Genomic DNA, 122,254 nt, shown 5'->3' with positions numbered 1-122,254 from the left:
TGATGTATTACTTTTCCTTCAGAACTCACAGATGTCTCTCACTCACACGATCACACTCATAAATAAATTCTCTGCACTTTGTGACTACTCTATCAACTGGTCTAAGACCACAGTTCTGCCCATTAACTGTAGGGTCCAGAATATACCTGCGATCACTTTACAGTCAGGAAATATTAGATATTTAGGCATAAACATTTCCTCCAGGCTCTCAGAGCTAACAAAGCTAAATTATGTGCAATTATTAAAGAGAATAGAGGACGAGCTCTCTCGTTGGAAGTCCTTACCTATATCACTTATGGGGAGAGTTACAACCATTAAAATGATGATACTACCAAAAGTTAACTATTTGTTCTCAATGATCCCCATAAAACCATCTGCTACTTGGTTTAAGTCACTAGATTCATGCATCTCCAAATTTCTGTGGAAAAACAAAACCACCACGTATTAGTTTAAAAACCCTACAGAAGACCAAGGACAGTGGTGGATTAGATTTACCTCATTTTCAGCACTATTCCTTAGCCAATAGGTTACAATATATATCAAAATGGTTTAAACCTTGTTGTTGTCACAGTTCCCAGAGACGTTGTAATCGTTGAGGATTCTATATTCACCCCCTCATTAGAGGCACGTGTTGCAGATTGATGACACTGAATCTTCTTCTCTGTTCATTGCTGGCATCATTCCCAGCATCGTAAGTGTTTGTGGCATTGTTAGCCTCTTCTTTTGGATCTTGATATCGAGCATCCTTTTGTATTTCTGGTTTGTCAGTCCTCTCTCTTCGTTCACCGGAGTCTTCGTCTCTTTGTCCTTGAGTTTGGTGATTTTTTCTTTTTTTGATGCCTTGACACAGTGTGACAGGTGATACCACGTGGGAGATCCTTTAACTTGGACTGCTGTCCCTGTGCTGCGAAATGGCTGTGGTGCTCAAATGGTCTCTCCTTCATCATATACACAGTTATTTATACATCACCTTCCACCATGAAGCGTTGTCCCTTTTTGTTTCTCTCTTTGTTCTTAAAATGCTGTTATGCATGTCTAAACCAATCCATTAAATTAGATCATTTTGGCAGTAAAGCGATCTACAATGTGCTTGGTCGCAAAGCTGCTCATCTGTGGTAAACAGCTCTTCAGAAAGGCATTCTTCAATTGATTTCACTAATTTTATGTAATAATTTTGTGATTTCCTACAAAACTACACTTCTTCTCCCATCTGTCTGAGTATTTAATATTGTCTGGGTCCCGTTAAAACATGTATTTTTCCCATCTAATTCCTTGTTTGCTTTAAAACAAGTATTCCCCATTTTCTATCCCTTCAGTAACCAACCGGTTTGTATGGAGTACACTGGAGCAACTTGACTGATCAGTAAAACACTGCTTTGTTGTCACCGCAAGGCTTCCCCCGTCGGTTGTTTCACTGAGACACTACTGAGTAACTACAACTCAACACAGTTTATACACATAACATTCATATACATACTAACAAACAAACAAACAATTATTTATCGCAATTTTCTCATCTCTGTTTGAACGTACACCCAGGTAAATATTCCTTTAGTCTTGTCATACCGACTATGGACCCATTCATTGTTTAACTTCACTGTTTTGCAAATCCTAATTGAATATTACACATTGACATTGAACTTTACTGGATAAGCAGGTCTTCGTTGCATTCAGCAGCCTATATGTGAGCATCTATGTGTAAGCTGTTCTTCTTTGCATTTATCAGCAGCAAGCAATTCTTCATTGCACATGCATATGAAAATAGTACAACAATTCCAATGCGTTAGCGAAACCTTCTATATCATGTCCATCATGATGCTGGGAATAGAACCTCTTTCCCAGAATAGTTCATTACTCAACTGATCATAACTCCGCAATGAGCACATTTCAAAGTATCATTCCTCTACATGTATTCAAAAATCTATGTGTAAATGTTTAATATTTCTTATATTTGTTGATGTCATTCTGTGTGCATGTGGCCTAAACCCAATCTCTGTGTGGCAATTTTAATTTAAACAAGTTGAACTCTGCCTCTGATAATTTAAAAAAGGTGTGTACCAATATCAACCTTTCTCAGGTAATTACTGATCCTACAAAAGCAATCTTAAGAGATCCTTCAAGGTTGTCCCTGATTGGCTCAATCTTAACAAATCAAAGGTAGAAAATCCGCAGTATCTGAACTTGGTGTTAGTTATCACTGCTCAATAGCCTGTATCAGAATTGCAAAAATGAAAACATTAGGTCCACGCTTGGTATCCAGATCCTGAAACATCTCCATGAGCAGGATTTTTTTTTAACTGATCTGTTGAATAGTTATACTCATGACACTGTTAAAATCCCAGATGAAGATCTAGCACTTGACCATTTTTGTAAATCTTCTAATTCCATAGTTGATAAACACGCCCCTTTTAAAAAGTATAGAACTTAGAACATGTCTAGTCCCTGGCTTTCGTCAGAACTGTCTTCTTTACTTAAAAAATAAATAAACCTTGGATGCTAGCTGGGCATATGAGGGACCCGGGTCATTGCCTTGCTTTTAGGAAGCTTAGAAATAAAGGTACAGCAGAAATAAGAAAGGCCAAGTCTGATCATTATCTAAATTTGATTCCCAGAGCTTACTCAGATTTCAGAAAAGTCTGTCCTACTGCTCCTGTTTTTAATTAGACTTCTATGCCTTCGCAGTCGCAGCTTTGTCACTCCTTTTAAGCTTATTGTATGTTCTAAATGTTGTTTTAATCGTGTCTTCAAAAGTTTTTTGTTTTTTCTGTCTCAGCTATTGTATATGAGATTATTTTCTCCATTTATCTCCAAGTTTAAATAAATGTTATTACTAGTGTGGCACTTTCTATGTCAAGGGGACAGTGGTGGTACTCTGTATGGTTATTTTAGTCACACCCTATGTTCTCATGTTAGCCGTTGTTTTCTTCACTGAGGTTGAGATGAACCCCCTCCTGTTGAGAGAATTCCCCTTTGTAGTCAGACTTTTGCCTCAGAAAACAGTGGTGGGTAAATAATCTTTCCCTACTTCTGAAGGTCGTGGTACAATGTGATAAGTGAATCCAAGAAGTCCTTCAGCTGCTGTGGGTGATGTAAGTAGTACCTGAAATGGACCTTCCCCCCATTGGGCTGGACCAGTTCTTTTTCTTTATCACTTTGATGATGATCCAGTCCCCGGGTTTTACTGTCTTCAGAGATTCCTTCACCGGTTCACCTGGAACAGACTAAACAGAAGAGATCTCTCTACTTGTTAATATTTGTATACTGCTAAGGTTTCTTCTCTTTTTCTTTTTTTCTTCATCATGTCAGTTGATGACTGTGTTTTGACTGTGGGAGTACAAATGGTCTTCCATACCTTTTCTCAAATGGAGTTCATCTTGTGCTAGTTGGAGGATGCATTTTTAGGATGGTAAACAGTAAACCCAATATTTCCCATTTCTTCCATGATTTTTTTCAGTCTTGACTTAATTATTCCATTGTGTCTCTCCACGAAACCTGCTGATTGTGGATGATATGCACAGTCGTTTCTAAGGTCTATTTTAAGTTCTTTGCCATCAGTGAGATGACGTTGTTTACACAGTGTGTCAAATTATCACTGAAGATCTTTTCAGGAATTTCAAATCTAGAAATGATTTATTTTACCCGTGCTTTTGCTACTGAGAGTGCATCGGCTTGTGCACATGGAAATATTTCAGTCCATTTGGTAAAAACCTCTGTTGTCACTGAGCAGAATCGTTTCCCTTAACATTAATTTAGTTCAATGAAATCGACACAATAATGAAATAATGAAATCCAAACAAATATGTTGAAAAAGATACACTGGCTTAGGGAATTATCTTCGTTTTGGTCTTAGATTTCCCTGTTGATTGTATTTTGCACATATTTGACCTGCTAGACAAAACTTTATTCATTTACTTATTCTAAAAAGAAATTATTTTAGACCTGGAACGATCCATCTTTTATTTTTTATGGAACTCCAAATGGGAAAGGTTGAGGAGGGAAGTACTGAAGAAGCCAAAAGTGAAGGGAGGGAAAGCAGTACCAGATCTGTATTTGTTTTTAGGAAGTCTCTTTACCTCTGTCCAATTAAAGTGTGCAATTAACCCATCCAAAAACCCAGCGGCAGCTGCAATGGCAAGATTATGGATGGGGGCCTACATGAGAAGATTACGACTTTTACCATCAGACCTGAAAGTACCTGTGTCTTTTAATCTAACAAAAAGTTATGCTTTTATAAAGACATTTTTAAACCATTTTAATTTAGAACAAGAAGATGTACAAGTTTTAACGTGCCATCGATCTTTGCTCTCTGTTGTGCAGGAGCAGGCCCCAGTGAGTCCAATGCGTGGGCTCACTCTTGGCGAGCCCTCAACAGTTTGGCGCAGTGTGAACCTTTCAGCTCTTCTGAACAGACTTTGGGATTTGTCATGGATGGTGGCTCACGAGATTCTCCCAGTCAGGTCATGCACTCCAGGGGTATGTCGGCGACGGCCACCTGCCCCCGTCCAGGTTGTGGCGCGCCTGAGACGGTGAGGCATTTCTTCTGGGAGTGCAGTGCTGCTGTGGACTTGTGGGCAACAGCCGACTCCTTAAATTTCCCGTACTTACCAGCAAGAGAGGTCCTGTCAGCACAACTGGTGCTTTATGGGGTGAGTCAAAATCAGAACCTCAGGAAAGAGGAATTTGTCAAAAGGTGGCTCACCCTGGCCGCCATCAAAGACGCCATATGGACCTCAAGAAACTTGCTGGTAAGAAGGCACAAGCAGATTCCCCCCGTGGCTGTGATCCAGATGGCAGTAGCAACAGCCCAAGAGGCTGCAGGCCAAGGACGCAGCCACAAAGAAGCATCGCCTCTGTGCTCACTCGGACGAAGGAGCCGGAGTCAGACGAAAAAAAGGTCCAAGCAATAGCAGAAGGCAGAGAAGCAATAACTGTCCACTGGTTCATGTCCGAGGGCCCTTCCTGGCACAATGCGCACTTGTAGCGGTGTTCTTTTTATGGCCATAGGTGGCCAGAGTGTCACTTTGCACCTTCGCCCACCCGCTGCACTGAGCACTCTTCAGCCCTTAAATGGCATAACTTTGCACTCCCGCACGCTCCAGCGAGCACCATTCAAGCAACATCGGCACAGTCGCAACAAGTAAGGCAACTCTACTCAGAGAAGTCACTCTGCACAGTAACAAGATTTCTTTTTCACAGACAGAAAGGGCTTCACCCGCAAAGGTAAAGCCTGCCAAAATTAGAAACAACTCATTAGTGCTGCTCTCCACGGAAGTGTTTAGTAAAAGGCGAAAGACTTGTACGTTATGAAGAGAAACCAGAGTACGATTATCCATCACTGCGGGAGCAGGGCATCAGGCTAGTTGGCATAGCCACGTTCCCCATGGTGAGCTTTGCTTGGTTGAGACGCTTGCTCCCCCCCCTTGCTCCTCGGCTGACCAAGTAGGAACAATCGGGCCCTATTCGATGGCTGCCTTGTCTTTTACTCTGTGCAAAAGACAAGGCAGCCACAAACACCACGGGAACACCGTATTGAGGCTTTGTTCTGACCGCTCATTCGGTGTCGCGTTTCTTTCAAGCAATTCTCCCGGTTAGCCCGCAATCGGCTCGCTCCCAGAGTCGTGTTAAAGTCCACTTCGCATTCATTCTCTTTTCTCAGCAGATTAAAAGAAAGTTTCATCTTGGGCTCCCTGAAACTTCCATCCTGCACCGCTGTTTGCTTTTGCACAAGAGCAGAGAAGAGCGCACCGTTCCCAGTGGCACAGCAGTACCGGGTCGATGCTTGGAGTGAACGGAGCAAGCTCCTTTTTCAACTCCTATTGCTAAAAATCCATTTAATATGTAGTCCTCGTATAGAGGACATATCAGATATTAAACTGAGTCTTTATGGTGTTATTTCACCCATTAACACTTAAGGTACCTCATACAGTGGCTGTGATATGGTTACTAAACAAAATATCTTTACCAGACATCTCTCCTACATAACTGTTCTTCTTTCACAGCCACACCTTGTTGTCGAGAGATGTGCTACACTTAATCCATCCACACTGCTACCTACCCCACAGATGGAAAGCCTCATGATTGCATGTCAGAAATACCCATCAGTGTTTTACCCAGGCCAGACTTAACTGATACAACGTTGTACTTTGTAGAATGAGAAAAAACTTCTTCAGCAATAAGCATCTCTCGACATATGACGAAATACAGATTTTGCTATAAAATTAATTCCTTCTATCAGCCTGACTTAAAACCATTTGTCCTCCTTATTTATCCACTTCAAATCGAGTTTGAACAATTAAAAAAATTTTGTAGTTTGAGAAAGAACAACTTAATCTTCAGCAATCAGTATAAAAAGAAGGTAAGAAAAGGTGCAAATGCCAACCATACATCACTAAAAGTTGGAGCGGAAGTATTCGGCTGCAAGTAGGTGTGAATGTCCGACCATAATTTGTAAAAAGCTGATGAGAAAGGGTGAGAATGCCCGACTATACACCATGAAATGCGGAAGCGGAGGTGTTTGGCTGCAAGAAGGTGTGAACGCCCGACCAAAGTTTCTAAAAAGTAGTTAAGAAAAGGTTCGAATATCCATCCAAACATAATCATAAGCGGGAGCAGAGCTGTTCGACTGTAAGTAGGTGTGAATGTCAGATCATAATTTGCAAAAAGCTGATGAGAAAGGGTGAGAATGCCCGACTATACATCATCAAATGCGGGAGCGGAGTTGTTCGGCTGTGAGTAGGTGTGAATCTCCGACCATAATTGCTGAAAAATGTATTATAAAAGGTAAGAATGCCGGTCGATACATCATCAAAAGCGGGAGAGGTGGTGTTCGGCTGCAAGTAGGTGGGAATGTCCAGCCATAATTACTCACAAATGGGTAAGAAAAGGTAGTATTGCCAGACCATACATGATCAAAACAGGGAGCGGAGGTGGTTCAGCTGCAAAAAGGTGTGAATGTTCGACTAAAGTTTGTAAAAAGCGGGTAAGATAAGGTGCGAATGCCCGACAATGTATGATCAAAAGAGGGAGTGGAGGTGTTCAGCTGCAAGAAGGTCTGAATGTCCTTCAATAATTGCTAGAGAAAATTAAAGAAATTTTTCGAAAATCAACCCGCACATGATCATAAGCATTAGTGGAGGTGTTCAGCTGCAAGAAGGTTTGAATGTCCGAGCATAGTTTGTAAAAAGCGGGTAAGAAAAGGTGCCAATGCCCGAACATACACCATCAAAAGAGGGAGCGGAGGTGTTCCGCTGTAAGAAGGTGTGAATGTCCGACCATAGTTGGTAAAAAGCGGGTAAGAAAAGGTTAAAATACCCGACTGTACACAATTAAAAGAGGGAGCGGAGTTGTTCAGCTAAGAGAAGGTGTGAAAGTCCGACCATGGTTTGTAAAAAGTGGGTAAGAAAAGGTTCGTATGCCCGAATATAAACCATCAAAAGCGGAAGCGGAGGTGTTCGGCTGCAAGAAGGTGTGAACGTCCGACCAAAGGTTGTAAAAAGCAGTTAAGAAAAGGTTCGAATATCCAACCAAACATAATCAAAAGCGGGAGCAGAGCTGTTCGACTGCAAGTAGGTGTGAATGTCAGATCATAAATTGCAAAAAGCTGATGAGAAAAGGTGAGAATTCCTGACTATACACCATCAAATGCGGGAGCGGAGTTGTTCGGCTGTGAGTAGGTGTGAATCTCCGACCATAATTGTTGAAAAATGTGTTAGAAAAGGTAAGAATGCCGGTCCATCCATCATCAAAAGCGAGAGAGGTGGTGTTCGGCTGCAAGTAGGTGTGAATGTCCAGCCATAATTACTCACAAACGGGTGAGAAAAGGTAGTATTGCCAGACCATACATGATCAAAACAGGGAAGCGGAGGTGGTTCAGCTGCAAGAAGGTGTGAATGTCCAACTAAAGTTCAAATATATTAACAAAAGCGGGAGGAGAGGTCTACGGATGAGAGTGGTTGAGAATTTCCAACCATAATCTATGAAATGCGTTAAAAAAAAGTGGGTGTGAATATCCCACCATACAAGTATGGTGGAGAGGAAGCTGTGAATGGCCGACCATAGTTTGCAAAAAACGGGTAAGAAAAGGTTCGAATGCCCGAACATACACCATCAAAAGAGGGAGCGGAGGTGTTCCGCTGTAAGAAAGTGTGAATGTTCGACCATAGTTGGTAAAAAGCGGGTAAGAAAAGGTAACAAAGCCTTTCAGAGATGTTCGGCTGGTATTTATCAATGTCTAGATAGATTTCAACAAAAAACAACGTTGTATTTCGCAGTAAAAGAAAGAGCTGAACCATCTCCGCTCCCTGTTTTGATTATCTATGGTCTGGCAATACTAACTTTTCTTACCCGTTTGTGAGTAATTATGGCTGGACATTCACACCTACTTGCAGTCTAACAGCTCTGCTCCCTCTTTTGATGGTGTATGTTCGGGCATTCAAACCTTTTCTTACCCGTTTTTTACAAACTATGCTCGGACATTCAAACCTTCTTATAGCCGAACACATCCACTCCTGCTTTTGATGATTTATGGTTGGGCATAAGAACCTACTTGTTGCCCGCTTTTCATTAATTATGGGTGGACATTCAGACCTTGTCGCAGCCAAACACCTCCGCTCCCTGTTTTTATCATGTATGGTTGGACATTTGCACCTTTTCTCATCCGCTTTTTGCAAACTATGGTCGGCCATTCACAGCTTCCTCTCCACCATACTTGTATGGTGGGATATTCACACCCACTTAAATCCGAAGACCTCCGGCCCCACTTTTGTTTATATTTAGTCGGTCATTCGCACCTTACCCGCTTATGGCAAACTATGACCTTCTTGCAGCCAAACACCTCTGATCTCGCTTTTGATGATGTAAGGTTGGGCATTCAGACCTTGCTTCACCTGCTTTTCACCAAATATAGTCGGACATTCACACCTTCTTGCAGCCGAACACTTCCGCTCCACCTTTTAGTGTTCCATCACACCTTTTTTTTAACCGCATTTCATAGATTATGGTTGGAAATTCTCAACCACTCTCATCCGAAGACCTCTCCTCCCGCTTTTGTTAATATATTTGAACTTTAGTCGGACATTCACATCTTCTTGCAGCTGAACCACCTCCGCTTCCCTGTTTTGATCATGTATGGTCTTGCAATACTACCTTTTCTTACCCGTTTGTGAGTAATTATGGCTGGACATTCACACCTACTTGCAGCCGAACACCACCTCTCTCGCTTTTGATGATGGATGGACCGGCATTCTTACCTTTTATAACACATTTTTCAGCAATCATGGTCGGAGATTCACACCTACTCACAGCCGAACAACTCCGCTCCCGCATTTGATGGTGTATAGTCGGGCATTCTCACCCTTTCTCATCAGCTTTTTGCAAATTATGATCTGACATTCACAACTACTTGCAGTTGAACAGCTCTGCTCCCGCTTTTGATTATGTTTGGTTGGATATTCGCAACTTTTCTTAACTGCTTTTTACAAACTTTGGTTGGACGTTCACACCTTCTTGTAGCCAAACACATCCACTCCTGCTTTTGATGGTGTAAATTCGGGCATACGAACCTTTTCTTACCCGCTTTTTACAAACCATGGTCGGACTTTCACACATTCTCTTAGCTGAACAACTCCGCTCCCTCTTTTGATTGTGTACAGTCGGGTATTTTAACCTTTTCTTACCCGCTTTTTACCAACTATGGTCGGACATTCACACCTTCTTACAGCGGAACACCTCCGCTGCCTCTTTTGATGGTGTATGTTCGGGCATTGGCACCTTTTCTTACCCGCTTTTTACAAACTATGCTCGGACATTCAAACCTTCTTGCAGCTGAACACCTCCACTCCTGCTTATGATCATGTGCGGTTTGATTTTCGAAAATTTTCTTTCATGTTTTCTAGCAATTATCGATGGACATTCAGACCTTCTTGCAGCTGAACACCTCCGCTCCCGCTATTGATTGTGTACAGTCGGGTATTTTAACCTTTTCTTACCCGCTTTTTACCAACTATGGTCGGACATTCACACATTCGGACATTACAGCGGAACACCTCCGCTCCCTCTTTTGATGGTGTATGTTCGGGCATTCCCACCTTTTTTTTAACCATTTTTCAGGAATTATTGGTGGACATTCACACCTTCTTACATCGGAACACCTCCGCTCCCTCATTTAATGGTATATGTTCGGGTATTCGAACCTTTTCTTACCCGCTGTTTACAAACTATGGTCGGACATTCAAACCTTATGTAGCCGAACACATCCACTCCTGCTTTTGATGATGTATGTTTGGGCATTCGAACCTACTTGTTGCCCGCTTTTCATTAATTATGGGTGGACATTCACACCTTGTCGCAGCCAAACACCTCCGCTCCCTGTTTTAATCATGTATGGTTTGACATTTGCACCTTTTCTCACACGCTTTTTACTATTGTCGGCCATTCACAGCTTCCTCTCCACCATACTTGTATGGTGGGATATTCACACCCACTTGCATCCGAAGACCTCCGCCCCCATTTTTGTTGATATTTAGTCGGTCATTCGCACCTTACCCGCTTTTGGCAAACTATGGCCTTCTTGCAGCCAAACACCTCTGATCTCGCTTTTGATGATGTAAGGTTGGGCATTCAGATCTTGCTTCACCTGCTTTTCACCAAATATAGTCGGACATTCACACCTTCTTACAGCCGAACACTTCCGCTCCACCTTTTAGTGTTCTATCACACTTTTTTTCCCCCCGCATTTTATAGATTATGGATGGAAATTCTCAACCACTCTCATCCGAAGACCTCTCCTCCCGCTTTTGTTAATATATTTGAACTTTAGTCGGACATTCACACCTATTTGCAGCCGAACACCACCTCTCTCGCTTTTGATGATGTATGGACCGGCATTCTTACCTTTTCTAACACATTTTTCAGCAATTATGGTCGGAGATTCACACCTACTCACAGCGGAACAACTCCGCTCCCGCATTTGATGGTGTATAGTCGGGCATTCTCACCCTTTCTCATCAGCTTTTTGCAAATTATGATCTGACATTCACACCTACTTGCAGTTGAACAGCTCTGCTCCCGCTTTTGATTATGTTTGGTTGGATATTCTCACCTTTTCTTAACTGCTTTTTACAAACTTTGGTTGGACGTTCACACCTTCTTGTAGCCGAACACATCCACTCCTGCTTTTGATGATGTATGGTTGGGCATTCGCACTTTTTTTTTACCCATTTTTCAGGAATTATGGGTGGACATTCACACCTTCTTGCAGCTGAACACCTCCTCTCCTACTTATGATCATGTGCGGTTTGATTTTCGAAAATTTTCTTTCATGTTCTCTAGCAATTATTGATGGACATTCAGACCTTCTTGCAGCTGAACACCTCCACTCCCTCTTTTGATCATACATTGTCGGGCATTCGCACCTTGTCATACCGGCTTTTTACAAACTTTAGTCGAACATTCACACCTTTTTGCAGCTGAACCACCTCCGCTCCCTGTTTTGATCATTTATGGTCTGGCAATACTACCTTTTCTTACCCGTTTGTGAGTAATTTTGGCTGGACATTCACAGCTTCTTGCAGCCGAACACCTCTTCTCCCGCTTTTGATGATGAATGGTCCGGCATTCTTACCTTTTCTAACACATTTTTCAGCAATTATTGTCGGTCATTCACACCCTTTCCCATCAGCTTTTTGCAAATTATGATCTGACATTCACACCTACTTGCAGTCGAACACCCTTGCTCCCGCTTTTGATTATGTTTGGTTGGATATTCGAACCTTTTCTTAACTGCGTTTTACAAACTTTGGTCGGACGTTCACACCTTCTTGCAGCCGAACACCTCCGCTTCCGCTTTTGATGGTGTATATTCGGGCATACGAACCTTTTCTTACCCGCTTTTTACAAACCATGGTCGGACTTTCACACATTCTCTTAGCTGAACAACTCCGCTCCCTCTTTTGATTGTGTACAGTCGGGTATTTTAACCTTTTCTTACCCGCTTTTTACCAACTATGGTCGGACATTCACACCTTCTTACAGCGGAACACCTCCGCTGCCTCTTTTGATGGTGTATGTTCGGGCATTGGCACCTTTTCTTACCCGCTTTTTACAAACTATGCTCGGACATTCAAACCTTCTTGCAGCTGAACACCTCCACTCCTGCTTATGATCATGTGCGGTTTGATTTTCGAAAATTTTCTTTCATGTTTTCTAGCAATTATCGATGGACATTCAGACCTTCTTGCAGCTGAACACCTCCGCTCCCGCTATTGATTGTGTACAGTCGGGTATTTTAACCTTTTCTTACCCGCTTTTTACCAACTATGGTCGGACATTCACACATTCGGACATTACAGCGGAACACCTCCGCTCCCTCTTTTGATGGTGTATGTTCGGGCATTCCCACCTTTTTTTTAACCATTTTTCAGGAATTATTGGTGGACATTCACACCTTCTTACATCGGAACACCTCCGCTCCCTCATTTAATGGTATATGTTCGGGTATTCGAACCTTTTCTTACCCGCTGTTTACAAACTATGGTCGGACATTCAAACCTTATGTAGCCGAACACATCCACTCCTGCTTTTGATGATGTATGTTTGGGCATTCGAACCTACTTGTTGCCCGCTTTTCATTAATTATGGGTGGACATTCACACCTTGTCGCAGCCAAACACCTCCGCTCCCTGTTTTAATCATGTATGGTTTGACATTTGCACCTTTTCTCACACGCTTTTTACTATTGTCGGCCATTCACAGCTTCCTCTCCACCATACTTGTATGGTGGGATATTCACACCCACTTGCATCCGAAGACCTCCGCCCCCCTTTTTGTTGATATTTAGTCGGTCATTCGCACCTTACCCGCTTTTGGCAAACTATGGCCTTCTTGCAGCCAAACACCTCTGATCTCGCTTTTGATGATGTAAGGTTGGGCATTCAGATCTTGCTTCACCTGCTTTTCACCAAATATAGTCGGACATTCACACCTTCTTACAGCCGAACACTTCCGCTCCACCTTTTAGTGTTCTATCACACTTTTTTTCCCCCCGCATTTTATAGATTATGGATGGAAATTCTCAACCACTCTCATCCGAAGACCTCTCCTCCCGCTTTTGTTAATATATTTGAATTTTAGTCGGACATTCACACCTATTTGCAGCCGAACACCACCTCTCTCGCTTTTGATGATGTATGGACCGGCATTCTTACCTTTTCTAACACATTTTTCAGCAATTATGGTCGGAGATTCACACCTACTCACAGCGGAACAACTCCGCTCCCGCATTTGATGGTGTATAGTCGGGCATTCTCACCCTTTCTCATCAGCTTTTTGCAAATTATGATCTGACATTCACACCTACTTGCAGCTCTGCTCCCGCTTTTGATTATGTTTGGTTGGATATTCTCACCTTTTCTTAACTGCTTTTTACATACTTTGGTTGGACGTTCACACCTTCTTGTAGCCGAACACATCCACTCCTGCTTTTGATGATGTATGGTTGGGCATTCGCACTTTTTTTTTTACCCATTTTTCAGGAATTATGGGTGGACATTCACACCTTCTTGCAGCTGAACACCTCCTCTCCTACTTATGATCATGTGCGGTTTGATTTTCGAAAATTTTCTTTCATGTTCTCTAGCAATTATTGATGGACATTCAGACCTTCTTGCAGCTGAACACCTCCACTCCCTCTTTTGATCATACATTGTCGGGCATTCGCACCTTGTCATACCGGCTTTTTACAAACTTTAGTCGAACATTCACACCTTTTTGCAGCTGAACAACTCCGCTCCCTGTTTTGATCATTTATGGTCTGGCAATACTACCTTTTCTTACCCGTTTGTGAGTAATTTTGGCTGGACATTCACAGCTTCTTGCAGCCGAACACCTCTTCTCCCGCTTTTGATGATGAATGGTCCGGCATTCTTACCTTTTCTAACACATTTTTCAGCAATTATTGTCGGTCATTCACACCCTTTCCCATCAGCTTTTTGCAAATTATGATCTGACATTCACACCTACTTGCAGTCGAACACCCTTGCTCCCGCTTTTGATTATGTTTGGTTGGATATTCGAACCTTTTCTTAACTGCGTTTTACAAACTTTGGTCGGACGTTCACACCTTCTTGCAGCCGAACACCTCCGCTTCCGCTTTTGATGGTGTATATTCGGGCATTCAAACCTTTTCTTACCCGCTTTTTACAAACCATGGTCAGACTTTCACACCTTCTTTTAGCCGAAAAACTCCGCTCCCGCTATTGATTGTGTACAGTCGGATATTTTAACCTTTTCTTACCCGCTTTTTACCAACTACGGTCAGACCTTCACACCTTACAGCGGAACACCTCCACTCCCTCTTTTGATGGTGTATGTTCAGGCATTTGAACCTTTTCTTACCCGCTTTTTACAAACTATGGTCGGGCATTCAAACCTTCTTGTAGCCGAACACATCAACTCCTGCTTTTGATCATGTATGGTTGGACATTCGCACCTTTTCTCACCCGCTTTTTCTCATAGACTATTCTACCATCAACAACTTGGAAACCATAATCGACTCTCTAGATGCAGAAAAAGCATTTGATGGAGTGAACTGGAAATTTTTATTCGCAACATTAAACAAATTCGGGTTTGTGTCACACTTCATAAACTGGATAAGGATATTATATAGCTCCCCAAATGCAAGTGTCAGGACAAATGATCAAACTTCTCCAAGCTTCAGTCTGCAGAGAGGTACAAGACAGGGTTACCAACTTTCTCCCTCACTTTTTGCTATTTTCATCAAACCTTTAGCAGCTGCTATAAGACAAGATAGAAATATTAAAGGCATCCAACCCCAAAATATTGAGCATAAAATAAGTCTTTATGCTGATGATGTATTACTTTTCCTTCAGAACTCACAGACGTCTCTCACTCACACGATCACACTCATAAATAAATTCTCTGCACTTTGTGACTACTCTATCAACTGGTCTAAGACCACAGTTCTGCCCATTAACTGTAGGGTCCAGAATATACCTGCGATCACTTTACAGTCAGGAAATATTAGATATTTAGGCATAAACATTTCCTCCAGGCTCTCAGAGCTAACAAAGCTAAATTATGTGCAATTATTAAAGAGAATAGAGGACGAGCTCTCTCGTTGGAAGTCCTTACCTATATCACTTATGGGGAGAGTTACAACCATTAAAATGATGATACTACCAAAAGTTAACTATTTGTTCTCAATGATCCCCATAAAACCATCTGCTACTTGGTTTAAGTCACTAGATTCATGCATCTCCAAATTTCTGTGGAAAAACAAACCCTTAGTTTAAAAACCCTACAGAAGACCAAGGACAGTGGTGGATTAGATTGACCTCATTTTCAGCACTATTCCTTAGCCAATAGGTTACAATATATATCAAAATGGTTTAAACCTTGTTGTTGTCACAGTTCCCAGAGACGTTGTAATCGTTGAGGATTCTATATTCACCCCCTCATTAGAGGCACGTGTTGCAGATTGATGACACTGAATCTTCTTCTCTGTTCATTGCTGGCATCATTCCCAGCATCGTAAGTGTTCGTGGCATTGTTAGCCTCTTCTGTTGGATCTTGATATCGAGCATCCTTTTGTATTTCTGGTTTGTCAGTCCTCTCTCTTTGTTCACCGGAGTCTTTGTCTCTTTGTCCTTGAGTTTGGTGATTTTTTCTTCTTTTGATGCCTTGACACAGTGTGACAGGTGATACCACGTGGGAGATCCTTTAACTTGGACTGCTGTCCCTGTGCTGCGAAATGGCTGTGGTGCTCAAATGGTCTCTCCTTCATCATATACACAGTTATTTATACATCACCTTCCACCATGAAGCGTTGTCCCTTTTTGTTTCTCTCTTTGTTCTTAAAATGCTGTTATGCATGTCTAAACCAATCCATTAAATTAGATAATTTTGGCAGTAAAGCGATCTACAATGTGCTTGGTCGCAAAGCTGCTCATCTGTGGTAAACAGCTCTTCAGAAAGGCATTCTTCAATTGATTTCACTAATTTTATGTAATAATTTTGTGATTTCCTACAAAACTACACTTCTTCTCCCATCTGTCTGAGTATTTAATATTGTCTGGGTCCCGTTAAAACATGTATTTTTCCCATCTAATTCCTTGTTTGCTTTAAAACAAGTATTCCCCATTTTCTATCCCTTCAGTAACCAACCGGTTTGTATGGAGTACACTGGAGAAACTTGACTGATCAGTAAAACACTGCTTTTGTTGTCACCGCAAGGCTTCCCCCGTCGGTTGTTTCACTGAGACACTACTGAGTAACTACAACTCAACACAGTTTATACACATAACATTCATATACATACTAACAAACAAACAAACAATTATTTATCGCAATTTTCTCATCTCTGTTTGAACGTACACCCAGGTAAATATTCCTTTAGTCTTGTCATACCGACTATGGACCCATTCATTGTTTAACTTCACTGTTTTGCAAATCCTAATTGAATATTACACATTGACATTGAACTTTACTGGATAAGCAGGTCTTCATTGCATTCAGCAGCCTATATGTGAGCATCTATGTGTAAGCTGTTCTTCTTTGCATTTATCAGCAGCAAGCAATTCTTCATTGCACATGCATATGAAAATAGTACAACAATTCCAATGCGTTAGCGAAACCTTCTATATCAGGAGTGTCCATCATGATGCTGGGAATAGAACCTCTTTCCCAGAATAGTTCATTACTCAACTGATCATAACTCCGCAATGAGCACATTTCAAAGTATCATTTATCTACATGTATTCAAAAATCTATGTGTAAATGTTTAATATTTCTTATATTTGTTGATGTCATTCTGTGTGCATGTGGCCTAAACCCAATCTCTGTGTGGCAATTTTAATTTAAACAAGTTGAACTCTGCCTCTGATCATTTAAAAACGGTGTGTACCAATATCAACCTTTCTCAGGTAATTACTGATCCTACAAAACCAATCTTAAGAGATCCTTCAAGGTTGTCCCTGATTGGCTCAATCTTAACAAATCAAAGGTAGAAAATCCGCAGTATCTGAACTTGGTGTTAGTTATCACTGCTCAATAGCCTGTATCAGAATTGCAAAAATGAAAAGATTAGGTCCACGCTTGGTATCCAGATCCTGAAACATCTCCATGAGCAGGATTTTTTTTTAACTGATCTGTTGAATAGTTATACTCATGACACTGTTAAAATCCCAGATGAAGATCTAGCACTTGACCATTTTTGTAAATCTTCTAATTCCATAGTTGATAAACACGCCCCTTTTAAAAAGTATAGAACTTAGAACAGGTCTAGTCCCTGGCTTTCGTCAGAACTGTCTTCTTTACTTAAAAAATAAATAAACCTTGGATGCTAGCTGGGCATATGAGGGACCCGGGTCATTGCCTTGCTTTTAGGAAGCTTAGAAATAAAGGTACAGCAGAAATAAGAAAGGCCAAGTCTGATCATTATCTAAATTTGATTCCCAGAGCTTACTCAGATTTCAGAAAAGTCTGTCCTACTGCTCCTGTTTTTAATTAGACTTCTATGCCTTCGCAGTCGCAGCTTTGTCACTCCTTTTAAGCTTATTGTATGTTCTAAATGTTGTTTTAATCGTGTCTTCAAAAGATTTTTGTTTTTTTTTGTCTCAGCTATTGTATATGAGATTATTTTCTCCATTTATCTCCAAGTTTAAATAAATGTTATTACTAGTGTGGCACTTTCTATGTCAAGGGGACAGTGGTGGTACTCTGTATGGTTATTTTAGTCACACCCTATGTTCTCATGTTAGCCGTTGTTTTCTTCACTGAGGTTGAGATGAACCCCCTCCTGTTGAGAGAATTCCCCTTTGTAGTCAGACTTTTGCCTCAGAAAACAGTGGTGGGTAAATAATCTTTCCCTACTTCTGAAGGTCGTGGTACAATGTGATAAGTGAATCCAAGAAGTCCTTCAGCTGCTGTGGGTGATGTAAGTAGTACCTGAAATGGACCTTCCCCCCATTGGGCTGTACCAGTTCTTTTTCTTTATCACTTTGATGATGATCCAGTCCCCGGGTTTTACTGTCTTCAGAGATTCCTTCACCGGTTCACCTGGAACAGACTAAACAGAAGAGATCTCTCTACTTGTTAATATTTGTATACTGCTAAGGTTTCTTCTCTTTTTCTTTTTTTCTTCATCATGTCAGTTGATGACTGTGTTTTGACTGTGGGAGTACAAATGGTCTTCCATACCTTTTCTCAAATGGAGTTCATCTTGTGCTAGTTGGAGGATGCATTTTTAGGATGGTAAACAGTAAACCCAATATTTCCCATTTCTTCCATGATTTTTTCCAGTCTTGACTTAATTATTCCATTGTGTCTCTCCACGAAACCTGCTGATTGTGGATGATATGCACAGTCGTTTCTAAGGTCTATTTTAAGTTCTTTGCCATCAGTGAGATGACGTTGTTTACACAGTGTGTCAAATTATCACTGAAGATCTTTTCAGGAATTTCAAATCTAGAAATGATTTATTTTACCCGTGCTTTTGCTTCTGAGAGTGCATCGGCTTGTGCCCATGGAAATATTTCAGTCCATTTGGTATAAACCTCTGTTGTCACTGAGCAGAATCGTTTCCCTTAACATTAATTTAGTTCAATGAAATCTACACAATAATGAAATAATGAAATCCAAACAAATATGTTGAAAAAGATACACTGGCTTAGGGAATTATCTTCGTTTTGGTCTTAGATTGCCCTGTTGATTGTATTTTGCACATATTTGACCTGCTAGACAAAACTTTATTCATTTACTTATTCTAAAAAGAAATTATTTTAGACCTGGAACGATCCATCTTTTATTTTTTATGGAACTCCAAATGGGAAAGGTTGAGGAGGGAAGTACTGAAGAAGCCAAAAGTGAAGGGAGGGAAAGCAGTACCAGATCTGTATTTGTTTTTAGGAAGTCTCTTTACCTCTGTCCAATTAAAGTGTGCAATTAACCCATCCAAAAACCCAGCGGCAGCTGCAATGGCAAGATTATGGATGGGGGCCTACATGAGAAGATTACGACTTTTACCATCAGACCTGAAAGTACCTGTGTCTTTTAATCTAACAAAAAGTTATGCTTTTATAAAGACATTTTTAAACCATTTTAATTTAGAACAAGAAGATGTACAAGTTTTAACGTGCCATCGATCTTTGCTCTCTGTTGTGCAGGAGCAGGCCCCAGTGAGTCCAGTGCGTGGGCTCACTCTTGGCGAGCCCTCAACAGTTTGGCGCAGTGTGAACCTTTCAGCTCTTCTGAACAGACTTTGGGATTTGTCATGGATGGTGGCTCACGAGATTCTCCCAGTCAGGTCATGCACTCCAGGGGTATGTCGGCGACGGCCACCTGCCCCCGTCCAGGTTGTGGCGCGCCGACTCCTTAAATTTCCCGTACTTACCAGCAAGAGAGGTCCTGTCAGCACAACTGGTGCTTTATGGGGTGAGTCAAAATCAGAACCTCAGGAAAGAGGAATTTGTCAAAAGGTGGCTCACCTTGGCCGCCATCAAAGACGCCATATGGACCTCAAGAAACTTGCTGGTAAGAAGGCACAAGCAGATTCCCCCCTGGCTGTGATCCAGATGGCAGTAGCAACAGCCCAAGAGGCTGCAGGCCAAGGACGCAGCCACAAAGAAGCATCGCCTCTGTGCTCACTCGGACGAAGGAGCCGGAGTCACACGAAAAAAAGGTCCAAGCAATAGCAGAAGGCAGAGAAGCAATAACTGTCCACTGGTTCACGTCCGAGGGCCCTTCCTGGCACAATGCGCACTTGTAGCGGTGTTCTTTTTATGGCCATAGGTGGCCAGAGTGTCACTTTGCACCTCCGCCCACCCGCTGCACTGAGCACTCTTCAGCCCTTAAATGGCATAACTTTGCACTCGAGCACCATTCAAGCAACATCGGCACAGTCGAAACAAGTAAGCCAACTCTACTCAGAGAAGTCACTCTGCACAGTAACAAGATTTCTTTTTCACAGACAGAAAGGGCTTCACCCGCAAAGGTAAAGCCTGCCAAAATTAGAAACAACTCATTAGTGCTGCTCTCCACGGAAGTGTTTAGTAAAAGGCGAAAGACTTGTACGTTATGAAGAGAAACCAGAGTACGATTATCCATCACTGCGGGAGCAGGGCATCAGGCTAGTTGGCATAGCCACGTTCCCCATGGTGAGCTTTAAAGTCCACTTCGCATTCACTCTCTTTTCTCAGCAGATTAAAAGAAAGTTTCATCTTGGGCTCCCTGAAACTTCCATCCTGCACCGCTGTTTGCTTTTGCACAAGAGCAGAGAAGAGCGCACCGTTCCCAGTGGCACTGCAGTACCGGGTCGATGCTTGGAGTGAACGGAGCAAGCTCCTTTTTCAACTCCTATTGCTAAAAATCCATTTAATATGTAGTCCTCGTATAGAGGACATATCAGATATTAAACTGAGTCTTTATGGTGTTATTTCACCCATTAACACTTAAGGTACCTCATACAGTGGCTGTGATATGGTTACTTAACAAAATATCTTTACCAAACATCTCTCCTACATAACTGTTCTTCTTTCACAGCCACACCTTGTTGTCGAGAGATGTGCTACACTTAATCCATCCACACTGCTACCTACCCCACAGATGGAAAGCCTCATGATTGCATGTCAGAAATAACCATCAGTGTTTTACCCAGGCCAGACTTAACTGATACAACGTTGTACTTTGTAGAATGAGAAAAAACTTCTTCAGCAATAAGCATCTCTCGACATATGACGAAATACAGATTTTGCTATAAAATTAATTCCTTCTATCAGCCTGACTTAAAACCGTTTGTCCTCCTTATTTATCCACTTCAAATCGAGTTTGAACAATTAAAAAAATTTTGTAGTTTGAGAAAGAACAACTTAATCTTCAGCAATCAGTATAAAAAGAAGGTAAGAAAAGGTGCAAATGCCAACCATACATCACTAAAAGGTGGAGCGGAAGTATTCGGCTGCAAGTAGGTGTGAATGTCCGACCATAATTTGTAAAAAGCTGATGAGAAAGGGTGAGAATGCCCGACTATACACCATGAAATGCGGAAGCGGAGGTGTTCGGCTGCAAGAAGGTGTGAACGCCCGACCAAAGTTTCTAAAAAGCAGTTAAGAAAAGGTTTGAATATCCATCCAAACATAATCATAAGCAGGAGCAGAGCTGTTCGACTGTAAGTAGGTGTGAATGTCAGATCATAATTTGCAAAAAGCTGATGAAAAAGGGTGAGAATGCCCGACTATACATCATCAAATGCGGGAGCGGAGTTGTTCGGCTGTGAGTAGGTGTGAATCTCCGACCATAATTGCTGAAAAATGTATTATAAAAGGTAAGAATGCCGGTCCATACATCATCAAAAGCGGGAGAGGTGGTGTTCGGCTGCAAGTAGGTGGGAATGTCCAGCCATAATTACTCACAAATGGGTAAGAAAAGGTAGTATTGCCAGACCATACATGATCAAAACAGGGAGCGGAGGTGGTTCAGCTGCAAAAAGGTGTGAATGTTCGACTAAAGTTTGTAAAAAGCGGGTAAGATAAGGTGCGAATGCCCGACAATGTATGATCAAAAGAGGGAGTGGAGGTGTTCAGCTGCAAGAAGGTCTGAATGTCCTTCAATAATTGCTAGAGAAAATTAAAGAAATTTTTCGAAAATCAAACCGCACGTGATCATAAGCAGGGGTGGAGGTGTTCAGCTGCAAGAAGGTTTGAATGTCCGAGCATAGTTTGTAAAAAGCGGGTAAGAAAAGGTGCCAATGCCCGAACATACACCATCAAAAGAGGCAGCGGAGGTGTTCCGCTGTAAGAAGGTGTGAATGTCCGACCATAGTTGGTAAAAAGCGGGTAAGAAAAGGTTAAAATACCCGACTGTACACAATTAAAAGAGGGAGCGGAGTTGTTCAGCTAAGAGAAGGTGTGAAAGTCCAACCATGGTTTGTAAAAAGCGGGTAAGAAAAGGTTCGTATGCCCGAATATACACCATCAAAAGCGGAAGCGGAGGTGTTCGGCTGCAAGAAGGTGTGAACGTCCGACCAAAGGTTGTAAAAAGCAGTTAAGAAAAGGTTCGAATATCCAACCAAACATAATCAAAAGCGGGAGCAGAGCTGTTCGACTGCAAGTAGGTGTGAATGTCAGATCATAAATTGCAAAAAGCTGATGAGAAAAGGTGAGAATTCCTGACTATACACCATCAAATGCGGGAGCGGAGTTGTTCGGCTGTGAGAAGGTGTGAATCTCCGACCATAATTGTTGAAAAATGTGTTAGAAAAGGTAAGAATGCCGGTCCATCCATCATCAAAAGCGAGAGAGGTGGTGTTCGGCTGCAAGTAAGTGTCCAGCCATAATTACTCACAAACGGGTGAGAAAAGGTAGTATTGCCAGACCATACATGATCAAAAAAGGGAAGCGGAGGTGGTTCAGCTGCAAGAAGATGTGAATGTCCAACTAAAGTTCAAATATATTAACAAAAGCGGGAGGAGAGGTCTACGGATGAGAGTGGTTGAGAATTTCCAACCATAATCTATGAAATGCGGTGAAAAAAAGTGGGTGTGAATATCGCACCATACAAGTATGGTGGAGAGGAAGCTGTGAATGGCCGACCATAGTTTGCAAAAAACGGGTAAGAAAAGGTTCGAATGCCCGAACATACACCATCAAAAGAGGGAGCGGAGGTGTTCGGCTACAAGAAGGTGTGAAAGTCCGACGATGGTTTGTAAAAAGCGGGTAAGAAAACGTTTGAATGCCCGAATATATACCATCAAAAGCAGAAGCGGAGGTGTTCGGCTGCAAGAAGATGTGAATGTCCGACCAAAGTTTTGTAAAAAGCAGTTAAGAAAAGGTTCGAATATCCAACCAAACATAATCAAAAGCGGGAGCAGAGCTGTTCGACTGCAAGTAGGTGTGAATGTCCTCAACGTTTTTCTTTGTTGAAATCGATCTAGACATTGATAAATATGAAGGACAAAGCAGTTTCCACTTGGTTTGAGTGAAGGAATTCATTTTATACATAAAATCCCAAATCATGCAGAACGTATGAAAAGAAGCTTATTCTCGGATTCCTAAACCTCCAGTGTTGCAATTTACTATACTGCAAAATACAACGTTGTTCTTTGTTGAAATCGATTTAGACATAAATAAATATGAAGGACAAAGCAGTTTCCACTTGGTTTGAGTGAAGGAATTCATTTTATACATAAAATCCCAAATCATGCAGAACGTATGAAAAGAAGCTTATTCTCGGATTCCTGATCCTCCAGTGTTGCACTTTCCTATACTGCAAAATCCAATGTTGTTCTTTGTTGAAGTCGATCTAGACATTGATAAATATGAAGGACAAAGGAGTTTCCACTTGGTTTGAGTGAAGGAATTCATTTTATACATAAAATCCCAAATCGTGCAGAACGTATGAAAAGAAGCTTATTCTCGGATTCCTCGTCCTTCAGTGTTGCACTTTCTTCTACTGCAAAATACAATGTTTTTCTTTGTTGAAGTCGATCTAGACATTGATAAATATGAAGTTAAAAGCAATTTTAACATAGTTTGAGTGAAGGAATTCATTTTATATTAAAATCCGAAATCGTGCAGAACTCATGAAAATAACCTTATTCTCGGATTCCTGCGCCTTTTGATTTGTTCTTTCTTTTACTGCACAGTGCAATGTTGTTCTTTGTTTAAATCTATCTAGTCATTGATAAATATGAAGGTAAAAGCCGTTTTAACATAGTTTGAGTGAAGGAATTAATTTTATAGATAAAATCCAAAATCGTGCAGAACTCATGAAAGTAAGCTTATTCTCGGATTCCTGAAACTTTAGATTTGCTCTTTCTTTTACTGCAAAGTCCAGTGTTGTTTTTTTGTTTGAATCTTTCTAAACATTGATCAATATGAAGGACAAAGCAGTTTTAACATAGTTTGAGTGAAGGAATTCATTTTATACATAAAATCCCAAATCATGCAGAACGTATGAAAAGAAGCTTATTCTCGGATTCCTCGTCCTTCAGTGTTGCACTTTCTTCTACTGCAAAATACAATGTTTTTCTTTGTTGAAGTCGATCTAGACATTGATAAATATGAAGGACAAAGCAGTTTTCACTTGGTTTGAGTGAAGGAATTAATTTTATACATAAAATCTCAAATCATGCAGAACGTATGAAAAGAAGCTTATTCTCGGATTCCTGATTCTTCAGTGTTGCTCTTTCTTCTACTGCAAAGAACAACGTTGTTTTTTTGTTTAAATCTTTCTAGACATTGATAAATACCAGCCGAACATCTCTGAAAGGCTTTCTTTCAGAACCAACTCCGCTCCCTGTTTTGATTATCTATGGTCTGGCAATATTAACTTTTCTTTCCCGTTTGTGAGTAATTATGGCTGGACATTCACACCTACTTGCAGTCTAACAGCTCTGCTCCCGCTTTTGATTATGTTTGGTTGGATATTCGAACCTTTTATTAACTGCTTTTTACAAACTTTGGTCGGACGTTCACACCTTCTTGCAGCCGAACACCTCCGCTTCCGCTTTTGATGGTATATATTCGGGCATTCAAACGTTTTCTTACCCGCTTTTTACAAACCATGGTCGGACTTTCACACCTTTTAGTAGCCGAACAATTCCCCCCCTTCTATTGATTGTGTACAGTCGGGTATTTTAACCTTTTCTTACCCGCTTTTTACCAACTATGGTCGGAAAATCACATCGTCTTAGAGCCGAACACCTCCGCTTCCTCTTTTGATAGTGTATGTTCGGGCATTCGAACCTTTTCTTACCCGCTTTTTACAAACTATGGTCGGATATTCAAACCTTCTTGTAGCCGAACACATCCACTAATATTGAACATGTATGTTTGGACATTTGCACCTTTTCTCATCCGCTTTTTACTATTGTCGGCCATTCACAGCTTCCTCTCCACCATACTTGTATGGTGGGATATTCACACCCACTTGCATCCGAAGACCTCCGCCCCCATTTTTGTTGATATTTAGTCGGTCATTCGCACCTTACCCGCTTATGGCAAACTATGGCCTTCTTGCAGCCAAACACCTCTGATCTCGCTTTTGATGATGTAAGGTTGGGCATTCAGACCTTGCTTCACCTGCTTTTCACCAAATATAGTCGGACATTCACACCTTCTTGCAGCCGAACACTTCCGCTCCACCTTTTAGTGTTCTATCACACCTTTTTTTTAACCGCATTTCATAGATTATGGTTGGAAATTCTAAACCACTCTCATCCGAAGACCTCTCCTCCCGCTTTTGTTAATATATTTGAACTTTAGTCGGACATTCACATCTTCTTGCAGCTGAACCACCTCCGCTTCCCTGTTTTGATCATGTATGGTCTGGCAATACTACCTTTTCTTACCCGTTTGTGAGTAATTATGGCTGGACATTCAGACCTACTTGCAGCCGAACACCACCTCTCTCGCTTTTGATGATGTATGGACCGGCATTCTTCTTTATAACACATTTTTCAGCAATTATGGTCGGAGATTCACACCTACTCACAGCCGAACAACTCCGCTCCCGCATTTGATTGTGTATATTCGGGCATTCTCACCCTTTCTCATCAGCTCTTTGCAAATTATGATCTTACATTCACACCTACTTGCAGTCGAACAGCTCTGCTCCCGCTTTTGATTATGTTTGCTTGGATATTCGAACCTTTTCTTAACTGCTTTTTAAAAACTTTGGTTGGACGTTCAAACCTTCTTGTAGCCGAACACATCCACTCCTGCTTTTGATGATGTATGGTTGGGCATTCCCACCTTTTTTTTAACCATTTTTCAGGAATTATTGGTGGACATTCACACCTTTTTACAGCGGAACACCTCCGCTCCCTCATTTAATGGTATATGTTTGGGCATTCGAACCTTTTCTTACCCGCTGTTTACAAACTATGGTCGGACATTCAAACCTTATGTAGCCGAACACATCCACTCCTGCTTTTGATGATGTATGGTTGGGCATTCGAAACTACTTGTTGCCCGCTTTTCATTAATTATGGGTGGATATTCACACCTTGTCGCAGCCAAACACCTCCGCTCCCTGTTTTAATCATGTATGGTTGGACATTTGCACCTTTTCTCACACGCTTTTTACTATTGTCGGCCATTCACAGCTTCCTCTCCACCATACTTGTATGGTGGGATATTCACACCCACTTGCATCCGAAGACCTCCGCCCCCATTTTTGTTGATATTTAGTCGGTCATTCGCACCTTACCCGCTTTTGGCAAACTATGACCTTCTTGCAGCCAAACACCTCTGATCTCGCTTTTGATGATGTATGGGCATTCAGACCTTGCTTCACCTGCTTTTCACCAAATATTGTTGGACATTCACACCTTCTTGCAGCCGAACATTTCCGCTCCACCTTTTAGTGTTCTATCACACCTTTTTTTTCACCGCATTTCATAGATTATGAATGGAAATTCTCAACCACTCTCATCCGAAGACCTCTCCTCCCGCTTTTGTTAATATATTTGAACTTTAGTCGGACATTCACATCTTCTTGCAGCTGAACCACCTCCGCTTCCCTGTTTTGATCATGTATGGTCTGGAAATACTACCTTTTCTTACCCGTTTGTGAGTAATTATGGCTGGACATTCAGACCTACTTGCAGCCGAACACCACCTCTCTCGCTTTTGATGATGTATGGACCGGCATTCTTTCCTTTTATAACACATTTTTCAGCAATCATGGTCGGAGATTCACACCTACTCACAGCCGAACAACTCCGCTCCCGCATTTGATGGTGTATAGTCGGGCATTCTCACCCTTTCTCATCAGCTTTTTGCAAATTATGATCTGACATTCACACCTACTTGCAGTCGAACAGCTCTGCTCCCGCTTTTGATTATGTTTGGTTGGATATTCGGACCTTTTCTTAACTGCTTTTTAGAAACTTTGGTTGGACGTTCACACCTTCTTGTAGCCAAACACATCCACTCCTGCTTTTGATGGTGTATATTCGGGCATACGAACCTTTTCTTACCCGCTTTTTACAAACCATGGTCGGACTTTCACACATTGTCTTAGCTGAACAACTCCGCTCCCTCTTTTGATTGTGTACAGTCGGGTATTTTAATCTTTTCTTACCCGCTTTTTACCAACTATGGTCGGACATTCACACCTTCTTACAGCGGATCACCTCCGCTCCCTCTTTTGATGGTGTATGTTCGGGCATTGGCACCTTGTGTTACCCATTTTTCAGTAATTATGGGTGGACATTCACACCTTCTTACAGCTGAACACCTCCTCTCCCGCTTATGATCATGTGCGGTTTGATATTCGAAAATTTTCTTTCATGTTTTCTAGCAATTATCGATGGACATTCAGACCTTCTTGCAGCTGAACACCTCTGCTCCCTCTTTTGATCATACATTGTCGGGCATTCGCACCTTTTCTTACCCGCTTTTTACAAACCATGGTCGGACTTTCACACCTTTTAGTAGCCGAACAACTCCGCTCCCGCTATTGATTGTGTACAGTCGGGTATTTTAACCTTTTCTTACCAGCTTTTTACCAACTCTGGTCGGAAAATCACACCGTCTTAGAGCCGAACACCTCCGCTCCCTCTTTTGATAGTGTATGTTCGGGCATTCGAACCTTTTCTTACCCGTTTTTTACAAACTATGGTTGGACATTCAAACCTTCTTGTAGCGGAACACATCCACTCCTGCTTTTGATGATGTATGGTTGGGCATTAGAACCTACTTGTTGCCCGCGTTTCATTAATTATGGGTGGACATTCACACCTTGTCGCAACCAAAAACCTCCGCTACCTGTTTTGATCATGTATGGTTGGACATTTGCACCTTTTCTCACCCGCTTTTTGCAAACTATGGTCGGCCAATAACAGCTTCCTCTCCACCATACTTGTATGGTGAGATATTCACACCCACTTGCATCCGAAGTCCTCCGCCCCCACTTTTGTTGATATTTAGTCGGTCATTCGCACCTTACCCGCTTATGGCAAACTATGGCCTTCTTTCAGCCAAACACCTCTGATCTCGCTTTTGATGATGTAAAGTTGGGCATTCAGACCTTGCTTCACCTGCTTTTCACCAAATATAGTCGGACATTCACACCTTCTTGCAGCCGAACACTTCCGCTCCACCTTTTAGTGTTCTATCACACCTTTTTTTTAACCGCATTTCATAGATTATGGTTGGAAATTCTAAACCACTCTCATCCGAAGACCTCTCCTCCCGCTTTTGTTAATATATTTGAACTTTAGTCGGACATTCACATCTTCTTGCAGCTGAACCACCTCCGCTTCCCTGTTTTGATCATGTATGGTCTGGCAATACTACCTTTTCTTACCCGTTTGTGAGTAATTATGGCTGGACATTCAGACCTACTTGCAGCCGAACACCACCTCTCTCGCTTTTGATGATGTATGGACCGGCATTCTTACCTTTTATAACACATTTTTTAGCAATTATGGTCGGAGATTCACACCTACTCACAGCCGAACAACTCCGCTCCCGCATTTGATTGTGTATATTCGGGCATTCTCACCCTTTCTCATCAGCTCTTTGCAAATTATGATCTTACATTCACACCTACTTGCAGTCGAACAGCTCTGCTCCCGCTTTTGATTATGTTTGCTTGGATATTCGAACCTTTTCTTAACTGCTTTTTAAAAACTTTGGTTGGACGTTCAAACCTTCTTGTAGCCGAACACATCCACTCCTGCTTTTGATGATGTATGGTTGGGCATTCCCACCTTTTTTTTAACCATTTTTCAGGAATTATTGGTGGACATTCACACCTTTTTACAGCGGAACACCTCCGCTCCCTCATTTAATGGTATATGTTTGGGCATTCGAACCTTTTCTTACCCGCTGTTTACAAACTATGGTCGGACATTCAAACCTTATGTAGCCGAACACATCCACTCCTGCTTTTGATGATGTATGGTTGGGCATTCGAACCTACTTGTTGCCCGCTTTTCATTAATTATGGGTGGATATTCACACCTTGTCGCAGCCAAACACCTCCGCTCCCTGTTTTAATCATGTATGGTTGAACATTTGCACCTTTTCTCACACGCTTTTTACTATTGTCGGCCATTCACAGCTTCCTCTCCACCATACTTGTATGGTGGGATATTCACACCCACTTGCATCCGAAGACCTCCGCCCCCATTTTTGTTGATATTTAGTCGGTCATTCGCACCTTACCCGCTTTTGGCAAACTATGGCCTTCTTGCAGCCAAAGACCTCTGATCTCGCTTTTGATTATGTAAGGTTGGGCATTCAGACCTTGCTTCACCTGCTTTTCACCAAATATAGTCGGACATTCACACCTTCTTGCAGCCGAACACTTCCGCTCCACCTTTTAGTGTTCTATTACACTTTTTTTTCCCCCGCATTGTATAGATTATGGTTGGAAATTCTCAACCACTCTCATCCGAAGACCTCTCCTCCCGCTTTTGTTAATATATTTGAACTTTAGTCGGACATTCACACCTACTTGCAGCCGAACACCACCTCTCTCGCTTTTGATGATGTATGGACCGGCATTCTTACCTTTTATAACACATTTTTCAGCAATTATGGTCGGAGATTCACACCTACTCACAGCCGAACAACTCCGCTCCCGCATTTGATGGTATATAGTCAGGCATTCTCACCCTTTCTCATCAGCTTTTTGCAAATTATGATCTGACATTCACACCTACTTGCAGTTGAACAGCTCTGCTCCCGCTTTTGATGATGAATGGTCCGGCATTCTTACCTTTTCTAACACATTTTTCAGCAATTATTGTCGGTCATTCACACCCTTTCCCATCAGCTTTTTGCAAATTATGATCTGACATTCACACCTACTTGCAGTCGAACACCCTTGCTCCCGCTTTTGATTATGTTTGGTTGGATATTCGAACCTTTTCTTAACTGCGTTTTACAAACTTTGGTCGGACGTTCACACCTTCTTGCAGCCGAACACCTCCGCTTCCGCTTTTGATGGTGTATATTCGGGCATTCAAACCTTTTCTTACCCGCTTTTTACAAACCATGGTCGGACTTTCATACCTTCTTTTAGCCGAAAAACTCCGCTCCCGCTATTGATTGTGTACAGTCGGATATTTTAACCTTTTCTTCCCCGTTTTTACCAACTACGGTCAGACATTCACACCTTCTTACAGTGGAACACCTCCGCTCCCTCTTTTGATGGTGTATGTTCGGGCATTTGAACCTTTTCTTACCCGCTTTTTACAAACTATGGTCGGGCATTCAAACCTTCTTGTAGCCGAACACATCAACTCCTGCTTTTGATCATGTATGGTTGGACATTCGCACCTTTTCTCACCCGCTTTTTCTCATAGACTATTCTACCATCAACAACTTGGAAACCACAATCGACTCTCTAGATGCAGAAAAAACATTTGATGGAGTGAACTGGAAATTTTTATTCGCAACATTAAACAAATTCGGGTTTGTGTCACACTTTGTGTCAACTGGATAAGGATATTATATAGCTCCCCAAATGCAAGTGTCAGGACAAATGATCAAACTTCTCCAAGCTTCAGTCTGCAGAGAGGTACAAGACAGGGTTACCAACTTTCTCCCTCACTTTTTGCTATTTTCATCAAACCTTTAGCAGCTGCTATCAGACAAGATAGAAATATTAAAGGCATCCAACCCCAAAATATTGAGCATAAAATCAGTCTTTATGCTGATGATGTATTACTTTTCCTTCAGAACTCACAGATGTCTCTCACTCACACGATCACACTCATAAATAAATTCTCTGCACTTTGTGACTACTCTATCAACTGGTCTAAGACCACAGTTCTGCCCATTAACTGTAGGGTCCAGAATATACCTGCGATCACTTTACAGTCAGGAAATATTAGATATTTAGGCATAAACATTTCCTCCAGGCTCTCAGAGCTAACAAAGCTAAATTATGTGCAATTATTAAAGAGAATAGAGGACGAGCTCTCTCGTTGGAAGTCCTTACCTATATCACTTATGGGGAGAGTTACAACCATTAAAATGATGATACTACCAAAAGTTAACTATTTGTTCTCAATGATCCCCATAAAACCATCTGCTACTTGGTTTAAGTCACTAGATTCATGCATCTCCAAATTTCTGTGGAAAAACAAACCCTTAGTTTAAAAACCCTACAGAAGACCAAGGACAGTGGTGGATTAGATTTACCTCATTTTCAGCACTATTCCTTTGCCAATAGGTTACAATATATATCAAAATGGTTTAAACCTTGTTGTTGTCACAGTTCCCAGAGACGTTGTAATCGTTGAGGATTCTATATTCACCCCCTCATTAGAGGCACGTGTTGCAGATTGATGACACAAAATCTTCTTCTCTGTTCATTGCTGGCATCATTCCCAGCATCGTAAGTGTTTGTGGCATTGTTAGCCTCTTCTTTTGGATCTTGATATCGAGCATCCTTTTGTATTTCTGGTTTGTCAGTCCTCTCTCTTCGTTCACCGGAGTCTTCGTCTCTTTGTCCTTGAGTTTGGTGATTTTTTCTTCTTTTGATGCCTTGACACAGTGTGACAGGTGATACCACGTGGGAGATCCTTTAACTTGGACTGCTGTCCCTGTGCTGCGAAATGGCTGTGGTGCTCAAATGGTCTCTCCTTCATCATATACACAGTTATTTATACATCACCTTCCACCATGAAGCGTTGTCCCTTTTTGTTTCTCTCTTTGTTCTTAAAATGCTGTTATGCATGTCTAAACCAATCCATTAAATTAGATCATTTTGGCAGTAAAGCGATCTACAATGTGCTTGGTCGCAAAGCTGCTCATCTGTAGTAAACAGCTCTTCAGAAAGGCATTCTTCAATTGATTTCACTAATTTTATGTAATAATTTTGTGATTTCCTACAAAACTACACTTCTTCTCCCATCTGTCTGAGTATTTAATATTGTCTGGGTCCCGTTAAAACATGTATTTTTCCCATCTAATTCCTTGTTTGCTTTAAAACAAGTATTCCCCATTTTCTATCCCTTCAGTAACCAACCAGTTTGTATGGAGTACACTGGAGCAACTTGACTGATCAGTAAAACACTGCTTTTGTTGTCACCGCAAGGCTTCCCCCGTCGGTTGTTTCACTGAGACACTACTGAGTAACTACAACTCAACACAGTTTATACACATAACATTCATATACATACTAACAAACAAACAAACAATTATTTATCGCAATTTTCTCATCTCTGTTTGAACGTACACCAAGGTAAATATTCCTTTAGTCTTGTCATACCGACTATGGACCCATTCATTGTTTAACTTCACTGTTTTGCAAATCCTAATTGAATATTACACATTGACATTGAACTTTACTGGATAAGCAGGTCTTCGTTGCATTCAGCAGCCTATATGTGAGGATCTATGTGTAAGCTGTTCTTCTTTGCATCTATCAGCAGCAAGCAATTCTTCATTGCACATGCATATGAAAATAGTACAACAATTCCAATGCGTTAGCGAAACCTTCTATATCAGGAGTGTCCATCATGATGCTGGGAATAGAACCTCTTTCCCAGAATAGTTCATTACTCAACTGATCATAACTCCGCAATGAGCACATTTCAAAGTATCATTCCTCTACATGTATTCAAAAATCTATGTGTAAATGTTTAATATTTCTTATATTTGTTGATGTCATTCTGTGTGCATGTGGCCTAAACCCAATCTCTGTGTGGCAATTTTAATTTAAACAAGTTGAACTCTGCCTCTGATCATTTAAAAAAGGTGTGTACCAATATCAACCTTTCTCAGGTAATTACTGATCCTACAAAACCAATCTTAAGAGATCCTTCAAGGTTGTCCCTGATTGGCTCAATCTTAACAAATCAAAGGTAGAAAATCCGCAGTATCTGAACTTGGTGTTAGTTATCACTGCTCAATAGCCTGTATCAGAATTGCAAAAATGAAAACATTAGGTCCACGCTTGGTATCCAGATCCTGAAACATCTCCATGAGCAGGATTTTTTTTTAACTGATCTGTTGAATAGTTATACTCATGACACTGTTAAAATCCCAGATGAAGATCTAGCACTTGACCATTTTTGTAAATCTTCTAATTCCATAGTTGATAAACACGCCCCTTTTAAAAAGTATAGAACTTAGAACATGTCTAGTCCCTGGCTTTCGTCAGAACTGTCTTCTTTACTTAAAAAATAAATAAACCTTGGATGCTAGCTGGGCATATGAGGGACCCGGGTCATTGCCTTGCTTTTAGGAAGCTTAGAAATAAAGGTACAGCAGAAATAAGAAAGGCCAAGTCTGATCATTATCTAAATTTGATTCCCAGAGCTTACTCAGATTTCAGAAAAGTCTGTCCTACTGCTCCTGTTTTTAATTAGACTTCTATGCCTTCGCAGTCGCAGCTTTGTCACTCCTTTTAAGCTTATTGTATGTTCTAAATGTTGTTTTAATCGTGTCTTCAAAAGTTTTTTGTTTTTTCTGTCTCAGCTATTGTATATGAGATTATTTTATCCATTTATCTCCAAGTTTAAATAAATGTTATTACTAGTGTGGCACTTTCTATGTCAAGGGGACAGTGGTGGTACTCTGTATGGTTATTTTAGTCACACCCTATGTTCTCATGTTAGCCGTTGTTTTCTTCACTGAGGTTGAGATGAACCCCCTCCTGTTGAGAGAATTCCCCTTTGTAGTCAGACTTTTGCCTCAGAAAACAGTGGTGGGTAAATAATCTTTCCCTACTTCTGAAGGTCGTGGTACAATGTGATAAGTGAATCCAAGAAGTCCTTCAGCTGCTGTGGGTGATGTAAGTAGTACCTGAAATGGACCTTCCCCCCATTGGGCTGGACCAGTTCTTTTTCTTTATCACTTTGATGATGATCCAGTCCCCGGGTTTTACTGTCTTCAGAGATTCCTTGACCCGTTCACCTGGAACAGACTAAACAGAAGAGATCTCTCTACTTGTTAATATTTGTATACTGCTAAGGTTTCTTCTCTTTTTCTTTTTTTCTTCATCATGTCAGTTGATGGCTGTGTTTTGACTGTGGGAGTACAAATGGTCTTCCATACCTTTTCTCAAATGGAGTTCATCTTGTGCTAGTTGGAGGATGCATTTTTAGGATGGTAAACAGTAAACCCAATATTTCCCATTTCTTCCATGATTTTTTTCAGTCTTGACTTAATTATTCCATTGTGTCTCTCCACGAAACCTGCTGATTGTGGATGATATGCACAGTCGTTTCTAAGGTCTATTTTAAGTTCTTTGCCATCAGTGAGATGACGTTGTTTACACAGTGTGTCAAATTATCACTGAAGATCTTTTCAGGAATTTCAAACCTAGAAATGATTTATTTTACCCGTGCTTTTGCTACTGAGAGTGCATCGGCTTGTGCACATGGAAATATTTCAGTCCATTTGGTAAAAACCTCTGTTGTCACTGAGCAGAATCGTTTCCCTTAACATTAATTTAGTTCAATGAAATCTACACAATAATGAAATAATGAAATCCAAACAAATATGTTGAAAAAGATACACTGGCTTAGGGAATTATCTTCGTTTTGGTCTTAGATTGCCCTGTTGATTGTATTTTGCACATATTTGACCTGCTAGACAAAACTTTATTCATTTACTTATTCTAAAAAGAAATTATTTTAGACCAGGAACGATCCATCTTTTATTTTTTATGGAACTCCAAATGGGAAAGGTTGAGGAGGGAAGTACTGAAGAAGCCAAAAGTGAAGGGATGGAAAGCAGTACCAGATCTGTATTTGTTTTTAGGAAGTCTCTTTACCTCTGTCCAATTAAAGTGTGCAATTAACCCATCCAAAAACCCAGCGGCAGCTGCAATGGCAAGATTATGGATGGGGGCCTACATGAGAAGATTACGACTTTTACCATCAGACCTGAAAGTACCTGTGTCTTTTAATCTAACAAAAGGTTTTGCTTTTATAAAGACATTTTTAAACCATTTTAATTTAGAACAAGAAGATGTAAAAGTTTTAACGTGCCATCGATCTTTGCTCTCTGTTGTGCAGGAGCAGGCCCCAGTGAGTCCAGTGCGTGGGCTCACTCTTGGCGAGCCCTCAACAGTTTGGCGCATTGTGAACCTTTCAGCTCTTCTGAACAGACTTTGGGATTTGTCATGGATGGTGGCTCACGAGATTCTCCCAGTCAGGTCATGCACTCCAGGGGTATGTCGGCGACGGCCACCTGCCCCCGTCCAGGTTGTGGCGCGCCTGAGACGGTGAGGCATTTCTTCTGGGAGTGCAGTGCTGCTGTGGACTTGTGGGCAACAGCCGACTCCTTAAATTTCCCGTACTTACCAGCAAGAGAGGTCCTGTCAGCACAACTGGTGCTTTATGGGGTGAGTCAAAATCAGAACCTCAGGAAAGAGGAATTTGTCAAAAGGTGGCTCACCCTGGCCGCCATCAAAGACGCCATATGGACCTCAAGAAACTTGCTGGTAAGAAGGCACAAGCAGATTCCCCCCGTGGCTGTGATCCAGATGGCAGTAGCAACAGCCCAAGAGGCTGCAGGCCAAGGACGCAGCCACAAAGAAGCATCGCCTCTGTGCTCACTCGGACGAAGGAGCCGGAGTCACACGAAAAAAAGGTCCAAGCAATAGCAGAAGGCAGAGAAGGAATAACTGTCCACTGGTTCACGTCCGAGGGCCCTTCCTGGCACAATGCGCACTTGTAGCGGTGTTCTTTTTATGGCCATAGGTGGCCAGAGTGTCACTTTGCACCTTCGCCCACCCGCTGCACTGAGCACTCTTCAGCCCTTAAATGGCATAACTTTGCACTCCCGCACGCTCCAGCGAGCACCATTCAAGCAACATCGGCACAGTCGCAACAAGTAAGGCAACTCTACTCAGAGAAGTCACTCTGCACAGTACCAAGATTTCTTTTTCACAGACAGAAAGGGCTTCACCCGCAAAGGTAAAGCCTGCCAAAATTAGAAACAACTCATTAGTGCTGCTCTCCACGGAAGTGTTTAGTAAAAGGCGAAAGACTTGTACGTTATGAAGAGAAACCAGAGTACGATTATCCATCACTGCGGGAGCAGGGCATCAGGCTAGTTGGCATAGCCACGTTCCCCATGGTGAGCTTTGCTTGGTTGAGACGCTTGCTCCCCCCCCTTGCTCCTCGGCTGACCAAGTAGGAACAATCGGGCCCTATTCGATGGCTGCCTTGTCTTTTACTCTGTGCAAAAGACAAGGCAGCCACAAACACCACGGGAACACCGTATTGAGGCTTTGTTCTGACCGCTCATTCGGTGTCGCGTTTCTTTCAAGCAATTCTCCCGGTTAGCCCGCAATCGGCTCGCTCCCAGAGTCGTGTTAAAGTCCACTTCGCATTCACTCTCTTTTCTCAGCAGATTAAAAGAAAGTTTCATCTTGGGCTCCCTGAAACTTCCATCCTGCACCGCTGTTTGCTTTTGCACAAGAGCAGAGAAGAGCGCACCGTTCCCAGTGGCACTGCAGTACCGGGTCGATGCTTGGAGTGAACGGAGCAAGCTCCTTTTTCAACTCCTATTGCTAAAAATCCATTTAATATGTAGTCCTCGTATAGAGGACATATCAGATATTAAACTGAGTCTTTATGGTGTTATTTCACCCATTAACACTTAAGGTACCTCATACAGTGGCTGTGATATGGTTACTTAACAAAATATCTTTACCAGACATCTCTCCTACATAACTGTTCTTCTTTCACAGCCACACCTTGTTGTCGAGAGATGTGCTACACTTAATCCATCCACACTGCTACCTACCCCACAGATGGAAAGCCTCATGATTGCATGTCAGAAATACCCATCAGTGTTTTACCCAGGCCAGACTTAACTGATACAACGTTTTACTTTGTAGAATGAGAAAAAACTTCTTCAGCAATAAGCATCTCTCGACATATGACGAAATACAGATTTTGCTTTAAAATTAATTCCTTCTATCAGCCTGACTTAAAACCGTTTGTCCTCCTTATTTATCCACTTCAAATCGAGATTGAACAATTAAAACATTTTTGTAGTTTTAGAAAGAACAACTTAATCTTCAGCAATCAGTATAAAAAGAAGGTAAGAAAAGGTGCAAATGCCAACCATACATCACTAAAAGGTGGAGCGGAAGTATTCGGCTGCAAGTAGGTGTGAATGTCCGACCATAATTTGTAAAAAGCTGATGAGAAAGGGTGAGAATGCCCGACTATACACCATGAAATGCGGAAGCGGAGGTGTTCGGCTGCAAGAAGGTGTGAACGCCCGACCAAAGTTTCTAAAAAGAAGTTAAGAAAAGGTTTGAATATCCATCCAAACATAATCAAAAGCGGGAGCAGAGCTGTTCAACTGCAAGTAGGTGTGAATGTCAGATCATAATTTGCAAAAAGCTGATGAGAAAGGGTGAGAATGCCCGACTATACATCATCAAATGCGGGAGCGGAGTTGTTCGGCTGTGAGTAGGTGTGAATCTCCGACCATAATTGCTGAAAAATGTATTATAAAAGGTAAGAATGCCGGTCGATACATCATCAAAAGCGGGAGAGGTGGTGTTCGGCTGCAAGTAGGTGGGAATGTCCAGCCATAATTACTCACAAATGGGTAAGAAAAGGTAGTATTGCCAGACCATACATGATCAAAACAGGGAGCGGAGGTGGTTCAGCTGCAAAAAGGTGTGAATGTTTGACTAAAGTTTGTAAAAAGCGGGTAAGATAAGGTGCGAATGCCCGACAATGTATGATCAAAAGAAGGAGTGGAGGTGTTCAGCTGCAAGAAGGTCTGAATGTCCTTCAATAATTGCTAGAGAAAATTAAAGAAATTTTTCGAAAATCAAACCGCACATGATCATAAGCGGGAGTGGAGGTGTTCAGCTGCAAGAAGGTTTGAATGTCCGAGCATAGTTTGTAAAAAGCGGGTAAGAAAAGGTGCCAATGCCCGAACATACACCATCAAAAGAGGGAGCGGAGGTGTTCCGCTGTAAGAAGGTGTGAATGTCCGACCATAGTTGGTAAAAAGCGGGTAAGAAAAGGTTAAAATACCCGACTGTACACAATTAAAAGAGGGAGCGGAGGTGTTCGGCTGCAAGAAGGTGTGAACGTCCGACCAAAGGTTGTAAAAAGCAGTTAAGAAAAGGTTCGAATATCCAACCAAACATAATCAAAAGCGGGAGCAGAGATGTTCGACTGCAAGTAGGTGTGAATGTCAGATCGTAAATTGCAAAAAGCTGATGAGAAAAGGTGAGAATTTCTGACTATATACCATCAAATGCGGGAGCGGAGTTGTTCGGCTGTGAGAAGGTGTGAATCTCCGACCATAATTGTTGAAAAATGTGTTAGAAAACGTAAGAATGCCGGTCCATCCATCATCAAAAGCGAGAGAGGTGGTGTTCGGCTGCAAGTAGGTGTGAATGTCCAGCCATAATTACTCACAAACGGGTGAGAAAAGGTAGTATTGCCAGACCATACATGATCAAAACAGGGAAGCGGAGGTGGTTCAGCTGCAAGAAGGTGTGAATGTCCAACTAAAGTTCAAATATATTAACAAAAGCGGGAGGAGAGGTCTACGGATGAGAGTGGTTGAGAATTTCCAACCATAATCTATGAAATGCGGTGAAAAAAAGTGGGTGTGAATATCCCACCATACAAGTATGGTGGAGAGGAAGCTGTGAATGGCCGACCATAGTTTGCAAAAAACGGGTAAGAAAAGGTTCGAATGCCCGAACATACACCATCAAAAGAGGGAGCGGAGGTGTTCCGCTGTAAGAAAGTGTGAATGTCCGACCAAAGTTTGGAAAAAGCAGTTAAGAAAAGGTTCGAATATCCAACCAAACATAATCAAAAGCGGGAGCAGAGCTGTTCGACTGCAAGTAGGTGTGAATGTCCTCAACGTTTTTCTTTGTTGAAATCGATCTAGACATTGATAAATATGAAGGACAAAGCAGTTTCCACTTGGTTTGAGTGAAGGAATTCATTTTATACATAAAATCCCAAATCATGTAGAACGTATGAAAAGAAGTTTATTCTCGGATTCCTCGTCCTTCAGTGTTGCACTTTCTTCTACTGCAAAATACAATGTTTTTTTTTGTTGAAGTCGATCTAGACATTGATAAATATGAAGGACAAAGCAGTTTTAACTTGGATTGAGTGAAGGAATTCATTTTATTCATAAAATCCCAAATCATGCAGAACGTATGAAAAGAAGCTTATTCTCGGATTCCTGATCCTCCAGTGTTGCACTTTCCTATACTGCAAAATCCAATGTTGTTCTTTGTTGAAGTCGATCTAGACATTGATAAATATGAAGGACAAAGCAGTTTCCACTTGGTTTGAGTGAAGGAATTCATTTTATAGATAAAATCCAAAATCGTGCAGAACTCATGAAAGTAAGCTTATTCTCGGATTCCTGAAACTTTAGATTTGCTCTTTCTTTTACCGCAAAGTCCAGTGTTGTTTTTTTGTTTAAATCTTTCTAAACATTGATCAACATGAAGGACAAAGCAGTTTTAACATAGTTTGAGTGAAGGAATTAATTTTATACATAAAATCCCAAATCATGCAGAACGTATGAAAAGAAGCTTATTCTCGGATTCCTCGTCCTTCAGTGTTGCACTTTCTTCTACTGCAAAATACAATGTTTTTCTTTGTTGAAGTCGATCTAGACATTGATAAATATGAAGGACAAAGCAGTTTTCACTTGGTTTGAGTGAAGGAATTAATTTTATACATAAAATCTCAAATCATGCAGAACATATGAAAATAAGCTTATTCTCGGATTCCTGATTCTTCAGTGTTGCTCTTTTTTTCTACTGCAAAGAACAACGTTGTTTTTTTTGTTTAAATCTTTCTAGACATGGTAAATATGAAGGACAAAACAATTTTAACATAGTTTGAGTGAAGGAATGCATTTTATAAGCAAAATCGCAAATCATGCAGAACTCACGAAAAGCTTTTTCTCAGATTTCTGAACCATTAGTGTTGCTCTTTCTTTTACTGCAAAATACAACGTTGTTTTTTGTTGAAATCTATCTAGACATTGATAAATACCAGCCGAACATCTCTGAAAGGCTTTCTTACCTTTTCTTACCCGCTTTTTACAAACTATAGTCAGACATTCACACCTTGCAGCTGAACCATCTCCGCTCCCTGTTTTGATTATCTATGGTCTGGCAATACTAACTTTTCTTACCCGTTTGTGAGTAATTATGGCTGGACATTCACACCTACTTGCAGTCTAACAGCTCTGCTCCCGCTTTTGATTATGTTTGGTTGGATATTCGAACCTTTTCTTAACTGCTTTTTACAAACTTTGGTCGGACGTTCACACCTTCTTGCAGCCGAACACCTCCACTTCCGCTTTTGATGGTATATATTCGGGCATTCAAAAGTTTTCTTACCCGCTTTTTACAAACCATGGTCGGACTTTCACACATTCTCTTAGCTGAACAACTCCGCTCCCTCTTTTGTCTGTGTATGTTCGGACATTGGCACCTTGTGTTACCCATTTTTCAGTAATTATGGGTGGACATTCACACCTTCTTGCAGCTGAAAACCTCCTCTCCCGCTTATGATCATGTGCGGTTTGATATTCGAAAATTTTCTTTCATGTTTTCTAGCAATTATCGATGGACATTCAGACCTTCTTGCAGCTGAACACCTCCGCTCCCTCTTTTGATCATACATTGTCGGGCATTCGCACCTTTTCTTACCCGCTTTTTACAAATTTTGGGACTTTCACACCTTTTAGTAGCCGAACAACTCCGCTCCCGCTATTGATTGTGTACAGTCGGGTATTTTAACCTTTTCTTACCCGCTTTTTACCAACTATGGTCGGACATTCACACATTCGGACATTACAGGGGAACACCTCCGCTCCCTCTTTTGATGGTGTATGTTCGGGCATTCGAACCTTTTCTTAACCGTTTTTTACAAACTATGCTCGGACATTCATACCTTCTTGTAGCCGAACACATCCACTCCTGCTTTTGATGATGTATGGTTGGGCATTCGAACCTACTTGTTGCCCGCTTTTCATTAATTATGGGTGGACATTCACACCTTGTCGCAGCCAAACACCTCCGCTCCCTGTTTTGATCATGTATGGTTTGACATTTGCACCTTTTCTCACACGCTTTTTACTATTGTCGGCCATTCACAGCTTCCTCTCCAGCATACTTGTATGGTAGGATATTCACACCCACTTGCATCCGAAGACCTCCGCCCCCACTTTTGTTGATATTTAGTTGGTCATTCGCACCTTACCCGCTTTTGGCAAACTATGGCCTTCTTGCAGCCAAACACCTCTGATCTCGCTTTTGATGATGTAAGGTTGGGCATTCAGATCTTGCTTCACCTGCTTTTCACCAAATATAGTCGGACATTCACACCTTCTTGCAGCCGAACACTTCCGCTCCACCTTTTAGTGTTCTATCACACTTTTTTTCCCCCCGCATTTTATAGATTATGGATGGAAATTCTCAACCACTCTCATCCGAAGACCTCTCCTCCCGCTTTTGTTAATATATTTGAACTTTAGTCGGACATTCACACCTACTTGCAGCCGAACACCACCTCTCTCGCTTTTGATGATGTATGGACCGGCATTCTTACCTTTTCTAACACATTTTTCAGCAATTATGGTCGGAGATTCACACCTACTCACAGCGGAACAACTCCGCTCCCGCATTTGATGGTGTATAGTCGGGCATTCTCACCCTTTCTCATCAGCTTTTTGCAAATTATGATCTGACATTCACACCTACTTGCAGTTGAACAGCTCTGCTCCCGCTTTTGATTATGTTTGGTTGGATATTCTCACCTTTTCTTAACTGCTTTTTACAAACTTTGGTTGGACGTTCACACCTTCTTGTAGCCGAACACATCCACTCCTGCTTTTGATGATGTATGGTTGGGCATTCGCACTTTTTTTTTTCCCATTTTTCAGGAATTATAGGTGGACATTCACACCTTCTTGCAGCTGAACACCTCCTCTCCCACTTATGATCATGTGCGGTTTGATTTTCGAAAATTTTCTTTCATGTTCTCTAGCAATTATTGATGGACATTCAGACCTTCTTGCAGCTGAACACCTCCACTCCCTCTTTTGATCATACATTGTCAGGCATTCGCACCTTGTCATACCCGCTTTTTACAAACGTTTAGTCGAACATTCACACCATTTTGAAGCTGAACCACCTCTGCTCCCTGTTTTGATCATGTATGGTCTGGCAATACTACTTTTTGTTACCCATTTGTGAATAATTATGGCTGGACGTTCACACCTTCTTTCAGCTGAACACCTCCTCTCCCACTTATGATCATGTGCGGTTTGATATTCGAAAATTTTCTTTCATGTTTTCTAGCAATTATCGATGGACATTCAGACCTTCTTGCAGCCGAACACCTCCGCTTCCGCTTTTGATGGTGTATATTCGGGCATACAAACCTTTTCTTACCCGCTTTTTACAAACCATGGTCGGACTTTCACACCTTCTCTTAGCTGAACAACTCCGCTCCCTCTTTTGATTGTGTACAGTCGGGTATTTTAACCTTTTCTTACCCGCTTTTTACCAACTATGGTCGGACATTCACACATTCGGACATTACAGGGGAACACCTCCGCTCCCTCTTTTGATGGTGTATGTTCGGGGCATTCGAACCTTTTCTTAACCGTTTTTTACAAACTATGCTCGGACATTCATACCTTCTTGTAGCCGAACACATCCACTCCTGCTTTTGATGATGTATGGTTGGGCATTCGAACCTACTTGTTGCCCGCTTTTCATTAATTATGGGTGGACATTCACACCTTGTCGCAGCCAAACACCTCCGCTCCCTGTTTTGATCATGTATGGTTTGACATTTGCACCTTTTCTCACACGCTTTTTACTATTGTCGGCCATTCACAGCTTCCTCTCCAGCATACTTGTATGGTAGGATATTCACACCCACTTGCATCCGAAGACCTCCGCCCCCACTTTTGTTGATATTTAGTTGGTCATTCGCACCTTACCCGCTTTTGGCAAACTATGGCCTTCTTGCAGCCAAACACCTCTGATCTCGCTTTTGATGATGTAAGGTTGGGCATTCAGATCTTGCTTCACCTGCTTTTCACCAAATATAGTCGGACATTCACACCTTCTTGCAGCCGAACACTTCCGCTCCACCTTTTAGTGTTCTATCACACTTTTTTTCCCCCCGCATTTTATAGATTATGGATGGAAATTCTCAACCACTCTCATCCGAAGACCTCTCCTCCCGCTTTTGTTAATATATTTGAACTTTAGTCGGACATTCACACCTACTTGCAGCCGAACACCACCTCTCTCGCTTTTGATGATGTATGGACCGGCATTCTTACCTTTTCTAACACATTTTTCAGCAATTATGGTCGGAGATTCACACCTACTCACAGCGGAACAACTCCGCTCCCGCATTTGATGGTGTATAGTCGGGCATTCTCACCCTTTCTCATCAGCTTTTTGCAAATTATGATCTGACATTCACACCTACTTGCAGTTGAACAGCTCTGCTCCCGCTTTTGATTATGTTTGGTTGGATATTCTCACCTTTTCTTAACTGCTTTTTACAAACTTTGGTTGGACGTTCACACCTTCTTGTAGCCGAACACATCCACTCCTGCTTTTGATGATGTATGGTTGGGCATTCGCACTTTTTTTTTACCCATTTTTCAGGAATTATGGGTGGACATTCACACCTTCTTGCAGCTGAACACCTCCTCTCCCACTTATGATCATGTGCGGTTTGATTTTCGAAAATTTTCTTTCATGTTCTCTAGCAATTATTGATGGACATTCAGACCTTCTTGCAGCTGAACACCTCCACTCCCTCTTTTGATCATACATTGTCGGGCATTCGCACCTTGTCATACCCGCTTTTTACAAACGTTTAGTCGAACATTCACACCATTTTGAAGCTGAACCACCTCCGCTCCCTGTTTTGATCATGTATGGTCTGGCAATACTACTTTTTGTTACCCATTTGTGAATAATTATGGCTGGACGTTCACACCTTCTTTCAGCTGAACACCTCCTCTCCCACTTATGATCATGTGCGGTTTGATATTCGAAAATTTTCTTTCATGTTTTCTAGCAATTATCGATGGACATTCAGACCTTCTTGCAGCCGAACACCTCCGCTTCCGCTTTTGATGGTGTATATTCGGGCATACAAACCTTTTCTTACCCGCTTTTTACAAACCATGGTCGGACTTTCACACCTTCTCTTAGCTGAACAACTCCGCTCCCTCTTTTGATTGTGTACAGTCGGGTATTTTAACCTTTTCTTACCCGCTTTTTACCAACTATGGTCGGACATTCACACCTTCTTACAGCGGAACACCTCCGCTCCCTCTTTTAATGGTGTATGTTCGGGCATTGGCACCTTGTCTTACCAATTTTTCAGTAATTATGGGTGGACATTCACACCTTCTTTCAGCTGAACACCTCCTCTCCCACTTATGATCATGTGCGGTTTGATATTCGAAAATTTTCTTTCATGTTTTCTAGCAATTATCGATGGACATTCAGACCTTCTTGCAGCTGAACACCTCCGTTCCCTCTTTTGATCATACATTGTCGGGCATTCACACCTTGTCTTACCCGCTTTTTAGAAACCATGGTCGGACTTTCACACCTTTTAGTAGCCGAACAACTCCGCTCCCTGTTTTGATCATTTATGGTCTGGCAATGCTACCTTTTCTTACCCGTTTGTGAGTAATTTTGGCTGGACATTCACAGCTTCTTGCAGCCGAACACCTCTTCTCACGCTTTTGATGATGAATGGTCCGGCATTCTTACCTTTTCTAACACATTTTTCAGCAATTATTGTCGGTCATTCACACCCTTTCCCATCAGCTTTTTGCAAATTATGATCTGACATTCACACCTACTTGCAGTCGAACACCCTTGCTCCCGCTTTTGATTATGTTTGGTTGGATATTCGAACCTTTTCTTAACTGCGTTTTACAAACTTTGGTCGGACGTTCACACCTTCTTGCAGCCGAACACCTCCGCTTCCGCTTTTGATGGTGTATATTCGGGCATTCAAACCTTTTCTTACCCGCTTTTTACAAACCATGGTCGGACTTTCACACCTTCTTTTAGCCGAAAAACTCCGCTCCCGCTATTGATTGTGTACAGTCGGATATTTTAACCTTTTCTTACCCGCTTTTTACCAACTACGGTCAGACATTCACACCTTACAGCGGAACACCTCCACTCCCTCTTTTGATGGTGTATGTTCAGGCATTCGAACCTTTTCTTACCCGCTTTTTACAAACTATGGTCGGGCATTCAAACCTTCTTGTAGCCGAACACATCAACTCCTGCTTTTGATCATGTATGGTTGGACATTCGCACCTTTTCTCACCCGCTTTTTCTCATAGACTATTCTACCATCAACAACTTGGAAACCATAATCGACTCTCTAGATGCAGAAAAAGCATTTGATGGAGTGAACTGGAAATTTTTATTCGCAACATTAAACAAATTCGGGTTTGTGTCACACTTCATCAACTGGATAAGGATATTATATAGCTCCCCAAATGCAAGTGTCAGGACAAATGATCAAACTTCTCCAAGCTTCAGTCTGCAGAGAGGTACAAGACAGGGTTACCAACTTTTTCTCCCTCATTTTTTGCTATTTTCATCAAACCTTTAGCAGCTGCTATAAGACAAGATAGAAATATTAAAGGCATCCAACCCCAAAATATTGAGCATAAAATAAGTCTTTATGCTGATGATGTATTACTTTTCCTTCAGAACTCACAGACGTCTCTCACTCACACGATCACACTCATAAATAAATTCTCTGCACTTTGTGACTACTCTATCAACTGGTCTAAGACCACAGTTCTGCCCATTAACTGTAGGGTCCAGAATATACCTGCGATCACTTTACAGTCAGGAAATATTAGATATTTAGGCATAAACATTTCCTCCAGGCTCTCAGAGCTAACAAAGCTAAATTATGTGCAATTATTAAAGAGAATAGAGGACGAGCTCTCTCGTTGGAAGTCCTTACCTATATCACTTATGGGGAGAGTTACAACCATTAAAATGATGATACTACCAAAAGTTAACTATTTGTTCTCAATGATCCCCATAAAACCATCTGCTACTTGGTTTAAGTCACTAGATTCATGCATCTCCAAATTTCTGTGGAAAAACAAACCCTTAGTTTAAAAACCCTACAGAAGACCAAGGACAGTGGTGGATTAGATTGACCTCATTTTCAGCACTATTCCTTTGCCAATAGGTTACAATATATATCAAAATGGTTTAAACCTTGTTGTTGTCACAGTTCCCAGAGACGTTGTAATCGTTGAGGATTCTATATTCACCCCCTCATTAGAGGCACGTGTTGCAGATTGATGACACTGAATCTTCTTCTCTGTTCATTGCTGGCATCATTCCCAGCATCGTAAGTGTTCGTGGCATTGTTAGCCTCTTCTTTTGGATCTTGATATCGAGCATCCTTTTGTATTTCTGGTTTGTCAGTCCTCTCTCTTCGTTCACCGGAGTCTTCGTCTCTTTGTCCTTGAGTTTGGTGATTTTTTCTTCTTTTGATGCCTTGACACAGTGTGACAGGTGATACCACGTGGGAGATCCTTTAACTTGGACTGCTGTCCCTGTGCTGCGAAATGGCTGTGGTGCTCAAATGGTCTCTCCTTCATCATATACACAGTTATTTATACATCACCTTCCACCATGAAGCGTTGTCCCTTTTTGTTTCTCTCTTTGTTCTTAAAATGCTGTTATGCATGTCTAAACCAATCCATTAAATTAGATCATTTTGGCAGTAAAGCGATCTACAATGTGCTTGGTCGCAAAGCTGCTCATCTGTGGTAAACAGCTCTTCAGAAAGGCATTCTTCAATTGATTTCACTAATTTTATGTAATAATTTTGTGATTTCCTACAAAACTACACTTCTTCTCCCATCTGTCTGAGTATTTAATATTGTCTGGGTCCCGTTAAAACATGTATTTTTCCCATCTAATTCCTTGTTTGCTTTAAAACAAGTATTCCCCATTTTCTATCCCTTCAGTAACCAACCGGTTTGTATGGAGTACACTGGAGCAACTTGACTGATCAGTAAAACACTGCTTTTGTTGTCACCGCAAGGCTTCCCCCGTCGGTTGTTTCACTGAGACACTACTGAGTAACTACAACTCAACACAGTTTATACACATAACATTCATATACATACTAACAAACAAACAAACAATTATTTATCGCAATTTTCTCATCTCTGTTTGAACGTACACCCAGGTAAATATTCCTTTAGTCTTGTCATACCGACTATGGACCCATTCATTGTTTAACTTCACTGTTTTGCAAATCCTAATTGAATATTACACATTGACATTGAACTTTACTGGATAAGCAGGTCTTCATTGCATTCAGCAGCCTATATGTGAGCATCTATGTGTAAGCTGTTCTTCTTTGCATTTATCAGCAGCAAGCAATTCTTCATTGCACATGCATATGAAAATAGTACAACAATTTCAATGCGTTAGCGAAACCTTCTATATCAGGAGTGTCCATCATGATGCTGGGAATAGAACCTCTTTCCCAGAATAGTTCATTACTCAACTGATCATAACTCCGCAATGAGCACATTTCAAAGTATCATTCCTCTACATGTATTCAAAAATCTATGTGTAAATGTTTAATATTTCTTATATTTGTTGATGTCATTCTGTGTGCATGTGGCCTAAACCCAATCTCTGTGTGGCAATTTTAACTTAAACAAGTTGAACTCTGCCTCTGATCATTTAAAAAAGGTGTGTACCAATATCAACTTTTCTCAGGTAATTACTGATCCTACAAAACCAATCTTAAGAGATCCTTCAAGGTTGTCCCTGATTGGCTCAATCTTAACAAATCAAAGGTAGAAAATCCGCAGTATCTGAACTTGGTGTTAGTTATCACTGCTCAATAGCCTGTATCAGAATTGCAAAAATGAAAACATTAGGTCCACGCTTGGTATCCAGATCCTGAAACATCTCCATGAGCAGGATTTTTTTTTAACTGATCTGTTGAATAGTTATACTCATGACACTGTTAAAATCCCAGATGAAGATCTAGCACTTGACCATTTTTGTAAATCTTCTAATTCCATAGTTGATAAACACGCCCCTTTTAAAAAGTATAGAACTTAGAACAGGTCTAGTCCCTGGCTTTCGTCAGAACTGTCTTCTTTACTTAAAAAATAAATAAACCTTGGATGCTAGCTGGGCATATGAGGGACCCGGGTCATTGCCTTGCTTTTAGGAAGCTTAGAAATAAAGGTACAGCAGAAATAAGAAAGGCCAAGTCTGATCATTATCTAAATTTGATTCCCAGAGCTTACTCAGATTTCAGAAAAGTCTGTCCTACTGCTCCTGTTTTTAATTAGACTTCTATGCCTTCGCAGTCGCAGCTTTGTCACTCCTTTTAAGCTTATTGTATGTTCTAAATGTTGTTTTAATCGTGTCTTCAAAAGTTTTTTGTTTTTTTTTGTCTCAGCTATTGTATATGAGATTATTTTCTCCATTTATCTCCAAGTTTAAATAAATGTTATTACTAGTGTGGCACTTTCTATGTCAAGGGGACAGTGGTGGTACTCTGTATGGTTATTTTAGTCACACCCTATGTTCTCATGTTAGCCGTTGTTTTCTTCACTGAGGTTGAGATGAACCCCCTCCTGTTGAGAGAATTCCCCTTTGTAGTCAGACTTTTGCCTCAGAAAACAGTGGTGGGTAAATAATCTTTCCCTACTTCTGAAGGTCGTGGTACAATGTGATAAGTGAATCCAAGAAGTCCTTCAGCTGCTGTGGGTGATGTAAGTAGTACCTGAAATGGACCTTCCCCCCATTGGGCTGGACCAGTTCTTTTTCTTTATCACTTTGATGATGATCCAGTCCCCGGGTTTTACTGTCTTCAGAGATTCCTTCACCGGTTCACCTGGAACAGACTAAACAGAAGAGATCTCTCTACTTGTTAATATTTGTATACTGCTAAGGTTTCTTCTCTTTTTCTTTTTTTCTTCATCATGTCAGTTGATGACTGTGTTTTGACTGTGGGAGTACAAATGGTCTTCCATACCTTTTCTCAAATGGAGTTCATCTTGTGCTAGTTGGAGGATGCATTTTTAGGATGGTAAACAGTAAACCCAATATTTCCCATTTCTTCCATGATTTTTTTCAGTCTTGACTTAATTATTCCATTGTGTCTCTCCACGAAACCTGCTGATTGTGGATGATATGCACAGTCGTTTCTAAGGTCTATTTTAAGTTCTTTGCCATCAGTGAGATGACGTTGTTTACACAGTGTGTCAAATTATCACTGAAGATCTTTTCAGGAATTTCAAATCTAGAAATGATTTATTTTACCCGTGCTTTTGCTACTGAGAGTGCATCGGCTTGTGCACATGGAAATATTTCAGTCCATTTGGTAAAAACCTCTGTTGTCACTGAGCAGAATCGTTTCCCTTAACATTAATTTAGTTCAATGAAATCTACACAATAATGAAATAATGAAATCCAAACAAATATGTTGAAAAAGATACACTGGCTTAGGGAATTATCTTCGTTTTGGTCTTAGATTGCCCTGTTGATTGTATTTTGCACATATTTGACCTGCTAGACAAAACTTTATTCATTTACCTATTCTAAAAAGAAATTATTTTAGACCTGGAACGATCCATCTTTTATTTTTTATGGAACTCCAAATGGGAAAGGTTGAGGAGGGAAGTACTGAAGAAGCCAAAAGTGAAGGGAGGGAAAGCAGTACCAGATCTGTATTTGTTTTTAGGAAGTCTCTTTACCTCTGTCCAATTAAAGTGTGCAATTAACCCATCCAAAAACCCAGCGGCAGCTGCAATGGCAAGATTATGGATGGGGGCCTACATGAGAAGATTACGACTTTTACCATCAGACCTGAAAGTACCTGTGTCTTTTAATCTAACAAAAAGTTATGCTTTTATAAAGACATTTTTAAACCATTTTAATTTAGAACAAGAAGATGTACAAGTTTTAACGTGCCATCGATCTTTGCTCTCTGTTGTGCAGGAGCAGGCCCCAGTGAGTCCAGTGCGTGGGCTCACTCTTGGCGAGCCCTCAACAGTTTGGCGCAGTGTGAACCTTTCAGCTCTTCTGAACAGACTTTGGGATTTGTCATGGATGGTGGCTCACGAGATTCTCCCAGTCAGGTCATGCACTCCAGGGGTATGTCGGCGACGGCCACCTGCCCCCGTCCAGGTTGTGGCGCGCCGACTCCTTAAATTTCCCGTACTTACCAGCAAGAGAGGTCCTGTCAGCACAACTGGTGCTTTATGGGGTGAGTCAAAATCAGAACCTCAGGAAAGAGGAATTTGTCAAAAGGTGGCTCACCTTGGCCGCCATCAAAGACGCCATATGGACCTCAAGAAACTTGCTGGTAAGAAGGCACAAGCAGATTCCCCCCGTGGCTGTGATCCAGATGGCAGTAGCAACAGCCCAAGAGGCTGCAGGCCAAGGACGCAGCCACAAAGAAGCATCGCCTCTGTGCTCACTCGGACGAAGGAGCCGGAGTCACACGAAAAAAAGGTCCAAGCAATAGCAGAAGGCAGAGAAGCAATAACTGTCCACTGGTTCACGTCCGAGGACCCTTCCTGGCACAATGCGCACTTGTAGCGGTGTTCTTTTTATGGCCATAGGTGGCCAGAGTGTCACTTTGCACCTCTGCCCACCCGCTGCACTGAGCACTCTTCAGCCCTTAAATGGCATAACTTTGCACTCCCGCACGCTCCAGCGAGCACCATTCAAGCAACATCGGCACAGTCGCAACAAGTAAGGCAACTCTACTCAGAGAAGTCACTCTGCACAGTAACAAGATTTCTTTTTCACAGACAGAAAGGGCTTCACCCGCAAAGGTAAAGCCTGCCAAAATTAGAAACAACTCATTAGTGCTGCTCTCCACGGAAGTGTTTAGTAAAAGGCGAAAGACTTGTACGTTATGAAGAGAAACCAGAGTACGATTATCCATCACTGCGGGAGCAGGGCATCAGGCTAGTTGGCATAGCCACGTTCCCCATGGTGAGCTTTGCTTGGTTGAGACGCTTGCCCCCCCCCCCCCCCCCCCCTTGCTCCTCGGCTGACCAAGTAGGAACAATCGGGCCCTATTCGATGGCTGCCTTGTCTTTTACTCTGTGCAAAAGACAAGGCAGCCACAAACACCACGGGAACACCGTATTGAGGCTTTGTTCTGACCGCTCATTCGGTGTAGAGTTTCTTTCAAGCAATTCTCCCGGTTAGCCCGCAATCGGCTCGCTCCCAGAGTCGTGTTAAAGTCCACTTCGCATTCACTCTCTTTTCTCAGCAGATTAAAAGAAAGTTTCATCTTGGGCTCCCTGAAACTTCCATCCTGCACCGCTGTTTGCTTTTGCACAAGAGCAGAGAAGAGCGCACCGTTCCCAGTGGCACTGCAGTACCGGGTCGATGCTTGGAGTGAACGGAGCAACCTCCTTTTTCAACTCCTATTGCTAAAAATCCATTTAATATGTAGTCCTCGTATAGAGGACATATCAGATATTAAACTGAGTCTTTATGGTGTTATTTCACCCATTAACACTTAAGGTACCTCATACAGTGGCTGTGATATGGTTACTTAACAAAATATCTTTACCAGACATCTCTCCTACATAACTGTTCTTCTTTCACAGCCACACCTTGTTGTCGAGAGATGTGCTACACTTAATCCATCCACACTGCTACCTACCCCACAGATGGAAAGCCTCATGATTGCATGTCAGAAATAACCATCAGTGTTTTACCCAGGCCAGACTTAACTGATACAACGTTGTACTTTGTAGAATGAGAAAAAACTTCTTCAGCAATAAGCATCTCTCAACATATGACGAAATACAGATTTTGCTATAAAATTAATTCCTTCTATCAGCCTGACTTAAAACCGTTTGTCCTCCTTATTTATCCACTTCAAATCGAGTTTGAACAATTAAAAAAAATTTGTAGTTTGAGAAAGAACAACTTAATCTTCAGCAATCAGTATAAAAAGAAGGTAAGAAAAGGTGCAAATGCCAACCATACATCACTAAAAGGTGGAGCGGAAGTATTCGGCTGCAAGCAGGTGTGAATGTCCGACCATAATTTGTAAAAAGCTGATGAGAAAGGGTGAGAATGCCCGACTATACACCATGAAATGCGGAAGCGGAGGTGTTCGGCTGCAAGAAGGTGTGAGCGCCCGAACAAAGTTTCTAAAAAAGCAGTTAAGAAAAGGTTTGAATATCCATCCAAACATAATCATAAGCGGGAGCAGAGCTGTTCGACTGTAAGTAGGTGTGAATGTCAGATCATAATTTGCAAAAAGCTGATGAGAAAAGGTATGGTGAGAATTCCTGACTATACATCATCAAATGCGGGAGCGGAGTTGTTCGGCTGTGAGTAGGTGTGATTCTCCGACCATAATTGCTGAAAAATGTATTATAAAAGGTAAGAATGCCGGTCCATACATCATCAAAAGCGGGAGAGGTGGTGTTCGGCTGCAAGTAGGTGGGAATGTCCAGCCATAATTACTCACAAATGGGTAAGAAAAGGTAGTATTGCCAGACCATACATGATCAAAACAGGGAGCGGCGGTGGTTCAGCTGCAAAAAGGTGTGAATGTTCGACTAAAGTTTGTAAAAAGCGGGTAAGATAAGGTGCGAATGCCCGACAATGTATGATCAAAAGAGGGAGTGGAGGTGTTCAGCTGCAAGAAGGTCTGAATGTCCATCAATAATTGCTAGAGAAAATTAAAGAAATTTTTCGAAAATCAAACCGCACATGATCATAAGCAGGAGTGGAGGTGTTCAGCTGCAAGAAGGTTTGAATGTCCGAGCATAGTTTGTAAAAAGCGGGTAAGAAAAGGTGCCAATGCCCGAACATACACCATCAAAAGAGGGAGCGGAGGTGTTCCGCTGTAAGAAGGTTCGAATATCCAACCAAACATAATCAAAAGCGGGAGCAGAGCTGTTCGACTGCAAGTAGGTGTGAATGTCAGATCATAAATTGCAAAAAGCTGATGAGAAAAGGTGAGAATTCCTGACTATACACCATCAAATGCGGGAGCGGAGTTGTTCGGCTGTGAGAAGGTGTGAATCTCCGACCATAATTGTTGAAAAATGTGTTAAAAAAGGTAAGAATGCCGGTCCACCCATCATCAAAAGTGAGAGAGGTGGTGTTCGGCTGCAAGTAGGTGTGAATGTCCAGCCATAATTACTCACAAACGGGTGAGAAAAGGTAGTATTGCCAGACCATACATGATCAAAACAGGGAAGCGGAGGTGGTTCAGCTGCAAGGAGGTGTGAATGTCCAACTAAAGTTCAAATATAATAACAAAAGCGGGAGGAGAGGTCTACGGATGAGAGTGGTTGAGAATTTCCAACCATAATCTATGAAATGCGGTGAAAAAAAGTGGGTGTGAATATCCCACTGCTCCCGCTTTTGATTATGTTTGGTTGGATATTTGAACCTTTTCTTAACTGCTTTTTACAAACTTTGGTCGGACGTTCACACCTTCTTGCAACCGAACACCTCCGCTTCCGCTTTTGATGGTATATATTCGGGCATTCAAACGTTTTCTTACCCGCTTTTTACAAACCATGGTCGGACTTTCACACCTTCTTGTAGCCGAACAATTCCCCCCCTTCTATTGATTGTGTACAGTCGGGTATTTTAACCTTTTCTTACCCGCTTTTTACCAACTATGGTCGGACATTCACACCTTCGTACAGCGGAACAACTCCGCTCCCTCTTTTGATGGTGTATGTTCGGGCATTCAAACCTTTTCTTACCCGTTTTTTACAAACTATGCTTGGACATTCAAACCTTCTTGTAGCCGAACACATCCACTCCTGCTTTTGATGATGTATGGTTGGGCATTCGAACCTACTTGTTGCCCGCTTTTCATTAATTATGGGTGGACATTCACACCTTGTCGCAGCCAAACACCTCCGCTCCCTGTTTTGATCATGTATGGTTGGACATTTGCACCTTTTCTCATCCGCTTTTTACAAACTATGGTCGGCCATTCACAGCTTCCTCTCCACCATACTTGTATGGTGGGATATTCACACCCACTTAAATCCGAAGACCTCCGGCCCCACTTTTGTTTATATTTAGTCGGTCATTCGCACCTTACCCGCTTATGGCAAACTATGACCTTCTTGCAGCCAAACACCTCTGATCTCGCTTTTGATGATGTAAGGTTGGGCATTCAGACCTTGCTTCACCTGCTTTTCACTAGATATAGTCGGACATTCACACCTTCTTGCAGCCGAACATTTCCGCTCCACCTTTTAGTGTTCTATCACACCTTTTTTTTCACCGCATTTCATAGATTATGGTTGGAAATTCTCAACCACTCATCCGAAGACCTCTCCTCCCGCTTTTGTTAATATATTTGAACTTTAGTTGGACATTCACACCTTCTTGTAGCTGAACCACCTCCGCTCCCTGTTTTGATCATGTATGGTCTGGCAATACTACCTTTTCTTACCCGTTTATGAGTAATTATGGCTGGACATTCACACCTACTTGCAGTCGAACAGCTCTGCTCCCGCTGTTGATTATGTTTGGTTGGATATTCGAACCCTTTCTTAACTGCTTTTTAGAAACTTTGGTCGGACGTTCACACCTTCTTGCAGCCGAACACCTTCGCTTTCGCTTTTGATGGTATATATTCGGGCATTCAAACGTTTTCTTACCCGCTTTTTACAAACCATGGTCGGACTTTCACACCTTCTTGCAGCCGAACAATTCCCCCCCTTTTATTGATTGTGTACAGTCGGGTATTTTAACCTTTTCTTACCAGCTTTTTACCAACTCTGGTCGGACATTCACACCGTCTTACAGCGGAACACCTCCGCTCCCTCTTTTGATGGTGTATGTTCGGGCATTCGAACCTTTTCTTACCCGTTTTTTACAAACCATGGTCGGACATTCACACCTTCTCTTAGCTGAACAACTCCGCTGCCTCTTTTGATTGTGTACAGTCGGATATTTTAACATTTTCTTACCCGCTTTTTACCAACTATGGTCGGACATTCACACCCTCTTACAGCGGAACACCTCCGCTCCCTCTTTTGATGGTGTACGTTCGGGCATTCGAATCTTTTCTTACCCGCTTTTTACGAACTATGCTCGGACATTCAAACCTTCTTGTAGCCGAACACATCCACTCCTGCTTTTGATGATGTATGGTTGGGCATTCGAACCTACTTGTTGCCCGCTTTTCATTAATTATGGGTGGACATTCACACCTTGTCGCAACAAAACACCTCCGCTACCTGTTTTGATCATGTATGGTTGGACATTTGCATCTTTTCTCACCCGCTTTTCGCAAACTATGGTCGGCCATTCACAGCTTCCTCTCCACCATACTTGTATGGTGAGATATTCACACCCACTTGCATCCGAAGTCCTCCGCCCCCACTTTTGTTTATATTTAGTCGGTCATTCGCACCTTACCTGCTTATGGCAAAACTATGGCCTTCTTGCAGCCTAACACCTCTGATCTCGCTTTTGATGACGTAAGGTTGGGCATTCAGACCTTGCTTCACCTGCTTTTCACCAAATATAGTCGGACATTCACACCTTCTAGCAGCCGAACACTTCCGCTCCACCTTTTAGTGTTCTATCACACTTTCCCCCGCCCCCCATTTTATAGATTATGGTTGGAAATTCTCAACCACTCTCATCCGAAGACCTCTCCTCCCGCTTTTGTTAATATATTTGAACTTTAGTCGGACATTCACACCTACTTGCAGCCGAACACCACCTCTCTCGCTTTTGATGATGTGTGGACCGGCATTCTTACCTTTTCTAACACATTTTTCAGCAATTATGGTCGGAGATTCACACCTACTCACAGCCGAACAACTCCGCTCCCGCATTTGATGGTGTATAGTCGGGCATTCTCACCCTTTCTCATCAGCTTTTTGCAAATTATGATCTGACATTCACACCTACTTGCAGTTGAACAGCTCTGCTCCCGCTTTTGATTATGTTTGGTTGGATATTCGCACCTTTTCTTAACTGCTTTTTACAAACTTTGGTTGGACGTTCACACCTTCTTGTAGCCGAACACATCCACTCCTGCTTTTGATGATGTATGGTTGGGCATTCGCACTTTTTTTTTACCCATTTTTCAGAAATTATGGGTGGACATTCACACCTTCTTGCAGCTGAACACCTCCTCTCCAACTTATGATCATGTGCGGTTTGATTTTCGAAAATTTTCTTTCATGTTCTCCAGCAATTATTGATGGACATTCAGACCTTCTTGCAGCTGAACACCTCCACTCCCTCTTTTGATGGTTTATATTCGGGCATACGAACCTTTTCTTACCCGCTTTTTAGAAACCATGGTCGGACTTTCACACCTTCTCTTTGCTGAACAACTCCGCTCCCTCTTTTGATTGTGTACAGTCGGGTATTTTAACCTTTTCTTACCCGCTTTTTACCAACTATGGTTGGACATTCACACCTTATTACAGCGGAACACCTCCGCTCCCTCTTTTGATCGTGTATGTTCGGGCATTGGCACCTTGTCTTACCCATTTTTCAGTAATTATGGGTGGACATTCACACCTTCTTGCAGCTGAACACCTCCTCTCCTGCTTATGATCATGCGCGGTTTGATATTCGAAAATTTTCTTTCATGTTTTCTAGCAATTATCGATGGACATTCAGACCTTCTTGCTGCTGAACACCTCCGCTCCCTCTTTTGATCATACATTGTCGGGCATTCACACCTTGTCTTACCCGCTTTTTAGAAACCATGGTCGGACTTTCACACCTTTTAGTAGCCGAACAACTCCGCTCCCTGTTTTGATCATTTATGGTCTGGCAATACTACCTTTTCTTACCCGTTTGTGAGTAATTTTGGCTGGACATTCACAGCTTCTTGCAGCCGAACACCTCTTCTCCCGCTTTTGATGATGAATGGTCCGGCATTCTTACCTTTTCTAACACATTTTTCAGCAGTTATTGTCGGTCATTCACACCCTTTCCCATCAGCTTTTTGCAAATTATGATCTGACATTCACACCTACTTGCAGTCGAACACCTTTGCTCCCGCTTTTGATTATGTTTGGTTGGATAATCGAACCTTTTCTTAACTGCGTTTTACAAACTTTGGTCGGACGTTCACACCTTCTTGCAGCTGAACACCTCCGCTTCCGCTTTTGATGGTGTATATTCGGGCATTCAAACCTTTTCTTACCCGCTTTTTACAAACCATGGTCGGACTTTCACACCTTCTTTTAGCCGAAAAACTCCGCTCCCGCTATTGATTGTGTACAGTCGGATATTTTAACCTTTTCTTACCCGCTTTTTACCATCTACGGTCAGACATTCACACCTTTTTACAGCGGAACACCTCCGCTCCCTCTTTTGATGGTGTATGTTCGGGCATTTGAACCTTTTCTTACCCGCTTTTTACAAACTATGGTCGGGCATTCAAACCTTCTTGTAGCCGAACACATCAACTCCTGCTTTTGATAATGTATGGTTGGACATTCGCACCTTTTCTCACCCGCTTTTTCTCATAGACTATTCTACCATCAACAACTTGGAAACCATAATCGACTCTCTAGATGCAGAAAAAGCATTTGATGGAGTGAATTGGAAATTTTTATTCGCAACATTAAACAAATTCGGGTTTGTGTCACACTTCATCAACTGGATAAGGATATTATATAGCTCCCCAAATGCAAGTGTCAGGACAAATGATCAAACTTCTCCAAGCTTCAGTCTGCAGAGAGGTACAAGACAGGGTTACCAACTTTCTCCCTCACTTTTTGCTATTTTAATCAAACCTTTAGCAGCTGCTATCAGACAAGATAGAAATATTAAAGGCATCCAACCCCAAAATATTGAGCATAAAATAAGTCTTTATGCTGATGATGTATTACTTTTCCTTCAGAACTCACAGATGTCTCTCACTCACACGATCACACTCATAAATAAATTCTCTGCACTTTGTGACTACTCTATCAACTGGTCTAAGACCACAGTTCTGCCCATTAACTGTAGGGTCCAGAATATACCTGCGATCACTTTACAGTCAGGAAATATTAGATATTTAGGCATAAACATTTCCTCCAGGCTCTCAGAGCTAACAAAGCTAAATTATGTGCAATTATTAAAGAGAATAGAGGACGAGCTCTCTCGTTGGAAGTCCTTACCTATATCACTTATGGGGAGAGTTACAACCATTAAAATGATGATACTACCAAAAGTTAACTATTTGTTCTCAATGATCCCCATAAAACCATCTGCTACTTGGTTTAAGTCACTAGATTCATGCATCTCCAAATTTCTGTGGAAAAACAAACCCTTAGTTTAAAAACCCTACAGAAGACCAAGGACAGTGGTGGATTAGATTTACCTCATTTTCAGCACTAGTCCTTTGCCAATAGGTTACAATATATATCAAAATGGTTTAAACCTTGTTGTTGTCACAGTTCCCAGAGACGTTGTAATCGTTGAGGATTCTATATTCACCCCCTCATTAGAGGCACGTGTTGCAGATTGATGACACTGAATCTTCTTCTCTGTTCATTGCTGGCATCATTCCCAGCATCGTAAGTGTTCGTGGCATTGTTAGCCTCTTCTTTTGGATCTTGATATCGAGCATCCTTTTGTATTTCTGGTTTGTCAGTCCTCTCTCTTCGTTCACCGGAGTCTTCGTCTCTTTGTCCTTGAGTTTGGTGATTTTTTCTTCTTTTGATGCCTTGACACAGTGTGACAGGTGATACCACGTGGGAGATCCTTTAACTTGGACTGCTGTCCCTGTGCTGCGAAATGGCTGTGGTGCTCAAATGGTCTCTCCTTCATCATATACACAGTTATTTATACATCACCTTCCAACATGAAGCGTTGTCCCTTTTTGTTTCTCTCTTTGTTCTTAAAATGCTGTTATGCATGTCTAAACCAATCCATTAAATTAGATCATTTTGGCAGTAAAGCGATCTACAATGTGCTTGGTTGCAAAGCTGCTCATCTGTGGTAAACAGCTCTTCAGAAAGGCATTCTTCAATTAATTTCACTAATTTTATGTAATAATTTTGTGATTTCCTACAAAACTACACTTCTTCTCCCATCTGTCTGAGTATTTAATATTGTCTGGGTCCCGTTAAAACATGTATTTTTCCCATCTAATTCCTTGTTTGCTTTAAAACAAGTATTCCCCATTTTCTATCCCTTCAGTAACCAACCAGTTTGTATGGAGTACACTGGAGCAACTTGACTGATCAGTAAAACACTGCTTTTGTTGTCACCGCAAGGCTTCCCCCGTCGGTTGTTTCACTGAGACACCACTGAGTAACTACAACTCAACACAGTTTATACACATAACATTCATATACATACTAACAAACAAACAAACAATTATTTATCGCAATTTTCTCATCTCTGTTTGAACGTACACCCAGGTAAATATTCCTTTAGTCTTGTCATACCGACTATGGACCCATTCATTGTTTAACTTCACTGTTTTGCAAATCCTAATTGAATATTACACATTGACATTGAACTTTACTGGATAAGCAGGTCTTCATTGCATTCAGCAGCCTATATGTGAGCATCTATGTGTAAGCTGTTCTTCTTTGCATTTATCAGCAGCAAGCAATTCTTCATTGCACATGCATATGAAAATAGTACAACAATTCCAATGCGTTAGCGAAACCTTCTATATCAGGAGTGTCCATCATGATGCTGGGAATAGAACCTCTTTCCCAGAATAGTTCATTACTCAACTCATCATAACTCCGCAATGAGCACATTTCAAAGTATCATTCCTCTACATGTATTCAAAAATCTATGTGTAAATGTTTAATATTTCTTATATTTGTTGATGTCATTCTGTGTGCATGTGGCCTAAACCCAATCTCTGTGTGGCAATTTTAATTTAAACAAGTTGAACTCTGCCTCTGATCATTTAAAAAAGGTGTGTACCAATATCAACCTTTCTCAGGTAATTACTGATCCTACAAAACCAATCTTAAGAGATCCTTCAAGGTTGTCCCTGATTGGCTCAATCTTAACAAATCAAAGGTAGAAAATCCGCAGTATCTGAACTTGGTGTTAGTTATCACTGCTCAATAGCCTGTATCAGAATTACAAAAATGAAAACATTAGGTCCACGCTTGGTATCCAGATCCTGAAACATCTCCATGAGAAGGATTTTTTTTTAACTGATCTGTTGAATAGTTATACTCATGACACTGTTAAAATCCCAGATGAAGATCTAGCACTTGACCATTTTTGTAAATCTTCTAATTCCATAGTTGATAAACACGCCCCTTTTAAAAAGTATAGAACTTAGAACAGGTCTAGTCCCTGGCTTTCGTCAGAACTGTCTTCTTTACTTAAAAAATGAATAAACCTTGGATGCTAGCTGGGCATATGACCCGGGTCATTGCCTTGCTTTTAGGAAGCTTAGAAATAAAGGTACAGCAGAAATAAGAAAGGCCAAGTCTGATCATTATCTAAATTTGATTCCCAGAGCTTACTCAGATTTCAGAAAAGTCTGTCCTACTGCTCCTGTTTTTAATTAGACTTCTATGCCTTCGCAGTCGCAGCTTTGTCACTCCTTTTAAGCTTATTGTATGTTCTAAATGTTGTTTTAATCGTGTCTTCAAAAGTTTTTTTTTTTTTTTTTGTCTCAGCTATTGTATATGAGATTATTTTCTCCATTTATCTCCAAGTTTAAATAAATGTTATTACTAGTGTGGCACTTTCTATGTCAAGGGGACAGTGGTGGTACTCTGTATGGTTATTTTAGTCACACCCTATGTTCTCATGTTAGCCGTTGTTTTCTTCACTGAGGTTGAGATGAACCCCCTCCTGTTGAGAGAATTCCCCTTTGTAGTCAGACTTTTGCCTCAGAAAACAGTGGTGGGTAAATAATCTTTCCCTACTTCTGAAGGTCGTGGTACAATGTGATAAGTGAATCCAAGAAGTCCTTCAGCTGCTGTGAGTGATGTAAGTAGTACCTGAAATGGACCTTCCCCCCATTGGGCTGGACCAGTTCTTTTTCTTTATCACTTTGATGATGATCCAGTCCCCGGGTTTTACTGTCTTCAGAGATTCCTTCACCGGTTCACCTGGAACAGACTAAACAGAAGAGATCTCTCTACTTGTTAATATTTGTATACTGCTAAGGTTTCTTCTCTTTTTATTTTTTTCTTCATCATGTCAGTTGATGACTGTGTTTTGACTGTGGGAGTACAAATGGTCTTCCATACCTTTTCTCAAATGGAGTTCATCTTGTGCTAGTTGGAGGATGCATTTTTAGGATGGTAAACAGTAAACCCAATATTTCCCATTTCTTCCATGATTTTTTTCAGTCTTGACTTAATTATTCCATTGTGTCTCTCCACGAAACCTGCTGATTGTGGATGATATGCACAGTCGTTTCTAAGGTCTATTTTAAGTTCTTTGCCATCAGTGAGATGACGTTGTTTACACAGTGTGTCAAATTATCACTGAAGATCTTTTCAGGAATTTCAAATCTAGAAATGATTTATTTTACCCGTGCTTTTGCTACTGAGAGTGCATCGGCTTGTGCACATGGAAATATTTCAGTCCATTTGGTAAAAACCTCTGTTGTCACTGAGCAGAATCGTTTCCCTTAACATTAATTTAGTTCAATGAAATCTACACAATAATGAAATAATGAAATCCAAACAAATATGTTGAAAAAGATACACTGGCTTAGGGAATTATCTTCGTTTTGGTCTTAGATTGCCCTGTTGATTGTATTTTGCACATATTTGACCTGCTAGACAAAACTTTATTCATTTACTTATTCTAAAAAGAAATTATTTTAGACCTGGAACGATCCATCTTTTATTTTTTATGGAACTCCAAATGGGAAAGGTTGAGGAGGGAAGTACTGAAGAAGCCAAAAGTGAAAGGAGGGAAAGCAGTACCAGATCTGTATTTGTTTTTAGGAAGTCTCTTTACCTCTGTCCAATTAAAGTGTGCAATTAACCCATCCAAAAACCCAGCGGCAGCTGCAATGGCAAGATTATGGATGGGGGCCTACATGAGAAGATTACGACTTTTACCATCAGACCTGAAAGTACCTGTGTCTTTTAATCTAACAAAAAGTTATGCTTTTATAAAGACATTTTTAAACCATTTTAATTTAGAACAAGAAGATGTACAAGTTTTAACGTGCCATCGATCTTTGCTCTCTGTTGTGCAGGAGCAGGCCCCAGTGAGTCCAGTGCTTGGGCTCACTCTTGGCGAGCCCTCAACAGTTTGGCGCAGTGTGAACCTTTCAGCTCTTCTGAACAGACTTTGGGATTTGTCATGGATGGTGGCTCACAAGATTCTCCCAGTCAGGTCATGCACTCCAGGGGTATGTCGGCGACGGCCACCTGCCCCGGTCCAGGTTGTGGCGCGCCTGAGACGGTGAGGCATTTCTTCTGGGAGTGCAGTGCTGCTGTGGACTTGTGGGCAACAGCCGACTCCTTAAATTTCCCGTACTTACCAGCAAGAGAGGTCCTGTCAGCACAACTGGTGCTTTATGGGGTGAGTCAAAATCAGAACCTCAGGAAAGAGGAATTTGTCAAAAGGTGGCTCACCCTGGCCGCCATCAAAGACGCCATATGGACCTCAAGAAACTTGCTGGTAAGAAGGCACAAGCAGATTCCCCCCGTGGCTGTGATCCAGATGGCAGTAGCAACAGCCCAAGAGGCTGCAGGCCAAGGACGCAGCCACAAAGAAGCATCGCCTCTGTGCTCACTCGGACGAAGGAGCCGGAGTCACACGAAAAAAAGGTCCAAGCAATAGCAGAAGGCAGAGAAGCAATAACTGTTCACTGGTTCACGTCCGAGGGCCCTTCCTGGCACAATGCGCACTTGTAGCGGTGTTCTTTTTATGGCCATAGGTGGCCAGAGTGTCACTTTGCACCTCCGCCCACCCGCTGCACTGAGCACTCTTCAGCCCTTAAATGGCATAACTTTGCACTCCCGCACGCTCCAGCGAGCACCATTCAAGCAACATCGGCACAGTCGCAACAAGTAAGGCAACTCTACTCAGAGAAGTCACTCTGCACAGTAACAAGATTTCTTTTTCACAGACAGAAAGGGCTTCACCCGCAAAGGTAAAGCCTGCCAAAATTAGAAACAACTCATTAGTGCTGCTCTCCACGGAAGTGTTTAGTAAAAGGCGAAAGACTTGTACGTTATGAAGAGAAACCAGAGTACGATTATCCATCACTGCGGGAGCAGGGCATCAGGCTAGTTGGCATAGCCACCTTCCCCATGGTGAGCTTTGCTTGGTTGAGACGCTTGCTCCCCCCCCTTGCTCCTCGGCTGACCAAGTAGGAACAATCGGGCCCTATTCGATGGCTGCCTTGTCTTTTACTCTGTGCAAAAGACAAGGCAGCCACAAACACCACGGGAACACCGTATTGAGGCTTTGTTCTGACCGCTCATTCGGTGTCGCGTTTCTTTCAAGCAATTCTCCCGGTTAGCCCGCAATCGGCTCGCTCCCAGATTCGTGTTAAAGTCCACTTCGCATTCACTCTCTTTTCTCAGCAGATTAAAAGAAAGTTTCATCTTGGGCTCCCTGAAACTTCCATCCTGCACCGCTGTTTGCTTTTGCACAAGAGCAGAGAAGAGCGCACCGTTCCCAGTGGCACTGCAGTACCGGGTCGATGCTTGGAGTGAACGGAGCAAGCTCCTTTTTCAACTCCTATTGCTAAAAATCCATTTAATATGTAGTCCTCGTATAGAGGACATATCAGATATTAAACTGAGTCTTTATGGTGTTATTTCACCCATTAACACTTAAGGTACCTCATACAGTGGCTGTGATATGGTTACTTAACAAAATATCTTTACCAGACATCTCTCCTACATAACTGTTCTTCTTTCACAGCCACACCTTGTTGTCGAGAGATGTGCTACACTTAATCCATCCACACTGCTACCTACCCCACAGATGGAAAGCCTCATGATTGCATGTCAGAAATACCCATCAGTGTTTTACCCAGGCCAGACTTAACTGATACAACGTTGTACTTTGTAGAATGAGAAAAAACTTCTTCAGCAATAAGCATCTCTCGACATATGACGAAATACAGATTTTGCTATAAAATTAATTCCTTCTATCAGCCTGCCGTTTGTCCTCCTTATTTATCCACTTCAAATCGAGTTTGAACAATTAAAAAAATTTTGTAGTTTTAGAAAGAACAACTTAATCTTCAGCAATCAGTATAAAAAGAAGGTAAGAAAAGGTGCAAATGCCAACCATACATCACTAAAAGGTGGAGCGGAAGTATTCGGCTGCAAGTAGGTGTGAATGTCCGACCATAATTTGTAAAAAGCTGATGAGAAAGGGTGAGAATGCCTGACTATACACCATGAAATGCGGAAGCGGAGGTGTTCGGCTGCAAGAAGGTGTGAACGCCCGACCAAAGTTTCTAAAAAGCAGTTAAGAAAAGGTTTGAATATCCATCCAAACATAATCATAAGCGGGAGCAGAGCTGTTCGACTGTAAGTAGGTGTGAATGTCAGATCATAATTTGCAAAAAGCTGATGAGAAAGGGTGAGAATGCCCGACTATACACCATCAAATGCGGGAGCGGAGTTGTTCGGCTGTGAGTAGGTGTGAATCTCCGACCATAATTGCTGAAAAATGTGTTAGAAAAGGTAAGAATGCCGGTCCATACATCATCAAAAGCAAGAGAGGAGGTGTTCGGCTGCAAGTAGGTGTGATTGTCCGACTAAAGTTCAAATATATTAACAAAAGCGGGAGGAGAGGTCTTCGGATGAGAGTGGTTGAGAATTTCCAACCATGATCTATAAAATGCGGGGGAAAAAAAAGGTGTGATAGAACACTAAAAGGTGGAGCGGAAGTGTTCGGCTGCAAGAAGGTGTGAATGTCCGACTATATTTGGTGAAAAGCAGGTGAAGCAAGATCTGAATGCCCAACCTTACATCATCAAAAGCGAGATCAGAGGTGTTTGGCTGCAAGAAGGCCATAGTTTGCCAAAAGCGGGTAAGGTGCGAATGACCGACTAAATATCAACAAAAATGGGGACGGAGGTCTTCGGATGCAAGTGGGTGTGAATATCCCACCATACAAGTATGGTGGAGAGGAAGCTGTGAATGGCCGACAATAGTAAAAAGTGTGTGAGAAAAGTGCAAATGTCAAACCATACATGATTAAAACAGGGAGCGGAGGTGTTTGGCTGCGACAAGGTGTGAATGTCCACCCATAATTAATGAAAAGCGGGCAACAAGTAGGTTCGAATGCCCAACCATACATCATCAAAAGCAGGAGTGGATGTGTTCGGCTACATAAGGTTTGAATGTCCGACCATAGTTTGTAAACAGCGGGTAAGAAAAGGTTTGAATGCCCGAACATATACCATTAAATGAGGGAGCGGAGGTGTTCCGCTGTAAGGTGTGAATGTCCACCAATAATTCCTGAAAAATGGTTAAAAAAAAGGTGGGAATGCCCAACCATACATCATCAAAAGCAGGAGTGGACGTGTTCGGCTACAAGAAGGTTTGAACGTCCAACCAAAGTTTTTAAAAAGCAGTTAAGAAAAGGTTCGAATATCCAAGCAAACATAATCAAAAGCGGGAGCAGAGCTGTTCGACTGCAAGTAGGTGTGAATGTAAGATCATAAATTGCAAAAAGCTGATGAGAAAGGGTGAGAATTCCCGACTATACACAATCAAATGCGGGAGCGGAGTTGTTCGGCTGCAATTAGGTGTGAATCTCCGACCATAATTGTTGAAAAATGTGTTAGAAAAGGTAAGAATGCCGGTTCCATACATCATCAAAAGCGAGAGAGGTGGTGTTCGGCTGCAAGTAGGTGTGAATGTCCAGCCATAATTACTCACAAACGGGTAAGAAAAGGTAGTATTGCCAGACCATACATAATCAAAACAGGGAGCGGAGGTGGTTCAACTGCAAGAAGGTGTGAATGTCCGACTAAAGTTTGTAAAAAGCGGGTAAGACAAGGTGCGAATGCCCAACAATGTAAGAGGTTTTCAGGAGGTTTTCAGCTGCAAGAAGGTCTGAATGTCTGAATTATGGGTGGTCTGAATGTCCACCCATAATTCCTGAAAAATGGGTAAAAAAAGGTGCGAATGCCCAACCATACATCATCAAAACAGGGAGCGGAGGTGGTTCAACTGCAAGAAGGTGTGAATGTCCGACTAAAGTTTGTAAAAAGCGGGTAAGACAAGGTGCGAATGCCCAACAATGTAGGAGGTTTTCAGGAGGTTTTCAGCTGCAAGAAGGTCTGACTGTCTGAATTATGGGTGGTCTGAATGTCCACCCATAATTCCTGAAAAATGGGTAAAAAAAGGTGCGCATGCCCAACCATACATCATCAAAAGCAGGAGTGGATGTTTTCGGCTGCAAGTAGGTGTGAATGTCCAGCCATAATTACTCACAAACGGGTAAGAAAAGGTAGTATTGCCAGACCATACATGATCAAAACAGGGAAGCGGAGGTGGTTCAGCTGCAAGAAGGTGTGAATGTCCAACTAAAGTTCAAATATATTGACAAAAGAGGGAGGAGAGGTCTACGGATGAGAGTGGTTGAGAATTTCCAACCATAATCTATGAAATGTGGTTAAAAAAAGGTGTGATAAAACACTAAAAGGTGGAGCGGAAGTTTTCGGCTGCAAGAAGGTGTGAATGTCCGACTATATTTGGTGAAAAGCAGGTGAAGCAAGGTCTGAATGCCCAACCTTACATCATCAAAAGCGAGATCAGAGGTGTTTGGCTGCAAGAAGGCCATAGTTTGCCATAAGCGGGTTAGGTGCGAATGACCGACTAAATATCAACAAAAATGGGGGCGGAGGACTTCGGATGCAAGTGGGTGTGAATATCTCACCATACAAGTATGGTGGAGAGGAAGCAGTGAACGGCCGACCATAGTTTGCAAAAAGCGGGTGAGAAAAGGTGGGAATGCCCAACCATACATCATCAAAAGCAGGAGTGGATGTGTTCGGCTACAAGAAGGTTTGAATGTCCGAGCATAGTTTGTAAAAAATGGGTAAGAAAAGGTTCGAATGCGCGAACATACACCATCAAAAGAGGGAGCGGAGGTGTTCCGCTGTAAGAAGGTGTGAATGTCCGACCTTAGTTCGTAAAAAGCGGGTAAGAAAAGGTTAAAATACCCGACTGTACACAATCAATAGAAGGGGGGTAATTGTTCGGCAACGAGAAGGTGTGAAAGTCCAACCATGGTTTGTAAAAAGCGGGTAAGACAAGGTTTGAATCCCGAATATATACTATCAAAAGCGGAAGCAGAGGTGTTTGGGTGCAAGAAGGTGTGAACGTCCGACCAAAGTTTGTAAAAAGCAGTTAAGAAAAGGTTCGAATATCCAACCAAACATAATCAAAAGCGGGAGCAGAGCTGTTCGACTGCAAGTAGGTGTGAATGTCCACAACGTTGTTCTTTGTTGAAATCGATATAGACATTGATAAATATGAAGGACAAAGCAGTTTCCACTTGGTTTGAGTGAAGGAATTCATTTTATACATAAAATCCCAAATCGTGCAGAACGTATGAAAAGAAGCTTATTCTCGGATTCCTCGTCCTTCACTGTTGCACTTTCTTCTACTGCAAAATACAATGTTTTTCTTTGTTGAAGTCGATCTAGACATTGATAAATATGAAGGACAAAGCAGTTTTAACTTGGTTTGAGTGAAGGAATTCATTTTATACATAAAATCCCAAATCATGCAGAACGTATGAAAAGAAGCTTATTCTCGGATTCCTGATCCTTCAGTGTTGCTCTTTCTTCTATTGCAAAATCCAATGTTCTTCTTTGTTGAAGTCGATCTAGACATTGATAAATATGAAGTTAAAAGCAATTTTAACATAGTTTGAGTGAAGGAATTCATTTTATAGTAAAATCCGAAATCGTGCAGAACTCATGAAAATAAGCTTATTCTCGGATTCCTGCACCTTTTGATTGGTTCTTTCTTTTACTGCACAGTCCAATGTTGTTTTTTGTTTAAATCTATCTAGTCATTGATAAATATGAAGGTAAAAGCCGTTTTAACATAGTTTGAGTGAAGGAATTCATTTTATAGATAAAATCCCAAATCGTGCAGAACTCATGAAAGTAAGCTTATTCTCGGATTCCTGAAACTTTAGATTTGCTCTTTCTTTTACTGCAAAGTCCAATGTTGTTTTTTTGTTTAAATCTTTCTAAACATTGATAAATATGAAGGACAAAGTAGTTTTAACATAGTTTGAGTGAAGGAATTAATTTTATACATAAAATCCCAAATCATGCAGAACGTATGAAAACAAGCTTATTCTCGGATTCCTCGTCCTTCACTGTTGCACTTTCTTCTACTGCAAAATACAATGTTTTTCTTTGTTGAAGTCGATCTAGACATTGATAAATATGAAGGACAAAGCAGTTTTAACTTGGTTTGAGTGAAGGAATTCATTTTATACATAAAATCCCAAATCATGCAGAACGTATGAAAAGAAGCTTATTCTCGGATTCCTGATCCTCCAGTGTTGCACTTTCCTATCCTGCAAAATACAACGTTCTTTGTTGAAATCGATTTAGACATTGATAAATATGAAGGACAAAGCAGTTTTCACTTGGTTTGAGTGAAGGAATTCATTTTATACATAAAATCCGAAATCATGCAGAAGATATGATAATAAGCTTATTCTCGGATTCCTGATCCTTCAGTGTTGCTCTTTCTTCTATTGCAAAATCCAATGTTCTTCTTTGTTGAAGTCGATCTAGACATTGATAAATATGAAGTTAAAAGCCGTTTTAACATAGTTTGAGTGAAGGAATTCATTTTATAGATAAAATCCCAAATCGTGCAGAACTCATGAAAGTAAGCTTATTCTCGGATTCCTGAATCTTTAGATTTGCTCTTTCTTTTACTGCAAAGTCCAATGTTGTTTTTTTTGTTGAAGTCGATTTAGACATTGATAAATATGAAGGACAAAGCAGTTTCCACTTGGTTTGAGTGAAGGAATGCATTTTATACATAAAATCCCAAATCATGCAGAACTCACGAAAAGCTTTTTCTCGGATTTCTGAACCATTAGTGTTGCTCTTTCTTTTACTGCAAAATATAACGTTGTTTTTTGTTGAAATCTATCTAGACATTGATAAATACCAGCCGATCAACTCCACTCCCACATTTGATGGTGTATAGTCAGGAATTCTCACCTTTTCTCATCAGCTTTTTGCAAATTATGATCTTACATTCACACCTACTTGCAGTCGAACAGCTAACTGCTTTTTACAACCTTTGGTCGGACGTTCACACCTTCTTGAAGCTGAACACCTCCGCTTCCGTTTTTGATGGTGTATATTCGGGCATACGAACCTTTTCTTACCCGCTTTTTTACAAACCATGGTCGGACATTCACACCTTCTCTTAGCTGAACAACTCCGCTGCCTCTTTTGATTGTGTACAGTCGGGTATTTTAACATTTTCTTACCCGCTTTTTACCAACTATGGTCGGACATTCACACCCTCTTACAGCGGAACACCTCCGCTCCCTCTTTTGATGGTGTATGTTCGGGCATTGGAATCTTTTCTTACCCGCTTTTTACGAACTATGCTCGGACATTCAAACCTTCTTGTAGCCGAACACATCCACTCCTGCTTTTGATGATGTATGGTTGGGCATTCGCACTTTTTTTTTACTCATTTTTCAGGAATTATGGGTGGACATTCACACCTTCTTGCAGCTGAACACCTCCTCTCCCACTTATGATCATGTGCGGTTTGATTTTCGAAAATTTTCTTTCATGTTCTCCAGCAATTATTGATGGACATTCAGACCTTCTTGCAGCTGAACACCTCCACTCCCCCTTTTGATCAAACATTGTCGGGCATTCGAACCTTGTCTTACCCGCTTTTTACAAACTTTAGTCGAACATTCACACCTTTTTGCAGCTGAACCACCTCCGCTCCCTGTTTTGATCATGTATTGTCTGGCAATACTACCTTTTGTTACCCATTTGTGAGTAATTATGGCTGGACATTCCCACCTTCTTGCAGCCGAACACCTCCGCTTATGCTTTTGATGGTGTATATTCGGGCATACAAACCTTTTCTTACTCGCTTTTTAGAAACCATGGTCGGACTTTCACACCTTCTCTTTGCTGAACAACTCCGCTCCCTCTTTTGATTGTGTACAGTCGGGTAATTTAACCTTTTCTTACCCGCTTTTTACCAACTATGGTTGGACATTCACACCTTCTCACAGCGGAACACCTCCGCTCCCTCTTTTGATCGTGTATGTTCGGGCATTGGCACCTTGTCTTACCCATTTTTCAGTAATTATGGGTGGACATTCACACCTTCTTGCAGCTGAACACCTCCTCTCCTGCTTATGATCATGCGCGGTTTGATATTCGAAAATTTTCTTTCATGTTTTCTAGCAATTATCGATGGACATTCAGACCTTCTTGCTGCTGAACACCTCCGCTCCCTCTTTTGATCATACATTGTCGGGCATTCACACCTTGTCTTACCCGCTTTTTAGAAACCATGGTTGGACTTTCACACCTTTTAGTAGCCGAACAACTCCGCTCCCGCTATTGATTGTGTACAGTCGGGTATTTTAACCTTTTCTTACCCGCTTTTTACCAACTATGGTCGGACATTCAAACCTTCTTGCAGCGGAACAACTCAGCTCCCTGTTTTGATCATTTATGGTCTGGCAATACTACCTTTTCTTACCCGTTTGTGAGTAATTATGGCTGGACATTCACAGCTTCTTGCAGCCGAACACCTCTTCTCCTGTTTTTGATGATGCCTTTTCTAACACATTTTTCAGCAATTATTGTCGGTCATTCAAACCCTTTCCCATCAGCTTTTTGCAAATTTTGATCTGACATTCACACCTACTTGCAGTCGAACACCTTTGCTCCCGCTTTTGATTATGTTTGGTTGGATATTTGAAACTTTTCTTAACTGCGTTTTACAAACTTTGGTCGGACGTTCACACCTTCTTGCAGCCGAACACCTCCGCTTCCGCTTTTGATGGTGTATATTCGGGCATTCAAACCTTTTCTTACCCGCTTTTTACAAACCATGGTCAGACTTTCACACCTTCTTTTAGCCGAAAAACTCCGCTCCCGCTATTGATTGTGTACAGTCGGATATTTTAACCTTTTCTTACCCGCTTTTTACCAACTACGGTCAGACATTCACACCTTCTTACAGCAGAACATCTCCGCTCCCTCTTTTGATGGTGTATGTTCGGGCATTTGAACCTTTTCTTACCCGCTTTTTACAAACTATGGTCGGGCATTCAAACCTTCTTGTAGCCGAACACATCCACTCCTGCTTTTGATCATGTATGGTTGGACATTCGCACCTTTTCTCACCCGCTTTTTCTCATAGACTATTCTACCATCAACAACTTGGAAACCATAATCGACTCTCTAGATGCAGAAAAAGCATTTGATGGAGTGAACTGGAAATTTTTATTCGCAACATTAAACAAATTCGGGTTTGTGTCACACTTCATCAACTGGATAAGGATATTATATAGCTCCCCAAATGCAAGTGTCAGGACAAATGATCAAACTTCTCCAAGCTTCAGTCTGCAGAGAGGTACAAGACAGGGTTGCCCACTTTCTCCCTCACTTTTTGCTATTTTCATCAAACCTTTAGCAGCTGCTATCAGACAAGATAGAAATATTAAAGGCATCCAACCCCAAAATATTGAGCATAAAATAAGTCTTTATGCTGATGATGTATTACTTTTCCTTCAGAACTCACAGACGTCTCTCACTCACACGATCACACTCATAAATAAATTCTCTGCACTTTGTGACTACTCTATCAACTGGTCTAAGACCACAGTTCTGCCCATTAACTGTAGGGTCCAGAATATACCTGCGATCACTTTACAGTCAGGAAATATTAGATATTTAGGCATAAACATTTCCTCCAGGCTCTCAGAGCTAACAAAGCTAAATTATGTGCAATTATTAAAGAGTGTAGAGGACGAGCTCTCTCGTTGGAAGTCCTTACCTATATCACTTATGGGGAGAGTTACAACCATTAAAATGATGATACTACCAAAAGTTAACTATTTGTTCTCAATGATCCCCATAAAACCATCTGCTACTTGGTTTAAGTCACTAGATTCATGCATCTCCAAATTTCTGTGGAAAAACAAACCCTTAGTTTAAAAACCCTACAGAAGACCAAGGACAGTGGTGGATTAGATTGACCTCATTTTCAGCACTATTCCTTAGCCAATAGGTTACAATATATATCAAAATGGTTTAAACCTTGTTGTTGTCACAGTTCCCAGAGACGTTGTAATCGTTGAGGATTCTATATTCACTCCCTCATTAGAGGCACGTGTTGCAGATTGATGACACTGAATCTTCTTCTCTGTTCATTGCTGGCATCATTCCCAGCATCGTAAGTGTTCGTGGCATTGTTAGCCTCTTCTTTTGGATCTTGATATCGAGCATCCTTTTGTATTTCTGGTTTGTCAGTCCTCTCTCTTCGTTCACCGGAGTCTTCGTCTCTTTGTCCTTGAGTTTGGTGATTTTTTCTTCTTTTGATGCCTTGACACAGTGTGACAGGTGATACTACGTGGGAGATCCTTTAACTTGGACTGCTGTCCCTGTGCTGCGAAATGGCTGTGGTGCTCAATTGGTCTCTCCTTCATCATATACACAATTATTTATACATCACCTTCCACCATGAAACGTTGTCCCTTTTTGTTTCTCTCTTTGTTCTTAAAATGCTGTTATGCATGTCTAAACCAATCCATTAAATTAGATCATTTTGGCAGTAAAGCGATCTATGATTTAACAATCTATGATAGCTTTTGATTGTGTATATTCGGGCATTCGAACCTTTAGATTTGCTCTTTCTTTTACTACAAAGTACAACGTTGTTGTTTTTGTTTAAATCTTTCTAGACATGGTAAATATGAAGGACAAAACAGTTTTAACATAGTTTGAGTGAAGGAATGCATTTTATACGCAAAATCCAAAATCATGCAGAACTCACGAAAAGCTTTTTCTCGGATTTCTGAACCTTTAGTGTTGCTCTTTCTTTTACTGCAAAATACAAAGTTGTTTTTTGTTGAAATCTATCTAGACATTGATAAATACCAGCCAAACATCTCTGCTTCGATTATGGTTCGGCATTCTTACCTTTTATCACCCGCTTTTTACAAACTATAGGCAGACATTCACACCTTGCAGCTTAACAAACTCCGCTCCCTGTTTTGATTATGTATGGTCTGGCAATACTACCTTTTCTTACATGTTTGTGAGTAATTATGGCTGGACATTCACACCTTCTTGCAGCCGAACACCTCCACTTCCGCTTTTGATGGTATATATTCGGGCATTCAAACGTTTTCTTACTCGCTTTTTACAAACCATGGTCGGACTTTCACACCTTCTTGTAGCCGAACAACTCCGCTCCCACTATTGATTGTGTACAGTCGGGTATTTTACCTTTTCTTACCCGCTTTTTACCAACTATGGTCGGACATTCACACCTTCTTACAGCGGAACACCTCCGCTCCCTCTTTTGATGGTGTATGTTCTGGCATTGGCACCTTTTCTTACCCGCTTTTTACAAACTATGCTCGGACATTCAAACCTTCTTGCAGCTGAACACCTCCACTCCTGCTTATGATCATGTGCGGTTTGATATTCGAAAATTTTCTTTCATGTTTTAAAGCAATTATTGATGGACATTCAAACCTTCTTGTAGCCGAACACATCCACTCCTGCTTTTGATGATGTATGGTTGGGCATTCGTACCTTTTTTTACCCATTTTTCAGGAATTATGGGTGGACATTCAGATTTGAAGTGGATAAATAAGGAGGACAAACAGTCTTAAGTCAGGCTGATAGAAGGAATTCATTTTATTGCAAAATCTGTATTTCGTCATATGTCGAGAGATGCTTATTGCTGAAGAAGTTCTTTCTCATTCTACAAAGTACAACGTTGTATCAGTTAAGTCTGGCCTGGGTAAAACACTGATGGTTATTTCTGACATGCAATCATGAGGCTTTCCATCTGTGGGGTAGGTAGCAGTGTGGATGGATTAAGTGTAGCACATCTCTCGACAACAAGGTGTGGCTGTGAAAGAAGAACAGTTATGTAGGAGAGATGTCTGGTAAAGATATTTTGTTAAGTAACCATATCACAGCCACTGTATGAGGTACCTTAAGTGTTAATGGGTGAAATAACACCATAAAGACTCAGTTTAATATCTGATATGTCCTCTATACGAGGACTACATATTAAATGGATTTTTAGGAATAGAAGTTGAAAAAGGAGCCTTCTCCATTCACTCTTAGCATCGACCTGGTACTGCAGTGCCGCTGGGAACGGTGCGCTCTTCTCTGCTCTTGTGAAAAAGTAAACAGCGGTGCAGGATGGAAGTTTCAGGGAGCCCAAGATGAAACTTTCTTTTAATCTGCTGAGAAAAGAGAGTGAATGCGAAGTAGACTTTAACACGGCTCTGGGAGCGAGCCGAGTGCGGGCTAACCGGGAGAATTGCTTGAAAGAAACGCGACACCGAATTAGCGGTCAGAAAAAAGCCTCAATCGGGTGTTCCCGTGGTGTTTGTGGCTGCCTTGTCTTTTGCACAGAGTAAAAGACAAGGCAGCCATCGAAAAGGGCCCGATTGTTCCTACTTGGTCAGCCGAGGAGAAAGGGGGGGGAGCAAGCGTCTCAACCAAGCAAAGCTCACCATGGGGAAGGTGGCTATGCCAACTAGCCTGATGACCTGCTCCCGCAGTGATGGATAATCGTACTCTGGTTTCTCTTCATAACGTAAAAGTCTTTCACCTTTTACTAAACACTTCCGTGGAGAGCAGCACTAATGAGTTGTTTCTATTTTTGGCAGGCTTTACCTTTGCGGGTGAAGCCCTTTATGTCTGTGCAAAAGAAATCTTGTTAATGTACAGAGTGACTTCTCTGAGTAGAGTCGCCTTACTTGTTGCGACTGTGCCGATGTTCGAAGCTGGAGTGCAAAGTTGTTACTTGAATGGTGCTCGCTGGAGCGTGCGGTAGTGTAAAGTTATACCATTTAAAAGGGCTGAAGAGTGCTCAGTGCAGCGGGTGGGCGGAGGTGCAAAGTGACACGCTGGCCACCTATGGCCATAAAAAGAACACCGCTACAAGTGCGCATTGTGCCAGGAAGGGCTCTCGGACGTGAACCGGTGGACAGTTGTCGCTTCTCGGCCTTTTGGCTAAGATCAAATGTAGTATCGGTTCTTATCAGTTTAATATCTGATATGTCCTCTATGCGAGGATTACATATTAAATGGATTTTTAGCAATAGGAGTTGAAAAAGGAGCTTGCTCCGTTCACTCCAAGCATCGACCCGGTACTGCAGTGCCGCTGGGAACTGTGCGCTCTTCTCTGCTCTTGTGCAAAAGCAAACAGCGGTGCAGGATGAAACTTTCTTTTAATCTGCTGAGAAAAGAGAGTGAATGCGAAGTGGACTTTAACACGACTCTGGGAGCGAGCCGAGTGCGGGCTAACCGGGAGAATTGCTTGAAAGAAACGCGACACCGAATTAGCGGTCAGAAAAAAGCCTCAATCGGGTGTTCCCGTGGTGTTTGTGGCTGCCTTGTCTTTTGCACAGAGTAAAAGACAAGGCAGCCATCGAAAAGGGCCCGATTGTTCCTACTTGGTCAGCCGAGGAGAAAGGGGGGGGAGCAAGCGTCTCAACCAAGCAAAGCTCACCATGGGGAAGGTGGCTATGCCAACTAGCCTGATGACCTGCTCCCGCAGTGATGGATAATCGTACTCTGGTTTCTCTTCATAACGTAAAAGTCTTTCACCTTTTACTAAACACTTCCGTGGAGAGCAGCACTAATGAGTTGTTTCTATTTTTGGCAGGCTTTACCTTTGCTGGTGAAGCCCTTTATGTCTGTGCAAAAGAAATCTTGTTAATGTACAGAGTGACTTCTCTGAGTAGAGTCGCCTTACTTGTTGCGACTGTGCCGATGTTCGAAGCTGGAGTGCAAAGTTGTTACTTGAATGGTGCTCGCTGGAGCGTGCGGTAGTGTAAAGTTATACCATTTAAAAGGGCTGAAGAGTGCTCAGTGCAGCGGGTGGGCGGAGGTGCAAAGTGACACGCTGGCCACCTATGGCCATAAAAAGAACACCGCTACAAGTGCGCATTGTGCCAGGAAGGGCTCTCGGACGTGAACCGGTGGACAGTTGTCGCTTCTCGGCCTTTTGGCTAAGATCAAATGTAGTATCGGTTCTTATCAGTTTAATATCTGATATGTCCTCTATGCGAGGACTACATATTAAATGGATTTTTAGCAATAGGAGTTGAAAAAGGAGCTTGCTCCGTTCACTCCAAGCATCGACCCGGTACTGCAGTGCCGCTGGGAACTGTGCGCTCTTCTCTGCTCTTGTGCAAAAGCAAACAGCGGTGCAGGATGAAACTTTCTTTTAATCTGCTGAGAAAAGAGAGTGAATGCGAAGTGGACTTTAACACGACTCTGGGAGCGAGCTGAGTGCGGGCTAACCGGGAGAATTGCTTGAAAGAAACGCGACACCGAATGAGCGGTCAGAACAAAGCCTCAATACGGTGTTCCCGTGGTGTTTGTGGCTGCCTTGTCTTTTGCACAGAGTAAAAGACAAGGCAGCCATCGAAAAGGGCCCGATTGTTCCTACTTGGTCAGCCGAGGAGAAAGGGGGGGGAGCAAGCGTCTCAACCAAGCAAAGCTCACCATGGGGAAGCTGCCTATGCCAACTAGCCTGATGACCTGCTCCCGCAGTGATGGATAATCGTACTCTGGTTTCTCTTCATAACGTAAAAGTCTTTCACCTTTTACTAAACACTTCTGTGGAGAGCAGCACTAATGAGTTGTTTCTATTTTTGGCAGGCTTTACCTTTGCGGGTGAAGCCCTTTCTGTCTGTGCAAAAGAAATCTTGTTAATGTGCAGAGTGACTTCTCTGAGTAGAGTCGCCTTACTTGTTGCGACTGTGCCGATGTTACTTGAATGGTGCTCGCTGGAGCGTGCGGGAGTGTAAAGTTATACCATTTAGAAGGGCTGAAGAGTGCTCAGTGCAGCGGGTGGGCGGAGGTGCAAAGTGACACTCTGGCCACCTATGGCCATAAAAAGAACACCACTACAAGTGCGCATTGTGCCAGGAAGGGCTCTCGGACGTGAACCGGTGGACAGTTGTCGCTTCTCGGCCTTTTGGCTAAGATCAAGTGTAGTATCTGTTCTTATCAGTTTAATATCTGATATGTCCTCTATGCGAGGACTACATATTAAATGGATTTTTAGCAATAGGAGTTGAAAAAGGAGCTTGCTCCGTTCACTCCAAGCATGGACCCGGTACTGCATTGCCGCTGGGAACTGTGCGCTCTTCTCTGCTCTTGTGCAAAAGCAAACAGCGGTGCAGGATGGATGTTTCAGGGAGCCCAAGATGAAACTTTCTTTTAATCTGCTGAGAAAAGAGAGTGAATGCGAAGTGGACTTTAACACAACTCTGGGAGCGAGCCGAGTGCGGGCTAACCGGGAGAATTGCTTGAAAGAAACGCGACACCGAATGAGCGGTCAGAACAAAGCCTCAATACGGTGTTCCCGTTGTGTTTGTGGCTGTCTTGTCTTTTGCACAGAGTAAAAGACAAGGCAGCCATCGAATAGGGCCCGATTGTTCCTACTTGGTCAGCCGAGGAGCAAGGGTCTCAACCAAGCAAAGCTCACCATGGGGAACGTGGCTATGCCAACAAGCCTGATGCCCTGCTCCCGCAGTGATGGATAATCGTACTCTGGTTTCTCTTCATAACGTACAAGTCTTTCGCCTTTTACTAAACACTTCCGTGGAGAGCAGCACTCATGAGTTGTTTCTATTTTTGGCAGGCTTTACCTTTGCGGGTGAAGCCCTTTCTGTCTGTGCAAAAGAAATCTTGTTACTGTGCAGAGTGACTTCTCTGAGTAGAGTCGCCTTACTTGTTGCAACTGTGCCGATGTTGCTTGAATGGTGCTCGCTGGAGCGTGCGGGAGTGCAAAGTTATACCATTTAAGGGCTGAAGAGTGCTCAGTGCAGCGGGTGGGCGGAGGTGCAAAGTGACACTCTGGCCACCTATGGCCATAAAAAGAACACCGCTACAAGTGCGCATTGTGCCAGGAAGGGCCCTCGGACGTGAACCAGTGGACAGTTATTGCTTCTCTGCCTTTTGGCTAAGATCAAGTGATCCACTGCTATTGCTTGGACCTTTTGTTCGTGTGACTCCGGTTCCTTCGTCCGAGTGAGCACAGAGGCGATGCTTCTTTGTGGCTGCGTCCTTGGCCTGCAGCCTCTTGGGCTGTTGCTACTGCCATCTGGATCACAGCCACGGGGGGAATCTGCTTGTGCCTTCTTACCAGCAAGTTTCTTGAGGTCCATATGGCGTCTTTGATGGCGGCCAGGGTGAGCCACCTTTTGACAAATTCCTCTTTCCTGATGTTCTGATTTTGACTCACCCCATAAAGCACCAGTTGTGCTGACAGGACCTCTCTTGCTGGTAAGTACGGGAAATTTAAGGAGTCGGCTGTTGCCCACAAGTCCACAGCAGCACTGCACTCCCAGAAGAAATGCCTCACCGTCTCAGGCGCGCCACAACCTGGACGGGGGCAGGTGGCCATCGCCGACATACCCCTGGAGTGCATGACAGATCTGACTGGGAGAATCTCGTGAGCCACCATCCATGACAAATCCCAAAGTCTGTTCAGAAGAGCTGAAAGGTTCACACTGCGCCAAACTGTTGAGGGCTCGCCAAGAGTGAGCCCACGCACTGGACTCACTGGGGCCCGCTCCTGCACAACAGAGAGCAAAGATCGATGGCACGTTAAAACTTGTACATCTTCTTGTTCTAAATTAAAATGGTTTAAAAATGTCTTTATAAAAGCATAACTTTCTGTTAGATTAAAAGACACAGGTACTTTCAGGTCTGATGGTAAAAGTCGTAATCTTCTCATGTAGGCCCCCATCCAGAATCTTGCCATTGCAGCTGCCGCTGGGTTTTTGGATGGGTTAATTGCACACTTTAATTGGACAGAGGTAAAGAGACTTCCTAAAAACAAATACAAATCTGGTACTGCTTTCCCTCCCTTCACTTTTGGCTTCTTCAGTACTTCCCTCCTCAACCTTTCCCATTTGGAGTTCCATAAAAAATAAAAGATGGATCGTTCCAGGTCTAAAATAATTTCTTTTTAGAATAAATAAATGAATAAAGTTTTGTCTAGCAGGTCAAATATGTGCAAAATACAATCCACAGGGCAATCTAAGACCAAAACGAAGATAATTCCCTAAGCCAGTGTATCTTTTTCAACATATTTGTTTGGATTTCATTATTTCATTATTGTGTAGATTTCATTGAACTAAATTAATGTTAAGGGAAACGATTCTGCTCAGTGACAACAGAGGTTTTTACCAAATGGACTGAAATATTTCCATGTGCACAAGCAGATGTACTCTCAGTAGCAAAAGCACAGGTAAAATAAATCATTTCTAGATTTGAAAATCCTGAAAAGATCTTCAGTGATAATTTGACACACTTTGTAAACAACGTCATCTCACTGATGGCAAAGAACTTAAAATAGACCTTAGAAACCACTGTGCATATCATCCACAATCAGCAGGTTTCGTGGAGAGACACAATGGAATAATTAAGTCAAGACTGAAAAAAATCATGGAAGAAATGGGAAATATTGGGTTTACTGTTTACCATCCTAAAAATGCATCCTCCAACTAGCACAAGATGAACTCAATTTGAGAAAAGGTATGGAAGACCATTTGTACTCCCACAGTCAAAACACAGTCATCAACTGACATGATGAAGAAAAAAAGAAAAAGAGAAGAAACCTTAGCAGTATACAAATATTAACAAGTAGAGAGATCTCTTCTGTTTAGTCTGTTCCAGGTGAACCGGTGAAGGAATCTCTGAAGACAGTAAAACCCAGGGACTGGATCATCATCAAAGTGATAAAGAAAAAGAACTGGTCCAGCCCAATGGGGGGAAGGTCCATTTCAGGTACTACTTACATCACCCACAGCAGCTGAAGGACTTCTTGGATTCACTTATCACATTGTACCACGACCTTCAGAAGTAGGGAAAGATTATTTACCCACCACTGTTTTCTGAGGCAAAAGTCTGACTACAAAGGGGAATTCTCTCAACAGGAGGGGGTTCATCTCAACTTCAGTGAAGAAAACAACGGCTAACATGAGAACATAGAGTGTGACTAAAATAACCATACAGAGTACCACCACTGTCCCCTTGACATAGAAAGTGCCACACTAGTAATAACATTTATTTAAACTTGGAGATAAATGGAGAAAATAATCTCATATACAATAGCTGAGACAGAAAAAACAAAAAACTTTTGAAGACACGATTAAAACAACATTTAGAACATACAATAAGCTTAAAAGGAGTGACAAAGCTGCGACTGCGAAGGCATAGAAGTCTAATTGAAAACAGGAGCAGTAGGACAGACTTTTTTGAAATCTGAGTAAGCTCTGGGAATCAAATTTAGATAATGATCAGACTTGGCCTTTCTTATTTCTGCTCTACCTTTATTTCTAAGCTTCCTAAAAGCAAGGCAATGACCCGGGTCCCTCATATGCCCAGCTAGCATCCAAGGTTTATTTATTTTTTAAGTAAAGAAGACAGTTCTGCGAAAGCCAGGGACTAGACATGTTCTAAGTTCTATACTTTTTAAAAGGGGCGTGTTTATCAACTATGGAATTAGAAGATTTACAAAAATGGTCAAGTGCTAGATCTTCATCTGGGATTTTAACAGTGTCATGAGTATAACTATTCAACAGATCAGTTAAAAAAAAATCCTGCTCATGGAGATGTTTCAGGATCTGGATACCAAGCGTGGACCTAATGTTTCATGTTCGCAATTCTGATACAGGCTATTGAGCAGTGATAACTAACACCAAGTTCAGATAATGCGGATTTTCTACCTTTGATTTGTTAAGATTGAGCCAATCAGGGACAACCTTGAAGGATCTCTTAAGATTTTGTAGGATCAGTAATTACCTGAGAAAGGTTGATATTGGTACACACCTTTTTTAAATGATCAGAGGCAGAGTTCAACTTGTTTAAATTAAAATTGCCACACAGAGATTGGGTTTAGGCCACATGCACACAGAATGACATCAACAAATATAAGAAATATTAAACATTTACACATAGATTTTTGAATACATGTAGAGGAATGATACTTTGAAATGTGCTCATTGCGGAGTTATGATGAGTTGAGTAATGAACTATTCTGGGAAAGAGGTTCTATTCCCAGCATCATGATGGACACTCCTGATATAGAAGGTTTCGCTAACGCATTGGAATTGTTGTACTATTTTCATATGCATTTGCAATGAAGAATTGCTTTCTGCTGATAAATGCAAAGAAGAACAGCTTACACATAGATGCTCACATATAGGCTGCTGAATGCAATGAAGACCTGCTTATCCATCCATCCATCATCTGCCGCTTATCCGGGGGTCGGGTCGCGGGGGCAGCAGCTTGAGCAGAGAAACCCAGACGTCTCTGTCCCCGGCCAGTAAAGTTCAATGTCAATGTGTAATATTCAATTAGGATTTGCAAAACAGTGAAGTTAAACAATGAATGGGTCCATAGTCGGTATGACAAGACTACAGGAATATTTACCTGGGTGTATGTTCAAACAGAGATGAGAAAATTGCGATAAATAATTGTTTGTTTGTTTGTTAGTATGTATATGAATGTTATATGTATAAACTGTGTTGAGTTGTAGTTACTCAGTAGTGTCTCAGTGAAACAACCGACGGGGGAAGCCTTGCGGTGACAACAAAAGCAGTGTTTTACTGATCAGTAAAGTTGCTCCAGTGTACTCCATACAAACTGGTTGGTTACTGAAGGGATAGAAAATGGGGAATACTTGTTTTAAAGCAAACAAGGAATTAGATGGGAAAAATACATGTTTTAACGGGACCCAGACAATATTAAATACTCAGACAGATGGGAGAAGAAGTGTAGTTTTGTTTCCACAGAAATTTGGAGATGCATGAATCTAGTGACTTAAACCAAGTAGCAGATGGTTTTATGGGGATCATTGAGAACAAGTAGTTAACTTTTGGTAGTATCATCATTTTAATGGTTGTAACTCTCCCCATAAGTGATATAGGTAAGGACTTCCAACGAGAGAGCTCGTCCTCTACTCTCTTTAATAATTGCACATAATTTAGCATTGTTAGCTTTGAGAGCCTGGAGGAAATGTTTATGCCTAAATATCTAATATTTCCTGACTGTAAAGTGATCGCAGGTATATTCTGGACCCTACAGTTAATGGGCAGAACTGTGGTCTTAGACCAGTTGATAGAGTAGTCACAAAGTGCAGAGAATTTATTTATGAGTCTGATCGTGTGAGTGAGAGACGTCTGTGAGTTCTGAAGGAAAAGTAATACATCATCAGCATAAAGACTTATTTTATGCTCAATATTTTGGGGTCGGATGCCTTTAATATTTCTATCTTGTCTGATAGCAGCTGCTAAAGGTTTGATGAAAATAGCAAAAAGTGAGGGAGAAAGTGTGTAACCCTGTCTTGTACCTCTCTGCAGACTGAAGCTTGGAGAAGTTTGATCATTTGTCCTGACACTTGCATTTGGGGAGCTATATAATATCCTTATCCAGTTGATGAAGTGTGACACAAACCCGAATTTGTTTAATGTTGCGAATAAAAATTTCCAGTTCACTCCATCAAATGCTTTTTCTGCATCTAGAGAGTCGATTATGGTTTCCAAGTTGTTGATGGTAGAATAGTCTATGAGAAAAAGCGGGTGAGAAAAGGTGCGAATGTGCAACCATACATGATCAAAAGCAGGAGTGGATGTGTTCGGCTACAAGAAGGTTTGAATGCCCGACTATAGTTTGTAAAAAGCGGGTAAGAAAAGGTTCGAATGCCCGAACATACAGTATCAAAAGAGGGAGCGGAGGTGTTCCGCTGTAAGAAGGTGTGAATGTCCGACCAAAGTTTGTAAAACGCAGTTAAGAAAAGGTTCGAATATCCAACCAAACATAATCAAAAGCGGGAGCAAAGGTGTTCGACTGCAAGTAGGTGTGAATGTCAGATCATAATTTGCAAAAAGCTGATGGGAAAGGATGTGAATGACCGACAATAATTGCTGAAAAATGTGTTAGAAAAGGTAAGAATGCCGGACCATTCATCATCAAAAGCGGGAGAAGAGGTGTTCGGCTGCAAGAAGCTGTGAATGTCCAGCCATAATTACTCACAAACGGGTAAGAAAAGGTAGTATTGCCAGACCATAAATGATCAAAACAGGCAGCGGAGTTGTTCAGCTGCAAGAAGGTCTGAATGTCCATCAATAATTGCTAGAGAACATGAAAGAAAATTTTCGAAAATCAAACCGCACATGATCATAAGTGGGAGCAGAGGTGTTCAGCTGCAAGAAGGTGTGAATGTCCACCCATAATTACTGAAAAATGGGTAAGACAAGGTGCCAATGCCCGAACATACACCATCAAAAGAGGGAGCGGAGGTGTTCCGCTGTAAGAAGGTGTGAACGTCCGACCAAAGTTTCTAAAAAGCAGTTAAGAAAAGGTTTGAATATCGATCCAAAAATAATCAAAAGTGGGAGCAGAGCTGTTCGACTGCAAGTAGGTGTGAATGTCAGATCATAATTTGCAAAAAGCTGATGAGAAAGGGTGAGAATTCCCGACTATACACCATCAAATGCGGGAGTGGAGTTGTTCGACTGTGAGTAGGTGTGAATCTCCGACCATAATTGCTGAAAAATGTGTTAGAGAAGGTAAGAATGCCGGTCCATACATCATCAAAAGCGGGAGAGGTGGTGTTCGGCTGCAAGTAGATGGGAATGTCCAGCCATAATTACTCACAAATGGGTAAGAAAAGGTAGTATTGCCAGACCTTACATGATCAAAACAGGGAGCGGAGGTGGTTCAGCTGCAAAAAGGTGTGAATGTTCGACTAAAGTTTGTAAAAAGCGGGTAAGACAAGGTGCGAATGCCCGACAATGTATGATCAAAAGAGGGAGTGGAGGTGTTCAGCTGCAAGAAGGTCTGAATGTCCATCAATAATTGCTAGAGAACATGAAAGAAAATTTTCGAAAATCAAACCGCACATGATCATAAGTGGGAGCGGAGGTGTTCAGCTACAAGAAGGTGTGAATGTCCACCCATAATTCCTGAAAAATGGGTAAAAAAAAAGTGCGAATGCCCAACCATACATCATCAAAAGCAGGAGTGGATGTGTTCGTCTACAAGAAGGTGTGAACGTCCAAACAAAGTTTGTAAAAAGCAGTTAAGAAAAGGTTCGAATATCCAACCAAACATAATCAAAAGCGGGAGCAGAGCTGTTCGACTGCAAGTAGGTGTGAATGTCAGATCATAAATTGCAAAAAGCTGATGAGAAAAGGTGAGAATTCCTGACTATACACCATCAAATGCGGGAGCGGAGTTGTTCGGCTGTGAGAAGGTGTGAATCTCCGACCATAATTGTTGAAAAATGTGTTAGAAAAGGTAAGAATGCCGGTCCATCCATCATCAAAAGCGAGAGAGGTGGTGTTCGGCTGCAAGTAGGTGTGAATGTCCAGCCATAATTACTCACAAACGGGTGAGAAAAGGTAGTATTGCCAGACCATACATGATCAAAACAGGGAAGCGGAGGTGGTTCAGCTGCAAGAAGGTGTGAATGTCCAACTAAAGTTCAAATATATTAACAAAAGCGGGAGGAGAGGTCTGCGGATGACAGTGGTTGAGAATTTCCAACCATAATCTATGAAATGCGGTGAAAAAAAGTGGGTGTGAATATCCCACCATACAAGTATGGTGGAGAGGAAGCTGTGAATGGCCGACCATAGTTTGCAAAAAACGGGTAAGAAAAGGTTCGAATGCCCGAACATACACCATCAAAAGAGGGAGCGGAGGTGTTCCGCTGTAAGAAAGTGTGAATGTTCGACCATAGTAGGTAAAAAGCGGGTAAGAAAAGGTTAAAATACCCGACTGTACACAATCAATAGAAGGGGGTGAATTGTTCGGCTACAAGAAGGTGTGAAAGTCCGACGATGGTTTGTAAAAAGCTGGTAAGAAAACGTTTGAATGCCCGAATATATACCATCAAAAGCGGAAGCGGAGGTGTTCGGCTGCAAGAAGGTGTGAATGTCCGACCAAAGTTTGTAAAAAGCAGTTAAGAAAAGATTCGAATATCCAACCAAACATAATCAAAAGCGGGAGCAGAGCTGTTCGACTGCAAGTAGGTGTGAATGTCCTCAACGTTTTTCTTTGTTGAAGTCGATCTAGACATTGATAAATATGAAAGACAAAGCAATTTTAACTTGGTTTGAGTGAAGGAATTCATTTTATACATAAAATCCCAAATCATGCAGAACGTATGAAAAGAAGCTTATTCTCGGATTCCTAAACCTCCAGTGTTGCAATTTACTATACTGCAAAATACAACGTTGTTCTTTGTTGAAATCGATTTAGACATTTAGATTTGATAAATATGAAGGACAAAGCAGTTTCCACTTGGTTTGAGTGAAGGAATTCATACCAGCCGAACATCTCTGAAAGGCTTTCTTACCTTTTCTTACCCGCTTTTTACAAACTATAGTCAGACATTCACACCTTGCAGCTGAACCATCTCCGCTCCCTGTTTTGATTATCTATGGTCTGGCAATACTAACTTTTCTTACCCGTTTGTGAGTAATTATGGCTGGACATTCACACCTACTTGCAGTCTAACAGCTCTGCTCCCGCTTTTGATTATGTTTGGTTGGATATTCGAACCTTTTCTTAACTGCTTTTTACAAACTTTGGTCAGACATTCACACCTTTTTGCAGCCGAACATTTCCGCTCCACCTTTTAGTGTTCTATCACACCTTTTTTTTCACCGCATTTCATAGAATATGGTTGGAAATTCTCAACCAATCATCCGAAGACCTCTCCTCCCGCTTTTGTTAATATATTTGAACTTTAGTTGGACATTCACACCTTCTTGCAGCTGAACCACCTCCGCTCCCTGTTTTGATCATGTATGGTCTGGCAATACTACCTTTTCTTACCCATTTATGAGTAATTATGGCTGGACATTCACACCTACTTGCAGTCGAACAGCTCTGCTCCCGCTGTTGATTATGTTTGGTTGGATATTCGAACCCTTTCTTAACTGCTTTTTAGAAACTTTGGTCGGACGTTCACACCTTCTTGCAGCCGAACACCTTCGCTTTCGCTTTTGATGGTATATATTCGGGCATTCAAACGTTTTCTTACCCGCTTTTTACAAACCATGGTCGGACTTTCACACCTTCTTGCAGCCGAACAATTCCCCCCCTTCTATTGATTGTGTACAGTCGGGTATTTTAACCTTTTCTTACCAGCTTTTTACCAACTCTGGTCTGACATTCACACCGTCTTACAGCGGAACACCTCCGCTCCCTCTTTTGATGGTGTATGTTCGGGCATTCGAACCTTTTCTTACCCATTTTTTACAAACTATGCTCGGACATTCAAACCTTCTTGTAGCCGAACACATCCACTCCTGCTTTTGATGATGTATGGTTGGGCATTAGAACCTACTTGTTGCCCGCTTTTCATTAATTATGGGTGGACATTCACACCTTGTCGCAACCAAAAACCTCCGCTACCTCTTTTGATCATGTATGGTTGGACATATGCACCTTTTCTCACCCGCTTTTTGCAAACTATGGTCGGCCATTAACAGCTTCCTCTCCACCATACTTGTATGGTGAGATATTCACACCCACTTGCATCCGAAATCCTCCGCCCCAACTTTTGTTGATATTTAGTCGGTCATTCGCACCTTACCCGCTTATGGCAAACTATGGCCTTCTTGCAGCCAAACACCTCTGATCTCGCTTTTGATGATGTAAGGTTGGGCATTCAGACCTTGCTTCACCTGCTTTTCACCAAATATAGTCGGACATTCACACCTTCTTGCAGCCGAACACTTCCGCTCCACCTTTTAGTGTTCTATCACACCTTTTTTTTAACCGCATTTCATAGATTATGGTTGGAAATTCTCAACCACTCTCATCCGAAGACCTCTCCTCCCGCTTTTGTTAATATATTTGAACTTTAGTCGGACATTCACATCTTCTTGCAGCTGAACCACCTCCGCTTCCCTGTTTTGATCATGTATGGTCTCACAATACTACCTTTTCTTACCCGTTTGTGAGTAATTATGGCTGGACATTCAGACCTACTTGCAGCCGAACACCACCTCTCTCGCTTTTGATGATGTATGGACCGGCATTCTTACCTTTTATAACACATTTTTCAGCAATCATGGTCGGAGATTCACACCTACTCACAGCCGAACAACTCCGCTCCCGCATTTGATGGTGTATAGTCGGGCATTCTCACCCTTTCTCATCAGCTTTTTGCAAATTATGATCTGACATTCACACCTACTTGCAGTTGAACAGCTCTGCTCCCGCTTTTGATTAGTTTTGTTTGGATATTCGCACCTTTTCTTAACTGCTTTTTACAAACTTTAGTTGGACGTTCACACCTTCTTGTAGCCAAACACATCCACTCCTGCTTTTGATGGTGTATATTCGGGCATACGAACCTTTTCTTACCCGCTTTTTACAAACCATGGTCGGACTTTCACACATTCTATTAGCTGAACAACTCCGCTCCCTCTTTTGATTGTGTACAGTTGGGTATTTTAACCTTTTCTTACCCGCTTTTTACCAACTATGGTCGGACATTCACACCTTCTTACAGCGGATCACCTCCGCTCCCTCTTTTGATGGTGTATGTTCGGCAATTGGCACCTTGTGTTACCCATTTTTCAGTAATTATGGGTGGATATTCACACCTTCTTGCAGCTGAACACCTCCGCTCCCGCTTTTGATGGTGTATAGTCGGGCTTTCGAGCCTTTTCTTCCCTGGTTTTTACAAATTATGGTTGGACATTCAGACCTTCTTTCAGCCGAAAACCTCCGCTCCCCCTTTTCATTTATACATTGTCAGGCATTCGCACCTTTTCTTACCCGTTTTTTACAAACTATGCTCGGACATTCAAACCTTCTTGTAGCCGAACACATCCACTCCTGCTTTTGATGATATATGTTTGGGCATTCGCACCTTTTTTTTTACCCATTTTTCAGGAATTATGGGTGGACATTCACACCTTCTTGCAGCTGAACCCCTCCGCTCCCGCTTTTGATCATACATTGTCGGGCATTCGCACCTTGTCTTATCAGCTTTTTACAAACTTTAGTCGAACATTCAAACCTTCTTGCAGCTGAACACCTCCGCTCCCGCTGTTGATGGTGTATAGTTGGGCTTTCGAGCCTTTTCTTCCCCGGTTTTTACAAATTATGGTTGGACATTTAGACCTTCTTGCAGCCGAAAACCTCCACTCCCTCTTTTGATCATACATTGTCGGGCATTCGCACCTTTTCATACCCGCTTTTTACAAACCATGGTCGGACTTTCACAGCTTTTAGTAGCCGAACAACTCCGCTCCCGCTATTGATTTTGTACAGTCGGGTATTTTAATCTTTTCTTACCCGCTTTTTACCAACTATGGTCGGACAATCACACCGTCTTAGAGCCGAACACCTCCGCTCCCTCTTTTGATGGTGTATGTTCGGGCATTCGAACCTTTTCTTACCCGCTTTTTACAAACTATGGTCGCATATTCAAACCTTCTCGTAGCCGAACACATCCACTCCTGCTTTTGATGATGTATGGTTGGGCATTCGCACATTTTCTTACCCATTTTTCAGTAATTATGGGTGGACATTCACACCTTCTTGCAGCTGAACAACTCCTCTCCCGCTTATGATCATGTGCGGTTTGATATTCGAAAATTCTCTTTCATGTTTTCTAGCAATTATTGATGGACATTCAGACCTTCATGCAGCTGAACACCTCCGCTCCCGCTTTTGATGGTGTATAGTCGGGCTTTCCAACCTTTTCTTCCCTGGTTTTTACAAATTATGGTCGGACTTTCACACCTTTTAGTAAACGAACAACTCTGCTCCCGCTATTGATTGTGTACAGTCAGGTATTTTAACCTTTTCTTACCCGCTTTTTACCAACTATGGTCGGACATTCACACCTTCTTACAGCGGAACACCTCCGCTCCCTCTTTTGATGTTGTATGTTCCGACATTCGAACCTTTTCTTACCCGCCACATACTATGGTCGGATATTCAAACCTTATGTAGCCGAACACATCCTCTCCTGCTTTTGATGATGTATGGTTGGGCATTCGAACCTACTTGTTGCCCGCTTTTCATTAATTATGGGTGGACATTCACACCTTGTCGCAGCCAAAGACCTCCGCTCCCTGTTTTGATCATGTATGGTTTGACATTCGCACCTTTTCTCACTCGATTTTTAATATGGTCGGCCATTCACAGCTTCCTCTCAACCATACTTGTATGGTGGGATATTCACACCCACTTGCATCCGAAGACCTCCGCCCCCACTTTTGTTAATATTTAGTCGGTCATTCGCACCTTACTCGCTTTTTGCAAACTATGGCCTTCTTGCAGCCAAACACCTCTGATCTCGCTTTTGATGATGTAAGGTTGGGCATTCAGACCTTGCTTCACCTGCTTTTCACCAAATATAGTCGGACATTCACACCTTCTTGCAGCCGAACACTTCCGCTCCACCTTTTAGTGTTCTATGGGGCATTCACACCTTTTTTTTAACCGCATTTTATAGTTTATGGTTGGAAATTCTCACCCACTCTCATCCGAAGACCTCTTCTGCCGCTTTTGTTAATATATAGTCTGGCATTCGAACCTTTTCTTACCCGCTTTTTACAAATTATGGTCGGACATTCACACCTACTTGCAGCCGAATACTTCCGCTCCACCTTTTAGTGATGTATGGTTGGCATTTGCACCTTTTCTTACCCTCTTTTTATACTGATTGCTGAAGATTAAGTTGTTCTTTCTCAAACTACAAAATTTTTTTAATTGTTGAAACTCGATTTGAAGTGGATAAATAAGGAGGACAAACAGTTTTAAGTCAGGCTGATAGAAGGAATTAATTTTATAGCAAAATCTGTATTTCGTTATATGTCGAGAGATGCTTATTGCTGAAGAAGTTCTTTCTCATTCTACAAAGTACAACGTTGTATCAGTTAAGTGTGGCCTGGGTAAAACACTGATGGTTATTTCTGACATGCAATCGTGAGGCTTTCCATCTGTGGGGTAGGTAGCAGTGTGGATGGATTAAGTGTAGCACATCTCTCGACAACAAGGTGTGGCTGTGAAAGAAGAACAGTTATGTAGGAGAGATGTCTGGTAAAGATATTTTGTTAAGTAACCATATCACAGCCACTGTATGAGGTACCTTAAGTGTTAATGGGTGAAATAACACCATAAAGACTCAGTTTAATATCTGATATGTCCTCTATACGAGGACTACATATTAAATGCATTTTTAGGAATAGAAGTTGAAAAAGGAGCCTTCTCCATTCACTCTTAGCATCGACCCGGTACTGCAGTGCCGCTGGGAACGGTGCGCTCTTCTCTGCTCTTGTGAAAAAGCAAACAGCGGTGTTGGATGGAAGTTTCAGGGAGCCCTAGATGAAACTTTCTTTTAATCTGCTGAGAAAAGAGAGTGAATGCGAAGTAGACTTTAACACGACTCTGGGAGCGAGCCGAGTGCGGGCTAACCGGGAGAATTGCTTGAAAGAAACGTGACACCGAATGAGCGGTCAGAACAAAGCCTTAATACGGTGTTCCCGTGGTGTTTGTGGCTGCCTTGTCTTTTGCACAGAGTAAAAGACAAGGCAGCCATCGAATAGGGCCCGATTGTTCCTACTTGGTCAGCCGAGGAGCAAGGGGGGGGAGCAAGCGTCTCAACCAAGCAAAGCTCAACATGGGGAAGGTGGCTATCCCAACTAGCCTGATGCCCTGCTCCCGCAGTGATGGATAATCGTACTCTGGTTTCTCTTCATAACGTACAAGTCTTTCGCCTTTTACTAAACACTTCCGTGGAGAGCAGCACTAATGAGTTGTTTCTAATTTTGGCAGGCTTTACCTTTGCGGGTGAAGCCCTTTCTGTCTGTGCAAAAGAAATCTTGTTACTGTGCAGAGTGACTTCTCTGAGTAGAGTCGCCTTACTTGTTGCAACTGTGCCGATGTTGCTTGAATGGTGCTCGCTGGAGCGTGCAGGAGTGCAAAGTTATACCATTTAAGGGCTGAAGAGTGCTCAGTGCAGCGGGTGGGCGGAGGTGCAAAGTGACACTCTGGCCACCTATGGCCATAAAAAGAACACCGCTACAAGTGCGCATTGTGCCAGGAAGGGCCCTCAGACGTGAACCAGTGGACAGTTATTGCTTCTCTGCCTTTTGGCTAAGATCAAGTGATCCACTGCTATTGCTTGGACCTTTTTTTCGTGTGACTCCGGCTCCTTCGTCCGAGTGAGCACAGAGGCGATGCTTCTTTGTGGCTGCGTCCTTGGCCTGCAGCCTCTTGGGCTGTTGCTACTGCCATCTGGATCACAGCCACGGGGGGAATCTGCTTGTGCCTTCTTACCAGCAAGTTTCTTGAGGTCCATATGGCGTCTTTGATGGCGGCCAAGGTGAGCCACCTTTTGACAAATTCCTCTTTCCTGAGGTTCTGATTTTGACTCACCCCATAAAGCACCAGTTGTGCTGACAGGACCTCTCTTGCTGGTAAGTACGGGAAATTTAAGGAGTCGGCTGTTGCCCACAAGTCCACAGCAGCACTGCACTCCCAGAAGAAATGCCTCACCGTCTCAGGCGCGCCACAACCTGGCCGGGGGCAGGTGGCCGTCGCCGACATACCCCTGGAGTGCATGACCTGACTGGGAGAATCTCGTGAGCCACCATCCATGACAAATCCCAAAGTCTGTTCAGAAGTGCTGAAAGGTTCACACTGCGCCAAACTGTTGAGGGCTCGCCAATAGTGAGCCCACGCACTGGACTCACTGGGGCCCGCTCCTGCACAACAGAGAGCAAAGATCGATGGCACGTTAAAACTTGTACATCTTCTTGTTCTAAATTAAAATGGTTTAAAAATGTCTTTATAAAAGCATAACTTTCTGTTAGATTAAAAGACACAGGTACATTCAGGTCTGATGGTAAAAGTCGTAATCTTCTCATGTAGGCCCCCATCCAGAATCTGGCCATTGCAGCTGCCGCTGGGTTTTTGGATGGGTTAATTGCACACTTTAATTGGACAGAGGTAAAGAGACTTCCTAAAAACAAATACAGATCTGGTACTGCTTTCCCTCCCTTCACTTTTGGCTTCTTCAGTACTTCCCTCCTCAACCTTTCCCATTTGGAGTTCCATGAAAAATATAAGATGGATCGTTCCAGGTCTAAAATAATTTCTTTTTAGAATAAATAAATGAATAAAGTTTTATCTAGCAGGTCAAATATGTGCAAAATACAATCAACAGGGCAATCTAAGACCAAAACGAAGATAATTCCCTAAGCCAGTGTATCTTTTTCAACATATTTGTTTGGATTTCATTATTTCATTATTGTGTAGATTTCATTGAACTAAATTAATGTTAAGGGAAACGATTCTGCTCAGTGACAACAGAGGTTTTTACCAAATGGACTGAAATATTTCCATGTGCACAAGCAGATGCACTCTCAGTAGCAAAAGCACGGGTAAAATAAATCATTTCTAGATTTGAAATTCCTGAAAAGATCTTCAGTGATAATTTGACACACTTTGTAAACAACGTCATGTCACTGTTGGCAAAGAACTTAAAATAGACCTTAGAAACGACTGTGCATATCATCCACAATCAGCAGGTTTCGTGGAGAGACACAATGGAATAATTAAGTCAAGACTGAAAAAAATCATGGAAGAAATGGGAAATATTGGGTTTACTGTTTACCATCCTAAAAATGCATCCTCCAACTAGCACAAGATGAACTCCATTTGAGAAAAGGTATGGAAGACCATTTGTACTCCCACAGTCAAAACACAGTCATCAACTGACATGATGAAGAAAAAAAGAAAAAGAGAAGAAACCTTAGCAGTATACAAATATTAACAAGTAGAGAGATCTCTTCTGTTTAGTCTGTTCCAGGTGAACCGGTGAAGGAATCTCTGAAGACAGTAAAACCCGGGGACTGGATCATCATCAAAGTGATAAAGAAAAAGAACTGGTCCAGCCCAATGGGGGGAAGGTCCATTTCAGGTACTACTTACATCACCCACAGCAGCTGAAGGACTTCTTGGATTCACTTATCACATTGTACCACGACCTTCAGAAGTAGGGAAAGATTATTTACCCACCACTGTTTTCTGAGGCAAAAGTCTGACTACAAAGGGGAATTCTCTCAACAGGAGGGGGTTCATCTCAACCTCAGTGAAGAAAACAACGGCTAACATGAGAACATAGGGTGTGACTAAAATAACCATACAGAGTACCACCACTGTCCCCTTGACATAGAAAGTGCCACACTAGTAATAACATTTATTTAAACTTGGAGATAAATGGAGAAAATAATCTCATATACAATAGCTGAGACAGAAAAAACAAAAAACTTTTGAAGACACGATTAAAACAACATTTAGAACATACAATAAGCTTAAAAGGAGTGACAAAGCTGCGACTGCGAAGGCATAGAAGTCTAATTAAAAACAGGAGCAGTAGGACAGACTTTTCTGATATCTGAGTAAGCTCTGGGAATCAAATTTAGATAATGATCAGACTTGGCCTTTCTTATTTCTGCTGTACCTTTATTTCTAAGCTTCCTAAAAGCAAGGCAATGACCCGGGTCCCTCATATGCCCAGCTAGCATCCAAGGTTTATTTATTTTTTAAGTAAAGAAGACAGTTCTGACGAAAGCCAGGGACTAGACCTGTTCTAAGTTCTATACTTTTTAAAAGGGGCGTGTTTATCAACTATGGAATTAGAAGATTTACAAAAATGGTCAAGTGCTAGATCTTCATCTGGGATTTTAACAGTGTCATGAGTATAACTGTTCAACAGATCAGTTAAAAAAAAAGCCTGCTCATGGAGATGTTTCAGGATCTGGATACCAAGCGTGGACCTAATGTTTTCATTTTTGCAATTCTGACACAGGCTATTGAGCAGTGATAACTAACACCAAGTTCAGATACTGCAGATTTTCTACCTTTGATTTGTTAAGATTGAGCCAATCAGGGACAACCTTGAAGGATCTCTTAAGATGGTTTTGTAGGATCAGTAATTACCTGAGAAAGGTTGATATTGGTACACACCTTTTTTAAATTATCAGAGGCAGAGTTCAACTTGTTTAAATTAAAATTGCCACACAGAGATTGGGTTTAGGCCACATGCACACAGAATGACATCAACAAATATAAGAAATATTAAACATTTACACATAGATTTTTGAATACATGTAGAGGAATGATACTTTGAAATGTGCTCATTGCGGAGTTATGATGAGTTGAGTAATGAACTATTCTGGGAAAGAGGTTCTATTCCCAGCATCATGATGGACACTCCTGATATAGAAGGTTTCGCTAACGCATTGGAATTGTTGTACTATTTTCATATGCATGTGCAATGAAGAATTGCTTGCTGGTGATAAATGCAAAGAAGAACAGCTTACACATAGATGCTCACATATAGGCTGCTGAATGCAATGAAGACCTGCTTATCCAGTAAAGTTCAATGTCAATGTGTAATATTCAATTAGGATTTGCAAAACAGTGAAGTTAAACAATGAATGGGTCCATAGTCGGTATGACAAGACTACAGGAATATTTACCTGGGTGTACATTCAAACAGAGATGAGAAAATTGCGATAAATAATTGTTTGTTGGTTTGTTAGTATGTATATGAATGTTATGTGTATAAACTGTGTTGAGTTGTAGTTACTCAGTAGTGTCTCAGTGAAACAACCGACGGGGGAAGCCTTGCGGTGACAACAAAAGCAGTGTTTTACTGATCAGTCAAGTTGCTCCAGTGTACTCCATACAAACCGGTTGGTTACTGAAGGGATAGAAAATGGGGAATACTTGTTTTAAAGCAAACAAGGAATTAGATGGGAAAAATACATGTTTTAACGGGACCCAGACAATATTAAATACTCAGACAGATGGGAGAAGAAGTGTAGTTTTGTAGGAAATCACAAAATTATTACATAAAATTTGTGAAATCAATTGAAGAATGCCTTTCTGAAGAGCTGTTTACCACAGATGAACAGCTTTGCGACCAAGCACATTGTAGATCGCTTTACTGCCAAAATGATCTAATTTAATGGATTGGTTTAGACATGCATAACAGCATTTTAAGAACAAAGAGAGAAACAAAAAGGGACAACGCTTCATGGTGGAAGGTGATGTATAAATAACTGTGTTAGGAGAGACCATTTGAGCACCACAGCCATTTCGCAGCACAGGGACAGCAGTCCAAGTTAAAGGATCTCCCACGTGGTATCACCTGTCACACTGTGTCAAGGCATCAAAAGAAGAAAAAATCACCAAACTCAAGGACAAAGAGACGAAGACTCCGGTGAACGAAGAGAGAGGACTGACAAACCAGAAATACAAAAGGATGCTCGATATCAAGATCCAAAAGAAGAGGCTAACAATGCCACGAACACTTACGATGCTGGGAATGATGCCAACATTGAACAGAGAAGAAGATTCAGTGTCATCAATCTGCAACACGTGCCTCTAATGAGGGGGTGAATATAGAATCCTCAACGATTACAACGTCTCTGGGAACTGTGACAACAACAAGGTTTAAACCATTTTGATATATATTGTAACCTATTGGCTAAGGAATAGTGCTGAAAATGAGGTAAATCTAATCCACCACTGTCCTTGGTCTTCTGTAGGGTTTTTAAACTAATACGTGGTGGTTTTGTTTTTCCACAGAAATTTGGAGATGCATGAATCTAGTGACTTAAACCAAGTAGCAGATGGTTTTATGGGGATCATTGAGAACAAATAGTTAACTTTTGGTAGTATCATCATTTTAATGGTTGTAACTCTCCCCATAAGTGATATAGGTAAGGACTTCCAACGAGAGAGCTCGTCCTCTACTCTCTTTAATAATTGCACATAATTTAGCTTTGTTAGCTTTGAGAGCCTGGAGGAAATGTTTATGCCGAAATATCTAATATTTCCTGACTGTAAAGTGATCACAGGTATATTCTGGACCCTACAGTTAATGGGCAGAACTGTGGTCTTAGACCAGTTGATAGAGTAGTCACAAAGTGGAGAGAATTTATTTATGAGTGTGATAGTGTGAGTGAGAGACGTCTGTGAGTTCTAAAGGAAAAGTAATACATCATCAGCATAAAGACTTATTTTATGCTCAATATTTTGGGGTTGGATGCCTTTAATATTTCTATCTTGTCTGATAGCAGCTGCTAAAGGTTTGATGAAAATAGCAAAAAGTGAGGGAGAAAGTGGGCAACCCTGTCTTGTACCTCTCTGCAGACTGAAGCATGGAGAAGTTTGATCATTTGTCCTGATACTTGCATTTGGCGAGCTATATAATATCCTTATCCAGTTGATGAAGTGTGACACAAACCCGAATTTGTTTAATGTTGCGAATAAAAATTTCCAGTTCACTCCATCAAATGCTTTTTCTGCATCTAGAGAGTCGATTATGGTTTCCAAGTTGTTGATGGTAGAATAGTCTATGAGAAAAAGCGGGTGAGAAAAGGTGCGAATGTCCAACCATACAGCATCAAAAGCAGGAGTGGATGTGTTCGGCTACAAGAAGGTTTGAATGCCTGACTATAGTTTGTAAAAAGCGGGTAAGAAAAGGTTCGAATGCCCGAACATACAGTATCAAAAGAGGGAGCGGAGGTGTTCCGCTGTAAGAAGGTGTAAATGTCTGACCGTAGTTGGTAAAAAGCGGGTAAGAAAAGGTTAAAATATCCGACTGTACACAATCAATAGCGGGAGCGGAGTTTTTCGGCTAAAAGAAGGTGTGAAAGTCCAACCATGGTTTATAAAAAGCGGGTAAGAAAAGGTTTGAATGCCCGAATATACACCATCAAAAGTGGAAGCGGAGGTGTTCGGCTGAAAGAAGGTGTGAACGTCCGACCAAAGTTTGTAAAACGCAGTTAAGAAAAGGTTCGAATATCCAACCAAACATAATCAAAAGCGGGAGCAGAGCTGTTCGACTGCAAGTAGGTGTGAATGTCAGATCATAATTTGCAAAAAGCTGATGGGAAAGGATGTGAATGACCGACAATAATTGCTGAAAAATGTGTTAGAAAAGGTAAGAATGCCGGACCATTCATCATCAAAAGCGGGAGAAGAGGTGTTCGGTTGCAAGAAGCTGTGAATGTCCAGCCATAATTACTCACAAACGGGTAAGAAAAGGTAGTATTGCCAGACCATAAATGATCAAAACAGGCAGCGGAGTTGTTCCGCTGTAAGAAGGTGTGAATGTCCGACCATAGTTGGTAAAGAGCGGGTAAGAAAAGGTTAAAATGCCCGACTGTACACAATCAATAGCGGGAGCGGAGATGTTTGGCTACTAAAAGGTGTGAAAGTCCGACCATGGTTTCTAAAAAGCGGGTAAGACAAGGTGCGAATGCCCGACAATGTATGATCAAAAGAGTGAGCGGAGGTGTTCAGCTGCAAGAACGTCTGAATGTCCATCGATAATTGCTAGAAAACATGAAAGAAAATTTTCGAATATCAAACCGCACATGATCATAAGCGGGAGAGGAGGTGTTCAGCTGCAAGAAGGTGTGAATGTCCACCCATAATTACTGAAAAATGGGTAAGACAAGGTGCCAATGCCCGAACATACACCATCAAAAGAGGGAGCGGAGGTGTTCCGCTGTAAGAAGGTGTGAATGTCCGACCATAGTTGGTAAAAAGCGGGTAAGAAAAGGTTAAAATACCCGACTGTACACAATCAAAAGAGGGAGCGGAGTTGTTCAGCTAAGAGACGGTGTGAAAGTCCGACCATGGTTTGTAAAAAACGGGTAAGAAAAGGTTCGTATGCCCGAATATACACAATCAAAAGCGGAAGCGGAGGTTTTCGGCCGCAAGAAGGTGTGAACGTCCGACCAAAGTTTCTAAAAAGCAGTTAAGAAAAGGTTTGAATATCCATCCAAACATAATCAAAAGCGGGAGCAGAGCTGTTCGACTGCAAGTAGGTGTGAATGTCAGATCATAATTTGCAAAAAGCTGATGAGAAAGGGTGAGAATGCCCGACTATACACCATCAAATGCGGGAGTGGAGTTGTTCGGCTGTGAGTAGGTGTGAATCTCCGACCATAATTGCTGAAAAATGTGTTAGAAAAGGTAAGAATGCCGGTCCATACATCATCAAAAGCGGGAGAGGTGGTGTTCGGCTGCAAGTAGATGGGAATGTCCAGCCATAATTACTCACAAATGGGTAAGAAAAGGTAGTATTGCCAGACCTTACATGATCAAAACAGGGAGCAGAGGTGGTTCAGCTGCAAAAAGGTGTGAATGTTCGACTAAAGTTTGTAAAAAGCGGGTAAGACAAGGTGCGAATGCCCGACAATGTATGATCAAAAGAGGGAGTGGAGGTGTTCAGCTGCAAGAAGGTCTGAATGTCCATCAATAATTGCTAGAGAACATGAAAGAAAATTTTCGAAAATCAAACCGCACATGATCATAAGTGGGAGCGGAGGTGTTCAGCTGCAAGAAGGTGTGAATGTCCACCCATAATTCCTGAAAAATGGGTAAAAAAAAGTGCGAATGCCCAACCATACATCATCAAAAGCAGGAGTGGATGTGTTCGTCTACAAGAAGCTGTGAACGTTCAACCAAAGTTTTTAAAAAGCAGTTAAGAAAAGGTTCGAATATCCAACCAAACATAATCAAAAGCGGGAGCAGAGCTGTTCAACTGCAAGTAGGTGTGAATGTCAGATCATAATTTGCAAAAAGCTGATGAGAAAGGGTGAGAATGCCCGACTATACACCATCAAATGTGGGAGCGGAGTTGTTCGGCTGTGAGTAGGTGTGAATCTCCGACCATAATTGCTGAAAATTGTGTTAGAAAAGGTAAGAATGCCGGTCCATACATCATCAAAAGCGAGAGAGGAGGTGTTCGGCTGCAAGTAGGTGTGATTGTCCAACTAAAGTTCAAATATATTAACAAAAGCGGGAGGAGAGGTCTTCGGATGAGAGTGGTTGAGAATTTCCAACCATGATCTATAAAATGCGGTGGAAAAAAAAGTGTGATAGAACACTAAAAGGTGGAGCGGAAGTGTTCGGCTGCAAGAAGGTGTGAATGTCCGACTATATTTGGTGAAAAGCAGGTGAAGCAAGGTCTGAATGCCCAACCTTACATCATCAAAAGCGAGATCAGAGGTGTTTGGCTGCAAGAAGACCATAGTTTGCCATAAGCGGGTTAGGTGCGAATGACCAACTAAATATCAACAAAAATGGGGGCGGAGGACTTCGGATGCAAGTGGGTGTGAATATCTCACCATACAAGTATGGTGGAAAGGAAGCAATGAATGGCCGACCATAGTTTGCAAAAAGCGGGTGAGAAGAGGTGGGAATGCCCAACCATACATCATCAAAAGCAGGAGTGGATGTGTTCGGCTACAAGAAGGTTTGAATGTCCGAGCATAGTTGGTAAAAAATGGGCAAGAAAAGGTTCGAATGCGCGAACATACACCATCAAAAGAGGGAGCGGAGGTGTTCCGCTGTAAGAAGGTGTGAATGTCCGACCATAGTTGGTAAAAAGCGGGTAAGAAAAGGTTAAAATACCCGACTGTACACAATCAATGGAAGGGGGGGAATTGTTCGGCAACGAGAAGGTGTGAAAGTCCGACCATGGTTTGTAAAAAGCGGGTAAGAAAACGTTTGAATCCCGAATATATACCATCAAAAGCGGAAGCAGAGGTGTTCGGCTGCAAGAAGGTGTGAACGTCCGACCAAAGTTTGTAAAAAGCAGTTAAGAAAAGGTTCGAATATCCATCCAAACATAATCAAAAGCGGGAGGAGAGCTGTTCGACTACAAGTAGGTGTGAATGTCCACAACGTTGTTCTTTGTTGAAATCGATCTAGACATTGATAAATATGAAGGACAAAGCAGTTTCTACTTGGTTTGAGTGAAGGAATTCATTTTATACATAAAATCCCAAATCGTGCAGAACGTATGAAAAGAAGCTTATTCTCGGATTCCTGCACCTTTTGATTTGTTCTTTCTTTTACTGCACCGTCCAATGTTGTTTTTTTGTTTAAATCTATCTAGTCATTGATAAATATGAAGGTAAAAGCCGTTTTAACATAGTTTCAGTGAAGGAATTCATTTTATAGATAAAATCCCAAATCGTGCAGAACTCATGAAAGTAAGCTTATTCTCGGATTCCTGAAACTTTAGATTTGCTCTTTCTTTTACTGCAAAGTCCAATATTGTTTTTTTTTAAATCTTTCTAAACATTGATAAATATGAAGGACAAAGCAGTTTTAACATAGTTTGAGTGAAGAAATTCATTTTATACATCAAATCCCAAATCATGCAGAGCGTATGAAAACAAGCTTATTCTCGGATTCCTCGTCCTTCACTGTTGCACTTTCTTCTACTGCAAAATACAATGTTTTTCTTTGTTGAAATCGATTTAGACATTGATAAATATGAAGGACAAAGCATTTTTCACTTGGTTTGAGTGAAGGAATTCATTTTATACATAAAATCCCAAATCGTGCAGAACGTATGATAATAAGCTTATTCTCGGATTCCTTGATCCTTCAGTGTTGCTCTTTCTTCTATTGCAAAATCCAATGTTCTTCTTTGTTGAAGTCGATCTAGACATTGATAAATATGAAGTTAAAAGCCGTTTTAACATAGTTTGAGTGAAGGAATTCATTTTATAGATAAAATCCCAAATCGTGCAGAACTCATGAAAGTAAGCTTATTCTCGGATTCCTGAACCTTTAGATTTGCTCTTTCTTTTACTGCAAAGTCCAGTGTTGTTTTTTTGTTTAAATCTTTCTAAACATTGATCAATATGAAGGACAAAGCAGTTTTAACATAGTTTGAGTGAAGGAATTCATTTTATACATAAAATCCCAAATCATGCAGAACGTATGAAAATAAGCTTATTCTCGGATTCCTCGTCCTTCAGTGTTGCACTTTCTTCTACTGCAAAATACAATGTTTTTCTTTGTTGAAGTCGATCTAGACATTGATAAATATGAAGGACAAAGCAGTTTTCACTTGGTTTGAGTGTAGGAATTAATTTTATACATAAAATCTCAAATCATGCAGAACATATGAAAATAAGCTTATTCTCGGATTCCTGATTCTTCAGTGTTGCTCTTTCTTCTACTGCAAAGAACAACGTTGTTTTTTTGTTGAAATCTATCTAGACATTGATAAATACCAGCCGAACATCTCTGAAAGGCTTTCTTACCTTTTCTTACCCGCTTTTTACAAACTATAGTCAGACATTCACACCTTGCAGCTGAACCATCTCCGCTCCCTGTTTTGATTATCTATGGTCTGGCAATACTAACATTTCTTACCCGTTTGTGAGTAATTATGGCTGGACATTCACACCTACTTGCAGTCTAACAGCTCTGCTTTTTGATTATGTTTGGTTGGATATTCGAACCTATTCTTAACTGCTTTTTACAAACTTTGGTCGGACGTTCACACCTTCTTGCAGCCGAACACCTCCGCTTCCGCTTTTGATGGTATATATTCGGGATTCAAACGTTTTCTTACCCGCTTTTTACAAACCATGGTCGGACTTTCACATCTTCTTGTAGCCGAACAATTCCCCCCCTTCTATTGATTGTGTACAGTCGGGTATTTTAACCTTTTCTTACCCGCTTTTTACCAACTATGGTCGGACATTCACACCGTCTTACAGCGGAACACCTCCGCTCCCTCTTTTGATGGTGTAAGTTCGGGCATTCGAACCTTTTCTTACCCGTTTTTTACAAACTATGCTCGGACATTCAAACAACCTTCTTGTAGCCGAACAGATCCACTCCTGCTTTTGATGATGTATGGTTGGGCATTCGAACCTACTTGTTGCCCGCTTTTCATTAATTATGGGTGGACATTCACACCTTGTCGCAACCAAACACCTCCGCTACCTGTTTTGATCATGTATGGTTGGACATTTGCACCTTTTCTCACCCGCTTTTCGCAAACTATGGTCGGCCATTCACAGCTTCCTCTCCACCATACTTGTATGGTGAGATATTCACACCCACTTGCATCCGAAGTCCTCCGCCCCAACTTTTGTTTATATTTAGTCGGTCATTCGCACCTTACCCGCTTATGGCAAACTATGGCCTTCTTGCAGCCAAACACCTCTGATCTCACTTTTGATGATGTAAGGTTGGGCATTCAGACCTTGCTTCACCTGCTTTTCACCAAATATAGTCGGACATTCACACCTTCTTGCAGCCGAACACTTCCGCTCCACCTTTTAGTGTTTTATCACACCTTTTTTTTCACTGCATTTCATAGATTATGGTTGGAAATTCTCAACCACTCTCATCCGAAGACCTCTCCTCCCGCTTTTGTCAATATATTTGAACTTTAGTCGGCAATCACACCTTCTTGCAGCTGAACCACCTCCGCTTCCCTGTTTTGATCATGTATGGTCTGGCAATACTACCTTTTCTTACAAGTTTGTGAGTAATTATGGCTGGACTTTCACACCTACTTGCAGCCGAACACCACCTCTCTCGCTGTTGATGATGTATGGACCGGCATTCTTACCTTTTCTAACACATTTTTCAACAATTATGGTCGGAGATTCACACCTACTCACAGCCGAACAACTCCGCTCCCGCATTTGATTGTGTATAGTCGGGCATTCTCACCCTTTCTCATCAGCTTTTTGCAAATTATGATCTTACATTCACACCTACTTGCAGTCGAACAGCTCTGCTCCCGCTTTTGATTATGTTTGCTTGGATATCCTAACCTTTTCTTAACTGCTTTTTAAAAACTTTGGTTGGATGTTCAAACCTTCTTGTAGCCGAACACATCCACTCCTGCTTTTGATGATGTATGGTTGGGCATTCGAACCTACTTGTTGCCCGCTTTTCATTAATTATGGGTGGACATTCACACCTTGTCGCAGCCAAAGACCTCCGCTCCCTGTTTTGATCATGTATGGTTTGACATTCGCACCTTTTCTCACTCGATTTTTACTATGGTCGGCCATTCACAGCTTCCATCTCCACCATACTTGTATGGTAGGATATTCACACCCACTTGCATCCGAAGACCTCCGCCCCCACTTTTGTTAATATTTAGTCGGTCATTCGCACCTTACTCGCTTTTTGCAAACTATGGCCTTCTTGCAGCAAAACACCTCTGATCTCGCTTTTGATGATGTAAGGTTGGGCATTCAGACCTTGCTTCACCTGCTTTTCACCAAATATAGTCGGACATTCACACCTTCTTGCAGCCGAACACTTCCACTCCACCTTTTAGTGTTCTATGGGGCATTCACACCTTTTTTTTAACCGCATTTTATAGATTATGGTTGGAAATTCTCACCCACTCTCATCCGAAGACCTCTTCTGCCGCTTTTGTTAATATATAGTCGGGCATTCGAACCTTTTCTTACCCGCTTTTTACAAATTATGGTCGGACATTCACACCTACTTGCAGCCGAATACTTCTGCTCCACCTTTTAGTGATGTATGGTTGGCATTTGCACCTTTTCTTACCCTCTTTTTATACTGATTGCTGAAGATTAAGTTGTTCTTTCTCAAACTACAAAATTTTTTTAATTGTTGAAACTCGATTTGAAGTGGATAAATAAGGAGGACAAACAGTTTTAAGTCAGGCTGATAGAAGGAATTAATTTTATAGCAAAATCTGTATTTCGTCATATGTCGAGAGATGCTTATTGCTGAAGAAGTTCTTTCTCATTCTACAAAGTACAACGTTGTATCAGTTAAGTCTGGCCTGGGTAAAACACTGATGGGTATTTCTGACATGCAATCGTGAGGCTTTCCATCTGTGGGGTAGGTAGCAGTGTGGATGGATTAAGTGTAGCACATCTCTCGACAACAAGGTGTGGCTGTGAAAGAAGAACAGTTATGTAGGAGAGATGTCTGGTAAAGATATTTTGTTAAGTAACCATATCACAGCCACTGTATGAGGTACCTTAAGTGTTAATGGGTGAAATAACACCATAAAGACTCAGTTTAATATCTGATATGTCCTCTATACGAGGACTACATATTAAATGCATTTTTAGGAATAGAAGTTGAAAAAGGAGCTTGCTCCATTCACTCTTAGCATCGACCCGGTACTGCAGTGCCGCTGGGAACGGTGCGCTCTTCTCTGCTCTTGTGAAAAAGCAAACAGCGGTGTTGGATGGAAGTTTCAGGGAGCCCTAGATGAAACTTTCTTTTGATCTGCTGAGAAAAGAGAGTGAATGCGAAGTAGACTTTAACACGGCTCTGGGAGCGAGCCGAGTGCGGGCTAACCGGGAGAATTGCTTGAAAGAAACGCGACACCGAATTAGCGGTCAGAAAAAAGCCTCAATCAGGTGTTCCTGTGGTGTTTGTGGCTGCCTTGTCTTTTGCACAGAGTAAAAGACAAGGCAGCCATCGAATAGGGCCCGATTGTTCCTACTTGGTCAGCCGAGGAGAAAGGGGGGGGAGCAAGCGTCTCAACCAAGCAAAGCTCACCATGGGGAAGGTGGCTATGCCAACTAGCCTGATGACCTGCTCCCGCAGTGATGGATAATCGTACTCTGGTTTCTCTTCATAACGTAAAAGTCTTTCACCTTTTACTAAACACTTCCGTGGAGAGCAGCACTAATGAGTTGTTTCTATTTTTGGCAGGCTTTACCTTTGCGGGTGAAGCCCTTTCTGTCTGTGCAAAAGAAATCTTGTTAATGTGCAGAGTTACTTCTCTGAGTAGAGTCGCCTTACTTGTTGCGACTGTGCCGATGTTCGAAGCTGGAGTGCAAAGTTGTTACTTGAATGGTGCTCGCTGGAGCCTGCGGTAGTGTAATTTTGATATATATTGTAACCTATTGGCTAAGGAATAGTGCTGAAAATGAGGTAAATCTAATCCACCACTGTCCTTGGTCTTCAGTAGGGTTTTTAAACTAATACGTGGTGGTTTTGTTTTTCCACAGAAATTTGGAGATGCATGAATCTAGTGACTTAAACCAAGTAGCAGATGGTTTTATGGGGATCATTGAGAACAAATAGTTAACTTTTGGTAGTATCATCATTTTAATGGTTGTAACTCTCCCCATAAGTGATATAGGTAAGGACTTCCAACGAGAGAGCTCATCCTCTACTCTCTTTAATAATTGCACATAATTTAGCTTTGTTAGCTTTGAGAGCCTGGAGGAAATGTTTATGCCTAAATATCTAATATTTCCTGACTGTAAAGTGATCGCAGGTATATTCTGGACCCTACAGTTAATGGGCAGAACTGTGGTCTTAGACCAGTTGATAGAGTAGTCACAAAGTGCAGAGAATTTATTTATGAGTCTGATCGTGTGAGTGAGAGACGTCTGTGAGTTCTCAAGGAAAAGTAATACATCATCAGCATAAAGACTTATTTTATGCTCAATATTTTGGGGTTGGATGCCTTTAATATTTCTATCTTGTCTTATAGCAGCAGCTAAAGGTTTGATGAAAATAGCAAAAAGTGAGGGAGAAAGTTGGTAACCCTGTCTTGTACCTCTCTGCAGACTGAAGCTTGGAGAAGTTTGATCATTTGTCCTGATACTTGCATTTGGCGAGCTATATAATATCCTTATCCAGTTGATGAAGTGTGACACAAACCCGAATTTGTTTAATGTTGCGAATAAAAATTTCCAGTTCACTCCATCAAATGCTTTTTCTGCATCTAGAGAGTCGATTATGGTTTCCAAGTTGTTGATGGTAGAATAGTCTATGAGAAAAAGCGGGTGAGAAAAGGTGCGAATGTCCAACCATACATCATCAAAAGCAGGAGTGGATGTGTTCGGCTACAAGAAGGTTTGAATGCCCGACTATAGTTTGTAAAAAGCGGGTAAGAAAAGGTTCGAATGCCCGAACATACAGTATCAAAAGAGGGAGCGGAGGTGTTCCGCTGTAAGAAGGTGTGAATGTCTGACCGTAGTTGGTAAAAAGCGGGTAAGAAAAGGTTAAAATATCCGACTGAACACAATCAATAGCGGGAGCGGAGTTTTTCGGCTAAAAGAAGGTGTGAAAGTCCAACCATGGTTTGTAAAAAGCGGGTATGAAAAGGTTTGAATGCCCGAATATACACCATCAAAAGTGGAAGCGGAGGTGTTCGGCTGAAAGAAGGTGTGAACGTCCAACCAAAGTTTGTAAAACGCAGTTAAGAAAAGGTTCGAATATCCAACCAAACATAATCAAAAGCGGGAGCAAAGGTGTTCGACTGCAAGTAGGTGTGAATGTCAGATCATAATTTGCAAAAAGCTGATGGGAAAGGAGGTGAATGACCGACAATAATTGCTGAAAAATGTGTTAGAAAAGGTAAGAATGCCGGACCATTCATCATCAAAAGCGGGAGAAGAGGTGTTCGGCTGTGCATATCATCCACAATCAGCAGGTTTCTTGGAGAGACACAATGGAATAATTAAGTCAAGACTGAAAAAAATCATGGAAGAAATGGGAAATATTGGGTTTACTGTTTACCATCCTAAAAATGCATCCTCCAACTAGCACAAGATGAACTCAATTTGAGAAAAGGTATGGAAGACCATTTGTACTCCCACAGTCAAAACACAGTCATCAACTGACATGATGAAGAAAAAAAGAAAAAGAGAAGAAACCTTAGCAGTATACAAATATTAACAAGTAAAGAGATCTCTTCTGTTTAGTCTGTTCCAGGTGAACCGGTGAAGGAATCTCTGAAGACAGTAAAACCCAGGGACTGGATCATCATCAAAGTGATAAAGAAAAAGAACTGGTCCAGCCCAATGGGGGGAAGGTCCATTTCAGGTACTACTTACATCACCCACAGCAGCTGAAGGACTTCTTGGATTCACTTATCACATTGTACCACGACCTTCAGAAGTAGGGAAAGATTATTTACCCACCACTGTTTTCTGAGGCAAAAGTCTGACTACAAAGGGGAATTCTCTCAACAGGAGGTGGTTCATCTCAACCTCAGTGAAGAAAACAACGGCTAACATGAGAACATAGGGTGTGACTAAAATAACCATACAGAGTACCACCACTGTCCCCTTGACATAGAAAGTGCCACACTAGTAATAACATTTATTTAAACTTGGAGATAAATGGAGAAAATAATCTCATATACAATAGCTGAGACAGAAAAAACAAAAAACTTTTGAAGACACGATTAAAACAACATTTAGAAAATACAATAAGCTTAAAAGGAGTGACAAAGCTGCGACTGCGAAGGCATAGAAGTCTAATTAAAAACAGGAGCAGTAGGACAGACTTTTCTGATATCTGAGTAAGCTCTGGGAATCAAATTTAGATAATGATCAGACTTGGCCTTTCTTATTTCTGCTGTACCTTTATTTCTAAGCTTCCTAAAAGCAAGGCAATGACCCGGGTCCCTCATATGCCCAGCTAGCATCCAAGGTTTATTTATTTTTTAAGTAAAGAAGACAGTTCTGACGAAAGCCAGGGACTAGACCTGTTCTAAGTTACATACTTTTTAAAAGGGGCGTGTTAATCAACTATGGAATTAGAAGATTTACAAAAATGGTCAAGTGCTAGATCTTCATCTGGGATTTTAACAGTGTCATGAGTATAACTGTTCAACAGATCAGTTAAAAAAAAAGCCTGCTCATGGAGATGTTTCAGGATCTGGATACCAAGCGTGGACCTAATGTTTTCATTTTTGCAATTCTGATACAGGCTATTGAGCAATGATAACTAACACCAAGTTCAGATACTGTGGATTTTCTACCTTTGATTTGTTAAGATTGAGCCCATCAGGGACAACCTTGAAGGATCTCTTAAGATGGTTTTGTAGGATCAGTAATTACCTGAGAAAGGTTGATATTGGTACACACCTTTTTTAAATGATCAGAGGCAGAGTTCAACTTGTTTAAATTAAAATTGCCACACAGAGATTGGGTTTAGGCCACATGCACACAGAATGACATCAACAAATATAAGAAATATTAAACATTTACACATAGATTTTTGAATACATGTAGAGGAATGATACTTTGAAATGTGCTCATTGCGGAGTTATGATGAGTTGAGTAATGAACTATTCTGGGAAAGAGGTTCTATTCCCAGCATCATGATGGACACTCCTGATATAGAAGGTTTCGCTAACGCATTGGAATTGTTGTACTATTTTCATATGAATGTGCAATGAAGAATTGCTTGCTGCTGATAAATGCAAAGAAGAACAGCTTACACATAGATGCTCACATATAGGCTGCTGAATGCAATGAAGACCTGCTTATCCAGTAAAGTTCAATGTCAATGTGTAATATTCAATTAGGATTTGCAAAACAGTGAAGTTAAACAATGAATGGGTCCATAGTCGGTATGACAAGACTAAAGGAATATTTACCTTGGTGTACGTTCAAACAGAGATGAGAAAATTGCGATAAATAATTGTTTGTTTGATTGTTAGTATGTATATGAATGTTATGTGTATAAACTGTGTTGAGTTGTAGTTACTCAGTAGTGTCTCAGTGAAACAACCGACGGGGGAAGCCTTGCGGTGACAACAAAAGCAGTGTTTTACTGATCAGTCAAGTTGCTCCAGTGTACTCCATACAAACCGGTTGGTTACTGAAGGGATAGAAAATGGGGAATACTTGTTTTAAAGCAAACAAGGAATTAGATGGGAAAAATACATGTTTTAACGGGACCCAGACAATATTAAATACTCAGACAGATGGGAGAAGAAGTGTAGTTTTGTAGGAAATCACAAAATTATTACATAAAATGAGTGAAATCAATTGAAGAATGCCTTTCTGAAGAGCTGTTTACCACAGATGAGCAGCTTTGCGACCAAGCACATTGTAGATCGCTTTACTGCCAAAATGATCTAATTTAATGGATTGGTTTAGACATGCATAACAGCATTTTAAGAACAAAGAGAGAAACAAAAAGGGACAACGCTTCATGGTGGAAGGTGATGTATAAATAACTGTGTTAGGAGAGACCATTTGAGCACCACAGCCATTTCGCAGCACAGGGACAGCAGTCCAAGTTAAAGGATCTCCCACGTGGTATCACCTGTCACACTGTGTCAAGGCATCAAAAGAAGAAAAAATCACCAAACTCAAGGACAAAGAGTCGAAGACTCCGGTGAATGAAGAGAGAGGACTGACAAACCAGAAATACAAAAGGATGCTCGATATCAAGATCCAAAAGAAGAGGCTAACAATGCCACGAACACTTACGATGCTGGGAATGATGCCAGCAATGAACAGAGAAGAAGATTCAGTGTCATCAATCTGCAACACGTGCCTCTAATGAGGGGGTGAATATAGAATCCTCAACGATTACAACGTCTCTGGGAACTGTGACAACAACAAGGTTTAAACCATTTTGATATATATTGTAACCTATTGGCTAAGGAATAGTGCTGAAAATGAGGTAAATCTAATCCACCACTGTCCTTGGTCTTCAGTAGGGTTTTTAAACTAATACGTGGTGGTTTTGTTTTTCCACAGAAATTTGGAGATGCATGAATCTAGTGACTTAAACCAAGTAGCAGATGGTTTTATGGGGATCATTGAGAACAAATAGTTAACTTTTGGTAGTATCATCATTTTAATGGTTGTAACTCTCCCCATAAGTGATATAGGTAAGGACTTCCAACGAGAGAGCTCATCCTCTACTCTCTTTAATAATTGCACATAATTTAGCTTTGTTAGCTTTGAGAGCCTGGAGGAAATGTTTATGCCTAAATATCTAATATTTCCTGACTGTAAAGTGATCGCAGGTATATTCTGGACCCTACAGTTAATGGGCAGAACTGTGGTCTTAGACCAGTTGATAGAGTAGTCACAAAGTGCAGAGAATTTATTTATGAGTCTGATCGTGTGAGTGAGAGACGTCTGTGAGTTCTGAAGGAAAAGTAATACATCATCAGCATAAAGACTTATTTTATGCTCAATATTTTGGGGTTGGATGCCTTTAATATTTCTATCTTGTCTTATAGCAGCAGCTAAAGGTTTGATGAAAATAGCAAAAAGTGAGGGAGAAAGTTGGTAACCCTGTCTTGTACCTCTCTGCAGACTGAAGCTTGGAGAAGTTTGATCATTTGTCCTGATACTTGCATTTGGCGAGCTATATAATATCCTTATCCAGTTGATGAAGTGTGACACAAACCCGAATTTGTTTAATGTTGCGAATAAAAATTTCCAGTTCACTCCATCAAATGCTTTTTCTGCATCTAGAGAGTCGATTATGGTTTCCAAGTTGTTGATGGTAGAATAGTCTATGAGAAAAAGCGGGTGAGAAAAGGTGCGAATGTCCAACCATACATCATCAAAAGCAGGAGTGGATGTGTTCGGCTACAAGAAGGTTTGAATGCCCGACTATAGTTTGTAAAAAGCGGGTAAGAAAAGGTTCGAATGCCCGAACATACAGTATCAAAAGAGGGAGCGGAGGTGTTCCGCTGTAAGAAGGTGTGAATGTCTGACCGTAGTTGGTAAAAAGCGGGTAAGAAAAGGTTAAAATATCCGACTGAACACAATCAATAGCGGGAGCGGAGTTTTTCGGCTAAAAGAAGGTGTGAAAGTCCAACCATGGTTTGTAAAAAGCGGGTATGAAAAGGTTTGAATGCCCGAATATACACCATCAAAAGTGGAAGCGGAGGTGTTCGGCTGAAAGAAGGTGTGAACGTCCAACCAAAGTTTGTAAAACGCAGTTAAGAAAAGGTTCGAATATCCAACCAAACATAATCAAAAGCGGGAGCAAAGGTGTTCGACTGCAAGTAGGTGTGAATGTCAGATCATAATTTGCAAAAAGCTGATGGGAAAGGAGGTGAATGACCGACAATAAATGCTGAAAAATGTGTTAGAAAAGGTAAGAATGCCGGACCATTCATCATCAAAAGCGGGAGAAGAGGTGTTCGGCTGTGCATATCATCCACAATCAGCAGGTTTCTTGGAGAGACACAATGGAATAATTAAGTCAAGACTGAAAAAAATCATGGAAGAAATGGGAAATATTGGGTTTACTGTTTACCATCCTAAAAATGCATCCTCCAACTAGCACAAGATGAACTCAATTTGAGAAAAGGTATGGAAGACCATTTGTACTCCCACAGTCAAAACACAGTCATCAACTGACATGATGAAGAAAAAAAGAAAAAGAGAAGAAACCTTAGCAGTATACAAATATTAACAAGTAAAGAGATCTCTTCTGTTTAGTCTGTTCCAGGTGAACCGGTGAAGGAATCTCTGAAGACAGTAAAACCCAGGGACTGGATCATCATCAAAGTGATAAAGAAAAAGAACTGGTCCAGCCCAATGGGGGGAAGGTCCATTTCAGGTACTACTTACATCACCCACAGCAGCTGAAGGACTTCTTGGATTCACTTATCACATTGTACCACGACCTTCAGAAGTAGGGAAAGATTATTTACCCACCACTGTTTTCTGAGGCAAAAGTCTGACTACAAAGGGGAATTCTCTCAACAGGAGGTGGTTCATCTCAACCTCAGTGAAGAAAACAACGGCTAACATGAGAACATAGGGTGTGACTAAAATAACCATACAGAGTACCACCACTGTCCCCTTGACATAGAAAGTGCCACACTAGTAATAACATTTATTTAAACTTGGAGATAAATGGAGAAAATAATCTCATATACAATAGCTGAGACAGAAAAAACAAAAAACTTTTGAAGACACGATTAAAACAACATTTAGAAAATACAATAAGCTTAAAAGGAGTGACAAAGCTGCGACTGCGAAGGCATAGAAGTCTAATTAAAAACAGGAGCAGTAGGACAGACTTTTCTGATATCTGAGTAAGCTCTGGGAATCAAATTTAGATAATGATCAGACTTGGCCTTTCTTATTTCTGCTGTACCTTTATTTCTAAGCTTCCTAAAAGCAAGGCAATGACCCGGGTCCCTCATATGCCCAGCTAGCATCCAAGGTTTATTTATTTTTTAAGTAAAGAAGACAGTTCTGATGAAAGCCAGGGACTAGACCTGTTCTAAGTTACATACTTTTTAAAAGGGGCGTGTTAATCAACTATGGAATTAGAAGATTTACAAAAATGGTCAAGTGCTAGATCTTCATCTGGGATTTTAACAGTGTCATGAGTATAACTGTTCAACAGATCAGTTAAAAAAAAAGCCTGCTCATGGAGATGTTTCAGGATCTGGATACCAAGCGTGGACCTAATGTTTTCATTTTTGCAATTCTGATACAGGCTATTGAGCAATGATAACTAACACCAAGTTCAGATACTGTGGATTTTCTACCTTTGATTTGTTAAGATTGAGCCCATCAGGGACAACCTTGAAGGATCTCTTAAGATGGTTTTGTAGGATCAGTAATTACCTGAGAAAGGTTGATATTGGTACACACCTTTTTTAAATGATCAGAGGCAGAGTTCAACTTGTTTAAATTAAAATTGCCACACAGAGATTGGGTTTAGGCCACATGCACACAGAATGACATCAACAAATATAAGAAATATTAAACATTTACACATAGATTTTTGAATACATGTAGAGGAATGATACTTTGAAATGTGCTCATTGCGGAGTTATGATGAGTTGAGTAATGAACTATTCTGGGAAAGAGGTTCTATTCCCAGCATCATGATGGACACTCCTGATATAGAAGGTTTCGCTAACGCATTGGAATTGTTGTACTATTTTCATATGAATGTGCAATGAAGAATTGCTTGCTGCTGATAAATGCAAAGAAGAACAGCTTACACATAGATGCTCACATATAGGCTGCTGAATGCAATGAAGACCTGCTTATCCAGTAAAGTTCAATGTCAATGTGTAATATTCAATTAGGATTTGCAAAACAGTGAAGTTAAACAATGAATGGGTCCATAGTCGGTATGACAAGACTAAAGGAATATTTACCTTGGTGTACGTTCAAACAGAGATGAGAAAATTGCGATAAATAATTGTTTGTTTGATTGTTAGTATGTATATGAATGTTATGTGTATAAACTGTGTTGAGTTGTAGTTACTCAGTAGTGTCTCAGTGAAACAACCGACGGGGGAAGCCTTGCGGTGACAACAAAAGCAGTGTTTTACTGATCAGTCAAGTTGCTCCAGTGTACTCCATACAAACCGGTTGGTTACTGAAGGGATAGAAAATGGGGAATACTTGTTTTAAAGCAAACAAGGAATTAGATGGGAAAAATACATGTTTTAACGGGACCCAGACAATATTAAATACTCAGACAGATGGGAGAAGAAGTGTAGTTTTGTAGGAAATCACAAAATTATTACATAAAATGAGTGAAATCAATTGAAGAATGCCTTTCTGAAGAGCTGTTTACCACAGATGAGCAGCTTTGCGACCAAGCACATTGTAGATCGCTTTACTGCCAAAATGATCTAATTTAATGGATTGGTTTAGACATGCATAACAGCATTTTAAGAACAAAGAGAGAAACAAAAAGGGACAACGCTTCATGGTGGAAGGTGATGTATAAATAACTGTGTTAGGAGAGACCATTTGAGCACCACAGCCATTTCGCAGCACAGGGACAGCAGTCCAAGTTAAAGGATCTCCCACGTGGTATCACCTGTCACACTGTGTCAAGGCATCAAAAGAAGAAAAAATCACCAAACTCAAGGACAAAGAGTCGAAGACTCCGGTGAATGAAGAGAGAGGACTGACAAACCAGAAATACAAAAGGATGCTCGATATCAAGATCCAAAAGAAGAGGCTAACAATGCCACGAACACTTACGATGCTGGGAATGATGCCAGCAATGAACAGAGAAGAAGATTCAGTGTCATCAATCTGCAACACGTGCCTCTAATGAGGGGGTGAATATAGAATCCTCAACGATTACAACGTCTCTGGGAACTGTGACAACAACAAGGTTTAAACCATTTTGATATATATTGTAACCTATTGGCTAAGGAATAGTGCTGAAAATGAGGTAAATCTAATCCACCACTGTCCTTGGTCTTCAGTAGGGTTTTTAAACTAATACGTGGTGGTTTTGTTTTTCCACAGAAATTTGGAGATGCATGAATCTAGTGACTTAAACCAAGTAGCAGATGGTTTTATGGGGATCATTGAGAACAAATAGTTAACTTTTGGTAGTATCATCATTTTAATGGTTGTAACTCTCCCCATAAGTGATATAGGTAAGGACTTCCAACGAGAGAGCTCATCCTCTACTCTCTTTAATAATTGCACATAATTTAGCTTTGTTAGCTTTGAGAGCCTGGAGGAAATGTTTATGCCTAAATATCTAATATTTCCTGACTGTAAAGTGATCGCAGGTATATTCTGGACCCTACAGTTAATGGGCAGAACTGTGGTCTTAGACCAGTTGATAGAGTAGTCACAAAGTGCAGAGAATTTATTTATGAGTCTGATCGTGTGAGTGAGAGACGTCTGTGAGTTCTGAAGGAAAAGTAATACATCATCAGCATAAAGACTTATTTTATGCTCAATATTTTGGGGTTGGATGCCTTTAATATTTCTATCTTGTCTTATAGCAGCAGCTAAAGGTTTGATGAAAATAGCAAAAAGTGAGGGAGAAAGTTGGTAACCCTGTCTTGTACCTCTCTGCAGACTGAAGCTTGGAGAAGTTTGATCATTTGTCCTGATACTTGCATTTGGCGAGCTATATAATATCCTTATCCAGTTGATGAAGTGTGACACAAACCCGAATTTGTTTAATGTTGCGAATAAAAATTTCCAGTTCACTCCATCAAATGCTTTTTCTGCATCTAGAGAGTCGATTATGGTTTCCAAGTTGTTGATGGTAGAATAGTCTATGAGAAAAAGCGGGTGAGAAAAGGTGCGAATGTCCAACCATACATCATCAAAAGCAGGAGTGGATGTGTTCGGCTACAAGAAGGTTTGAATGCCCGACTATAGTTTGTAAAAAGCGGGTAAGAAAAGGTTCGAATGCCCGAACATACAGTATCAAAAGAGGGAGCGGAGGTGTTCCGCTGTAAGAAGGTGTGAATGTCTGACCGTAGTTGGTAAAAAGCGGGTAAGAAAAGGTTAAAATATCCGACTGAACACAATCAATAGCGGGAGCGGAGTTTTTCGGCTAAAAGAAGGTGTGAAAGTCCAACCATGGTTTGTAAAAAGCGGGTATGAAAAGGTTTGAATGCCCGAATATACACCATCAAAAGTGGAAGCGGAGGTGTTCGGCTGAAAGAAGGTGTGAACGTCCAACCAAAGTTTGTAAAACGCAGTTAAGAAAAGGTTCGAATATCCAACCAAACATAATCAAAAGCGGGAGCAAAGGTGTTCGACTGCAAGTAGGTGTGAATGTCAGATCATAATTTGCAAAAAGCTGATGGGAAAGGAGGTGAATGACCGACAATAATTGCTGAAAAATGTGTTAGAAAAGGTAAGAATGCCGGACCATTCATCATCAAAAGCGGGAGAAGAGGTGTTCGGCTGCAAGAAGCTGTGAATGTCCAGCCATAATTACTCACAAACGGGTAAGAAAAGGTAGTATTGCCAGACCATAAATGATCAAAACAGGCAGCGGAGTTGTTCCGCTGTAAGAAGGTGTGAATGTCCGACCATAGTTGGTAAAGAGCGGGTAAGAAAAGATTAAAATGCCCGACTGTACACAATCAATAGCGGGAGCGGAGTTGTTTGGCTACTAAAAGGTGTGAAAGTCCGACCATGGTTTCTAAAAAGCGGGTAAGACAAGGTGTGAATGCCCAACAATGTATGATCAAAAGAGGGAGCGGAGGTGTTCAGCTGCAAGAACGTCTGAATGTCCATCGATAATTGCTAGAAAACATGAAAGAAAATTTTCGAATATCAAACCGCACATGATCATAAGCGGGAGAGGAGGTGTTCAGCTGCAAGAAGGTGTGAATGTCAACCCATAATTACTGAAAAATGGGTAAGACAAGGTGCCAATGCCCGAACATACACCATCAAAAGAGGGAGCGGAGGTGTTCCGCTGTAAGAAGGTGTGAATGTCCGACCAAAGTTGGTAAAAAGCGGGTAAGAAAAGGTTAAAATACCCGACTGTACACAATCAATAGAAGGGGGGGAATTGTTCGGCAACGAGAAGGTGTGAAAGTCCGACCATGGTTTGTAAAAAGCGGGTAAGAAAACGTTTGAATCCCGAATATATACCATCAAAAGCGGAAGCGGAGGTGTTCGGCTGCAAGAAGGTGTGAACGTCCGACCAAGGTTTGTAAAAAGCAGTTAAGAAAAGGTTCGAATATCCAACCAAACATAATCAAAAGCGGGAGCAGAGCTGTTCGACTGCAAGTAGGTGTGAATGTCCACAACGTTGTTCTTTGTTGAAATCGATCTAGACATTGATAAATATGAAGGACAAAGCAGTTTCCACTTGGTTTGAGTGAAGGAATTCATTTTATACATAAAATCCCAAATCGTGCAGAACGTATGAAAAGAAGCTTATTCTCGGATTCCTCGTCCTTCAGTGTTGCACTTTCTTCTACTGCAAAATACAATGTTTTTCTTTGTTGAAGTCGATCTAGACATTGATAAATATGAAGGACAAAGCAGTTTTAACTTGGTTTGAGTGAAGGAATTCATTTTATACATAAAATCCCAAATCATGCAGAACGTCTGAAAAGAAGCTTATTCTCGGATTCCTGATTCTTCAGTGTTGCTCTTTCTTCTATTGCAAAATCCAATGTTCTTCTTTGTTGAAGTCGATCTAGACATTGATAAATATGAAGTTAAAAGCAATTTTAACATAGTTTGAGTGAAGGATTTCATTTTATAGTAAAATCCGAAATCGTGCAGAACTCATGAAAGTAAGCTTATTCTCGGATTCCTGAAACTTTAGATTTGCTCTTTCTTTTACTGCAAAGTCCAATATTGTTTTTTTTGTTTAAATCTTTCTAAACATTGATAAATATGAAGGACAAAGCAGTTTTAACATAGTTTGAGTGAAGGAATTCATTTTATACATAAAATCCCAAATCATGCAGAACGTATGAAAACAAGCTTATTCTCGGATTCCTCGTACTTCACTGTTGCACTTTCCTCTACTGCAAAATACAATGTTTTTCTTTGTTGAAGTCGATCTAGACATTGATAAATATGAAGGACAAAGCAGTTTTAACTTGGTTTGAGTGAAGGAATTCATTTTATAGATAAAATCCCAAATCGTGCAGAACTCATGAAAGTAAGCTTATTCTCGGATTCCTGAAACTTTAGATTTGCTCTTTCTTTATAAAATGAATTCCTTCACTCAAACCAAGTGGAAACTGCTTTGTCCTTCATATTTATCAATGTCTAGATCGATTTCAACAAAGAACAACGTTGTGGACATTCACACCTACTTGCAGTCGAACAGCTCTGCTCCCGCTAATGATTATGTTTGGTTGGATATTGGAACCTTTTCTTAACTGCTTTTTACAAACCATGGTCGGACTTTCACACCTTCTTGTAGCCGAACAATTCCCCCCCTTCTATTGATTGTGTACAGTCGGGTATTTTAACCTTTTCTTACCCGCTTTTTACCAACTATGGTCGGACATTCACACCGTCTTACAGCGGAACACCTCCGCTCCCTCTTTTGATGGTGTAAGTTCGGGCATTCGAACCTTTTCTTACCCGTTTTTTACAAACTATGCTCGGACATTCAAACCTTCTTGTAGCCGAACAGATCCACTCCTGCTTTTGATGATGTATGGTTGGGCATTCGAACCTACTTGTTGCCCGCTTTTCATTAATTATGGGTGGACATTCACACCTTGTCACAGCCAAACACCTCCGCTCCCTGGTTTAATCATGTATGGTTGTCGGGTATTTTAACCTTTTCTCACACGCTTTTTGCAAACTATGGTCGGCCATTCACAGCTTCCTCTCCACCATACTTGTATGGTGGGATATTCACACCCACTTGCATCCGAAGACCTCCGCCCCCATTTTTGTTGATATTTAGTCGGTCATTCACACCTTACCCGCTGTTGGTAAACTATGGCCTTCTTGCAGCCAAACACCTCTGATCTCGCTTTTGATGACGTAAGGTTGGATATTCAGACCTTGCTTCACCTGCTTTTCACCAAATATAGTCGGACATTCACACCTTCTTGCAGCCGAACACTTCCGCTCCACCTTTTAGTGTTTTATCACACCTTATTTTTCACCGCATTTCATAGATTATGGTTGGAAATTCTCAACCACTCTCATCCGAAGACCTCTCCTCTCGCTTTTGTTAATATATTTGAACTTTAGTCGGACATTCACACCTTCTTGCAGCTGAACCACCTCCGCTCCCTGTTTTGATCATGTATGATCTGGCAATACTACCTTTTCTCACCCGTTTGTGAGTAATTATGGCTGGACATTCACACCTACTTGCAGCTGAACACCACCTCTATCGCTTTTGATGATGGATGGACCGGCATTCTTACTTTTTCTAACACATTTTTCAACAATTATAGTCGGAGATTCACACCTTCTCACAGCCGAACAACTCCGCTCCTGCATTTGATTTTGTATAGTCAGGAATTCTCACCTTTTCTCATCAGCTTTTTGCAAATTATGATCTTACATTCACACCTACTTGCAGTCGAACAGCTCTGCTCCCGCTTTTGATTATGTTTGGTTGGATATTCGAACCTTTTCTTAACTGCTTTTTACAACCTTTGGTCGGACGTTCACACCTTCTTGAAGCTGAACACCTCCGCTTCTGTTTTTGATGGTGTATATTCGGGCATACGAACCTTTTCTTACCCGCTTTTTACAAACCATGGTCGGACATTCACACCTTCTCTTAGCTGAACAACTCCGCTGCCTCTTTTGATTGTGTACAGTCGGGTATTTTAACATTTTCTTACCCGCTTTTTACCAACTATGGTCGGACATTCACACCCTCTTACAGCGGAACACCTCCGCTCCCTCTTTTGATGGTGGATGTTCGGGCATTCGAATCTTTTCTTACCCGCTTTTTACGAACTATGCTCGGACATTCAAACCTTGTAGCCGAACACATCCACTCCTGCTTTTGATGATGTATGGTTGGGCATTCGAACCTACTTGTTGCCCGCTTTTCATTAATTATGGGTGGACATTCACACCTTGTCGCAACCAAACACCTCCGCTACCTGTTTTGATCATGTATGGTTGGACATTTGCACCTTTTCTCACCCGCTTTTCGAAAACTATGGTCGGCCATTCACAGCTTCCTCTCCACCATACTTGTATGGTGAGATATTCACACCCACTTGCATCCGAAGTCCTCCGCCCCAACTTTTGTTTATATTTAGTCGGTCATTCGCACCTTACCCGCTTATGGCAAACTATGGCCTTCTTGCAGCCAAACACCTCTGATCTCGCTTTTGATGATGTAAGGTTGGGCATTCAGACCTTGCTTCACCTGCTTTTCACCAAATATAGTCGGACATTCACACCTTCTTGCAGCCGAACACTTCCGCTCCACCTTTTAGTGTTTTATCACCCCTTTTTTTTCACAGCATTTCATATGTTATGGTTGGAAATTCTCAACCACTCTTATCCGAAGACCTCTCCTCTCGCTTTTGTTAATCTATTTGAACTTTATTCGGACATTCACACCTTCTTGCAGCTGAACCACCTCCGCTCCCTGTTTTGATCATGTATGATCTGGCAATACTACCTTTTCTCACCCGTTTGTGAGTAATTATGGCTGGACATTCACACCTACTTGCAGCTGAACACCACCTCTATCGCTTTTGATGATGGATGGACCGGCATTCTTACCTTTTCTAACACATTTTTCAACAATTATGGTCGGAGATTCACACCTTCTCACAGCCGAACAACTCCGCTCCTGCATTTGATGGTGTATAGTCAGGAATTCTCACCTTTTCTCATCAGCTTTTTGCAAATTATGATCTTACATTCACACCTACTTGCAGTCGAACAGCTCTGCTCCCGCTTTTGATTATGTTTGGTTGGATATTCGAACCTTTTCTTAACTGCTTTTTACAACATTTGGTCGGACGTTCACACCTTCTTGAAGCTGAACACCTCCGCTTCCGTTTTTGATGGTGTATATTCGGGCATACGAACCTTTTCTTACCCGCTTTTTACAAACTATGGTCGGACATTCACACCTTCTCTTAGCTGAACAACTCCGCTGCCTCTTTTGATTGTGTACAGTCGGGTATTTTAACATTTTCTTACCCGCTTTTTACCAACTATGGTCGGACATTCACACCCTCTTACAGCGGAACACCTCCGCTCCCTCTTTTGATGGTGTATGTTCTGGCATTCGAATCTTTTCTTACCCGCTTTTTACGAACTATGCTCGGACATTCAAACCTTGTAGCCGAACACATCCACTCCTGCTTTTGATGATGTATGGTTGGGCATTCGAACCTACTTGTTGCCCGCTTTTCATTAATTATGGGTGGACATTCACACCTTGTCGCAACCAAACACCTCCGCTACCTGTTTTGATCATGTATGGTTGGACATTTGCACCTTTTCTCACCCGCTTTTCGAAAACTATGGTCGGCCATTCACAGCTTCCTCTCCACCATACTTGTATGGTGAGATATTCACACCCACTTGCATCCGAAGTCCTCCGCCCCAACTTTTGTTTATATTTAGTCGGTCATTCGCACCTTACCCGCTTATGGCAAACTATGGCCTTCTTGCAGCCAAACACCTCTGATCTCGCTTTTGATGATGTAAGGTTGGGCATTCAGACCTTGCTTCACCTGCTTTTCACCAAATATAGTCGGACATTCACACCTTCTTGCAGCCGAACACTTCCGCTCCACCTTTTAGTGTTTTATCACCCCTTTTTTTTCACAGCATTTCATATGTTATGGTTGGAAATTCTCAACCACTCTTATCCGAAGACCTCTCCTCTCGCTTTTGTTAATCTATTTGAACTTTATTCGGACATTCACACCTTCTTGCAGCTGAACCACCTCCGCTCCCTGTTTTGATCATGTATGATCTGGCAATACTACCTTTTCTCACCCGTTTGTGAGTAATTATGGCTGGACATTCACACCTACTTGCAGCTGAACACCACCTCTATCGCTTTTGATGATGGATGGACCGGCATTCTTACCTTTTCTAACACATTTTTCAACAATTATGGTCGGAGATTCACACCTTCTCACAGCCGAACAACTCCGCTCCTGCATTTGATGGTGTATAGTCAGGAATTCTCACCTTTTCTCATCAGCTTTTTGCAAATTATGATCTTACATTCACACCTACTTGCAGTCGAACAGCTCTGCTCCCGCTTTTGATTATGTTTGGTTGGATATTCGAACCTTTTCTTAACTGCTTTTTACAACATTTGGTCGGACGTTCACACCTTCTTGAAGCTGAACACCTCCGCTTCCGTTTTTGATGGTGTATATTCGGGCATACGAACCTTTTCTTACCCGCTTTTTACAAACTATGGTCGGACATTCACACCTTCTCTTAGCTGAACAACTCCGCTGCCTCTTTTGATTGTGTACAGTCGGGTATTTTAACATTTTCTTACCCGCTTTTTACCAACTATGGTCGGACATTCACACCCTCTTACAGCGGAACACCTCCGCTCCCTCTTTTGATGGTGTATGTTCTGGCATTCGAATCTTTTCTTACCCGCTTTTTACGAACTATGCTCGGACATTCAAACCTTGTAGCCGAACACATCCACTCCTGCTTTTGATGATGTATGGTTGGGCATTCGAACCTACTTGTTGCCCGCTTTTCATTAATTATGGGTGGACATTCACACCTTGTCGCAACAAAACACCTCCGCTACCTGTTTTGATCATGTATGGTTGGACATTTGCACCTTTTCTCACCCGCTTTTCGCAAACTATGGTCGGCCATTCACAGCTTCCTCTCCACCATACTTGTATGGTGAGATATTCACACCCACTTGCATCCGAAGTCCTCCGCCCCCACTTTTGTTGATATTTAGTCGGTCATTCGCACCTTACCCGCTTATGGCAAAACTATGGCCTTCTTGCAGCCAAACACCTCTGATCTCGCTTTTGATTATGTAAGGTTGGGCATTCAGACCTTGCTTCACCTGCTTTTCACCAAATATAGTCGGACATTCACACCTTCTTGCAGCCGAACACTTCCGCTCCACCTTTTAGTGTTCTATCACACCTTTTTTTTCACTGCATTTCATAGATTATGGTTGGAAATTCTCAACCACTCTCATCCGAAGACCTCTCCTCCCGCTTTTGTCAAT

At 41.5% G+C, this 122,254-nt stretch overlaps 22 non-coding genes across 22 annotated transcripts; 12 read left to right on the top strand and 10 right to left on the bottom strand.

Moving 5' to 3' along the window:
* Positions 1 to 5,210: 5,210 nt before the first annotated feature.
* LOC140287386 (U5 spliceosomal RNA) lies at positions 5,211 to 5,323 on the bottom strand. The gene has a single exon (XR_011911567.1). It is a non-coding gene; the product is annotated as a U5 spliceosomal RNA (small nuclear RNA).
* A 411-nt stretch (positions 5,324 to 5,734) lies between these two features.
* Positions 5,735 to 5,917, bottom strand: LOC140287373 (U2 spliceosomal RNA). Its single transcript, XR_011911555.1, has one exon. It is a non-coding gene; the product is annotated as a U2 spliceosomal RNA (small nuclear RNA).
* Positions 5,918 to 19,995: 14,078 nt separating this feature from the next.
* Positions 19,996 to 20,108, bottom strand: LOC140287385 (U5 spliceosomal RNA). The gene has a single exon (XR_011911566.1). It is a non-coding gene; the product is annotated as a U5 spliceosomal RNA (small nuclear RNA).
* A 180-nt stretch (positions 20,109 to 20,288) lies between these two features.
* On the bottom strand, positions 20,289 to 20,471 carry LOC140287372 (U2 spliceosomal RNA). The gene has a single exon (XR_011911554.1). It is a non-coding gene; the product is annotated as a U2 spliceosomal RNA (small nuclear RNA).
* A 15,421-nt stretch (positions 20,472 to 35,892) lies between these two features.
* Positions 35,893 to 36,005, bottom strand: LOC140287384 (U5 spliceosomal RNA). Its single transcript, XR_011911565.1, has one exon. It is a non-coding gene; the product is annotated as a U5 spliceosomal RNA (small nuclear RNA).
* A 411-nt stretch (positions 36,006 to 36,416) lies between these two features.
* LOC140287394 (U2 spliceosomal RNA) lies at positions 36,417 to 36,599 on the bottom strand. The gene has a single exon (XR_011911574.1). It is a non-coding gene; the product is annotated as a U2 spliceosomal RNA (small nuclear RNA).
* Positions 36,600 to 50,857: 14,258 nt separating this feature from the next.
* On the bottom strand, positions 50,858 to 50,970 carry LOC140287382 (U5 spliceosomal RNA). Its single transcript, XR_011911563.1, has one exon. It is a non-coding gene; the product is annotated as a U5 spliceosomal RNA (small nuclear RNA).
* A 421-nt stretch (positions 50,971 to 51,391) lies between these two features.
* Positions 51,392 to 51,574, bottom strand: LOC140287374 (U2 spliceosomal RNA). Its single transcript, XR_011911556.1, has one exon. It is a non-coding gene; the product is annotated as a U2 spliceosomal RNA (small nuclear RNA).
* Positions 51,575 to 63,102: 11,528 nt separating this feature from the next.
* On the bottom strand, positions 63,103 to 63,215 carry LOC140287380 (U5 spliceosomal RNA). Its single transcript, XR_011911562.1, has one exon. It is a non-coding gene; the product is annotated as a U5 spliceosomal RNA (small nuclear RNA).
* Positions 63,216 to 63,626: 411 nt separating this feature from the next.
* Positions 63,627 to 63,809, bottom strand: LOC140287393 (U2 spliceosomal RNA). The gene has a single exon (XR_011911573.1). It is a non-coding gene; the product is annotated as a U2 spliceosomal RNA (small nuclear RNA).
* A 10,381-nt stretch (positions 63,810 to 74,190) lies between these two features.
* LOC140287377 (U2 spliceosomal RNA) lies at positions 74,191 to 74,373 on the top strand. The gene has a single exon (XR_011911559.1). It is a non-coding gene; the product is annotated as a U2 spliceosomal RNA (small nuclear RNA).
* Positions 74,374 to 74,784: 411 nt separating this feature from the next.
* LOC140287389 (U5 spliceosomal RNA) lies at positions 74,785 to 74,898 on the top strand. The gene has a single exon (XR_011911570.1). It is a non-coding gene; the product is annotated as a U5 spliceosomal RNA (small nuclear RNA).
* A 308-nt stretch (positions 74,899 to 75,206) lies between these two features.
* Positions 75,207 to 75,397, top strand: LOC140287391 (U2 spliceosomal RNA). Its single transcript, XR_011911572.1, has one exon. It is a non-coding gene; the product is annotated as a U2 spliceosomal RNA (small nuclear RNA).
* Positions 75,398 to 75,785: 388 nt separating this feature from the next.
* Positions 75,786 to 75,902, top strand: LOC140287387 (U5 spliceosomal RNA). Its single transcript, XR_011911568.1, has one exon. It is a non-coding gene; the product is annotated as a U5 spliceosomal RNA (small nuclear RNA).
* A 305-nt stretch (positions 75,903 to 76,207) lies between these two features.
* Positions 76,208 to 76,398, top strand: LOC140287383 (U2 spliceosomal RNA). Its single transcript, XR_011911564.1, has one exon. It is a non-coding gene; the product is annotated as a U2 spliceosomal RNA (small nuclear RNA).
* Positions 76,399 to 76,786: 388 nt separating this feature from the next.
* On the top strand, positions 76,787 to 76,900 carry LOC140287390 (U5 spliceosomal RNA). The gene has a single exon (XR_011911571.1). It is a non-coding gene; the product is annotated as a U5 spliceosomal RNA (small nuclear RNA).
* A 285-nt stretch (positions 76,901 to 77,185) lies between these two features.
* On the top strand, positions 77,186 to 77,376 carry LOC140287371 (U2 spliceosomal RNA). The gene has a single exon (XR_011911553.1). It is a non-coding gene; the product is annotated as a U2 spliceosomal RNA (small nuclear RNA).
* Positions 77,377 to 77,774: 398 nt separating this feature from the next.
* Positions 77,775 to 77,888, top strand: LOC140287378 (U5 spliceosomal RNA). The gene has a single exon (XR_011911560.1). It is a non-coding gene; the product is annotated as a U5 spliceosomal RNA (small nuclear RNA).
* A 12,473-nt stretch (positions 77,889 to 90,361) lies between these two features.
* Positions 90,362 to 90,544, top strand: LOC140287376 (U2 spliceosomal RNA). Its single transcript, XR_011911558.1, has one exon. It is a non-coding gene; the product is annotated as a U2 spliceosomal RNA (small nuclear RNA).
* A 411-nt stretch (positions 90,545 to 90,955) lies between these two features.
* Positions 90,956 to 91,068, top strand: LOC140287379 (U5 spliceosomal RNA). The gene has a single exon (XR_011911561.1). It is a non-coding gene; the product is annotated as a U5 spliceosomal RNA (small nuclear RNA).
* A 13,027-nt stretch (positions 91,069 to 104,095) lies between these two features.
* Positions 104,096 to 104,278, top strand: LOC140287375 (U2 spliceosomal RNA). Its single transcript, XR_011911557.1, has one exon. It is a non-coding gene; the product is annotated as a U2 spliceosomal RNA (small nuclear RNA).
* A 411-nt stretch (positions 104,279 to 104,689) lies between these two features.
* Positions 104,690 to 104,803, top strand: LOC140287388 (U5 spliceosomal RNA). The gene has a single exon (XR_011911569.1). It is a non-coding gene; the product is annotated as a U5 spliceosomal RNA (small nuclear RNA).
* The last annotated feature ends 17,451 nt before the right edge of the window (positions 104,804 to 122,254 follow it).

Source organism: Leuresthes tenuis, unplaced genomic scaffold, assembly GCF_036924035.1.
Source record: "Leuresthes tenuis unplaced genomic scaffold, fLeuTen1.0.hap1 SCAF_129, whole genome shotgun sequence".
In the NCBI taxonomy this organism is placed as follows: Eukaryota; Metazoa; Chordata; class Actinopteri; order Atheriniformes; family Atherinopsidae; genus Leuresthes; species Leuresthes tenuis.
This window is presented reverse-complemented; position numbering and strand designations above follow the sequence as displayed.